The sequence below is a fragment of the Medicago sativa genome, chromosome 6 (assembly GCF_051527215.1).
Source record: "Medicago sativa cultivar Bolivia chromosome 6, Bolivia_mono, whole genome shotgun sequence".
Classification (NCBI taxonomy): Eukaryota; Viridiplantae; Streptophyta; class Magnoliopsida; order Fabales; family Fabaceae; genus Medicago; species Medicago sativa.
This window is the reverse complement of record NC_140754.1, coordinates 83,268,705-83,412,181: the sequence shown is the minus strand read 5'-3', so window position 1 is coordinate 83,412,181 and position 143,477 is coordinate 83,268,705. Positions and strand designations below refer to the sequence as shown.

Genomic DNA, 143,477 nt, shown 5'->3' with positions numbered 1-143,477 from the left:
CTTCTCAACAAGAAATTGCTCTTTCTTTTCCTTGATAAGTCAGACACGCTCTCCCTATATTGCTTCTTCTTTCTCGGTCCTCCTATAAGGCTCTCAAGCTCTCTGTTCTTTCATTCATGAGTCTACCGGCAAGAGTGGCGGCGGCCGGCCGTTAGGAACAGCGGCGCTGCCGTAACCAACACCCACAAACTCTTTTTTATTACTTTGATTTCCTACTTCTACTCTAATCCTCTTCTTCCTCTATTCTAACCTTAAATGTTCAAAAGGGAACTAAGTACGACCCTAGATTTAGAAAAAAAATAACAAGCGAAAGAAAAAAAATAATGATTTACCTGTGTTCGACTGTTTTGAAACGACTTGGGTGATCTCGGATTCGAGATTGGCCGGCTGTTTGCGCGATGGTGCGGTCCGTCGCCGTTGTTGATGCGTTTGAGGGCTGTATCGGTCTGCTACGCGTTGTGTTTGAAGCAGCTTGGATTCTGAGCGCGATTCTGGCTTCTCTTCTCTGCTGGTTTTGGCGTGCGTCTCTCTGCAATTTTCTGTCTGTTTGACTCTGTGTGTAGGTTTAGTATTTATAGTGTGAGGATTGTGGGTTTGGGTTTGTTCAAAACCTGCAGAAAGAATGGTGACTTGGGGAGGAGAAAACGAGAATGTTGTTGCTGGGTTGATGAGGATGAAAAAAAATGAATGAATTTGGACGTGGATTCGGATTCGGATGAAACAGAATGCAAGAGCGTGACAGGCTGTAGGCATGAACTTGGACTTCTTTTTTTGAAACAATTTTAGACTTATCAAATAAAAAATGAAAGATAAATATGCATTTTTTGGATTTTATCAAATAACGAAAAAGAAATAATGAAAGTGATAATAAGAAAATAAAAATGACTATGCAGATTTTTTTTTGGGTTTCTATCAAATGAACAAATAAACAAAATAAAAATAATAATGGGAATAAGAAAATTAAAAATAGAAGGATAAATACGCATATTTACAAATGGACCTTTTGGACTTATCTAAAATGAAATAAATAAAAAAAAGACTAAACTAAGAAATTAAAATTAAATGATTTAAAAAAAAGAATAAAAGATGGAAATTTTAACTAAAAAACGGAAATAAAAATTATGAGAGAAGAGGGTCCGACTCGGAATAAAAATGATTTTTTTTCGAGAAGTCGAAGACTTAATCAGGGTTAAACGACGCGTGTCAGTGATATCTTAGGTCAAAAATTGGGGTATGACAGATGCCCCTATTTAAGTTTCTTCGTCCGGAGATTTGAAGATGGAATCTTTAATTCGATCGGAGCGAAGAGACTTAAATACAAAGTGCACCAATTTTGGACCTAAGATGCTATGAATGCTCGTGAAATGCTTAAATGAATGCAGGACGACAAAGTTGACTCGACTGAGACGAGAAACAACGACGGGATACCCAAATTCATTGACGAATGGGATCCGACTCCGCCGGGGGAATGTAGTTTCACTGGGGAAAATGATTGTCTACTATCGTATTGATGGTTGTGTGAAGACAAAAAAACCTTTAGCGACATCTCTGGAACAGCTAACGCTGGGGATGACACTTTTGAAATTGATTAGTGACATCTCTTGAACTGATAAACTGGGGACGACATCATTGAGGAAATAGAATGTGATTTCAAACTGTTCATTGGTGGGAAATGACCGTTTGAAACATGATGAAAACGTAAACTCAAGCGGTCTGTTGTTTAGGACTGACAGCTTGAAACAAGGCAAAAAGTAGACTCAAGCGGTCCGTTGTTTAGGACTTGCCACTCGAAACAAGATAAAGGTAAAGTCAAGCTGTCCGTTGTTTAGGACTTGCCACTTGAAACAAGATAAAAGGTAGACTCAAGCTGTCCGTTGTTTAGGACTTGCCACTTGAAACAAGACAAAGATAGACTCAAGCTGTCCGTTGTTTAGGACTCGCCACTTGAAACAAGATAAGGATAGACTCAAGCTGTCCGTTGTTTAGGACTCGCCACTTGAAACAAGATAAAAGGTAGACTCAAGCTGTCCGTTGTTTTGGACTCGCCACTTGAAACAAGACAAAGATAGACTCAAGCTGTCCGTTGTTTAGGACTCGCCACTTGAAACAAGATAAGGATAGACTCAAGCTGTCCGTTGTTTAGGACTCGCCACTTGAAACAAGACAAAGATAGACTCAAGCTGTCCGTTGTTTAGGACTCGCCACTTGAAACAAGATAAGGATAGACTCAAGCTGTCCGTTGTTTAGGACTCGCCACTTGAAACAAGATAAAAGGTAGACTCAAGCTGTCCGTTGTTTTGGACTCGCCACTTGAAACAAGATAAAAGGTAGACTCAAGCTGTCCGTTGTTTTGGACTTGCCACTTGAAACAAGACAAAGATAGACTCAAGCTGTCCGTTGTTTAGGACTCGCCACTTGAAACAAGATAAGGATAGACTCAAGCTGTCCGTTGTTTAGGACTCGCCACTTGAAACAAGATAAAATGTAAACTCAAGCTGTCCGTTGTTTAGGACTCGCCACTTGAAACAAGACAAAGTGTAGACTCAAGCTATCCGTTGTTTAGGACTTGCCACTTGAAACTGACGAGTGACATCTCTTGACCAGACACACTGGGGATGACACTTTTGATGATGAGAAGGTAAATGTCAGACGTTTATGCGTGGGAACTTGCGGCTTGACACAATGATAGGTAGAGACCAAATTGAAAAGACATGACTGAAACAAGATTTTGGTGACCAATGCAATCATGTATGAATTGATATTGCGTATATGATATGTATGAATGTATGAATAAGTGAAAGTATTTATGTATGAATGTATGACTGTATGGATGTATGAATGTAACTTGTATGATTGTATGAACTGTATATGACAGACGACTCGATGAAACGAGACAGGACTGGTAAGGTGGGAAGTGGACCAACATTGCAGTACTGAACACTCGGCAAACTTCCTTGGAGGTGACCTCATCGGGGACAAATCGAGCCGTTGATGGGATGAATCCTGGCACAAGGTGGCAACTGATGTCTCCTGGGGATAGAGCCTATTGTTAACCAAAAATCTGGAGGAAGTCGCCATTTGTAAACCAACACAGAATGCTCTTCCTTAGTTGTCGTGCCCTTTCTTGATTTGTCCGTTTCTTTTGTTTTTATTATTTTTTATTATATTTTTTTTTTATATTTTTTTTTTTGAATCCCTAACTTTTGCCTGGATCGCCCTTTCGGGTTTTCAATCCACCGGGAATACATTCTTTTTTTTGTGCCCCTAATTTTTGCCTGGACCGCCCTTTCGGGTTTTCAGTCCACCGGGGCGCTCTCTATTGCCTAAGCCGCCTTTTCAGGTTTTCGACTTAACGAGCTCTTTTTTTTTTTTTTTGTTAGCTTCCTACAGTGTTTAGCCATGTTTGTTCAATAGGGCTTAACCACCTTTGAGGAGAATGTTGATGCGCCCTTCCTTCACTCTCGAGCTTTATAATGTACTTATTCGTTTATGCCTTTTAGAGATGTGAAAAAGTTTTAAGAATTTTGCTTCAAAATATTATCATCAAAGAAAATAGAAGAAAATTTTGGAAAACGAAATAAATGAGAATTCCAAGTAAAAGGGCACAGGCTCAAATTTTATTGATTGAATGGTGGCCAGCCAAGGGCGAGACTCCATAGATCCTTTACAAAATTTTGAAAAATGGTAATTTAAAATGGAGAGGTACTTTGAAAACCCTAAATTTCTAACAACTTTGAATTCCGCTGCTTTTAATGCTTCAGATTGGAGATTCTTTGATAGCAAGTATGTCTCAAGTGGATTGTGCCAGACTGGATGCAGTTACTTTGTCTTTTCTTTTTATCCTTAATTTTTGCATAGACCGCCCTTTCGGGTTTTCAGCCTATCAGGATGATTTTCTGTTTAATGTCTCTAACTTTTGCCTGGACCGCCCTTTCGGGTTTTCAGTCCACCGAGACGCTCATTCTTGCCTAAGCCGCCCTTTCAGGTTTTCGACTTACCGAGCTGTTCTTATAATTTTTAGACAAAGTATTTCTTGACTGCATCCGCGTTTACAGTACGTGGAAGTTCTTCACCATCCATGGTTTGAAGAGTCATGGCACCACCGGAGAAGGCTCTTTTGACAACATATGGACCTTCATAGTTAGGCGCCCACTTGCCCCTGGAGTCTGGTTGGAAAGTAAAAATCTTTTTGAGCACAAGATCACCTTCTTTGAACTCACGGGGACGAACTTTTTTGTCAAAAGCCTGCTTCATCCTCTTTTGATATAGTTGACCATGACACAGGGCAGTCATGCGCTTTTCCTCAATCAGATTCAATTGATCATACCGACTTTGGACCCATTCAGCCTCTGGTAACTCAGCTTCCATCAGAACTCTCATTGAAGGAATCTCAACTTCTACAGGAAGTACAGCCTCCATACCATATACCAAAGAGAAAGGAGTTGCCCCTGTTGACGTGCGTATAGAAGTACGATATCCGTGTAATGCAAAGGGAAGCATCTCATGCCAATCTTTATATGTCACCACCATCTTCTGGACGATCTTCTTTATGTTCTTATTTGCAGCTTCGACAGCACCATTCATCTGAGGTCTGTAAGGCGAAGAATTATGATGCTCAATCTTGAAATCATCACATAACTCTTTCATCATCTTGTTGTTTAGATTTGTCCCATTGTCTGTAATGATCCGGTTAGGGACACCGTAGCGGCAGATAATATGATTCTTGATAAACTTGACCACCACTTGCTTGGTCACATTAGCATATGATGCTGCTTCAACCCACTTGGTGAAATAGTCAATAGCCACTAGAATGAAGCGGTGCCCGTTTGACGCTTTTGGTTCAATCCTTCCAATCATGTCAATGCCCCACATAGAGAAAGGCCAGGGAGACGAAAGAACATTGAGTGCAGTCGGCGGCACATGAATCTTATCGGCATAGATCTGACACTTATGACATTTTCTGGCGTGTTTGTAACAATCAGCTTCCATCGTCATCCAATAATAACCTGCTCTCAATAGCTTCTTAGTCATTGCATGCCCGCTTGAATGAGTTCCGAAGGAGCCTTCATGTATTTCATGCATCAATAAATCAGCCTCGTGCTTGTCCACACATCTAAGCAATACCATGTCGAAGTTTCTTTTATACAAGACGTCCCCGTTCAGGAAGAAATTGCCAGACAGTCTTCTTAGAGTCTTCTTATCTTTATTGGATGCCCCGAGTGGATACTCTTGACTCCGAAGGAAACACTTGATATCATGGAACCATGGCTTGTCATCAACAACTTCTTCAGCAGCGAACACATGAGCAGGTCTTTCAAGACGTCTGATACGGATCAAAGGCACTTCATTCCAACGATTTACTTGGTACATCGAAGCCAGGGTAGCGAGAGCATCTGCCATCTGGTTCTCGTCACGAGGGATGTGGTGTAGCTCGACTTTGTTGAAGAAGGTCAGTAATCGTCTTGCATAATCTTTGTAGGGGACCAAGCCGGGGTGACGAGTCTCCCATTCTCCTGTGATCTGATTGATTACGAGGGCTGAGTCACCATAAATGTCGAGGATCTTGATTCTCAAATCAATGGCTTCTTCGAGACCCATAATACATGCTTCGTATTCTGCCATGTTGTTTGTACAGTCAAATGTCAGTCTGGCAGTGAAGGGGATATGTGCACCCTCAGGAGTAATAATGATTGCCCCTATTCCGCTTCCATAAACATTAACAGCTCCGTCGAAGATTAGACCCCATCTTGATTCAGGATCTGGACCTTCTCCGAATAACGGCTCGTCACAATCTTTCGTCTTCAGATACATAATCTCTTCATCAGGAAAGTCGAACTTGATAGGCTGATAATCCTCAACTGGTTGGTGAGCTAGATGATCTGCAATGATACTCCCTTTGATTGCTTTCTGGGTACGGTACTCGATGTCATATTCAGATAACAACATCTGCCACCGGGCGATTCTTCCTGTTACTGCAGCTTTCTCGAAGACGTACTTGATCGGATCCATTTTAGAAATCAACCAAGTAGTATGATTAATCATATAGTGACGAAGGCGTTTGGCAGCCCAAGCTAGAGCACAACATGTCTTTTCGAGCATGGAATATCGAGACTCACAATCAGTAAACTTCTTGCTTAAGTAATAAATAGCGTGCTCCTTTCTTCCAGTTTCATCTTGTTGCCCGAGTACACAACCCATAGAATCTTCTAACACAGTCAGGTACATGATCAGAGGTCTTCCTTCAACTGGAGGGATAAGGATTGGCGGTTCTAGCAAATACTCTTTGATGCTGTCAAAGGCTTTCTGGCACTCTTCTGTCCACACAATACCTTGCTCTTTGCGGAGTAGCTTGAATATCGGCCCACATGTTGCAGTCATATGAGAAATAAAACGGGAGATGTAGTTCAGTCGTCCGAGAAACCCTCTTACTTGTTTTTCTGTTTGTGGAGCGGGCATTTCTCTGATAGCTCTGACCTTGTCGGGATCTACTTCAATACCTTTCTGGCTGACAATGAAGCCCAAGAGCTTTCCGGATCTGACGCCAAAGGTGCACTTGTTAGGATTCAAACGGAGTTGATACTTTCTCAGTCGTTGGAACATCTTCAGCAAATACTCGACATGCTCATCTTCAGTACCTGACTTGACAATCATATCATCTACATAAACCTCAATCTCTTTGTGCATCATGTCATGGAAAAGAGTAGTCATACCTCTCTGATAAGTAGCACCTGCATTTATTAACCCAAACGGCATTACTCTGTAACAGAAAGTGCCCCAAGGGGTAATGAAAGATGTCTTCTCTCTATCTTCTGGTGCCATTTTGATCTGATTGTAACCGGAGAAACCATCCATGAAGGAGAAAACTTTGGACTTTGCAGTGTTGTCAACTAATACATCAATGTGAGGTAGTGGAAAATCATCTTTGGGACTAGCTTTGTTCAAATCACGGTAATCAACACACATTCTGACTTTACCATCCTTCTTCGGAACAGGCACAATGTTGGCGAGCCACTGCGGGTATTCTGATGTGACAAGGAAACCTGCATCAATCTGTTTCTGTACTTCTTCTTTAATCTTGAGGGCCATATCAGGACGGGCTCTTCTCAACTTCTGCTTGACTGGTGGACATTCAGGCTTCAACGGCAGACGGTGCACCACAATATCAGTATCCAGGCCTGGCATATCTTTGTACGACCAAGCAAATACATCAACATATTCTCTGAGAAGTTCTATCACTCGCTTCTTGACACTTGCTTCAAGTGATGCCCCAATCTTGACCTCTTTCCTGTCTTCTTCAGTACCCAAGTTGATCACCTCTATTGCTTCCCCATAAGGCTGAATGGCTTTTCTTTCTTGTTCAAGTAGCCGAGAGATTTCATCGGGAATCTCTTCATTCTCTTCCTCTTCCGCCTCAAACACAGGGGATTCAAAGTTGGGAGAGATCATAGGGCTATGTTGTTCAAAGGGTTCATTGATGTTTAATCTGCACATATGATTGATGATTTTAGAAAATAAGTAAATGCAGATTTTTCGAAGGTGATCATATTTTTTGGTTCTTTGTATTACCATTTTTCAGAAAAAAGCACAAAAGAAGAAAAAAAATAAAACAAAAGTCGGGAACAAAACGACATTTTTATTTAATTGATGATAATTTTTTGAAGCAAATGGCCCTAGATAAATTCACTTTCGCTTGGGGCGGGGCGAAAGGATTTTTTTGAAAAAGCATAAAAACAAATGCATTACTTGGACAAGTGAGCAACGAAAGGAACATCTACAGCGACCCAATTGTGGCTAGACCCTCCATGAGTCACGAAGCTTCGTGGTATCCCCTCAGGATTGTCTTCAATGATATCATTGGCTTCTGACAGGGCATTAATAAAGCCCGCACTGTGGAAAGTATCTCTTGCTGGCACGACGATATTCCAAGGCAAATCAGTTGACGGAGAGAAACCCAGACCTTCTCGACGCTTGTTCTCTGGCAATTCTATCAACTTCCCCCAGCTTGCAGATCCTCCAGCTTGTACTATGCTCTGAGCATCTTTTAGAGAGGAAATAGATGCTTCACTCTTCTTGGTATTCTCTTTTTCCACGGCAAGTCCCTGGAATGACGTCCCCTCAACACTGTCGGCCTTGATAAAAGAGAAAGACGACAAATGGCTTACTAACAGGGCTTCCTCCCCATTCACAGTTATCAGCTTCCCATTATGCACAAACTTCAGCTTCTGGTGCAATGTAGAGGTTACTGCCCCAGCTTTATGAATCCACGGGCGACCTAGCAAGCAACTGTATGATGCCCGGATGTCTATCACTTGAAATGTGATCTGGAAAATCTGCGGCCCAACCGTAATAGGCAGATCCACCTCCCCATGGACATCCTTCCTCGAACCATCAAAAGCTTTTACCATTACCTCACTTCGTCTTAAAGGTGTACCCTTGTAAGAGAGCTGGTCATACGTTGTTTTGGCCATCACATTTAGAGACGAACCGGTGTCTATCAGCACATTTGACAAAGTGTCGGTCTTACAATTCACAGATATGTGCAAAGCCAGATTATGGTTCCTTCCTTCTTTCGGAAGCTCTTCATCACTGAAACTCAAGTTGTTGCATGCAGTGATGTTCCCCACTATTCCTCCGAATTGACCTACAGTCACATCGTGGTCCACAAAAGCTTGTTCCAGGACCTTCATTAAAGCCTCCTTGTGAGCATCAGAATTCAGCAGTAGCGACATTATGGATATCTTTGATGGAGTCTGCATCAGCTGATCAACCACCTTGTACTCGCTCTTCTTGATTAGCTTGAGAATCTCATCAATCTCAGAATTTGCATTGGTCCCACTAGACTGACCGATATCTTTAACTGCACTGGGATCTTTAACTTGGGTCTCCTCGATTACCGGAGCACTAGCTTTCTTTGGGAGCACCACAGGAACAATACGCCCATCTCTTAGCATTCTACTGACTTCAGCGACATTCCCTACAGACGGCAAAGGTGGTATTGGAACTTCACGACCGTCCTCTATCATAGTGGCATTGTACTTATAAGGAATGGCCTTCTCAGAAGCATAAGGCATCGGACCAGGCAAACAGATCACTAGAGGAGCAGCAACTGACTTTCGACTGTCGTAGAATATCTCCAAAGGCTTCTCTGAAGTTATCACACATACATCATCACACTTTCTTTCAACAACAAGTTCTCCTTGGTCTAAAAGTCCTTGAATATCATCTTTTACTTTCTGACAACCTTGAGGATCTAGAAGACACATTTCACAAGCGGCATGATCATGTTCAAAGAGAGATGCTTGACACATCTTGGTATGTATAGGGACCAAGGGTGTCCGGATGTGTTGGACGTTCAGGATGAGATGAGTCTTCTGGCAATCTTCGATCATGTTGACAGTTGTGGTACCATGGTTTGGTAACGGATTGGTTCGAACATTTGGCGCTGAGTCTGTAAAGGTTATCTTCTTTTCATTGATCAGCCTCTGAACTGCATTCTTCATGGCATAACAATCTTCAATACTATGACCTGGGGACCCTTGATGGAAAGCACAAGTCTGGTCAGGTTTATACCATGCTGGCGGTTTCTCTGGCACTGGAAGAGGTGCTCTAAGTTGAACCAAATTCTTACTGAGCAACCCTGGGAGTAACTCTGCATATGTCACGGGAATTGGGTCAATTTGCAATTTGGCATTCTGTGGTCGAGGCTGTTGTTGTTGATATGGTCGTTGTGGGTATTGTTGGTATGGTTGTTGGGGATATTGTTGGTAGGGTTGTTGAGGATATTGTTGGTACGGTTGTTGGGGATATTGTGGAAGATATTGTTGTTGTTGAGGATATTGTTGATGTTGGGGATATTGTTGTGGGGGATATTGTGGGAATTGAGGTTGTTGTGGATATTGTGAGAATTGAGGTTGGCCATTTGGTGGTTGGATGGTATTAGTAGCAGGTGTGATGGCAGCAATGTGTTGATAGGCTGGATAATTTTGTTGAGGCCTCCCATGGGCCACCATACCGACTTCTTGTTCTTTCTTTTTCGGGAGATGATTCCCAGACTTCTTGGTCCCACTTGCAGATGTCCCTTCTTTTACTAAACGTCCTTCTCGGACTCCTTCTTCCAACCGTACACCCGTAGCAACCATCTCAGCAAAGTCCTTGGGAGTACTTCCGACCATATTCACATAATAAAACTGATTGAGAGTTTTTAAGAAGAGCTTGGTCATCTCCTTCTCTTCTATGCGCGGGCTGACTTGGGCAGCGGCATCCCTCCACCGCTGGGCATACTCTTTGAATGTTTCTTTGTCTCCCTGAGTCATAGCTTGTAGGTCACTTCGATCTGGGGCCATATCCACATTGTAACTGTATTGCTCCACAAAAGCATCACACAGATCTTGGAAAGTTTGGATATTTGTTTTATCTAGATTCATGTACCATTTTGAGGCAGGATAAGCCAGACTTTCATGGAAGAAATAGATAAGGACTGAATCATCCTTGGAATAGGCAGACATTCTTCTCACATACATTGTTAGATGTTCCTCAGGACAGGATTTTCCCTTATACTTCTCGAAGTCTGGTACTTTGAACTTGTGGGGTATTTGAACATTTGGCACCAAACAGAGATCATAAGCAGTCTTCCCAAATACTTTCTTCTTGTGGAGGGCTTTCACATCTCGCTGTATTTCATCATATTTTTGCTGCAAGTCATTCATTCTATCATAGGCTTCCATATCCCCTGAATGGTAGATGGGCTCTTCTTCTTGTGGAATGGTATGCATCACCGGAGCCGAATAGGTCATAGCGGCTGGAGGAGCTCCTACCAGAGGTGGAGGAATATGAGTTGCATTTCGGCGAGTAGGCATCGGGGCTTCGGTCATGATAGGGCGGAATACTTCACTGAGGCACACTGGCACACCCCAAGAACGGCCTTCCGGCATAGAACTTGAAGCTTCACACACAATGGGACGGAGTATTTCGCCGGCAGTGAAAGGCGAGAACCGAGGCGCAGAATGTTGCGGAGCAGAGTGTACCGGAGTGTCCGCACATATTGTCCATCCAGGGGTAGCAGAGGCAGCTGCAGAGGCGGAGGTTTCGGCCTGAGTTCTGACTGGAGGAGGAGGCGGTGGTGCTTGTGCCTGAGATTGTGCTTGAGCTTGTGCTTGAGCCTGAGCCAGTGCTTGAGCTTGAGCTTGTGCTTGAGCTTGTGCTTGAACGAGCGCTTGAGCCTGTGCTTCAGCTTGTGCTTGAGCTCGAGCCTGTGCTTCTGCCATTGTCTTCATCATTTCAGCCATCTCATCCATCTTAGTCTGCATGGTTGACATTTCTTCGCGGAGCACTCGATTTTCTTGTTCGAGATAATCCATCTTCTTCTTAACGTTTGCTCGAGTGTGGATAGTGCGGGTGGGCCTGTAGATGATACGTGGGGCCACCTTTTGAAACGGGCTGACCTTTTTCTGGAAAAGAAAACTTGTGTGAGACTCTGGATTTGAATTTATGGAATGCAAAATGATGCATGATGTTTATGCAAAAACAGACACATTTTATTTACCGAAGGACTTATAAAAGCAAATTTGTAAACAAACAACCTAAACATTAATAATAAATAAAGCGTTTACAAGATAATTCCCTAAATATAAAACTTTACAAGATAATTCCCTTTCTAACAACCAAGCCAAGGGATAGACTTACAAATATAAAACTTTACAAGATAATTCCCTTTCTAACAACCTAGCCAAGGGATAGACTTACAAATATAAAGAATAAGACATAAGACAGTAAACAACTCTGGAGGAAACCTTGATCATTCTAGGGAGACGGATAAGAACATGTGTTGGCAAAGAAAGCACTTCGTTTCTTCTTATGTCCCGGGATCTGGCCAATTATGGCCTCCTTCTCTTCATTCAATCTAACAATTTCCTTCTTCAACTCGCTGATATCCCAATCCTTCTGTTCCAGTAGGCCCATTACACATTCATTCTCGCGTACTACTTCTTTATACTCTTCTGTCACTCTTGCATTTTCTTCCATCAACTCAGCTATCTTTTTCTGATATTCCCTTTCAGTCTCAAGGGTCATCGGCATGGGTGGCGCTGGAGTAGTTGCGGACAAGAACCTGGTGAGCTTATAAGGCATTCCAAAGTCAGTGGATCGGTCAATAACCCATTGCGTATAGTCTGCATGGACGGCCCCCGTCCGCTTTCCTAACTGGCCTCTGTCTCTCCTCCGGACGGCGTGCCAAGCTCGTGCAATTTGACGCCTCATTCCCGCAATGTCACTCTCATTGTGGTAATATATGTTCTCCAGATGAATGCTGAGAGGCTTTCCTTCCATGGGGAGTCTAAACTGGCGTCTAGCAAGGACCGGATTATAACTAATTCCTCCATACATGCCCATGAGCGGTACATTGTTGAATAACCCGCAGCTATCAATGATGGTTCCCTTGTCGTAAGCTGGTTCATACCACACCACCTCATTTGGAGTAAGGGCCATGAGTCTCTCTGACCAACGGAGGCCATCTGGGTTGGTGGTGAAACGAGGAGTTCGGGGTAAATGAGAGGTAATCCATCTATAGAGCAATGGTGCACAACACTTGATAAGTCCACGACCCGCTAGAGTACGTTCATGGATGGAGTGATAGGTATCGGCTAACAAAGTGGGAGCAGGGTTTTTTGAAAGGAATATTGAAATGGCATGGATGTCGACAAAGTTGTTAAAGTTGGGAAAGAGCACTAGGCCGTAAATGAGTAAGGCAAGGATGGCATCAAAGGCGTCAGCACTGGACATTCTGTAGAAATAGTCGGCTTTTTCGTAAAGGAACTTGGTAGGGAGACCTAAGAGTTTGCTATTAGTGGTAATATGGTCTTTCACTTCTGTAGTTGGTAAATGGAGAGCTTCGGCGATGGTTGAGAATTTGGGAGGATTTTCAAGACCACTGAAAGGTACTTGGTTGAGCACTGGTCGATCAATCCAAAAAGCATATTCTTCTAGAGTGGGAACCAATTGAAACTCTGGGAAACCAAAGCAATGATACTCTGGGTCATAGAACTGAACAAAAGTGCCAAGGAGTCCTTCGTCAACCTTCATCCTGACAATACCGAGGAGATTCCCATGGTCCTGATGGAAACGGTCCGAGCATTTCACCTTATTCCCTAGATCCCTTAACCTTACAAGATCAAGCTTCCTGAAGCTATACTGCTTAAGCTTCCTTGTTTTAAAAGTCATATCTACAATGTTTACAATAAAACTAATATAAGTCCTTCAATATTTTGATGAATGGAAAAAGTTTTCATGAATGAATGCATGGATGTATGATTATGCAAGGAAACATGATAAGGTTCAGGATATACAATGTTGGAGCTTAGGGATAGCAACGCCATTTGGTAAGGACTAAGGTTTCCATTCGCACATGTAACAAGGGTTCTATCAAGGTTCCCAAAGTTTTCAACCACGTCCGAATATTTGTTAGGCGACGAGAGTACTCTCGTTCCAACAATATTCATCGGTTAGTCTCGTTTGGGTGTAGTATCGCGTGTCAACCAATACGAGAGTACTCTCGACTAGCCACCGCACTACGTCCTAAAAGGCCAAGATGGGTTAAAGGTGACTAAAGGTTCTCAACTTCGACGGTCACTTGAAAGTAACATGCCATACGCGAGTACTCACGACGACAAAAGTATACCTCCAAGATCCCTCCATTGAGTGGGTTATCACATGTACCAATACCGAAGAGTACTCTTGGCATGGAAACTATGATTATACCCGATCCTATCTTAAGTTCCCTCAAGTCCGGGTGTAGGACTTATCTCACCACTCACGTTAAGAAAGAAGGAAGAAGAAGAGAGAACGTATACACAAGTATTTCCATCTTTTATTATTTATTTTTTTTTGATTTTATTTTTAAGCAAGTTATAGCACAAATATTAAGTAAGACCAAGTTAGGCTCAACCCACTTAGGGGGGTCCCCAGTGAAGTCGCCATTTCTGTCGCGTCATTTTTCGGAGATCAAGGCTATTTGATTAGCTTATTGACTCACTTTTATTTCACGACTTTGAAAAAATTTATTTAAATTGGGGGTCCGGGGGTTGGTTACATAAAGGGAAGGTGTTAGCACCCTTTATGTCCGTAGTACTCTACGGGAACCTTTTAGTTTTAGTTAAATAATGTGCTATAACTTGCTTATTTTGAAAAAAGAATTTTAAGTGATTAAAAAAAGGAAGACCTAATTATCTACATTTTATTGATTTGGAAGAACAAAGTCCTCTGCCTACGTACCCGTGAGGGATCAAAATCACGTAGTTCGTGGTTGAAAAACTGACGTTTGATTGGTTGTGTGTTTTTTATTAGTTTGAAAAAGGTTTTAAAATGGAAAAGCCAAGCGGCAAAGATGAATTTGTTTGTGTTTTTTAATGTTAGAAAATGAACTCAAAATAAATTAAATTGATTGACATTTGATTAAGAAAATAAATAAAAAGGGACGTCACTTGATTTAAGATCAAGGTTTGTTTTAAAAAATATTTTTGTGTTGTTTTTGTTGTTTTTTGAATGATAAACTAACGGAGCATAAAATATAAACACGTAGGTACCTTATAGTAGCGTTGGACCACCACAAGGACCATTAACCTAATCTAGCAAGAGATATGGAGGCATACACACACGCACGCACCCATGCACCTAAACTATTACAAAAAGCCTAGTTACATTCTAGGGTCTGCGATAAAATAAATAAATTACATTTAAAGCCTATATTTACATTCTAAATTACGTGCAAGAAACGAAAATAAATAAATGAATAAGTTACATAAAAGACCTATATACATACATTCTAAAATCCATGCCATAAAATAAATGACTAAGGAAAATAGATATACGAATAAAATACAAAATAAATGAACCTTAATCCTAAAATATGCATGAGAATAAATAATAATAAAAAACAAAAAATATGATGCTGAAGAAAAGAAAAAGAATGCGTGAAAGAACTAAAAGAATGCAGCAGAGGGGGGTTTAAACAGTAATAAAGGGGTGTGCAGAGAATAAAAATAAATAAATTGGGTTTAAAGGACAAACAGAGGCGCATGTGGGCCTCAGGGTTTGGCCGGTTCACAAGAGAACCGGGTCGGTTCACAAGCGAACCGGGTCAATGGATCGGTTCATTCTATATAGGCTGTAGCTTCTCTCCAATTCCCACTTCTCAATTTTTTCTCTCACTACCTCCCTACAGAATGAAAAAAGCTCTCTATCACATGTTCTACTTCTTCTCAACAAGAAATTGCTCTTTCTTTTCCTTGATAAGTCAGACACGCTCTCCCTATATTGCTTCTTCTTTCTCGGTCCTCCTATAAGGCTCTCAAGCTCTCTGTTCTTTCATTCATGAGTCTACCGGCAAGAGTGGCGGCGGCCGGCCGTTAGGAACAGCGGCGCTGCCGTAACCAACACCCACAAACTCTTTTTTATTACTTTGATTTCCTACTTCTACTCTAATCCTCTTCTTCCTCTATTCTAACCTTAAATGTTCAAAAGGGAACTAAGTACGACCCTAGATTTAGAAAAAAAATAACAAGCGAAAGAAAAAAAATAATGATTTACCTGTGTTCGACTGTTTTGAAACGACTTGGGTGATCTCGGATTCGAGATTGGCCGGCTGTTTGCGCGATGGTGCGGTCCGTCGCCGTTGTTGATGCGTTTGAGGGCTGTATCGGTCTGCTACGCGTTGTGTTTGAAGCAGCTTGGATTCTGAGCGCGATTCTGGCTTCTCTTCTCTGCTGGTTTTGGCGTGCGTCTCTCTGCAATTTTCTGTCTGTTTGACTCTGTGTGTAGGTTTAGTATTTATAGTGTGAGGATTGTGGGTTTGGGTTTGTTCAAAACCTGCAGAAAGAATGGTGACTTGGGGAGGAGAAAACGAGAATGTTGTTGCTGGGTTGATGAGGATGAAAAAAAATGAATGAATTTGGACGTGGATTCGGATTCGGATGAAACAGAATGCAAGAGCGTGACAGGCTGTAGGCATGAACTTGGACTTCTTTTTTTGAAACAATTTTAGACTTATCAAATAAAAAATGAAAGATAAATATGCATTTTTTGGATTTTATCAAATAACGAAAAAGAAATAATGAAAGTGATAATAAGAAAATAAAAATGACTATGCAGATTTTTTTTTGGGTTTCTATCAAATGAACAAATAAACAAAATAAAAATAATAATGGGAATAAGAAAATTAAAAATAGAAGGATAAATACGCATATTTACAAATGGACCTTTTGGACTTATCTAAAATGAAATAAATAAAAAAAAGACTAAACTAAGAAATTAAAATTAAATGATTTAAAAAAAAGAATAAAAGATGGAAATTTTAACTAAAAAACGGAAATAAAAATTATGAGAGAAGAGGGTCCGACTCGGAATTAAAATGATTTTTTTTCGAGAAGTCGAAGACTTAATCAGGGTTAAACGACGCGTGTCAGTGATATCTTAGGTCAAAAATTGGGGTATGACAACTGTGTAAAAAGATGGCTTTGAGTATCTTGTAAAATATTAATGTATTTCTTATTATCATAAATGCAAAGTAGAATACATTGAATTGAGAGTGATAAAAGTAGTAATAATTGGAGTTATAATTGAAAAAAGTAATAATTATTGTAATGAAAAGTGAAATGGATCAATTTTTTTGAAATAATATATTTTTTCTTCTTCAAATGACTCACTTATTATGAGACTGAGAGAGTAGCGACTATTATTTCCATTCAACAAAACATGTCATTCCCAACGTAAAACAGTTAGGGTTTCGTAATACATCTTGTGCACAATTGCGACAAGAAGGAAATGTGAAATGGATCAAACTAGTTGAACAAAATGTAAAATCGTCATCTCTTCTTCCATTCACAGTTCACACTACAAGACCGCCGTACTCCTTTCTTCCACACCCAAAATCCAAATCTGCCGCCGTCATCATGTAGATTAAATTGATGGTGGTGCGACGACAGGGGCGGATCCAAACTTCTGGTATATGTGGGGCTAAATTTTCAAAGAAAAAATAATGCAAACTATATTAAAAATAAGAAATAAAATTGTTTGATACGATACACTACAATGAAAGTATCGTCTCCTATCCATTCGTTGAAAAATGAGATAAAATGACATCATTGCTAATTATTAAAAGAACATCTCTATATATATAAGTTACAAGACAGTCATTTAGCCACTGATCACCCATTTTGTTTCAAGACGGTCATTTAGTCACAACTTTCATAGCTGAAAAAACACATTTAACACTTGCAGTTGCTACCGGCAAGAGCAAAGTCAACTTCAAAAGTTTATAAATCATAGCAAATGTGTTGCATTTGTTTGTTTCCACAAGTTTTACACGAAGATCTGAAAGCCCTTTCAACTTAGCAAATTTTCGTTCAGATCGAACATTTGTAATATAATTATTAAATTGATGGTGTAACGCCACTTGCGACACATCTATAAAATCATTTGGATAAAGCTCAGTCATCCTAAATAATTTGTTCACATCAAAAGTTGCAAATGACTTTATAGAACTCAAACATAAAACACACCGTAAAAGAGATAGTTTACTCATTTACCGACTTATTCTTTTATGTTATATATATTGTTTAAAATATTAAAAAAAGGAAAAAAAAAACATGTGGGGCTTTAGCCACACATTGCCTATATGTGTATCCGCCCCTGTGCGACGAGGGTCTCTGTCCTCCGCACCACCGTACCATTCCAACGTGCGGTTGCTTTCTCTCCTTCAGTGATAGTAGATCCAGGCGTTTAACCCTCTCTCGTCGCCTTTCCTTTCCTTTGGATCGTCGTAGTGTACAGGGACATGGTGGTTTTCGCTGTCTGAGATTCGTTTTTGGCGGGGTAGTTTGCGGTTTCTGGACCTTTTCCATCTGCACCGGTGGTGAAGGAGCGCGTTGTTGTCGTCGTAAAGGTTGGTTTCTGTTTTGGTGTTTTTTTGTTTGTTTCGTTTGGTTGGGACGTTGGAGGTGTTCGTGGTGTGTCGTTGGATGCTTGCCGGTGGTTATTTGGTTTTCGTGGGTCTCGGATTATTTGATTCGTTTTCTCTCTTGGTTGTGGATGGAGGTTATGCTTGCTCGCAACATAGGTGGTGATGGATCGGTCACGATGGTGGTTATGGATTAATATCTGGGTTCGCTTATGAACTATTATGGTTTCGATGGATCTTTGGTTGTGTTGGTTTGTGGTGTTTCATGGTGGTGCTAAATTTGGGTCTTTTGTAGTAGGACTCGTGGTGGTTTTTGGTAGTGCGGTGCGTGGTGGCTGGTGTTATTTTTTGGTGAGGGTTAATGGTGGTTTTTGTTATGGTTAGTGGTTGTTTTGGTGGCGGCGGTGGTAGTGGTGTTGGTTTTGTTGGTGGTGCTTGTGGTGGCTATTGGTGGTTTTTGATGGTGGTTAGTGATGGTTATATTTTTTCCTTGTTGTATGATGGTACAAGGGTTTTTGGTTGGCTTTTGCGGTTCTTTGGGAGGTGTGTTTTGGGTGAAGGTGCTTGGGAGAGCTAATGGTGGTGTTTGGGGTTTTATGCCCGACTCTTTTTCAAAGGTTGTTGGTTGTTGTTTAGGTTTTTATGTTGTTATATATTCGGGGGTTGTGTGTGAGCAGCAGAATGTAGGTGGTGGAAGTTGTTTTTGTGCATTTGTGACGATGTTTGAGGATTTTGCTACAACTTTTGTTTATGTTGTTTTGTTGATTGTGGTTATAGCTTTGTTTTTGGTGTTTTAATTTATTGATTTTGGAGATAGCCATTTGTTAGGAGGCATTTCCTATATGTTTTTGGATTTTTTCTTTGATGCACATGTGTATGGGTTTTCCATTGAAGGCTCCCCATCTATTCTTTGTATGTTGTTACTTTAAGACTCTTAGCCTAGCACTCCTTGTGCTGGTTAAGATTCATTACTATTTTAATAAATTTCATATTAGTTTTTTCAAAAAAAAAAAAAAATGCAATATTGATGCTTCTTTCTCACAACTTTCTAATAGAGTAGGAATAGAAGTTTGTATAAGGGATGATACAAAAAAAGATAAAATATGCGTCGAATTTCACAACTTTCTAATATTTAAGATATCAGCTTTGGAATGGGTTCATCAATTACACTTGAAACTTATCGATTTTAAGCTTGATGCCAAAAAAGTGGTGAATAATTTTTCATCTGCACGTCATGATGTTACAAAATTTGGGATGATTATCCATAATTGTAAAACTATCTTTGAACAAATGTCAACTCTAGTGTTGAGTTTGTGAGGAGAGAAACAAACGAGGTAACCCATAAATTAACTAAGAAGGTCATATCTTCAGCTAGTTTCTAGATTTTGGTAGAAATACCATATTGTATTGAACACATTTTAAGTAATGAAATGATATAAGCTTCTTTCCTTAAAAAAAATTAAATCCCTTTCAAAAAACATTTCCCCTTGCTATAGATGTATTCAACCATGTCCTCGTGAGTTTAGCTCAGTTGGTATGGATAATGCATAAAATATGCAAGGTCGGGGGTTCAATCCCTAACCACCACAAAAACAAAAAACAAGATGTATTCAGCCATGTCGATGTCGATACGTGAAACATATGAAATCCGTTCTAAATACAATCATCGTCTAAACACTTCGTCATTCTTGTCAATCATTTTACTTATGTTTTTTTTTTTTGACAAGATCATTTTAATTATGTTAAACTCTATTCTCTTTGCTTAAAAGATACGTAATTAATCAAAAAGATACGTGAAACATTTGAATCATCTATTTCATACAAATTCTTCGTCATTTTAATTAATCAAACTCACGATGGGTGATCACAATGAGAATAGAGTTTAACACAATGAGTTGAGGGGTGTCTTTTTGATTTGTCAATCTTTATTCTTCTCAATCTCTTCGTCATTCTTGAGAAGAATGAGTTGAGGGGTGTCTTTTTGATTTGCGTCGAGAGTCTGGTGGGCCGATCACTTTTGATTCAAGATCGGGAGCCAGTTTTTTTGACTCAAGTACTTTTAGGCTTTTGGTGTCTCCTCCGACATATCGAAAGTTAAGTGGTGGTCAAATCTGATTGTTTGAAGCAATAAATCATTGTTGGCTGCTTTATTGATCTCCGTTGGTGGTAATATAAAATTGACAGTGTTGTTGATTTTTTGCTGCGTGTTTTGATGTATTTTTATTTTTCTTTTTGATGTTATACTTGAGATCTAATCCCCCATTTATATATAATATATTTTGCCATTCAAAAAAAAAATACACAAAGAAAACGATAAAATATTTTACAAATGACAATTTTTTAAGTTCCTTAAATAATTGATTTGAAAAAACAAATTTCTTCACCAAGAGTCGCAACAATACATGATTAGATTCTTGAATGAAAGACATGTTTTCTCGCTTACTACATGTTTTAAACATGTAGTAAAACATCTTAAATCAAATAAAAAAAGAGACACAACGTTTGAAACTCGACCATGTAAAGCTACTTGTGAACTTTATTTCGCGTCCCCTCGACCGAGTTTTTATTTTTTGCTTTTCTTGTATTTCAAATTTTCTTTGTATAAACAATTTTGAGCTATCCAAACATCTCATATTTTTTTTTGGTCCCATCCAAACATCTCATATGAATCCATTATTTTGAAAAGCACTCACATTTTATCTGTTCACAAGCAAAGTGAATATAAGAGTTGTAGGTACAAGCAAACATTAGAGAAAAATGTTAACAAAATGTAGCTAATCATATAGTATAGTGCACCTATAACTTCAATGTTTGATTTGATAATTTTTGACGTTTCTTGCAATACCTCCATGCAACCTGAATTCGGGTTGCTGCTAGAGATCTCCAATAAGGTGATTCATACCTAGCATAGTGAAGTCATCAGATGATTATATCCAATGGCGTTGCCAGGACCCGAGTTAGGGGTTCAAACTTTTAAATTTTAATTAATGAATAATATATATATATATATATATATATATATATATATATATATAATATTCAAAAAATGTTATTGCACTAAAAAAAATATCTACTGTTATATTTGATTAGTGGAAAACGGACACTAAAAGATTTTTCTAATTATATTTAGTTGCATTTATATTTGATGTTTGTTTTTTAATATATTATGTTTTTAGTATTTTAGACAACTTTTTTTTTGACAAAAGTATTTTAGACAACTTGTAATGCTGACAAAGAAATTATGTTGTGATTTAATAAAGGAAAAGAATTAAACTTTTTTGTCTAGTCTCTTGTTATCAAATTTATCAAATCTCAATAACAATTTTAAAATAAAAATCAATACAATTGAATTTTTCATATCCGGTCCCTTATTTTTTAGCAGATCAAACACACTCTTAATTTAGTGGCAAAATGTTCAATATTTCAATTAAAAAAATGGGTTTTATTCTCACATATTTAATTCAAATATTTTGAATCAAATTCTACTATTATATGCATGATTGTTGTTTGATGTAATGCAGATACTTTAAATAGAGAGAATCTATCAATAAAATTAATGGAAAGATTGCAGTTAAATTGAGAGAGGAGAAGGGATTTGACTTTGTGGTGCAAACATGGTGCAACATGTAAATTTGAGGGGATTCAAAATCAAACTTTACTAGATTTTACGTTGAAATTTATTTGGGTGACGGGGTTCACTTGAATCCCCTGGGACACATAATAGCCTTGGTTTAAAAGCCTAATAGACACATGTGGCTCCGCCACTGATTATATCAGATCCATGGATTTCAAAACACAAATTGGAATAAGTGAAAATATGATACTTATGCACAAATCTTAATGACCACGAACATTTTAATCTAAACAATGTAGCACTCTTTATGACGGATAATTCATTTTCATTAGGCTTAAAAGCATTTTTGAGCCCTAACTTTTAAAAACTTGTAATTTTGGCTCTCAACAAAAAAACAGAGAAATTTTGACCCCTAACTTTACAAAACGTTACAACACCATTGAGAAGACGCCATTGGTCTAAAATCAGAGGGTAAAAACTGATATTTTTTTAGAGACAAGGGGCAAAATGTATATTTTTTCAAAGATAGAAGGTCAATATTGCATTTTTTATTTTGCGTTTTGCAACGTTTTGAAAATTTAAGGGTCAAAACTGTTTATTTTTTTGTTGAGGGGCCTAAATCGCAATTTTTTTTTTAAGATATTAAATTAGCCCACCCAAATTGACATCAGTGAAAATCGAACTAGACCTAAATCGCAAATTTTAAAAGTTAGGGTGCCTAAATTGCATTTAAGGTTTTTCAAAAAGTCATCAAATTTTTAAGACTACTATATCCTAAAAAGCAAGGGGATACAACAAATCAAGAAAGTGAATTACCTTAAAGGTCCTTGAACAAGAAAACTCCTAAGGGATCTTGTGAAAATGGTTGTGACTTCTTCAAGGTCAGCAGCTCTTAGTGAAAAAGCCTCCACATTTGTTAAGCACTTTACTGTCCTGTTGCTAATTAATCTTTGCCCTGGAAGCCTTACTTTTTTACCATCTGCAAAAAAGAAAATATATTACTTTAAATTTTGTTTCTCATATGGTATTAATAGAAATTAATTCCTCATATTTTGACGAACTTATCAAGAAAACCATAAAGTTGTTAGACGAAATGACAAATATCCATTCAAGTTCGTACATACAAGTGGATGGACTGAGGTTCGAACCTCAGTCACAACGTTCATGCCTTGCAATTTCATCATTTTTGTCAGTTGAACTAGGATTTGCGGAGAGACAAAATCGATTCTATTAAGAATATGTAGAAATCAATTCTATACATCTGGAATCAATTTCGCCTCCACCAAAATATAACCAAACATATACTAAGAAGCTATTTTAAACTATAAAAGCTTATCTTGGGGCATGTTATGGTATCAAGTATTTTATACCTTTGCTTACTGAAGATTGTTCAAGATACCATGTCAGAAGTTCTTCACCACAAGCATCTCCTTCAGATAAAGAAACTCCAATTCCATTTTCTCCAATGCTCTCCAATTTTCCACGCACTACAAACACCATCTTCCCAACTACACCACCCTTACTCATAATTTTACTTCCACTTATGTATGTTTTTTGTCTTAGTCTCTCACAAATTGCATCTAAAATAGGCTCATCCATCAATGAGAAAATTCTAATCTGCAACGTATAATTAAAATCTCATAACATTGCATACAAATTGATGTAACATAGAAGTCGAAATCAAATTATTGTTTGATTATGCATAAATTGAACATGGGATGCACAACGAGTTGTAAGAAGACGGTTCAAAGTTCAAACGATAAAAACTAACATAACTCCTTACTTACTGACACTTTTCTATCCGAAAAAAATATTGAATAAAGTTGATACTTAAGAGTATTCATAAAATTTAAAATAATATTCTTGTGCATACTTTCTTAATAAAGTTGAAGAGATGACGCCTTATGTCAATTTGAAGATCTTCTGGTAAATTCTCAAGAAGCGTTTCTTCGTTCACTCCTCTTGTTGCCGCCCAATTATACCTCTCAGCCTGTTGTACTCTCCTGCACGAAATTCATATTTATCACTTGTACAATGGTTATGTTTGGATAAAAAACTTAATTATATGTTTATAGCATAAACACTTATTAATAATCACTGACTTGCATAAATTGACAGATAGTCTTATTGACAATGTATGTGTGATTCATTAGAAGAGTTAGAGCATTTAATTTCATACCTTTTGAGATCTTCTGGTAACCGACGATGTCTCATCCATTGCTCAACATCACGACTTCTAAGTAACATTTCTAGCCTCCTGAAAACAACATGGAAGAAAATATATCATTTGCATAGTTACCCTAAGAACTAAACATGTCAGAGATTCACCACAATGTTCAATATGAAGTTAAACTTGCAGAATCAAATAAATGCGATAGAGAGAAGAATAGAATATGGAATCTACTTAGAGAGAATGTATTCCTGAAATATCGAAAATAATGTTTAATATTTTTTCAGAATTTTAAAAATATTCAATATATTTTTAAAGTACATTTTCAAAAACTTTCGAGGTACCTTCTTTTATGTTTATTTTATCAGTTGAAATTTGAAAAGGAAACAGAAAACATAGAAGTAAACCGTCGTAAGTTTAAGGGAAACAACATTTGAGAGTTGTAAGTTCTACCTTCTTCCAAGACCTTGGAGAAAGTTCTGTATGTTTCCAATGAGAAGTGCAAAAAGCAAGAGTCCCAATCCTATGATGGCAATTGTAAAAAGAACTTCCCATACAAAATAGCTTGGTGTTAGACCACCAGCTAGAGTACTGATTTGCTGCAATAAGGATCACAGAGAGATGATTGATAACTGTTAAGAGATTTCAAGCCATTCATATGTTATCACTTATGATCAAAGTCCTAAAAAGGATAAAAATATGTCATGCTGCCTGCCGTCTGAGAGGAGATGACCTAGTCTACACCTTCCCTAAATCAGACTAAGCTTTTTTACTTAGGTCCTGTTTGGATAAATAGTTTCTTTAAGTGCTTGTCGTATAAGTGCTCTTGTATAAGTTATTTATATAACAAAAGATAAAATAAAGTCAAACTATTTTCATACAAGTTTCATACATTGTCCCGGTGAGCTTATATGAAAATAAGGTGAAAAACACTTATGAACCTGTCATAAGTTTCTACCATTAGTTCAAATAAGCCAATCCAACATGACCCTAAATAACTAGGCCAATAATTCTCTAGAATTCAACCATGTACTTTTTATCTTTCCTAAGACATCTCCACGCGCAAATGTAACGACTAATCTCTTCAAGGATCTAAGGCACATCTAGGGTTGTCTTTTCCAAATTGTGAATTTTCATACGCACGAACCATGGATCATTAATTGAATCTATGACCACATGCTTAAGGAACCCGAGCTACTTACTACTTGGACCACACTAGTTTAGTGGAACAAAATGAACTTAGTTACTACAAAAGGAGCTAAACAATGATGAAAAATGAAATACTAACCTGTAATCCCCAAAAATGAGAATACACATATTTGTTGATCACATTAGTTTCAAAAGTAAGTGGTACAGCAGTGACATAGATTCCATAGCGAAAACCATTCGGAGAAGGATTCAAACAAGCAATGGCATCTGAATTGTTGTTCCACATAACTGATGTTTGGTCTGATAACTGGTAAGTTTCATTACGACCATGTCCACAGTCAATGATATCAATGCAACCTTTGATGTTTGACTTATAGCAAGCATCTCTCAAACATTGATTTACCCTCTAAAAGAAGAAAGAAGGGAAAAATATGAGAAAGTTACTAATTAAGAATATTTTTTCGTAACCATATTACAGGTACGCAATCATAGAACCTATTATACACATGAGTCCATAGCTAATTTTTCAAACTAAATAGTATTGATATTTTCACACGGACCTGGAGACCGAAGAGGTACCAGGAAGATCCAACAACATGGCTAGCAAGCATAAACATGAGAAGATTTATAATGAAATTTGCCCTTGCTGACTCAAATATGAATCCAGTTGGAGACCTTCCATTTAGCAGAGACAAAATCCTAAATAGTCTTGGAATATATTGCACAAGAATCACTGCACGTAGAAGATTCTTAGCATAATTTGCTCCTGATAAACCCAAGTGCCTTGGTAACACAGTTAGTATCATTATCTGCATTCATATATTCTCAATCTTAGTAAATAAATTATCGGTTGATCATAGACTGTTGATGTTCTAGCATATTCATAATTTAATGTGCATATGCACTAAACATATATAGTTGTTTTATTCGGCCACGATTGAAAATACTCATAACGACTAAACTTAGTGCATGATTGGATTCATAGTGAATTTGGTAAAATCACAAGGGTGTTATGACTTTGTCAAAGCTCTAAAGTGTAGTTTTTATCAAAATTATGATAAATATATCGTGATTAAGCATATGTTTGGAACAATGTATGTGGCCAATTTACTCCGTCTCAAAGCTTATGCAGCGTGGAAATATAGAAGCTTGTTCAACATAAAAACAAATATGTGCGAAGCCAAACTCAGCGTAAATCCAAACATGCAATTAATCTAGCGAAAAAAACAAAGTTCATAAGAAATCGAAGAAAAGGAGAAGAAATTAACTTGAGGAAGAGGCAAGACAACAAATAAGTCAAGAAGAAAATAACTCCACAGGTAACGGACTGCAATTTTCTTGGGATCATCAACTAAATCTCCAGCACCAACCACCCTTGACTCTGGAGAAACATAGGCCAACCTAAACTGCAAAGTTTTTAAATTATAAAATACAATCAAAACAACACTTAAAATTTCAACAATCATATTCAAGATTAATTGTGTATAAACTTTTCTCTTTCTTTTCAATTTTGCCTCAACTTATAAACAAACCATAGAATTTATGTAAGAAACAATATACTACTAATAATTAGTGCAAGAAACCAGGAAAGGATTATAAATTAATCATTTCATTTTTATTTCTCTTGCAATGTAATTTATTCAAGGTACTATTCTATGAACATATGGATTATCACAATTTAAACATAAGTGGAGGTAGCTGTTGAGCTCGATAGCAGCCACACTTTTGATCAAAGGTGTGTTAAACTACTTCCGATGTTGACATGTTATAGTATTGTATCTGGTGCTCGTGTATGTGTCGGTGCTTCATATATACTGAGAAATTACCTGTAGAAGAATGTTTAAGAAATATACAAAATCATTCATGCTTCGAAGTAAAACAAGTGTTTCTGTCATTCTCCAATCGATAGCAATACAGTTAAAGTCCTGCATACAATGAACGGGAAAATGGTGAGGAAATTTACAACAACAAATAAAGTAGAAGTAGAGTACAGGCATTTTCATATTGAAATACTTTTCAATTCAATAAAAGGAAAAGAATCATACCTTCTGCACATATATCAAGAATAAAAATAACGGATCCACAAAAATTGCCAGCATGCAAAAAATGGCTAGAAATTTGTTCCATTGTTGAACAAGTTTAGTGTGAGGGTTTATAACTCCAGGAACACATGAACAGCAGAAAGAGAAAAAATTTCCCCCAAAACCCTTGGCATCTCCATAAAGTGCATTTTGGAACTGTAAACATTCAAGACATGGACAAAACTATACTTGGTTATGTGAAATAGGAAATGGAAAAGGTCACAATTAGATCAAGTATAATATGTGCAGTATACTGAACTAACTTTATATCAATTAAAAATCCTATTTTGAACAATGGTAAGAATAAAGATGTATTGAACAAAATGTTAGATGAGTATTTTAGTTTTCCATCTCATATTATAATTTTTTATTACATACTAAGCGCATGTTCGGATTAGAGGTGAGTTCGATGAAATCACAGTGACATCAAAACTTGATCGGTGCTTTATATATTGTAGTTTTTATCAAAATCGTGGTTGCACCCTCGATTATGTCAAACTCACTGTCAATTTCACAAGTTTGAAGTGAATTTCAAATTGTAGAAGGAAATGCTTTCTAAAATTAAGTAGAAATAATGGTATATAGTGTTGGTGCAAGCTTGATGCTTACACTCAATAATGAGGGAAAAGAGAGAGTTCAAAACGTTTTGTTCTGTGGTGAGAATATAGGACGAAGAGAGTTTTGTTTATGGTGAATTGCAAAACTATGAAATTGTATAGAAGATATTGATATTTTGTATATCAACTGTTTACAAACCAAGTACTTATAGGCTAAGTTGAGTTACTTGCTCTACAAGCCACTAACTAACTAACTAGTTAGTTACTATCTAACTAACTAACCAACAAACATAGTTGGATTTATCCACAACATATAGTACATATTTTAGGAAGAAACATACCTTGGGATCAAATTCATTTGAATATTTTGGATCTCTTTGTTGAGAAGCCTTGAAGTAAGTAGGACAGTTAGTACAATAAGGATCATCACACATTCCTAATGGCCCAGATTTCTCTAAATGTTCATTTTCTCCATCATGGTTATTATTCCAATGTTTTTCACCTTTGACATTGAAAGGAGAAACTTTTTCTGTCTTGAAATTCTCTACTTTGTTTTCTATCACAACTACACTACAAAGTGCACCATCATGTCCATTTCTCAGACTAGTTTGTGTCTTCTGCGACTCCATAGAGATCAAGTGAATAGAAATTTTTCACTTTCTGTCCTTGATATATGCATATGAGAAATAGAAGTTATAAGTTCATCAGGTCATAGTTTGTTTGTGTATGTCTTTGTGACAGCACTGACAATAAGTTGAAACTTGAAAGGGAAGAAGGTATATTATTAAACAATAAATATACTAAATAATCCATGTAATATAAAAATGGACAGGCCAAAGAATATGCATCTAGCTTTAGTACTGCATCCTATGAAGCACTGACACGACACTGGACATGACACTGACTCTCTTCAATTAAAAATGATCACTCTCTTCAATCTAGTATCAAAAGTATATAAAAGTAATACGTAGTTCATGAAGTATATGAAATCCGTCACTTTAACCTAGTTGTTAAGATGATAATTGATATAGACTACCAAGATAAATTTTCCTATATTTTAGGGACAAAAACCACCGAGTTAAACTACACTAGAGCGCTCTAACTCAACTCCACAAAATCAGCTTGTAAAGTAAGAGTTTACCTCCCATTTATAACAACTATTCAGGTCATATTGCTAGCCAATGTGAGATTCACATTAGTGTACAAAACCAATTATTTATAGACACCATTTATGATCATTTTTCATTATTTAAATTGAGCTATATTCAATGTGCATGAACAATTAGTTATAGTTAAGAAAGACAAAAGAGAAAATAAACTTAGAATAAAAGAGTAAGACCTGGTTGAAGAGAAAACTCCCTATTCAAGTTAAAGAATGCATTCTTTGGAATTTGTTGATCATTGTAAGAGTGGAGATGAGTGTGTATAAATAAATCATAAACATCAACAATGTGAGAAAGAGAGATTTGTTAAGTTGAAGAAATAGACATAGACAGCTGTGACTTTGTTATTATTCAGTGTACAATGAAAGAGCAACAAAGATTGTTTGATGTTATCATGTGTGATATATTAAAATATTCATAGTGCCTGCTTACTTTGTTTTTAGGCTTAAATATGTTATTCGTCCCTGCAAATAGGGGTCGCTTAAAATTTCGTCCCTGCAATCGCTAATCCTTTTTTTTTGCCCTTGCAAAGTTTAATCAGTTAGAAATTCGTCCCTTGACCCAGTTAATGACTGCCACGTCATCAAAATTACCATAACGGCATGGGAATTGACGAAAATACCCCTGGGTTAATTTTTTTTTCCTTCAAAAATTTTGAAAATTCTTTTTTAAATTAAAAAAATCTGAAAAAATAATTAAAAGTAAAAAAAAATTCGGAAAAAAACTGTTAAAATTTAAACTGAAAAATTTTCGGGAAAAAATCGTAAAAAAAATTCGGGAAAAAACTGAATTTTTTTTTAAGGAAAAAAAACAAAAAAAAAATAAGTCAGGGGTATTTTCGTCAATTCCCATGCCATTTTGTTAATTTGATGACGTGGTAGTCATTAACTTGGTCAAGGGACGCATTTTTAACTGATTAAACTTTGCAGGGGCAAAAAAAAAGGATTAGCGATTGCAGGGATGAAATTTTAAGCGACCCCTATTTATAGGGACGAATAACATATTTAAACCTTGTTTTTAACGGTACGGCAAATTCAAAGCTTATTATGTTAAAATGTAACACAATAGATATGTTATACTTTAAAGATTTAATTTTGACTAACATGTGTGCCATCTTACACATACATAGATAGCTTAGCTCCTTATTAGGTTCACAATCAACCTCAATATTTAGAATTATAGATATTGTTATAATAATCTATAAAACTCCATATATTAATTATAAATGATACTTGTAACTGTTCAAATTCTATCTTTTCAATTTTTTTATAAGAAGGCATGCCCATATTTAATTTTTTTATTATTTTCTTGACAATGTCCATGTCTAAACTTATCATGAATGCATGAGACGGGAAAAATGGATTATTGAGACGAACTGATAAAATCCAAGTCTTAAATGTCGAAGTTCTAACGATTTTGAATAGAATCCGATACAAATAAGAATTTATGTACCAATAGTACAGCAAATGAGTTTTAGAGAGGATAGTGTTTTGATAAGAGTCCTGATAGGTATACCACCATAGGTGGCAATACCACTTCTACACCCACATAAAAAAACGACATGTGGCAATGTGGGTCCCACACTCCACTCATCCCTCTCTTTTTTTTTTGGTGAACACTCATCCCTCTCTTCTATTAGGCAGTTAGTGATTTACTACTACTGTTGTGCAGAACTCTGCTTCTCATCGCACCCAGTTCTCTTCTCTTCCCTCACTCAAACACCAACCACAAAAATTAAAATCAAAATCAAAACTAACAAAAAAAAACCTTAACTTCAATTCTTAACCTTTCTTCCATCATTCTTATTCATCTCTTTCACACCATTCTCATTCTCTTCATGGCTTCTTCACTTTCCTCTCCTCTCTGCACGTGGCTTGTTACTGCTTGCATGTCAGTCACGTGTGACTCTCACTCTTCTCAATCTCATCGTTCTCGTCGTCGCAGCAGGAGCAACCACCTTAATCTCTCTTCTCCCAATCGAATGCCCCGTTCTGGTAATTTCACACTTTTTTTAATATTATTAATTACTCAATTTTCATTTCATTTTATTATTTTAAGTTTATTCGTTAATTCTGATGTTTATTATTTTTTTTTTCTTATTTGTAGTTTATAATTAATTTTTATATCATGATGAATTTAGTAACTAAAAAAAAAAATATCATGATGAATTTTATGTTAGTTATTTTGAAACAATAAGCATTTGATTTTAGTTTTTTTCCTTGTTTCTGTATCAGCTTTGTTTATTCATTTTTGCAAATGTAAATATGCTTGTTGTTTTAATTTATTAATTAATTTGCTTATATCTATATATGAAGCGCAACACTGACACGTCGACACCAATAATATGTACTGAATTATTTGAATGTAGTCACTTGTGTTGTGTCCGGACACGCCTTTGATCAGAGATATTGGTGCTATAATAATCTACTTGATGGTGTTAGTGGGATAAGCGAGATTAATGGTTTTGATTGTGCACAATATCCAACGGTAAACAATATTTCTTCCGAAGTTCATTCATATTCGTGCCTTTTGTAGTTTTTTGATATTAAGTATTCTCTGTTTCCTGAGGATTGCTGGAGAGATCAAATCTTTCTCAACTGATGGCTTTGTAGCACCAAAGTTTTCAAAGAGGATGGATAAATTTATGTTGTATCTGCTGACAGCTGGAAAAAAAGCCTTGGTCAATGCTGGAATTACTGAAGAAGTAATGGATGAGTTAGATAAAACAAAATGTGGTGTTTTGATTGGCTCCGGAATGGGCGGAATGCAGGTAACCACTCTCTTGAATTTTTAGATTATGCTTTAGCACATCGAGAGAAGAGACAGTTGTCCCATTCAGCAGTTTACTTTATATTTAGACGAAGCATAATAACATTTGTTTGTAGGAAGATGTTATTGTTAGTAATAAGCCTCCTAGGGGCAGAAGTTATATATACTAGTAAATTGTTTACTTAATATATTATAAACTAGTAACTGTTACTTAATATATTACCCTGGTTCCCTTGCCCACACTTTCTTTCCCTTACGGTCGTCGATGCTGGGTGTCCAAACTTGGAATCAAAGGGCAAAGTCATCATGGTTCTCTGCCTTACTTAATTTAGAGATATTTAAAAAATAAAACAGGATGCACTATAGTTTTTCTCGTATATTATAACTGTTTATATTCATATATTTGAACAAATCTCATTGTAGTTCAATCAATTTAGTTAGAAATCTAACTAGTATGCTATGGTGTTTGTACTCGCCTTTAGTTTGTACTACAGTTAGTGTGGAAGAGAATCCCACTATAATGAAAACTTCTCACTTACATAAATATAAACATATATAATATACAAGTATGATCCTTGTCTTATAGTTCGGATCGATAGCGAAATTGTGATGCAGGTGAAGAGGTTGAAGTGGAGTTTTGAGGAAATCATACTATACTTGTTGATGGACTGTAAGTTGAGATTTATTGGGTTGTTTATAATTGACTATTTGGTACATCTTTTGGAAATCATGTTTTCGTGTTTAGAACATGCATGTCTCGAGATAAAATTTGGGATGCTCAACCTGTTTCTTATGCAAATGTTTTGCAGTGGTGTTTCTCTCAGAGGTTTTTTAAGACTAAATTGCAGCAACAAGGTGTCGGTTTGGGGCTGTTGCATTGTCTCTGCCATCGTATGGTAGCCTTTGATGTGGCGCAACTCATGAAATTGGTGGATGTCCAATTTATGTTAGGTATAATGATATTCAGCTGCAACTCTTTTCTTTATACACATTCATGAAATGGACATAGATTTAATGGAGGTTTTTTGTTTTTATCTCTATGATGGTTTTATAGTGATAATCCACGCAACCTCAACTTTGATCTTCTTAAGAAGCTGGCAGGCCTACACATGACTCTCTTTTTGTGATCCGACGAGAGATACGACTAGGTTTATGCATACAAATCAGGTGCTATTAGCTGGTGTTGGTTGGACATGAAGATATTGTACAGAAACTATCTAATGTTTCCAGGGCATCTAAAGATCCTTGAGTTTCTAAGCAAATAATGGTATATATTCTGTCATCTCTTTCCATTCTTTATGTTAGTCTGTCAGAAATTTGTTGCTATGTACATAACTAAATGGCCTGGAAAACAATTATGCTAAAGCAATAATTTGTTTTAGTTCTATAAATGGTATGATTTGTTCATGTTTCTTCAATTTTATGGATAACAACACATATTTTGGACTGGGCAGTTTCCATGTGAAGATAGCAATTTGAAACCCTTTGTATGAGATTGTAGTTCATAGTGTAAACCTTTTTATGTCTATGGATTTGAGTAATCACATTGTCGTAGTATCTACTTTGTTATTTTGATATGTTTGTAAGACTTGCTATTTTGATAATATAACAGTTCGTGATTTTTTATAGTGGAAGTTCGGATTCTTATGGTGTATAACAGTTCGTGATGGAGGTAAAAAAGAAGGCTTAGCTCATAAGTAAGTTTGAGTCTATTCTCTGATGAAGATCTACAATATTGTCGTAGCTTGGGAATTCTACAATATAATACCAAGCAAAGGTTCGGGTATCCACATGATGAAGATCATCAAATGTATCAGATGATGAAGATCACCAAGCATCAACCGTGTTCACTCGAATAAAAGACAAGTCAAGAAATCGTGTCAAGAGCGGGGTTCTTGGAACACCGTGGGTGAAGAATGATACGAGGAAGAATAAAAATAGTGTAGTGGCGTAATCAAAATTTAATGTAAATTTTTTTTATGCTCTTTTAGATTGTGTGTTTGATTTGCCTAAAACAAGATTATTTATACCTGGTAAAGATAAACTAGCCAAATATATGGTATGTGTGACCACATTTTTTAATATGCGTGACCACTATTTTTTTCAGAAATTAGAACTTGTCCGTCTTTAGGCGTGATAAACTCGTAAATTGTAAAATAAGTTATTTATTGTTGGAATTGCTTTTAGTGTAGTGATCAAATTAGATTATGTGTTTGATTCGCATAAAACAAGATTATTTATACATGGGAAATATAAACTAGCCAAATATATGTTTTGTGTGACCACATATTTTAAGATGCGTGACCACTATTTTTTCATAAATTAGAATTTGTCCGTCTTTAGGCGTGATAAACTCGCCGATTGTAAAACAGGTTATTTATGGTTGGAAATGCTTTTAGTGCAGTGATCAAATGAGATCATGCGTTCGATTCGCCTAAAACGAGATTATTTACATCTGGGAAATATAAACTAGCCAAATATATGATATGTATGACCACATTTTTACAAATACGTGACCACTATTTTTTCATAAATTAGAATTTGTCCGTCTTTAGGCGTGACAAACTCGCGAATGTAAAACAGGTTATTTATGGTTGGAAATGCTTTTAGTGCAGTGATCAAATGAGATCATGCGTTCGATTCGCCTAAAACGATATTATTTACATCTGGGAAAGAAAAACTAGCCAAATATATGGTCTGTATGACCACATTTTTACAAATACATGACCACTATTTTTTCATAAATTAGAACTTGTCCGTCCTTAGGCGTGATAAACTCGCCGATTGTAAAACAGGTTATTTATGGTTGGAAATGCTTTTAGTGTAGTGATCAAATGAGATCATGCGTTCGATTCGCCTAAAACTATATTATTTACACCTGGGAAAAAAAAACTAGCCAAATATATGGTCTGTATGACCACATTTTTACATATGCGTGACCACTATTTTTTCGTAAATTAGAATGTCTCACTGACAATTGGCTTGAATTGCTTTTTTTTTTTTTTGCACATGTAAGTTACAGATAACCAAATAAACGAACAATATAACCATAATTTGTCAAAGGCGTAACCATTTTTTCGTAAATTAGAATGTCTCACGACTAGTTTTAAACACATGAAAGAAAAAAATACATGGTTACGCCTTTGTAAAATTGTGGTTACACACTTCAAATATTTGGTTATACATAATTTTCCTGTGAAAACAATATTATTTTAAGGCGAGTTATCACTGAAATATCAAAAGTGATAAAATGTAGTGAAAACAATATCATTTTAAGGCATTTTAAGGCGATATATGTATTCGAGTTTAAACTATTTACTCATATCATTTACATGGTGGAATAAGTGCTTCAAACAATAAAACTAAATAAGTTAGCCATATCATATACATGGCCGAATTAGTACATCACATAATAAAATAAAATTCAAAAAATTGAACATAGTTGCTTGAAGTTGATTCTTCTGAGCTTGACTCGGATTTTTTATTGTAGGATATAATCTCATTAATGTGATCCATAAGTAGTTGAAATGTGCAATTCGATGGCTCAACCACCATTACACCTGAGTTGAACAGTGTAGCATTGTTTCCCATGGCTGATATTTCAGGCATCTCAAAAAGGAAATCAATATTTCTGAGTATAAGAAGGTCGGCGTCGATGAAAATGATTTTGTCGTAATTTGTTAACTGCCAAAGACGAAATTTGTTGTAGTTCCACTCGTTATATGCCTCTGGTTCTGCCTTTGGATTCCTGATTCTTTGAATTGTATGGATCTTCCATCCAGCTGCTGCCAAGCCACTCCTGTGATAATCACTTATTGTTTCATCAACCAGAATCACGAGATCACGCGTTGAACCAGACATTCGAATACTTTGAGCTGTAGTGATGGCTCCACAAACGTATATATGTGCAGAGTGCAGGATTGTTGCATAAGCTTCTCGGTGTGCCCTTTCCGAGTGAAAATTTTCTGTAAAAGGTAAGAGAGTTAGTCTCTGATTAATATATCGAGTTAACTCCATGTATACTGGAAATTCAAAGGAAATGAAATAATACGCTTTCAAGAGCCATATTGGCTTCATGGAACGCACTAAGATTAAAATGTACTAACCTAAGACATGGTTTTTATGCTTAAATATGCCAGAAAATAAGATTCAATTAATTTTAAAGTTCATGCTTTCTCTGACATTAAGCAATAAATCTATTGATATGCTATAAGGTAATCGGTTAGTGTTGGACAAGTAGGAAACTCATACTCTTCTTCTTCATCGATCCATTCTGGATACAAGTCTTCCCACGTGATGTTACTAGAAGCATAGTTCAGGCGACGGACTACACGCTTCTGGTACTAGTTGCTTCCAGTGGTCAATCTCACTGTCATTGAAGTTTAATAAGCCAACACCCTGATATGTATCCTTATCCTTCAAATTTTCCAGAACATTAGTTATTTGGTTCCAGTCAATATTTAGAAATGATGCATAACGTGGATCAGTTCCATCGAGCTCCCCTTTCCAGTTGTTTACAAATGTAGGCCTGCAACCCAAAGAATAAAAATATCCATAATAAGATACAAAGAGAAGTAAGTAAATGAAAATCACTCTTTACTGTTTGGACAAATCAATTGTCATTCAGTGTTGTCAATCGCGAATCACGGAAAACAGCGGTTTGTTCAAATTTGTTACGCTACTAAGCTATAGCTCCACTATTTGACAACACTGTTGTCATTGTATTACAAAGTTAGGAGACAAGACATAATCTAAGGAAGGGATGCATTCATTGAAGAATTGTATTTGTAAGTAAGGAGACAGATACATTCTAACAAGGGTAAATTAATGCTCCATGCTTAAGGGATGGATGATATTTATGAAAAAGAATCCATGAGCAAACTGCGTCTTTCAAGACCAAATTTAGAAATGAAACTAATACAATGATATGAAGCAAGGAAATTTAGGCATACCGTGATATAGAGTTTGATATATGATCAACAAAGTTCCCAAGATAATAATAACCAAAATAATTTTTCAATTCGGCTTGCAATTTATACTCCTATCTTGGAATGGAATATGTGATGCTTTCTCAACATCTTTAAAATCCTTATTTTTTTGAGACCTTCTCTTGGTAGTATCTTCACTGCATCCAATAGAGAGGAAAAATATCAAATACTTTATATCTCTGAGAGTCCAAACAGCAACAAAAGAAGCAGATGTAAAGTGAGCTTTAAGACAATGTTCAATTATGTGTCTTCATCAACAAAGTTCAATTATGTGTCTTCATTAACAAATACATATAAGCTAGCTATAAGCATCTACGTAAGGACGGGCAATTTCAGCATTGTTAATAATAATTTGGATACCAGAAAAGAAAACAGAATCCCAAATGATTAAGACAACAATGCCCATGTCCCTAATAAACTCGGTCTTCTAAACCGTTATATTCTTGGGTAATTGATTCAGAATCTCTTCGAATTGAATCTAAATCAATTGAAAGTTAGTTGATTTCCACTTACTACAAAATGCCAAATGCAAATTAACTATGGCATAAGGTTCCAAATTTATATATAAATGAAAATTAAACAAAGAAAGCAAGACTGACAATGAAAAGCATTTAGCATCTAAATCTCAAATTGCTACAAAGGATTTTAAGATTCTCAACCAACTAAAACTTTCTAAAATAGCTCTTATATCTAATAAGGACTTCTATCAATGATTTCGTTTCAAAAGCATGCCTTAACTGTACCTGAAAGTAATATAGTCTACAAAAAGGAAATTCAATGTTTGTCGAATATCAAATGAATTTTCATGTACGTAACACAAAAGAAGATAAAATCTCAAAACTTGTGGGTACTTCATGGGAGGAAGCAGTGGCTCGGGTAAGTTTGCAGGGAAGAAAGCATGCTCATCTGGGCTTGTATATCTTCCCACCTAATTTCAAACGGAAGCCAAGTTGAAAGGAAGAAGAAGAGTGAGAAGTAGCTTGAAGTTGAAGAGGGCGAAGAAAGTTGTGGTGATTACGAAGAAAAATGGTGGGTTTGGAAGGAACATGAGAAATGGGTTTGGTTGGTAGTGGGAACGACCGAAGTGAGTGAGAGGCAGAGTGAGAGGGAGAAGAAAGGGAGATCTAAGAGAGAGAAGAGGGTGAGAGAGAGAGAGTTGTGTGAAATTTCAAAAATACCCATGCCACATAAGGGGTGTATGGAAGAGTGGTATGGAAAAGGGTGTTCACCAATCTTTTTCCTTTTGATAATGATGGTTAAGTTTTTCATTGGACCACTTGGTAATTATAACCATGGATTACAACCCTTGGCACAAGGGAGAATATTCTGACAAACTTGGAACAAAAAATTGCCATCTCAGCATCGACAGAACAGAAAGTTACCATATTAAAGTGGCATAGTATGTAATATCCTAATTGTTGTGAAAGTGACTCAAAATTGGAGTTTGGAGGCCAAAAATTGATGTTTGCTGAAAGTACAAATCGGGGCCCGAATGGAAAAATCGGGGCCCGATTTTGGCTGTCTTTGGGAGCAGTTTGGTACTGGAAAAATTGATAGATTTCTGGCAAGTGCACCAAATACTATCGAGGTAGTAAAATATCGATCCCACGAGGACTGTTTTTAATCTCAATAATTCAACTACGTTGTATTTTAGGATATATAAAGGTTATTTTGATTTGCCACTAGGCAGTAGATTGGTTTGATAGCATAAAAGTAATTGCTAAAAATAAATTGGTTTTCAAGAATAAGAGAGAGATGAGTTTAGGTCTTTCGAATCATCTATGTTCCCCTAATTGTTATGTTGCACCTATTCGTATGAATGATCTTCTAATCCCACGATAGTTAACAAAATAGTCCTAATCAATCCCTTGAGTTAGGACCCTCTTTTTAAACTACAGCCCCTAATCCCTTAGGTGGTCTAATAATCTTTGAAGGTTTAAAGCACGTTAACCTAATATCACTAATAAACGATTATCCATTCCTAGACTAACCATGTTTATTAGAACGATTCAATAGGTCTAAGTAGAAAGCTATGGTCAGTAGTCATTCATTCTCACAAAATCATATTTATATTTGATCAGGATATAAAAAGCATTAAGAACAATTGAATTGAATAAAGACTAGAATATCATTCACAATAAATAGAGTTTCACAACATAATATCTCAATTAGGGTTACAACGAATCATCTCAGACCTAACCTCTAATGGATTTAGCTACTCATAATAGTGTTTACAAATAACATAATCATTAGAGGTAATAAAACATACACAAAGTGGTTGGAAGATGAAGAAATCGTCCTCCTGGCCTTCCTTGCAGTTGCAAAATCGCACTTGGCTCTCTAGAATTCGTAACCCTTGTTTTTGGAATAGACTTCAGCTTAAATAGGCACAGAATATTGCCCAAATCGTGTCACGTTTTAAGTGAATCGTGACACGTTTTTACCTTCTGGAGCAAGAAACTGAATTAGGGTTTCACCAAATCGTGTCACGTTTTACCAATCGTGACACGTTTTCATAATGTCGAACCAAACCTTTCTGAAGCTTCTTAAATCGTGTCACGTTTCTGATAAATCGTGACACGTTTTCTTTCTTTGTATTTTCTTCACTTTTTCTGCTCTTTTGCTGCATAAGTCTCCTTGTGAACTCCATTTTTGTGCTAAAATACATATAAAATTACGTAATGACAAGATGTCATCACAACCCCAAACTTAAACCATTCCTTGTCCTCAAGGAATTTACTTGCAAAGCTGACAATCGACAGTGAAATAACAATTACCTGATCAAGCGATAGTACCCAAAAGTTCAACTCCTTACTAGCTAAAGATGAGCTAGTTTGACTTGTTCGCATCCACCAATTCACAACTCCACGCATCAATATGAAATAGGGTTCTACCAGTCGACATGCAGGTCTACATATTACCATACGCTTGAAAAGTTTCTAAATATCAATCAAAGTCAATATCATTACACACTTTTGAGGTCTTTAGGGTTATAACGGGGCTTAGGTGAAAGGTGGGACATATTTGGATAAGTAGGCTACACAAAATTTGAGTTAGGCATTCCTACGGAAGTTAAAGAACGAATTCAATCCTACGATCATTCACCTTGTGGAATAACAATCAATGCAAAGGTACTAGAGAATATTTATAACTTTTAGGGACAATCGAGTTTGAAGTTACTCGCATGTTTCAAAGTTTGGTCCCTTTTTCATCATTCATTTCATTTTTTTTTTCATACATCAATTTTTGAATGTATTTTTGCATTTTGCATGACAATTCTTTTTCTTTTTGTTCTCTTATTCTCTAGTACCCCCACCCCAAACTTAATTGGTTGCAAATTCCAATAGCAACCCCAAACTTAATTTTTAGGAACATTCTACAATGCCTAACTCAGAAAAACAATAAGGGACAAGTCCTAAAAGTCTCTAAGTTTGTAATGTAGTTTGTCACCGAACAAAAAGTTCTAATCCTACCGGCTCAAAGGGGCTAAGAAAAGGATAAAGTTTAACAATTATAATCAGGGTAGGCTTCAAAAGGCTCACAGGACCAAGCACTTTTGCCTCAGTGTGTAATTAACAAAGACCAATCAATAATAGAGAAACAATGCAAGTTCTAGAAATGTAGTTGCATGGAAAACTAAGCTAAATATAAGTAAATTGAAAAATAAAATATGGCAATGAACCTTATGGCTGAGATTTCTGGGAGTATGTGACTACCTAGCAACGCCGTACACTTCGCCTTTGAAAACCAAGTCACTCCTCCTTTTGAACTTTTGGAATACCACTTGAACAACTATTTGTTATCAAACTGTAAAAAGTCAACTAAACAAACAAATTCATCAATAATAAACAAGTGCAGGAATAATTACATAAACGGGGGGGGGGGGGGGGGGGGGGGTAAAACCGAGTTAAACTTAATTAAAAGCAATTAAAATTGTTCGAACATAAAATTAAAGTTACATAACCAAAGTGCTGAAACAAAAACAGAAAAATAATAAAAGGTGGGCCATCAGTAGCCCACTCAATCCTGCATCTGGTCCTCCAGAATCCAAGTGTTGGGGTCCTCCTCTGCATAGGTATCCTCCCCAAAGTGCTGCCTAGACTGAGCTCCACCAGCAGCAAAGTCAGCTCGGATCTCCTGCTCTCTATCCTGAGCTCGACCTCTGGTGACATCAAAGTAGTGGTCCATAGCCTCCTTGGACCCATCAAAGCGCTCGAAAGACCCAGTCATCTTCCTCCTGTTGAGGCAGACCGCCTCAGTGAACTCCTGACCAAATCTCGGACGGTTCCAATACTCCTGATCTGACACCTCATTCATCCAGTTGGCATGGCCGAACATGTAGTCCAGCATCATCGGATGAATGGGTGCATAGGTACCCTGCTGACTGCTCCCCTCTCCAGCAAAAGTCTGACTCTGAGGTGGTGGCTGTGGCTGTTGTGGTGGTGGCGGCTGTGGCTGTCCTGCTGCTGCCTCGGCACCCATGATAGTCTGCATGCGGTCATGATAATCCTTGACAAAGCCATCCATGTAAGTGTCGGTGATGGGCTTCATCATTGCTGCACTCAAATCATTAGCAAATTAATCGCACTCCTCCTCCTCACAAAGCCAATTGATAAGGCTCAAATGAGGGAGTGCCTTCTTGGTACCTGAAGCAAACATATAGATATTGTCGGCAATTAACTCACCAACATTGATGGGTGCACCATCAAGAATAGCAGACAGCGTCAACAAGCGGGGCAGCGGAATCTCTGAAGTACAAGAGGTGCCCTCAATAGTTTGCACCACAAAAGATGCCCACGCCTTTGCATGGGGCTTGAAGTCAGCCCTCAACAGCATATGTGACCCTCCATGCCACTTAGCACCTTCAACACAAATCTGCAATAGCAACTCCTCCCACCTTTCATCATCCCAATTCTTGCACTCCTCCATCCTCCTCTTCACATCACAAATCTCCAGTGGCACAATCTCCAGCAACTGATTAATCCTCTCCGGGCTATAGTCTATCTCCTTCCCCCTCACATAAGACACATACTTCCTCCCCATATACCTAGCATTGGAATAAAATTCTATCCCAATCGTTTTGTTGGCCAGCTCAAATATCATACTCACAAGAGACTCCCACCCTCTCTCAGTGATCACTTGATGGAATTCGGGGTTGGAGATGAGTTTGGTGAAATCAAAACCTCTCTCCGGGATCACCCTATAGCCTCGGATGTCCTTGAAACGGTCACGGGCAGCAGTATTATAAAACCGGTGGTTGATGGACGGTGGGGGTGCGGTGTTAGGGCTAGGTTTGACAGGTTGTTTGCGTTTGGGGGCTATTTTGGCCTTTTTGGCTGGTTGGGATGTGGCTTAGGACTTGCCTTTGTTGCGGGTCTCAACCATGGTTAGGGTTTGGAGAAAAATGGATATTAGGGTTAGGGTTGGAGATGGAGAGGATGGAGATGTTGGATTTGGTTTGTTTGTGGGTGAAGATGAAGGTTAATGGTGATGGTTTGACGATTGGAAGATGAAAAGATGAAGATTTTTGGTAGAAAAGGGTTAGAAAATCGTAGGTTAGGGTTCTGGGAAAATTTTGGCAGAGTTTGGCTACTTTTGGAAGTGAATGGAATGAAAATCGTATTGGATATATTTATAGGCTGGGAAAATCGTGCCACGTTTGGCCAAAAACGTGTCACGATTTTGTTTTGTAACGGTTAAATTTTTGAAACTGCTAAAATCGTGTCATGTTTGGGCTAAACGTGTCACGATTGTTCATTTTTGAAAATTTTCTTGCCCAGAAATCGTGTCACGTTTTGGCCAACGTGTCACGATTTCTCAATGTCGAAATGCACCAGTTGAGACTTAGAAAAAATTTTAGGTGCCAAAAATCGTGTCACGATTTCAGCATCGTGACACGTTTTTGGAAATGTCGAATGGCACCTTTTTTAACTTAGAAAAATTTCTGAGCGGAGCTTCAGAGGGGGGGCAAATCGTATCACGTTTTGCCTAAAACGTGTCACGATTTGCACAGTATTGGAAAACAAAAATTTTCTTCCTCTGTTTGTTTCAGCAAAAAAAATCTTTTTGTATTTTTGAATATTTGAAAGCAATAAAAAGAAATAAGAAATACTACCTGAAATCTAAATAGTGGGTTGCCTCCCACCCAGCGCTTTCTTTTACGTCATTGAGCTTGACACTTCAACCAATGTTAGGGTGGAAAATATGATAGAAAGAATATATCATCCTTCTTCTTCCTCTTGTTTGGTAGGAATTCCATGAATTTGTAGCAAAGAAGTAGATGCTCCCATGCTCTCACAGTTAAACCTTTGGAATTTAAGCTCTCCCACCGTAGAGAAGGACGTGCATCCATCTGCACACGAGTGATTTCCTCAACCTCCGTTGGTTCAGACTTCGGGAAAATATCAACACTCCTCACTTTGGGTTTTTCTTCCACCTCAACCTTGTGACACTCACTCTTCATCTGAACCAGCTTCCTCTGAGACTCATGTGCTTTCTCAACAAGATCACCACACTGAACATCAAACTTCTCAAATGAAACTTGATTTGACACCAAGAAGTCATCTAAAATATTCTGAAGTTGAGTATTGTAATCGATGTTGATCACCTCTTTCTTCCCTTCACCATCACTACCTGGTTGATTCGCCTCATAATGACCACAACTCGAGATTTTGTTGTCCAAAATTTTGATCTTAAAAGATAGCATATATTTTTCATACTGCAACTTAGCAATCTCTTCTGTGTCATAGAGGAGTACCCTGTCTATCATAGCTGCAAAACTTGGATAAACTTTTCAGTAGCACAGTACAATGAGAAGAAAACAAAGAGCATAATATTTTTTTTATTTTTTTTATAAATATATACAAAAATATAAAAGACAGAAATCCTAAATTATAACATAATTGCCTTGTTGAAATAATTCAACAGTCCCACGATAGTTAACAAAATAGTCCTAATCAATCCCTTGAGTTAGGACCCTCTTCTTAAACTACAGCCCCTAATCCCTTAGGTGGTCTAATAATCTTTGAAGGTTTAAAGCACGTTAACCTAATATCACTAATAAACGATTATCCATTCCTAGACTAACCATGTTTATTAGAACAATTCAATAGGTCTAAGTAGAAAGCTATGGTCAGTAGTCATTCATTCTCACAAAATCATATTTATATTTGATCAGGATATAAAAAGCATTAAGAACAATTGAATTGAATAAAGACTAGAATATCATTCACAATAAATAGAGTTTCACAACATAATATCTCAATTAGGGTTACAACGAATCATCTCAGACCTAACCTCTAATGGATTTAGCTACTCATAATAGTGTTTACAAATAACATAATCATTAGAGGTAATAAAACATACACAAAGTGGTTGGAAGATGAAGAAATCGTCCTCCTGGCCTTCCTTGCAGTTGCAAAATCGCACTTGACTCTCTAGAATTCGTAACCCTTGTTTTTGGAATAGACTTCAGCTTAAATAGGCACAGAATATTGCCCAAATCGTGTCACGTTTTAAGTGAATCGTGACACGTTTTTACCTTCTGGAGCAAGAAACTGAATTAGGGTTTCACCAAATCGTGTCACGTTTTACCAATCGTGACACGTTTTCATAATGTCGAACCAAACCTTTCTGAAGCTTCTTAAATCGTGTCACGTTTCTGATAAATCGTGACACGTTTTCTTTCTTTGTATTTTCTTCAGTTTTTCTGCTCTTTTGCTGCATAAGTCTCCTTGTGAACTCCATTTTTGTGCTAAAATACATATAAAATTACGTAATGACAAGATGTCATCACAACCCCAAACTTAAACCATTCCTTGTCCTCAAGGAATTTACTTGCAAAGCTGACAATCGACAGTGAAATAACAATTACCTGATCAAGCGTAATTTTATCAGTGGAATTTACTTTCTGAAGCTTCTTAAATCGTGTCACGTTTCTGATAAATCGTGACACGTTTTCTTTCTTTGTATTTTCTTCAGTTTTTCTGCTCTTTTGCTGCATAAGTCTCCTTGTGAACTCCATTTTTGTGCTAAAATACATATAAAATTACGTAATGACAATGGTGGAGGTAGAGGTAATGTTATTTTTGCGTGCTGTTATTTTTGCTAAAATCTTGTGACAGTTAAAGCATTCAGACTTTGACTTCTTACCACTCTTTCTCCGGTTACCTCTACCTCCACCATTCCCTCTTGAGGAATGGTAAAAATCGGGGCCCGATTTTGCGTGCTGTTATTTTTCAGAAACGTATTTTTTGGGCCAGATTTGGTACAATTTTATGGGAGTTTCTTTTACTATAAATATAGGCATTGTATCAGTGTAAACCTTGAGATAGAGGGGGCTGAAACAAGGGTTTAGAAAGGCAACAACAAAACTAGGGTTTGTATAGAGTTTGTCTCTTTGGAACAAACACTAGGTTTTGAGGGTTGATTCACCTTGGGAAACACTATTAGGATTGAGTCTCTTGGTTACGGGAAGAGGCTGGGTTTTGGGTAGAATTAGGCGGGAGACTTATTCTTGTAACCCATTGAAATCTCTTTGTAACGTTACTCATCATATAGTGGAACGGAGGGCTGCTCTCTCCCCCAGACTAGGTCAATTTGGACCGAACTGGGTAAACAGATTCTTTGTGTTCTCTCTTCTCTTTTTATCTCACTGTTGTTTTCTACTTTTGGCTTGTGATTATAACTGTTCCATACACTTTGATTTTGGTTGCTTAATTATCCATTGCTCCACACATCAAGTTGTTATTGGTGTGAGTTTTTCATCGAATCCGCAACAATTGGCGCCCACCGTGGGGCAAGGGTCAAAGGATAATCAAGTACCATGGGTTCAAAGTGGGATATTGAGAAGTTTACCGGAGATAACGATTTTGGGTTATGGAAGGTAAAGATGGAAGCGGTGTTAATACAACAGAAGTGTGAGAAAGCTTTGAAGGGTGAAGGTTCGTTACCGGTCACCATGTCACGAGCGGAGAAGACCGAGATGATGGACAAGGCCAGGAGTGCCATTTTCTTGTGCCTCGGGGATAAAGTTTTGAGAGAAGTAGCAAAGGAACCAACCGCGGCATCGATGTGGGCAAAGTTGGAATCTTTGTATATGACAAAGTCTTTGGCTCATCGGCAATTCCTAAAGCAACAACTCTACTCATTCAAGATGGTGGAGTCAAAGGCCATCATGGAGCAACTTACAGAGTTCAATAAAATCCTTGATGACTTGGAGAATATTGAGGTGCAACTTGAGGATGAAGATAAAGCTATACTCTTGTTGTGTGCTCTACCGAAATCTTATGAATCGTTCAAAGATACCATGCTCTATGGCAAAGAAGGCGCTGTTACCTTGGAAGAAGTTCAAGCGGCTTTGAGAACCAAGGAGTTGACCAAGTCCAAGGACTTGAGAATTCATGAAAACGGTGAAGGCCTAAGTGTCTCAAGAGGGAATGGTGGAGGTAGAGGTAACCGGAGAAAGAGTGGTAAGAAGTCAAAGTCTGAATGCTTTAACTGTCACAAGATGGGTCACTTCATGAAGGATTGTCCGGAGATTAATGGTAACTCCGCACAAATTGTCACTGAGGGTTATGAGGATGCAGGTGCTCTGATGGTGTGGTGTTGTTTGGAGGATGAAGGTGATGTTGGTCACCTTGAGAATGATGCCTAGTGGAGCGGTGATCGTCTGGAGAGACGTTAAACACTCAACATCAGCCTGGAGAGGCAGTGGTAAGAATACTCATGATCAGTCTGGAGAGGCGGAGGCAACAATACTCATGATCTACCTGTTGAGGTGGAGTTTCAAGGTTGAAGACATAGTGGGATGTACGCATTTGCTAGTTGAGGTAGAGTACGCTCAGCTTGAGGTGGAGTTGAACACACCGGTAATGGTACGACTATGGAGGACCTTGGGTGCTATATGGATAGCACAGCTTGCGGGATTACTCTAAAAGAAGGCCAAGGGTGATTGGATGCAAGGAGACCTTCAAGGAAACGGGAGATGTCCTGTGTTGAAGATGTCATGGTGAATGCTTGTGGGACTACCTAAAATACCTAGCGTAGTTAGACTACAAGGACCTTCGAGAAGGCGGAAGACATTCCGAGGGCTGAAGGGATGGGAGGTGTATACTTGTGGATTACTCTAAAAGCCAAGGGTGATTGGGAACAAGTAGATCTTCAAGGAAGCGGGAGATGTCTCGTGTTGAAGAGGTTATGGTAAAGGCTTGTGGAACTACCTAAAATTCCTGGCGTAGTTGGACTGCAAGTATCTTCGAGAAGGCAGAAGACATTCCGATGGCTGAAGAGGTTAGGGTGTAAACTTGTGGAGCTACTTGGTGTAGTGGGAACAAGGGAAAGAGCAGCAAGGTGTTGATGTTAAATGGGCATCATCACTAATTTGAAGTCAAGGTGGAGATTGTTGTGAAAGTGACTCAAAATTGGAGTTTGGAGGCCAAAAATTGATGTTTGCTGAAAGTACAAATCGGGGCCCGAATGGAAAAATCGGGGCCCGATTTTGGCTGTCTTTGAGAGCAGTTTGGTACTGGAAAAATCGGCGCCCGAATGGTAAAAATCGGGGCCCGATTTTGCGTGCTGTTATTTTTCAGAAACGTATTTTTTGGGCCAGATTTGGTACAATTTTATGGGAGTTTCTTTTACTATAAATATAGGCATTGTATCAGTGTAAACCTTGAGATAGAGGGGGCCGAAACAAGGGTTTAGAAAGGCAACAACAAAACTAGGGTTTGTATAGAGTTTGTCTCTTTGGAACAAACACTAGGTTTTGAGGGTTGATTCACCTTGGGAAACACTATTAGGATTGAGTCTCTTGGTTACGGGAAGAGGCTGGGTTTTGGGTAGAATTAGGCGGGAGACTTATTCTTGTAACCCATTGAAATCTCTTTGTAACGTTACTCATCATATAGTGGAACGGAGGGCTGCTCTCTCCCCCAGACTAGGTCAATTTGGACCGAACTGGGTAAACAGATTCTTTGTGTTCTCTCTTCTCTTTTTATTTCGCTGTTGTTTTCTACTTTTGGCTTGTGATTATAACTGTTCCATACACTTTGATTTTGGTTGCTTAATTATCCATTGCTCCACACATCAAGTTGTTATTGGTGTGAGTTTTTCATCGAATCCGCAACACTAATTACCAATTACAATATGTAACAGAGTGTACTTTAGGATTTACTTGTATTGTTGGAGTTCTGTGTTCATTACAAAATAGGCCTACATGACAAGATGATGAGTTGTATTGGATAGCAGTGTAAAACACCTTTACACCATCACTTTCCTTAGTCATTAAACTCCTGTAGTACAAATATGCCTTAATGAGATCACTTGGTGGAATATTTTCATATAGTTTACAAATCTACCAATTTTAATGAAACTTCTATGAGCAATCAAACCCCTTCTAAACAAAGTACAGAATGGTGAATGAACATTAGGGCAACCACCAGCTACACCCTTGGTAACATTCATAACATGCTTTGCAAGACTTGCTCCAATATTCTTGACTTTGTCCTTTAATTCAATGCTCTTTTTGCATCAATTACTCCAACTTTGGTCCCTATAAGAGCACATAAACTTTTCTCAATAACCACTTTAGGCCTCTAAAACAGAGGAAACTTAACATCAACTATAAGAACACATACTGAATGATTGGATTATACAAACAAAAAAAATGATTCTTTTCCTTTATAAAAAGCAAAATTTTTACTTGTTGGAATTCTGTGTTCACTGCACTTGTCTTCATACCTTGAATGATATTGTTGCTGTAGCTCATATTGTGACAAAAATACAGTTGGAAAATGGAAGGCTGAGTAAGAAGTCTCTCATTGAATAAAAATGTGAGTGGGGAACAACATAGGCGATCGACATACTCATTGTCTTAGGGTTTTGAGGTGAAGATGTTGCGCTCAAATTGCTTATGTTATTGCTCATGGCCTAATGGGAGATATCCTCCTATTTTTGCCCATATATCCGCCTATGTGGTGAATGGAAATCATCAACACCATCATCTATTTTTCTTCTGTTTTTATTAGGATTGGTGAATTGAATATCTTCCGTTTTATTATTCTGCTTGAAGACATGGATTCCAATTTCCATAAGGAGGTTCAAATAAGCTTCACTTCATTTTAAAAAAATGATTTTGTCTAATTAATATAAATAAGCTTCACTTGTTTACCTGATGCAATTACATCATTTTTTTGGCCCTTGGACTTGAGTGAAATTATATACTTTAAGGGTTTCACCAAGGATATGACCATACTACCATGCCTGAAATGAAAAAAGGTTAATTTAAGAACTGGTAGAACAACAAATCCTGTTCTGAAGAAAACAGATAAATAAAAACACACTGGAACACAAGCAATTGATCATAGTTTAGCCAATTATGTCTACATCTTCGAGAATATAGTAGCTGCTGTGATTTTATATTATTCAAACTTAAGATGACACCTTACAACTTGAGATTAAATACTACGATCCAATTTACAATTTTATCTTTGAACAACTACACTTGCTCGCGAGTGACTGCACACTTATCCGTAAATATGAGTCAGAACAAAAACTGCTTTTAGTAAATATAAATAAATAGCATCATTAAGTATAAAAAACCATGCAGTAAAGTCTTGCATAAATATCGAATTAGCCAATGGCTCAGATTAAGACTATATATGATGTAAAATCTTTTAGGAATATATCACCAATCCTTCACCAGCCATATCATTGGTAGCACTCATAATATGCTTTGCATGACTGGCTCCAATATTTGTAACTTTATCCTAGAATTCAATGCTCTTTGCAACAGTTACTCCATCTTTGGCAACTATAGGAGCATCAAAACTTTGTTTAATCACCACATTAGACCTCTAAAATAGAGGAAACTTAACATCAGCCAACTCATTTTGAATGATTGAATTATACAAACTCAAAATACACCGGCGTTACAAATCAAATTCAAGCTAATAATAATATAGATATGATTCATTACTTACTATTAAATGTATAGTTGCATTAAAGTACAATATTTGAAATTTAACAAGAAAGGTAAAGTAATCACTCATCATATAAAAATGTAATTTAACAGTTTAAAAGCACTGATTTCACTTTAAAATTCATTTTGCTATAAAATTAAGTGAATTGAAACATACACATGCAAAGGAGAGAAGTGTTAAATCATGTGCAATGCTTTGTAGGACAGTGGAGAGGGATAAGGGTCTAGGGATTACTTTAGTGTCTATTCGTTTAGAAATCTGAGCAACTATATAATTATGTATAAGCTTTTTCTATAACAAATGATACAATAAAGTTAAATTGTTTTCATGAGTTATAAGTTATTTTTATAAGCAATCTTGGACAGCTTATGGACATGTCATTAATATTTTCTATAAACTTTCTCAAACAAACTCAAAAGTGTTTATATAATTAGATAAACTCAAATAAGACAATTTAAAACGGATTATGTGAACTTCTCAATACACAACACTAATGGGGGCTAACCATAGAAATGACAAGTATAATTCTATAATACTACATTTTTCCACTCAATCTTCGAGGGATAGCAATCTATGTATGCATGTAATGAAAGCTATAATTCAGAAGTATTGCATATCATGAAACAAATCATAACTTAAAGTGCAGAGAGTAATCATTTGAAGAACATAAATAATAATGATAATATGTAACATAATAAATAAGCACACAATTAAAATTACATATTTACATTATTTGTGTTAACAACGTGGTCATTAAATTCATCATTCACAATATCATCCAATGAATGATTCCATTTATCTATGCTCTTGTGATTGGCCTGAACTATTGTGAATGGTGGTCGTCTTCATAACCAAGAACATCCTTATCATCATCATCAAGAACATCAATAACATCATAAAAGACATCATCATCAAGAACATCATCAACGTCATAAAAAAAATCACCACCATCATCATTATTTAATTTTATCTTTTCATAAGGATTGGTGAATTGAACATCATCCATGTTATTTTGCTGTTTGAAAAAATGGATTCCAATTTCTGTTAGTGGTTCCATGTTCCAATGTACCTCCTGATGTTCACATATAATCTCTGCATGATTCCAGTCATTTTCTAAATGTATGGAGTCCTTCATGAAGTGATGTTGATCAAGTTGTCTCAGATTTATGTCATACAAATATGTATGATGAGTCGACATTATAAAAAAATGCATATATAGACGATCATATTTATTGCCAATGATGATTAGAATGGGCATTGTGATAAAAAACTTCTTTCCCGTGGGCATTGCTGCAGCTGATTTAGTAGAAAAACAGAGCGCCATGGAAGGAAGCTTGTTACGAAACCAAAAAGAAATTGTATGTCCCATGTTTTGGTGATCAAACCACTCTGGAATCCTCACAAATCCTGAAAAACAAAATTTGGTTCCTCCAGCCTCATGCAGCTCCTGTCAGCCACAAATAAATCATAGAGTAAACAATCTTATAAAATATTAAGTCAAATACAAGGAAAACAAAAAAAATAAAAAAAACCTGATTCAATAGCATGTTTCTGCACATGGAAGTCAATGATTTGCAGTGTTTTGCAGACAATTCTTTTAAATTTGGTGGAATCCCTCTGATTTCTCGAAGGTACTTGCAATTATCCAATGTAAGAGACCATAAAAAGTGAAAATCTTTGATGCATTCTGGAAGAATTGTGAAATTGTTTCCTGATAGGTCTAAAGTTGTCACATTAGCAGACCACATGAAAAGTATTGGAAGAAATTCATCTGACAAGTTGCAATTTCCCAGTTTAATATATTTTGGGCTTGTAAACACCTTAGAACTCAATTTCTCATCCAGTTTGGGCAATATGCAACCATCAACAAAAATGCATGACAGATTTGGCATACTTAAAATGCTACTTGGCAACCTAAGCATTCCATTTCCTATTATAATTAAGTGACTAATCCCCGTGAGATTTTGAAATGAAACAGGCACTTTTTCAATGGAAGTGTCATTCAAATCAATACGTGTTATATTCTTCATCTCTCCTAATATTTCTGGAAAAGTCTTAAGACTCTGACAATATGAAAGCCCCAGTAGTTGAAGAGAGGTCAACTTCAAAGGTGGGAAACTCATAAGCTTGCTGCAACCAAAAGCGTTCAAGATTTCGAGTTTATTCAGTAACCCAACAGATTTGTGAATCTCAATTAAATTATTACAGCCTACAAATGAAAAGATTTCTAAATTTGGGAGATTGGAGACGTCGTGTATCCTTGTTAAAAATTGACATTTGTCTAGATTTAACTCTCTCATATTCACAAACATCTGCAAAATATAAGGCAAAAGAAAAAGAATTAGTGAATGAATGAGTATTCTTATATTTTATAAGACGAGGGACTGGGTGTGACCTTTGAATTTGGATGAGTTAGGCGAAGCATAAGATGGTACCCCTATACGAAAATTTACCAAAAATATAGAAGGACAAAAGAGATGAATCGGAAGATTATTCCACATTTTCATTTGACATTGTGCAAAAAAACACACATGAACCGTAATTCAATGTTTATATTCATAACCCACATTAAAGAGACTTCTTCTTTCTCTTCCTCCAAGAAATCGTTTGAATTTTTACTATTATATCTATAAGGAAAAGAAAAGTATGACTATTTAATAAATCAATGGATTTTGTCAAAAAAAATAAAATAATGGATTGTTTAGGAGAGTATTATTAGAAATCATGGAATCATAGGGAGAGAAGTCATAGATGTAAGCAAGATAGCAAGCATAAGAGTACTCATGAGGGAGATACTCAAAGGAACTCATTAGAGAATGAATAGATTGATAAAAGATGGATATGAGTACAATGGTGAAAGCTATTTATAGAGGTGAGTTAGTGTAACTAACTCCTAACTAACTTGCTTGCTCTCCAAGCTATCTAGATAACTTGCTCTCCAAGTTATCTTCACACTATTATTCTAATAGTCCCCCTCAAACTCAAAATGGGAAAACTCACCAATTTGAGTTTGAAATACAAAGAAAATTACAATTTATTCTTACTGAAGTAACTAAGTAAAATGGAGGGTAAAAACAAGTAAATGGAAATGGAAAAAAAAAATCAGCAAAGCTAATGAAGCCCGGTAATGGCCCAATTGAGAGCATTGAGAAATCTGGACAATCTGTGTAGCAACTTGGAAACACGTTTTAGCTTCTTCTTCTTCTTCCCAAAAATCCTCAACCAGCTTTACCCAAAAATAACGATTGTGCAGAGCACAATTGTTCAAAAAAACAGCTTATTGAATCATGCTATTGAACCATAAACAACTTATCTCAAAAGCACTTTTCTTGTTTGCTGAAAACAACTTTTCTAAACACGAAATTCAGAAACGCGATTCTTGTGATTATCAGAACACGATTCTGAACTGAATCAAAACCACTTGTAACAAACGTGTTCTTCCGAAAAGCACTTTTCCAAAATCCGATTCAAAATAACTTCTTCAAACACTGCTTATGTAAAGCTTCAGAACAGGAAACAAGAAACGCAATTCGATGCTGTAAACGCAATTTTCTGAAAGTGCTTCTTCAAACTCGACTGATGAATCTGAGATGATTGAAATGCGAATTCAAAAGGTAATTCTGGAAAAGTGATTCTGCAAATTGTATTTCCAAAGCGCACTACGCCAAAAACGCAATTCTACTGACACTTGAATTGACCGTTGTCAACTTCTCAAAATCTCTCAATCTTACCGGAAAACGGTTATCCAATGACTGATTTGATTCCGGCGAAATTAACAATCAACTACGAATTCTCCCTCTATCCCACGGTATCCACCACAAGCGGAAATGGAGTTGGCGGAGAACGATGAGAACAGAGAACAACAGCGAACACAAGAAAACTCTTCCACCGGGATCAAAATCGACAATTGATTCGTCATGTAACTTGAAAAACATAAGCTGATTGTTGAAGGTAGAAACCAGTTGCTCAGTCTGTTTTCCGACGAACAACCACGAAGCCAAAAGCTTCACGGCGGCGACGCCGTAAACAGAGCTACACGATCTCACCGGTAATGTATCGATGAGAACCTCCGGCGCTGCAGAAACGACAAAATTAGAGGAATGATTCTCCAAGTCAGGTGCAAGAACGTCCAATTTCTCATCTTCTTGCGAATCAACGAACACACAATCGTTTTCTTTGACGATGTTGCAGCAAGGATCGACAATTACGCAAGAAATATCACCAATCTTGATGGAGAATCCATTGAATTTTGGTTCGATTGAAGGAGTAGAAATCAGAATGATTGGAGAATCGAAACTACCGAAAAGGATGCGAGAAGCGGAAGTTTCCTTGATCGCACAAGCAGAAGCAGCGTCATCGGAGTCTTCAACTTCAACAATGTCGGAAGCGGAAGCGGAAGCATCATCATCATCATCTTCCTCCCTTGGGTATCACTCTGATACCATATTAGAAATCATGGAATCATAGGGAGAGAAGTCATAGATGCAAGCAAGATAGCAAGCATAAGAGTACTCATGAGGGAGATACTCAAAGGAACTCATTAGAGAATGAATAGATTGATAAAAGATGGATATGAGTACAATGGTGAGAGCTATTTATAGAGGTGAGTTAGTGTAACTAACTCCTAACTAACTTGCTTGCTCTCCAAGCTATCTAGATAACTTGCTCTCCAAGTTATCTTCACACTATTATTCTAATAAGTATTATATCTATACGACATTGACACTTATGCTTTTGGAGTTTGCCGAAAGTCAATGACTTGTGTTAACAGAATTGAGATGAAGAGATAAATGATTGACAATTACAAAGAAAAGATATACACATAAACTCGGGTGAAATAATATGAATTTTGACTGCTAAGATATGAGTTAAAAATACTCAAAAATAATTCATACTCTATATCATTATTCTAATTTTAGTTCCCAATTTTGGTTGTAATTAATTGATTTTATTCAATATTTTATTTAATCACATGCATTTATTAATTTTGACTTTAAATTGCCCCTATAATTTTGTTACCAAATATTTTAAATAATATAAAATTCTCATTTAATATATATATATATATATATATATATATATATATATATATAAAATAAATTTTTGTGTCTCTAAAAATATAGCTTCTTGGGCTGCTGTTCCCTTTGCCCGTACTCGGGGCCACCCCTGACGAGGGAAAAAAATCATTACATTTACACATACCTTCATTGTGCCATGCAACTCAAATGATATAAAGTCACTTTGCTGTAGTTTGCATATAGAAAGCTTCTTTGGGCAAAAATCAGATGGTATGACCCGTGCAGGATATTTAGGCCATTCCAATACTCTCAAACTGTTAGGAAGATGTTTAGGACCTTTGGAAAATCTACCATTCTTAACAATAAGTGTTTTGAGGTTTTGCATCTTCTTGAGCTCATCTCCCTTCCATTCTATCACCTCTTTCTCAGATAACGGAAATTCCAAATATATAATTTCAATTTGACTTGATCCCTTAAAGTGCATAAAAAAAAACACAAATAAATCAAGATAACAAATAAACCATTCAAGGATAGGTTACAAATTGATATTAATAGTATTGGTAAAAACACAAAATCATCTATGTAGAACAATTCAATAGGTCTAAGTAGAAAGCTATGGTCAGTAGTCATTCATTCTCACAAAATCATATTTATATTTGATCAGGATATAAAAAGCATTAAGAACAATTGAATTGAATAAAGACTAGAATATCATTCACAATAAATAGAGTTTCACAACATAATATCTCAATTAGGGTTACAACGAATCATCTCAGACCTAACCTCTAATGGATTTAGCTACTCATAATAGTGTTTACAAATAACATAATCATTAGAGGTAATAAAACATACACAAAGTGGTTGGAAGATGAAGAAATCGTCCTCCTGGCCTTCCTTGCAGTTGAAAAATCGCACTTGACTCTCTAGAATTCGTAACCCTTGTTTTTGGAATAGACTTCAGCTTAAATAGGCACAGAATATTGCCCAAATCGTGTCACGTTTTAAGTGAATCGTGACACGTTTTTACCTTCTGGAGCAAGAAACTGAATTAGGGTTTCACCAAATCGTGTCACGTTTTACCAATCGTGACACGTTTTCATAATGTCGAACCAAACCTTTCTGAAGCTTCTTAAATCGTGTCACGTTTCTGATAAATCGTGACACGTTTTCTTTCTTTGTATTTTCTTCAGTTTTTCTGCTCTTTTGCTGCATAAGTCTCCTTGTGAACTCCATTTTTGTGCTAAAATACATATAAAATTACGTAATGACAAGATGTCATCACAACCCCAAACTTAAACCATTCCTTGTCCTCAAGGAATTTACTTGCAAAGCTGACAATCGACAGTGAAATAACAATTATCTGATCAAGCGTAATTTTATCAGTGGAATTTACTTTCTGAAGCTTCTTAAATCGTGTCACGTTTCTGATAAATCGTGACACGTTTTCTTTCTTTGTATTGTCTTCAGTTTTTCTGCTCTTTTGCTGCATAAGTCTCCTTGTGAACTCCATTTTTGTGCTAAAATACATATAAAATTACGTAATGACAATGGTGGAGGTAGAGGTAATGTTATTTTTGCGTGCTGTTATTTTTGCTAAAATCTTGTGACAGTTAAAGCATTCAGACTTTGACTTCTTACCACTCTTTCTCCGGTTACCTCTACCTCCACCATTCCCTCTTGAGGAATGGTAAAAATCGGGGCCCGATTTTGCGTGCTGTTATTTTTCAGAAACGTATTTTTAGGGCCAGATTTGGTACAATTTTATGGGAGTTTCTTTTACTATAAATATAGGCATTGTATCAGTGTAAACCTTGAGATAGAGGGGGCTGAAACAAGGGTTTAGAAAGGCAACAACAAAACTAGGGTTTGTATAGAGTTTGTCTCTTTGGAACAAACACTAGGTTTTGAGGGTTGATTCACCTTGGGAAACACTATTAGGATTGAGTCTCTTGGTTACGGGAAGAGGCTGGGTTTTGGGTAGAATTAGGCGGGAGACTTATTCTTGTAACCCATTGAAATCTCTTTGTAACGTTACTCATCATATAGTGGAACGGAGGGCTGCTCTCTCCCCCAGACTAGGTCAATTTGGACCGAACTGGGTAAACAGATTCTTTGTGTTCTCTCTTCTCTTTTTATCTCACTGTTGTTTTCTACTTTTGGCTTGTGATTATAACTGTTCCATACACTTTGATTTTGGTTGCTTAATTATCCATTGCTCCACACATCAAGTTGTTATTGGTGTGAGTTTTTCATCGAATCCGCAACAATTGGCGCCCACCGTGGGGCAAGGGTCAAAGGATAATCAAGTACCATGGGTTCAAAGTGGGATATTGAGAAGTTTACCGGAGATAACGATTTTGGGTTATGGAAGGTAAAGATGGAAGCGGTGTTAATACAACAGAAGTGTGAGAAAGCTTTGAAGGGTGAAGGTTCGTTACCGGTCACCATGTCACGAGCGGAGAAGACCGAGATGATGGACAAGGCCAGGAGTGCCATTTTCTTGTGCCTCAGGGATAAAGTTTTGAGAGAAGTAGCAAAGGAACCAACCGCGGCATCGATGTGGGCAAAGTTGGAATCTTTGTATATGACAAAGTCTTTGGCTCATCGGCAATTCCTAAAGCAACAACTCTACTCATTCAAGATGGTGGAGTCAAAGGCCATCATGGAGCAACTTACAGAGTTCAACAAAATCCTTGATGACTTGGAGAATATTGAGGTGCAACTTGAGGATGAAGATAAAGCTATACTCTTGTTGTGTGCTCTACCGAAATCTTATGAATCGTTCAAAGATACCATGCTCTATGGCAAAGAAGGCGCTGTTACCTTGGAAGAAGTTCAAGCGGCTTTGAGAACCAAGGAGTTGACCAAGTCCAAGGACTTGAGAATTCATGAAAACGGTGAAGGCCTAAGTGTCTCAAGAGGGAATGGTGGAGGTAGAGATAACCGGAGAAAGAGTGGTAAGAAGTCAAAGTCTGAATGCTTTAACTGTCACAAGATGGGTCACTTCATGAAGGATTGTCCGGAGATTAATGGTAACTCCGCACAAATTGTCACTGAGGGTTATGAGGATGCAGGTGCTCTGATGGTGTGGTGTTGTTTGGAGGATGAAGGTGATGTTGGTCACCTTGAGAATGATGCCTAGTGGAGCGGTGATCGTCTGGAGAGACGTTAAACACTCAACATCAGCCTGGAGAGGCGGTGGTAAGAATACTCATGATCAGTCTGGAGAGGCGGAGGCAACAATACTCATGATCTACCTGTTGAGGTGGAGTTTCAAGGTTGAAGATATAGTGGGATGTACGCATTTGCTAGTTGAGGTAGAGTACGCTCAGCTTGAGGTGGAGTTGAACACACCGGTAATGGTACGACTATGGAGGACCTTGGGTGCTATATGGATAGCACAGCTTGCGGGATTACTCTAAAAGAAGGCCAAGGGTGATTGGATGCAAGGAGACCTTCAAGGAAACGGGAGATGTCCTGTGTTGAAGATGTCATGGTGAATGCTTGTGGGACTACCTAAAATACCTAGCGTAGTTAGACTACAAGGACCTTCGAGAAGGCGGAAGACATTCCGAGGGCTGAAGGGATGGGAGGTGTATACTTGTGGATTACTCTAAAAGCCAAGGGTGATTGGGAACAAGTAGATCTTCAAGGAAGCGGGAGATGTCTCGTGTTGAAGAGGTTATGGTAAAGGCTTGTGGAACTACCTAAAATTCCTGGCGTAGTTGGACTGCAAGTATCTTCGAGAAGGCAGAAGACATTCCGATGGCTGAAGAGGTTAGGGTGTAAACTTGTGGAGCTACTTGGTGTAGTGGGAACAAGGGAAAGAGCAGCAAGGTGTTGATGTTAAATGGGCATCATCACTAATTTGAAGTCAAGGTGGAGATTGTTGTGAAAGTGACTCAAAATTGGAGTTTGGAGGCCAAAAATTGATGTTTGCTGAAAGTACAAATCGGGGCCCGAATGGAAAAATCGGGGCCCGATTTTGGCTGTCTTTGAGAGCAGTTTGGTACTGGAAAAATCGGCGCCCGAATGGTAAAAATCGGGGCCCGATTTTGCGTGCTGTTATTTTTCAGAAACGTATTTTTTGGGCCAGATTTGGTACAATTTTATGGGAGTTTCTTTTACTATAAATATAGGCATTGTATCAGTGTAAACCTTGAGATAGAGGGGGCCGAAACAAGGGTTTAGAAAGGCAACAACAAAACTAGGGTTTGTATAGAGTTTGTCTCTTTGGAACAAACACTAGGTTTTGAGGGTTGATTCACCTTGGGAAACACTATTAGGATTGAGTCTCTTGGTTACGGGAAGAGGCTGGGTTTTGGGTAGAATTAGGCGGGAGACTTATTCTTGTAACCCATTGAAATCTCTTTGTAACGTTACTCATCATATAGTGGAACGGAGGGCTGCTCTCTCCCCCAGACTAGGTCAATTTGGACCGAACTGGGTAAACAGATTCTTTGTGTTCTCTCTTCTCTTTTTATTTCGCTGTTGTTTTCTACTTTTGGCTTGTGATTATAACTGTTCCATACACTTTGATTTTGGTTGCTTAATTATCCATTGCTCCACACATCAAGTTGTTATTGGTGTGAGTTTTTCATCGAATCCGCAACACTAATTACCAATTACAATATGTAACAGAGTGTACTTTAGGATTTACTTGTATTGTTGGAGTTCTGTGTTCATTACAAAATAGGCCTACATGACAAGATGATGAGTTGTATTGGATAGCAGTGTAAAACACCTTTACACCATCACTTTCCTTAGTCATTAAACTCCTGTAGTACAAATATGCCTTAATGAGATCACTTGGTGGAATATTTTCATATAGTTTACAAATCTACCAATTTTAATGAAACTTCTATGAGCAATCAAACCCCTTCTAAACAAAGTACAGAATGGTGAATGAACATTAGGGCAACCACCAGCTACACCCTTGGTAACATTCATAACATGCTTTGCAAGACTTGCTCCAATATTCTTGACTTTGTCCTTTAATTCAATGCTCTTTTTGCATCAATTACTCCAACTTTGGTCCCTATAAGAGCACATAAACTTTTCTCAATAACCACTTTAGGCCTCTAAAACAGAGGAAACTTAACATCAACTATAAGAACACATACTGAATGATTGGATTATACAAACAAAAAAAATGATTCTTTTCCTTTATAAAAAGCAAAATTTTTACTTGTTGGAATTCTGTGTTCACTGCACTTGTCTTCATACCTTGAATGATATTGTTGCTGTAGCTCATATTGTGACAAAAATACAGTTGGAAAATGGAAGGCTGAGTAAGAAGTCTCTCATTGAATAAAAATGTGAGTGGGGAACAACATAGGCGATCGACATACTCATTGTCTTAGGGTTTTGAGGTGAAGATGTTGCGCTCAAATTGCTTATGTTATTGCTCATGGCCTAATGGGAGATATCCTCCTATTTTTGCCCATATATCCGCCTATGTGGTGAATGGAAATCATCAACACCATCATCTATTTTTCTTCTGTTTTTATTAGGATTGGTGAATTGAATATCTTCCATTTTATTATTCTGCTTGAAGACATGGATTCCAATTTCCATAAGGAGGTTCAAATAAGCTTCACTTCATTTTAAAAAAATGATTTTGTCTAATTAATATAAATAAGCTTCACTTGTTTACCTGATGCAATTACATCATTTTTTTGGCCCTTGGACTTGAGTGAAATTATATACTTTAAGGGTTTCACCAAGGATATGACCATACTACCATGCCTGAAATGAAAAAAGGTTAATTTAAGAACTGGTAGAACAACAAATCCTGTTCTGAAGAAAACAGATAAATAAAAACACACTGGAACACAAGCAATTGATCATAGTTTAGCCAATTATGTCTACATCTTCGAGAATATAGTAGCTGCTGTGATTTTATATTATTCAAACTTAAGATGACACCTTACAACTTGAGATTAAATACTACGATCCAATTTACAATTTTATCTTTGAACAACTACACTTGCTCGCGAGTGACTGCACACTTATCCGTAAATATGAGTCAGAACAAAAACTGCTTTTAGTAAATATAAATAAATAGCATCATTAAGTATAAAAAACCATGCAGTAAAGTCTTGCATAAATATCGAATTAGCCAATGGCTCAGATTAAGACTATATATGATGTAAAATCTTTTAGGAATATATCACCAATCCTTCACCAGCCATATCATTGGTAGCACTCATAATATGCTTTGCATGACTGGCTCCAATATTTGTAACTTTATCCTAGAATTCAATGCTCTTTGCAACAGTTACTCCATCTTTGGCAACTATAGGAGCATCAAAACTTTGTTTAATCACCACATTAGACCTCTAAAATAGAGGAAACTTAACATCAGCCAACTCATTTTGAATGATTGAATTATACAAACTCAAAATACACCGGCGTTACAAATCAAATTCAAGCTAATAATAATATAGATATGATTTATTACTTACTATTAAATGTATAGTTGCATTAAAGTACAATATTTGAAATTTAACAAGAAAGGTAAAGTAATCACTCATCATATAAAAATGTAATTTAACAGTTTAAAAGCACTGATTTCACTTTAAAATTCATTTTGCTATAAAATTAAGTGAATTGAAACATACACATGCAAAGGAGAGAAGTGTTAAATCATGTGCAATGCTTTGTAGGACAGTGGAGAGGGATAAGGGTCTAGGGATTACTTTAGTGTCTATTCGTTTAGAAATCTGAGCAACTATATAATTATGTATAAGCTTTTTCTATAACAAATGATACAATAAAGTTAAATTGTTTTCATGAGTTATAAGTTATTTTTATAAGCAATCTTGGACAGCTTATGGACATGTCATTAATATTTTCTATAAACTTTCTCAAACAAACTCAAAAGTGTTTATATAATTAGATAAACTCAAATAAGACAATTTAAAACGGATTATGTGAACTTCTCAATACACAACACTAATGGGGGCTAACCATAGAAATGACAAGTATAATTCTATAATACTACATTTTTCCACTCAATCTTCGAGGGATAGCAATCTATGTATGCATGTAATGAAAGCTATAATTCAGAAGTATTGCATATCATGAAACAAATCATAACTTAAAGTGCAGAGAGTAATCATTTGAAGAACATAAATAATAATGATAATATGTAACATAATAAATAAGCACACAATTAAAATTACATATTTACATTATTTGTGTTAACAACGTGGTCATTAAATTCATCATTCACAATATCATCCAATGAATGATTCCATTTATCTATGCTCTTGTGATTGGCCTGAACTATTGTGAATGGTGGTCGTCTTCATAACCAAGAACATCCTTATCATCATCATCAAGAACATCAATAACATCATAAAAGACATCATCATCAAGAACATCATCAACGTCATAAAAAAAATCACCACCATCATCATTATTTAATTTTATCTTTTCATAAGGATTGGTGAATTGAACATCATCCATGTTATTTTGCTGTTTGAAAAAATGGATTCCAATTTCTGTTAGTGGTTCCATGTTCCAATGTACCTCCTGATGTTCACATATAATCTCTGCATGATTCCAGTCATTTTCTAAATGTATGGAGTCCTTCATGAAGTGATGTTGATCAAGTTGTCTCAGATTTATGTCATACAAATATGTATGATGAGTCGACATTATAAAAAAATGCATATATAGACGATCATATTTATTGCCAATGATGATTAGAATGGGCATTGTGATAAAAAACTTCTTTCCCGTGGGCATTGCTGCAGCTGATTTAGTAGAAAAACAGAGCGCCATGGAAGGAAGCTTGTTACGAAACCAAAAAGAAATTGTATGTCCCATGTTTTGGTGATCAAACCACTCTGGAATCCTCACAAATCCTGAAAAACAAAATTTGGTTCCTCCAGCCTCATGCAGCTCCTGTCAGCCACAAATAAATCATAGAGTAAACAATCTTATAAAATATTAAGTCAAATACAAGGAAAACAAAAAAAATAAAAAAAACCTGATTCAATAGCATGTTTCTGCACATGGAAGTCAATGATTTGCAGTGTTTTGCAGACAATTCTTTTAAATTTGGTGGAATCCCTCTGATTTCTCGAAGGTACTTGCAATTATCCAATGTAAGAGACCATAAAAAGTGAAAATCTTTGATGCATTCTGGAAGAATTGTGAAATTGTTTCCTGATAGGTCTAAAGTTGTCACATTAGCAGACCACATGAAAAGTATTGGAAGAAATTCATCTGACAAGTTGCAATTTCCCAGTTTAATATATTTTGGGCTTGTAAACACCTTAGAACTCAATTTCTCATCCAGTTTGGGCAATATGCAACCATCAACAAAAATGCATGACAGATTTGGCATACTTAAAATGCTACTTGGCAACCTAAGCATTCCATTTCCTATTATAATTAAGTGACTAATCCCCGTGAGATTTTGAAATGAAACAGGCACTTTTTCAATGGAAGTGTCATTCAAATCAATACGTGTTATATTCTTCATCTCTCCTAATATTTCTGGAAAAGTCTTAAGACTCTGACAATATGAAAGCCCCAGTAGTTGAAGAGAGGTCAACTTCAAAGGTGGGAAACTCATAAGCTTGCTGCAACCAAAAGCGTTCAAGATTTCGAGTTTATTCAGTAACCCAACAGATTTGTGAATCTCAATTAAATTATTACAGCCTACAAATGAAAAGATTTCTAAATTTGGGAGATTGGAGACGTCGTGTATCCTTGTTAAAAATTGACATTTGTCTAGATTTAACTCTCTCATATTCACAAACATCTGCAAAATATAAGGCAAAAGAAAAAGAATTAGTGAATGAATGAGTATTCTTATATTTTATAAGACGAGGGACTGGGTGTGACCTTTGAATTTGGATGAGTTAGGCGAAGCATAAGATGGTACCCCTATACGAAAATTTACCAAAAATATAGAAGGACAAAAGAGATGAATCGGAAGATTATTCCACATTTTCATTTGACATTGTGCAAAAAAACACACATGAACCGTAATTCAATGTTTATATTCATAACCCACATTAAAGAGACTTCTTCTTTCTCTTCCTCCAAGAAATCGTTTGAATTTTTACTATTATATCTATAAGGAAAAGAAAAGTATGACTATTTAATAAATCAATGGATTTTGTCAAAAAAAATAAAATAATGGATTGTTTAGGAGAGTATTATTAGAAATCATGGAATCATAGGGAGAGAAGTCATAGATGTAAGCAAGATAGCAAGCATAAGAGTACTCATGAGGGAGATACTCAAAGGAACTCATTAGAGAATGAATAGATTGATAAAAGATGGATATGAGTACAATGGTGAAAGCTATTTATAGAGGTGAGTTAGTGTAACTAACTCCTAACTAACTTGCTTGCTCTCCAAGCTATCTAGATAACTTGCTCTCCAAGTTATCTTCACACTATTATTCTAATAGTCCCCCTCAAACTCAAAATGGGAAAACTCACCAATTTGAGTTTGAAATACAAAGAAAATTACAATTTATTCTTACTGAAGTAACTAAGTAAAATGGAGGGTAAAAACAAGTAAATGGAAATGGAAAAAAAAAATCAGCAAAGCTAATGAAGCCCGGTAATGGCCCAATTGAGAGCATTGAGAAATCTGGACAATCTGTGTAGCAACTTGGAAACACGTTTTAGCTTCTTCTTCTTCTTCCCAAAAATCCTCAACCAGCTTTTCCCAAAAATAACGATTGTGCAGAGCACAATTGTTCAAAAAAACAGCTTATTGAATCATGCTATTGAACCATAAACAACTTATCTCAAAAGCCCTTTTCTTGTTTGCTGAAAACAACTTTTCTAAACACGAAATTCAGAAACGCGATTCTTGTGATTATCAGAACACGATTCTGAACTGAATCAAAACCACTTGTAACAAACGTGTTCTTCCGAAAAGCACTTTTCCAAAATCCGATTCAAAATAACTTCTTCAAACACTGCTTATGTAAAGCTTCAGAACAGGAAACAAGAAACGCAATTCGATGCTGTAAACGCAATTTTCTGAAAGTGCTTCTTCAAACTCGACTGATGAATCTGAGATGATTGAAATGCGAATTCAAAAGGTAATTCTGGAAAAGTGATTCTGCAAATTGTATTTCCAAAGCGCACTACGCCAAAAACGCAATTCTACTGACACCTGAATTGGCCGTTGTCAACTTCTCAAAATCTCTCAATCTTGCCGGAAAACGGTTATCCAATGACTGATTTGATTCCGGCGAAATTAACAATCAACTACGAATTCTCCCTCTATCCCACGGTATCCACCACAAGCGGAAATGGAGTTGGCGGAGAACGATGAGAACAGAGAACAACAGCGAACACAAGAAAACTCTTCCACCGGGATCAAAATCGACAATTGATTCGTCGTGTAACTTGAAAAACATAAGCTGATTGTTGAAGGTAGAAACCAGTTGCTCAGTCTGTTTTCCGACGAACAACCACGAAGCCAAAAGCTTCACGGCGGCGACGCCGTAAACAGAGCTACACGATCTCACCGGTAATGTATCGATGAGAACCTCCGGCGCTGCAGAAACGACAAAATTAGAGGAATGATTCTCCAAGTCAGGTGCAAGAACGTCCAATTTCTCATCTTCTTGCGAATCAACGAACACACAATCGTTTTCTTTGACGATGTTGCAGCAAGGATCGACAATTACGCAAGAAATATCACCAATCTTGATGGAGAATCCATCGAATTTTGGTTCGATTGAAGGAGTAGAAATCAGAATGATTGGAGAATCGAAACTACCGAAAAGGATGCGAGAAGCGGAAGTTTCCTTGATCGCACAAGCAGAAGCAGCGTCATCGGAGTCTTCAACTTCAACAATGTCGGAAGCGGAAGCGGAAGCATCATCATCATCATCTTCCTCCCTTGGGTATCGCTCTGATACCATATTAGAAATCATGGAATCATAGGGAGAGAAGTCATAGATGCAAGCAAGATAGCAAGCATAAGAGTACTCATGAGGGAGATACTCAAAGGAACTCATTAGAGAATGAATAGATTGATAAAAGATGGATATGAGTACAATGGTGAGAGCTATTTATAGAGGTGAGTTAGTGTAACTAACTCCTAACTAACTTGCTTGCTCTCCAAGCTATCTAGATAACTTGCTCTCCAAGTTATCTTCACACTATTATTCTAATAAGTATTATATCTATACGACATTGACACTTATGCTTTTGGAGTTTGCCGAAAGTCAATGACTTGTGTTAACAGAATTGAGATGAAGAGATAAATGATTGACAATTACAAAGAAAAGATATACACATAAACTCGGGTGAAATAATATGAATTTTGACTGCTAAGATATGAGTTAAAAATACTCAAAAATAATTCATACTCTATATCATTATTCTAATTTTAGTTCCCAATTTTGGTTGTAATTAATTGATTTTATTCAATATTTTATTTAATCACATGCATTTATTAATTTTGACTTTAAATTGCCCCTATAATTTTGTTACCAAATATTTTAAATAATATAAAATTCTCATTTAATATATATATATATATATATATATATATATATAAAATAAATTTTTGTGTCTCTAAAAATATAGCTTCTTGGGCTGCTGTTCCCTTTGCCCGTACTCGGGGCCACCCCTGACGAGGGAAAAAAATCATTACATTTACACATACCTTCATTGTGCCATGCAACTCAAATGATATAAAGTCACTTTGCTGTAGTTTGCATATAGAAAGCTTCTTTGGGCAAAAATCAGATGGTATGACCCGTGCAGGATATTTAGGCCATTCCAATACTCTCAAACTGTTAGGAAGATGTTTAGGACCTTTGGAAAATCTACCATTCTTAACAATAAGTGTTTTGAGGTTTTGCATCTTCTTGAGCTCATCTCCCTTCCATTCTATCACCTCTTTCTCAGATAACGGAAATTCCAAATATATAATTTCAATTTGACTTGATCCCTTAAAGTGCATAAAAAAAAACACAAATAAATCAAGATAACAAATAAACCATTCAAGGATAGGTTACAAATTGATATTAATAGTATTGGTAAAAACACAAAATCATCTATGTAGAACAATTCAATAGGTCTAAGTAGAAAGCTATGGTCAGTAGTCATTCATTCTCACAAAATCATATTTATATTTGATCAGGATATAAAAAGCATTAAGAACAATTGAATTGAATAAAGACTAGAATATCATTCACAATAAATAGAGTTTCACAACATAATATCTCAATTAGGGTTACAACGAATCATCTCAGACCTAACCTCTAATGGATTTAGCTACTCATAATAGTGTTTACAAATAACATAATCATTAGAGGTAATAAAACATACACAAAGTGGTTGGAAGATGAAGAAATCGTCCTCCTGGCCTTCCTTGCAGTTGCAAAATCGCACTTGACTCTCTAGAATTCGTAACCCTTGTTTTTGGAATAGACTTCAGCTTAAATAGGCACAGAATATTGCCCAAATCGTGTCACGTTTTAAGTGAATCGTGACACGTTTTTACCTTCTGGAGCAAGAAACTGAATTAGGGTTTCACCAAATCGTGTCACGTTTTACCAATCGTGACACGTTTTCATAATGTCGAACCAAACCTTTCTGAAGCTTCTTAAATCGTGTCACGTTTCTGATAAATCGTGACACGTTTTCTTTCTTTGTATTTTCTTCAGTTTTTCTGCTCTTTTGCTGCATAAGTCTCCTTGTGAACTCCATTTTTGTGCTAAAATACATATAAAATTACGTAATGACAAGATGTCATCACAACCCCAAACTTAAACCATTCCTTGTCCTCAAGGAATTTACTTGCAAAGCTGACAATCGACAGTGAAATAACAATTATCTGATCAAGCGTAATTTTATCAGTGGAATTTACTTTCTGAAGCTTCTTAAATCGTGTCACGTTTCTGATAAATCGTGACACGTTTTCTTTCTTTGTATTGTCTTCAGTTTTTCTGCTCTTTTGCTGCATAAGTCTCCTTGTGAACTCCATTTTTGTGCTAAAATACATATAAAATTACGTAATGACAATGGTGGAGGTAGAGGTAATGTTATTTTTGCGTGCTGTTATTTTTGCTAAAATCTTGTGACAGTTAAAGCATTCAGACTTTGACTTCTTACCACTCTTTCTCCGGTTACCTCTACCTCCACCATTCCCTCTTGAGGAATGGTAAAAATCGGGGCCCGATTTTGCGTGCTGTTATTTTTCAGAAACGTATTTTTAGGGCCAGATTTGGTACAATTTTATGGGAGTTTCTTTTACTATAAATATAGGCATTGTATCAGTGTAAACCTTGAGATAGAGGGGGCTGAAACAAGGGTTTAGAAAGGCAACAACAAAACTAGGGTTTGTATAGAGTTTGTCTCTTTGGAACAAACACTAGGTTTTGAGGGTTGATTCACCTTGGGAAACACTATTAGGATTGAGTCTCTTGGTTACGGGAAGAGGCTGGGTTTTGGGTAGAATTAGGCGGGAGACTTATTCTTGTAACCCATTGAAATCTCTTTGTAACGTTACTCATCATATAGTGGAACGGAGGGCTGCTCTCTCCCCCAGACTAGGTCAATTTGGACCGAACTGGGTAAACAGATTCTTTGTGTTCTCTCTTCTCTTTTTATCTCACTGTTGTTTTCTACTTTTGGCTTGTGATTATAACTATTCCATACACTTTGATTTTGGTTGCTTAATTATCCATTGCTCCACACATCAAGTTGTTATTGGTGTGAGTTTTTCATCGAATCCGCAACAATTGGCGCCCACCGTGGGGCAAGGGTCAAAGGATAATCAAGTACCATGGGTTCAAAGTGGGATATTGAGAAGTTTACCGGAGATAACGATTTTGGGTTATGGAAGGTAAAGATGGAAGCGGTGTTAATACAACAGAAGTGTGAGAAAGCTTTGAAGGGTGAAGGTTCGTTACCGGTCACCATGTCACGAGCGGAGAAGACCGAGATGATGGACAAGGCCAGGAGTGCCATTTTCTTGTGCCTCGGGGATAAAGTTTTGAGAGAAGTAGCAAAGGAACCAACCGCGGCATCGATGTGGGCAAAGTTGGAATCTTTGTATATGACAAAGTCTTTGGCTCATCGGCAATTCCTAAAGCAACAACTCTACTCATTCAAGATGGTGGAGTCAAAGGCCATCATGGAGCAACTTACAGAGTTCAACAAAATCCTTGATGACTTGGAGAATATTGAGGTGCAACTTGAGGATGAAGATAAAGCTATACTCTTGTTGTGTGCTCTACCGAAATCTTATGAATCGTTCAAAGATACCATGCTCTATGGCAAAGAAGGCGCTGTTACCTTGGAAGAAGTTCAAGCGGCTTTGAGAACCAAGGAGTTGACCAAGTCCAAGGACTTGAGAATTCATGAAAACGGTGAAGGCCTAAGTGTCTCAAGAGGGAATGGTGGAGGTAGAGATAACCGGAGAAAGAGTGGTAAGAAGTCAAAGTCTGAATGCTTTAACTGTCACAAGATGGGTCACTTCATGAAGGATTGTCCGGAGATTAATGGTAACTCCGCACAAATTGTCACTGAGGGTTATGAGGATGCAGGTGCTCTGATGGTGTGGTGTTGTTTGGAGGATGAAGGTGATGTTGGTCACCTTGAGAATGATGCCTAGTGGAGCGGTGATCGTCTGGAGAGACGTTAAACACTCAACATCAGCCTGGAGAGGCGGTGGTAAGAATACTCATGATCAGTCTGGAGAGGCGGAGGCAACAATACTCATGATCTACCTGTTGAGGTGGAGTTTCAAGGTTGAAGATATAGTGGGATGTACGCATTTGCTAGTTGAGGTAGAGTACGCTCAGCTTGAGGTGGAGTTGAACACACCGGTAATGGTACGACTATGGAGGACCTTGGGTGCTATATGGATAGCACAGCTTGCGGGATTACTCTAAAAGAAGGCCAAGGGTGATTGGATGCAAGGAGACCTTCAAGGAAACGGGAGATGTCCTGTGTTGAAGATGTCATGGTGAATGCTTGTGGGACTACCTAAAATACCTAGCGTAGTTAGACTACAAGGACCTTCGAGAAGGCGGAAGACATTCCGAGGGCTGAAGGGATGGGAGGTGTATACTTGTGGATTACTCTAAAAGCCAAGGGTGATTGGGAACAAGTAGATCTTCAAGGAAGCGGGAGATGTCTCGTGTTGAAGAGGTTATGGTAAAGGCTTGTGGAACTACCTAAAATTCCTGGCGTAGTTGGACTGCAAGTATCTTCGAGAAGGCAGAAGACATTCCGATGGCTGAAGAGGTTAGGGTGTAAACTTGTGGAGCTACTTGGTGTAGTGGGAACAAGGGAAAGAGCAGCAAGGTGTTGATGTTAAATGGGCATCATCACTAATTTGAAGTCAAGGTGGAGATTGTTGTGAAAGTGACTCAAAATTGGAGTTTGGAGGCCAAAAATTGATGTTTGCTGAAAGTACAAATCGGGGCCCGAATGGAAAAATCGGGGCCCGATTTTGGCTGTCTTTGAGAGCAGTTTGGTACTGGAAAAATCGGCGCCCGAATGGTAAAAATCGGGGCCCGATTTTGCGTGCTGTTATTTTTCAGAAACGTATTTTTTGGGCCAGATTTGGTACAATTTTATGGGAGTTTCTTTTACTATAAATATAGGCATTGTATCAGTGTAAACCTTGAGATAGAGGGGGCCGAAACAAGGGTTTAGAAAGGCAACAACAAAACTAGGGTTTGTATAGAGTTTGTCTCTTTGGAACAAACACTAGGTTTTGAGGGTTGATTCACCTTGGGAAACACTATTAGGATTGAGTCTCTTGGTTACGGGAAGAGGCTGGGTTTTGGGTAGAATTAGGCGGGAGACTTATTCTTGTAACCCATTGAAATCTCTTTGTAACGTTACTCATCATATAGTGGAACGGAGGGCTGCTCTCTCCCCCAGACTAGGTCAATTTGGACCGAACTGGGTAAACAGATTCTTTGTGTTCTCTCTTCTCTTTTTATTTCGCTGTTGTTTTCTACTTTTGGCTTGTGATTATAACTGTTCCATACACTTTGATTTTGGTTGCTTAATTATCCATTGCTCCACACATCAAGTTGTTATTGGTGTGAGTTTTTCATCGAATCCGCAACACTAATTACCAATTACAATATGTAACAGAGTGTACTTTAGGATTTACTTGTATTGTTGGAGTTCTGTGTTCATTACAAAATAGGCCTACATGACAAGATGATGAGTTGTATTGGATAGCAGTGTAAAACACCTTTACACCATCACTTTCCTTAGTCATTAAACTCCTGTAGTACAAATATGCCTTAATGAGATCACTTGGTGGAATATTTTCATATAGTTTACAAATCTACCAATTTTAATGAAACTTCTATGAGCAATCAAACCCCTTCTAAACAAAGTACAGAATGGTGAATGAACATTAGGGCAACCACCAGCTACACCCTTGGTAACATTCATAACATGCTTTGCAAGACTTGCTCCAATATTCTTGACTTTGTCCTTTAATTCAATGCTCTTTTTGCATCAATTACTCCAACTTTGGTCCCTATAAGAGCACATAAACTTTTCTCAATAACCACTTTAGGCCTCTAAAACAGAGGAAACTTAACATCAACTATAAGAACACATACTGAATGATTGGATTATACAAACAAAAAAAATGATTCTTTTCCTTTATAAAAAGCAAAATTTTTACTTGTTGGAATTCTGTGTTCACTGCACTTGTCTTCATACCTTGAATGATATTGTTGCTGTAGCTCATATTGTGACAAAAATACAGTTGGAAAATGGAAGGCTGAGTAAGAAGTCTCTCATTGAATAAAAATGTGAGTGGGGAACAACATAGGCGATCGACATACTCATTGTCTTAGGGTTTTGAGGTGAAGATGTTGCGCTCAAATTGCTTATGTTATTGCTCATGGCCTAATGGGAGATATCCTCCTATTTTTGCCCATATATCCGCCTATGTGGTGAATGGAAATCATCAACACCATCATCTATTTTTCTTCTGTTTTTATTAGGATTGGTGAATTGAATATCTTCCGTTTTATTATTCTGCTTGAAGACATGGATTCCAATTTCCATAAGGAGGTTCAAATAAGCTTCACTTCATTTTAAAAAAATGATTTTGTCTAATTAATATAAATAAGCTTCACTTGTTTACCTGATGCAATTACATCATTTTTTTGGCCCTTGGACTTGAGTGAAATTATATACTTTAAGGGTTTCACCAAGGATATGACCATACTACCATGCCTGAAATGAAAAAAGGTTAATTTAAGAACTGGTAGAACAACAAATCCTGTTCTGAAGAAAACAGATAAATAAAAACACACTGGAACACAAGCAATTGATCATAGTTTAGCCAATTATGTCTACATCTTCGAGAATATAGTAGCTGCTGTGATTTTATATTATTCAAACTTAAGATGACACCTTACAACTTGAGATTAAATACTACGATCCAATTTACAATTTTATCTTTGAACAACTACACTTGCTCGCGAGTGACTGCACACTTATCCGTAAATATGAGTCAGAACAAAAACTGCTTTTAGTAAATATAAATAAATAGCATCATTAAGTATAAAAAACCATGCAGTAAAGTCTTGCATAAATATCGAATTAGCCAATGGCTCAGATTAAGACTATATATGATGTAAAATCTTTTAGGAATATATCACCAATCCTTCACCAGCCATATCATTGGTAGCACTCATAATATGCTTTGCATGACTGGCTCCAATATTTGTAACTTTATCCTAGAATTCAATGCTCTTTGCAACAGTTACTCCATCTTTGGCAACTATAGGAGCATCAAAACTTTGTTTAATCACCACATTAGACCTCTAAAATAGAGGAAACTTAACATCAGCCAACTCATTTTGAATGATTGAATTATACAAACTCAAAATACACCGGCGTTACAAATCAAATTCAAGCTAATAATAATATAGATATGATTTATTACTTACTATTAAATGTATAGTTGCATTAAAGTACAATATTTGAAATTTAACAAGAAAGGTAAAGTAATCACTCATCATATAAAAATGTAATTTAACAGTTTAAAAGCACTGATTTCACTTTAAAATTCATTTTGCTATAAAATTAAGTGAATTGAAACATACACATGCAAAGGAGAGAAGTGTTAAATCATGTGCAATGCTTTGTAGGACAGTGGAGAGGGATAAGGGTCTAGGGATTACTTTAGTGTCTATTCGTTTAGAAATCTGAGCAACTATATAATTATGTATAAGCTTTTTCTATAACAAATGATACAATAAAGTTAAATTGTTTTCATGAGTTATAAGTTATTTTTATAAGCAATCTTGGACAGCTTATGGACATGTCATTAATATTTTCTATAAACTTTCTCAAACAAACTCAAAAGTGTTTATATAATTAGATAAACTCAAATAAGACAATTTAAAACGGATTATGTGAACTTCTCAATACACAACACTAATGGGGGCTAACCATAGAAATGACAAGTATAATTCTATAATACTACATTTTTCCACTCAATCTTCGAGGGATAGCAATCTATGTATGCATGTAATGAAAGCTATAATTCAGAAGTATTGCATATCATGAAACAAATCATAACTTAAAGTGCAGAGAGTAATCATTTGAAGAACATAAATAATAATGATAATATGTAACATAATAAATAAGCACACAATTAAAATTACATATTTACATTATTTGTGTTAACAACGTGGTCATTAAATTCATCATTCACAATATCATCCAATGAATGATTCCATTTATCTATGCTCTTGTGATTGGCCTGAACTATTGTGAATGGTGGTCGTCTTCATAACCAAGAACATCCTTATCATCATCATCAAGAACATCAATAACATCATAAAAGACATCATCATCAAGAACATCATCAACGTCATAAAAAAAATCACCACCATCATCATTATTTAATTTTATCTTTTCATAAGGATTGGTGAATTGAACATCATCCATGTTATTTTGCTGTTTGAAAAAATGGATTCCAATTTCTGTTAGTGGTTCCATGTTCCAATGTACCTCCTGATGTTCACATATAATCTCTGCATGATTCCAGTCATTTTCTAAATGTATGGAGTCCTTCATGAAGTGATGTTGATCAAGTTGTCTCAGATTTATGTCATACAAATATGTATGATGAGTCGACATTATAAAAAAATGCATATATAGACGATCATATTTATTGCCAATGATGATTAGAATGGGCATTGTGATAAAAAACTTCTTTCCCGTGGGCATTGCTGCAGCTGATTTAGTAGAAAAACAGAGCGCCATGGAAGGAAGCTTGTTACGAAACCAAAAAGAAATTGTATGTCCCATGTTTTGGTGATCAAACCACTCTGGAATCCTCACAAATCCTGAAAAACAAAATTTGGTTCCTCCAGCCTCATGCAGCTCCTGTCAGCCACAAATAAATCATAGAGTAAACAATCTTATAAAATATTAAGTCAAATACAAGGAAAACAAAAAAAATAAAAAAAACCTGATTCAATAGCATGTTTCTGCACATGGAAGTCAATGATTTGCAGTGTTTTGCAGACAATTCTTTTAAATTTGGTGGAATCCCTCTGATTTCTCGAAGGTACTTGCAATTATCCAATGTAAGAGACCATAAAAAGTGAAAATCTTTGATGCATTCTGGAAGAATTGTGAAATTGTTTCCTGATAGGTCTAAAGTTGTCACATTAGCAGACCACATGAAAAGTATTGGAAGAAATTCATCTGACAAGTTGCAATTTCCCAGTTTAATATATTTTGGGCTTGTAAACACCTTAGAACTCAATTTCTCATCCAGTTTGGGCAATATGCAACCATCAACAAAAATGCATGACAGATTTGGCATACTTAAAATGCTACTTGGCAACCTAAGCATTCCATTTCCTATTATAATTAAGTGACTAATCCCCGTGAGATTTTGAAATGAAACAGGCACTTTTTCAATGGAAGTGTCATTCAAATCAATACGTGTTATATTCTTCATCTCTCCTAATATTTCTGGAAAAGTCTTAAGACTCTGACAATATGAAAGCCCCAGTAGTTGAAGAGAGGTCAACTTCAAAGGTGGGAAACTCATAAGCTTGCTGCAACCAAAAGCGTTCAAGATTTCGAGTTTATTCAGTAACCCAACAGATTTGTGAATCTCAATTAAATTATTACAGCCTACAAATGAAAAGATTTCTAAATTTGGGAGATTGGAGACGTCGTGTATCCTTGTTAAAAATTGACATTTGTCTAGATTTAACTCTCTCATATTCACAAACATCTGCAAAATATAAGGCAAAAGAAAAAGAATTAGTGAATGAATGAGTATTCTTATATTTTATAAGACGAGGGACTGGGTGTGACCTTTGAATTTGGATGAGTTAGGCGAAGCATAAGATGGTACCCCTATACGAAAATTTACCAAAAATATAGAAGGACAAAAGAGATGAATCGGAAGATTATTCCACATTTTCATTTGACATTGTGCAAAAAAACACACATGAACCGTAATTCAATGTTTATATTCATAACCCACATTAAAGAGACTTCTTCTTTCTCTTCCTCCAAGAAATCGTTTGAATTTTTACTATTATATCTATAAGGAAAAGAAAAGTATGACTATTTAATAAATCAATGGATTTTGTCAAAAAAAATAAAATAATGGATTGTTTAGGAGAGTATTATTAGAAATCATGGAATCATAGGGAGAGAAGTCATAGATGTAAGCAAGATAGCAAGCATAAGAGTACTCATGAGGGAGATACTCAAAGGAACTCATTAGAGAATGAATAGATTGATAAAAGATGGATATGAGTACAATGGTGAAAGCTATTTATAGAGGTGAGTTAGTGTAACTAACTCCTAACTAACTTGCTTGCTCTCCAAGCTATCTAGATAACTTGCTCTCCAAGTTATCTTCACACTATTATTCTAATAGTCCCCCTCAAACTCAAAATGGGAAAACTCACCAATTTGAGTTTGAAATACAAAGAAAATTACAATTTATTCTTACTGAAGTAACTAAGTAAAATGGAGGGTAAAAACAAGTAAATGGAAATGGAAAAAAAAAATCAGCAAAGCTAATGAAGCCCGGTAATGGCCCAATTGAGAGCATTGAGAAATCTGGACAATCTGTGTAGCAACTTGGAAACACGTTTTAGCTTCTTCTTCTTCTTCCCAAAAATCCTCAACCAGCTTTTCCCAAAAATAACGATTGTGCAGAGCACAATTGTTCAAAAAAACAGCTTATTGAATCATGCTATTGAACCATAAACAACTTATCTCAAAAGCCCTTTTCTTGTTTGCTGAAAACAACTTTTCTAAACACGAAATTCAGAAACGCGATTCTTGTGATTATCAGAACACGATTCTGAACTGAATCAAAACCACTTGTAACAAACGTGTTCTTCCGAAAAGCACTTTTCCAAAATCCGATTCAAAATAACTTCTTCAAACACTGCTTATGTAAAGCTTCAGAACAGGAAACAAGAAACGCAATTCGATGCTGTAAACGCAATTTTCTGAAAGTGCTTCTTCAAACTCGACTGATGAATCTGAGATGATTGAAATGCGAATTCAAAAGGTAATTCTGGAAAAGTGATTCTGCAAATTGTATTTCCAAAGCGCACTACGCCAAAAACGCAATTCTACTGACACCTGAATTGGCCGTTGTCAACTTCTCAAAATCTCTCAATCTTGCCGGAAAACGGTTATCCAATGACTGATTTGATTCCGGCGAAATTAACAATCAACTACGAATTCTCCCTCTATCCCACGGTATCCACCACAAGCGGAAATGGAGTTGGCGGAGAACGATGAGAACAGAGAACAACAGCGAACACAAGAAAACTCTTCCACCGGGATCAAAATCGACAATTGATTCGTCGTGTAACTTGAAAAACATAAGCTGATTGTTGAAGGTAGAAACCAGTTGCTCAGTCTGTTTTCCGACGAACAACCACGAAGCCAAAAGCTTCACGGCGGCGACGCCGTAAACAGAGCTACACGATCTCACCGGTAATGTATCGATGAGAACCTCCGGCGCTGCAGAAACGACAAAATTAGAGGAATGATTCTCCAAGTCAGGTGCAAGAACGTCCAATTTCTCATCTTCTTGCGAATCAACGAACACACAATCGTTTTCTTTGACGATGTTGCAGCAAGGATCGACAATTACGCAAGAAATATCACCAATCTTGATGGAGAATCCATCGAATTTTGGTTCGATTGAAGGAGTAGAAATCAGAATGATTGGAGAATCGAAACTACCGAAAAGGATGCGAGAAGCGGAAGTTTCCTTGATCGCACAAGCAGAAGCAGCGTCATCGGAGTCTTCAACTTCAACAATGTCGGAAGCGGAAGCGGAAGCATCATCATCATCATCTTCCTCCCTTGGGTATCGCTCTGATACCATATTAGAAATCATGGAATCATAGGGAGAGAAGTCATAGATGCAAGCAAGATAGCAAGCATAAGAGTACTCATGAGGGAGATACTCAAAGGAACTCATTAGAGAATGAATAGATTGATAAAAGATGGATATGAGTACAATGGTGAGAGCTATTTATAGAGGTGAGTTAGTGTAACTAACTCCTAACTAACTTGCTTGCTCTCCAAGCTATCTAGATAACTTGCTCTCCAAGTTATCTTCACACTATTATTCTAATAAGTATTATATCTATACGACATTGACACTTATGCTTTTGGAGTTTGCCGAAAGTCAATGACTTGTGTTAACAGAATTGAGATGAAGAGATAAATGATTGACAATTACAAAGAAAAGATATACACATAAACTCGGGTGAAATAATATGAATTTTGACTGCTAAGATATGAGTTAAAAATACTCAAAAATAATTCATACTCTATATCATTATTCTAATTTTAGTTCCCAATTTTGGTTGTAATTAATTGATTTTATTCAATATTTTATTTAATCACATGCATTTATTAATTTTGACTTTAAATTGCCCCTATAATTTTGTTACCAAATATTTTAAATAATATAAAATTCTCATTTAATATATATATATATATATATATATATATATAAAATAAATTTTTGTGTCTCTAAAAATATAGCTTCTTGGGCTGCTGTTCCCTTTGCCCGTACTCGGGGCCACCCCTGACGAGGGAAAAAAATCATTACATTTACACATACCTTCATTGTGCCATGCAACTCAAATGATATAAAGTCACTTTGCTGTAGTTTGCATATAGAAAGCTTCTTTGGGCAAAAATCAGATGGTATGACCCGTGCAGGATATTTAGGCCATTCCAATACTCTCAAACTGTTAGGAAGATGTTTAGGACCTTTGGAAAATCTACCATTCTTAACAATAAGTGTTTTGAGGTTTTGCATCTTCTTGAGCTCATCTCCCTTCCATTCTATCACCTCTTTCTCAGATAACGGAAATTCCAAATATATAATTTCAATTTGACTTGATCCCTTAAAGTGCATAAAAAAAAACACAAATAAATCAAGATAACAAATAAACCATTCAAGGATAGGTTACAAATTGATATTAATAGTATTGGTAAAAACACAAAATCATCTATGTAGAACAATTCAATAGGTCTAAGTAGAAAGCTATGGTCAGTAGTCATTCATTCTCACAAAATCATATTTATATTTGATCAGGATATAAAAAGCATTAAGAACAATTGAATTGAATAAAGACTAGAATATCATTCACAATAAATAGAGTTTCACAACATAATATCTCAATTAGGGTTACAACGAATCATCTCAGACCTAACCTCTAATGGATTTAGCTACTCATAATAGTGTTTACAAATAACATAATCATTAGAGGTAATAAAACATACACAAAGTGGTTGGAAGATGAAGAAATCGTCCTCCTGGCCTTCCTTGCAGTTGCAAAATCGCACTTGACTCTCTAGAATTCGTAACCCTTGTTTTTGGAATAGACTTCAGCTTAAATAGGCACAGAATATTGCCCAAATCGTGTCACGTTTTAAGTGAATCGTGACACGTTTTTACCTTCTGGAGCAAGAAACTGAATTAGGGTTTCACCAAATCGTGTCACGTTTTACCAATCGTGACACGTTTTCATAATGTCGAACCAAACCTTTCTGAAGCTTCTTAAATCGTGTCACGTTTCTGATAAATCGTGACACGTTTTCTTTCTTTGTATTTTCTTCAGTTTTTCTGCTCTTTTGCTGCATAAGTCTCCTTGTGAACTCCATTTTTGTGCTAAAATACATATAAAATTACGTAATGACAAGATGTCATCACAACCCCAAACTTAAACCATTCCTTGTCCTCAAGGAATTTACTTGCAAAGCTGACAATCGACAGTGAAATAACAATTATCTGATCAAGCGTAATTTTATCAGTGGAATTTACTTTCTGAAGCTTCTTAAATCGTGTCACGTTTCTGATAAATCGTGACACGTTTTCTTTCTTTGTATTGTCTTCAGTTTTTCTGCTCTTTTGCTGCATAAGTCTCCTTGTGAACTCCATTTTTGTGCTAAAATACATATAAAATTACGTAATGACAATGGTGGAGGTAGAGGTAATGTTATTTTTGCGTGCTGTTATTTTTGCTAAAATCTTGTGACAGTTAAAGCATTCAGACTTTGACTTCTTACCACTCTTTCTCCGGTTACCTCTACCTCCACCATTCCCTCTTGAGGAATGGTAAAAATCGGGGCCCGATTTTGCGTGCTGTTATTTTTCAGAAACGTATTTTTAGGGCCAGATTTGGTACAATTTTATGGGAGTTTCTTTTACTATAAATATAGGCATTGTATCAGTGTAAACCTTGAGATAGAGGGGGCTGAAACAAGGGTTTAGAAAGGCAACAACAAAACTAGGGTTTGTATAGAGTTTGTCTCTTTGGAACAAACACTAGGTTTTGAGGGTTGATTCACCTTGGGAAACACTATTAGGATTGAGTCTCTTGGTTACGGGAAGAGGCTGGGTTTTGGGTAGAATTAGGCGGGAGACTTATTCTTGTAACCCATTGAAATCTCTTTGTAACGTTACTCATCATATAGTGGAACGGAGGGCTGCTCTCTCCCCCAGACTAGGTCAATTTGGACCGAACTGGGTAAACAGATTCTTTGTGTTCTCTCTTCTCTTTTTATCTCACTGTTGTTTTCTACTTTTGGCTTGTGATTATAACTATTCCATACACTTTGATTTTGGTTGCTTAATTATCCATTGCTCCACACATCAAGTTGTTATTGGTGTGAGTTTTTCATCGAATCCGCAACAATTGGCGCCCACCGTGGGGCAAGGGTCAAAGGATAATCAAGTACCATGGGTTCAAAGTGGGATATTGAGAAGTTTACCGGAGATAACGATTTTGGGTTATGGAAGGTAAAGATGGAAGCGGTGTTAATACAACAGAAGTGTGAGAAAGCTTTGAAGGGTGAAGGTTCGTTACCGGTCACCATGTCACGAGCGGAGAAGACCGAGATGATGGACAAGGCCAGGAGTGCCATTTTCTTGTGCCTCGGGGATAAAGTTTTGAGAGAAGTAGCAAAGGAACCAACCGCGGCATCGATGTGGGCAAAGTTGGAATCTTTGTATATGACAAAGTCTTTGGCTCATCGGCAATTCCTAAAGCAACAACTCTACTCATTCAAGATGGTGGAGTCAAAGGCCATCATGGAGCAACTTACAGAGTTCAACAAAATCCTTGATGACTTGGAGAATATTGAGGTGCAACTTGAGGATGAAGATAAAGCTATACTCTTGTTGTGTGCTCTACCGAAATCTTATGAATCGTTCAAAGATACCATGCTCTATGGCAAAGAAGGCGCTGTTACCTTGGAAGAAGTTCAAGCGGCTTTGAGAACCAAGGAGTTGACCAAGTCCAAGGACTTGAGAATTCATGAAAACGGTGAAGGCCTAAGTGTCTCAAGAGGGAATGGTGGAGGTAGAGATAACCGGAGAAAGAGTGGTAAGAAGTCAAAGTCTGAATGCTTTAACTGTCACAAGATGGGTCACTTCATGAAGGATTGTCCGGAGATTAATGGTAACTCCGCACAAATTGTCACTGAGGGTTATGAGGATGCAGGTGCTCTGATGGTGTGGTGTTGTTTGGAGGATGAAGGTGATGTTGGTCACCTTGAGAATGATGCCTAGTGGAGCGGTGATCGTCTGGAGAGACGTTAAACACTCAACATCAGCCTGGAGAGGCGGTGGTAAGAATACTCATGATCAGTCTGGAGAGGCGGAGGCAACAATACTCATGATCTACCTGTTGAGGTGGAGTTTCAAGGTTGAAGATATAGTGGGATGTACGCATTTGCTAGTTGAGGTAGAGTACGCTCAGCTTGAGGTGGAGTTGAACACACCGGTAATGGTACGACTATGGAGGACCTTGGGTGCTATATGGATAGCACAGCTTGCGGGATTACTCTAAAAGAAGGCCAAGGGTGATTGGATGCAAGGAGACCTTCAAGGAAACGGGAGATGTCCTGTGTTGAAGATGTCATGGTGAATGCTTGTGGGACTACCTAAAATACCTAGCGTAGTTAGACTACAAGGACCTTCGAGAAGGCGGAAGACATTCCGAGGGCTGAAGGGATGGGAGGTGTATACTTGTGGATTACTCTAAAAGCCAAGGGTGATTGGGAACAAGTAGATCTTCAAGGAAGCGGGAGATGTCTCGTGTTGAAGAGGTTATGGTAAAGGCTTGTGGAACTACCTAAAATTCCTGGCGTAGTTGGACTGCAAGTATCTTCGAGAAGGCAGAAGACATTCCGATGGCTGAAGAGGTTAGGGTGTAAACTTGTGGAGCTACTTGGTGTAGTGGGAACAAGGGAAAGAGCAGCAAGGTGTTGATGTTAAATGGGCATCATCACTAATTTGAAGTCAAGGTGGAGATTGTTGTGAAAGTGACTCAAAATTGGAGTTTGGAGGCCAAAAATTGATGTTTGCTGAAAGTACAAATCGGGGCCCGAATGGAAAAATCGGGGCCCGATTTTGGCTGTCTTTGAGAGCAGTTTGGTACTGGAAAAATCGGCGCCCGAATGGTAAAAATCGGGGCCCGATTTTGCGTGCTGTTATTTTTCAGAAACGTATTTTTTGGGCCAGATTTGGTACAATTTTATGGGAGTTTCTTTTACTATAAATATAGGCATTGTATCAGTGTAAACCTTGAGATAGAGGGGGCCGAAACAAGGGTTTAGAAAGGCAACAACAAAACTAGGGTTTGTATAGAGTTTGTCTCTTTGGAACAAACACTAGGTTTTGAGGGTTGATTCACCTTGGGAAACACTATTAGGATTGAGTCTCTTGGTTACGGGAAGAGGCTGGGTTTTGGGTAGAATTAGGCGGGAGACTTATTCTTGTAACCCATTGAAATCTCTTTGTAACGTTACTCATCATATAGTGGAACGGAGGGCTGCTCTCTCCCCCAGACTAGGTCAATTTGGACCGAACTGGGTAAACAGATTCTTTGTGTTCTCTCTTCTCTTTTTATTTCGCTGTTGTTTTCTACTTTTGGCTTGTGATTATAACTGTTCCATACACTTTGATTTTGGTTGCTTAATTATCCATTGCTCCACACATCAAGTTGTTATTGGTGTGAGTTTTTCATCGAATCCGCAACACTAATTACCAATTACAATATGTAACAGAGTGTACTTTAGGATTTACTTGTATTGTTGGAGTTCTGTGTTCATTACAAAATAGGCCTACATGACAAGATGATGAGTTGTATTGGATAGCAGTGTAAAACACCTTTACACCATCACTTTCCTTAGTCATTAAACTCCTGTAGTACAAATATGCCTTAATGAGATCACTTGGTGGAATATTTTCATATAGTTTACAAATCTACCAATTTTAATGAAACTTCTATGAGCAATCAAACCCCTTCTAAACAAAGTACAGAATGGTGAATGAACATTAGGGCAACCACCAGCTACACCCTTGGTAACATTCATAACATGCTTTGCAAGACTTGCTCCAATATTCTTGACTTTGTCCTTTAATTCAATGCTCTTTTTGCATCAATTACTCCAACTTTGGTCCCTATAAGAGCACATAAACTTTTCTCAATAACCACTTTAGGCCTCTAAAACAGAGGAAACTTAACATCAACTATAAGAACACATACTGAATGATTGGATTATACAAACAAAAAAAATGATTCTTTTCCTTTATAAAAAGCAAAATTTTTACTTGTTGGAATTCTGTGTTCACTGCACTTGTCTTCATACCTTGAATGATATTGTTGCTGTAGCTCATATTGTGACAAAAATACAGTTGGAAAATGGAAGGCTGAGTAAGAAGTCTCTCATTGAATAAAAATGTGAGTGGGGAACAACATAGGCGATCGACATACTCATTGTCTTAGGGTTTTGAGGTGGAGATGTTGCGCTCAAATTGCTTATGTTATTGCTCATGGCCTAATGGGAGATATCCTCCTATTTTTGCCCATATATCCGCCTATGTGGTGAATGGAAATCATCAACACCATCATCTATTTTTCTTCTGTTTTTATTAGGATTGGTGAATTGAATATCTTCCGTTTTATTATTCTGCTTGAAGACATGGATTCCAATTTCCATAAGGAGGTTCAAATAAGCTTCACTTCATTTTAAAAAAATGATTTTGTCTAATTAATATAAATAAGCTTCACTTGTTTACCTGATGCAATTACATCATTTTTTTGGCCCTTGGACTTGAGTGAAATTATATACTTTAAGGGTTTCACCAAGGATATGACCATACTACCATGCCTGAAATGAAAAAAGGTTAATTTAAGAACTGGTAGAACAACAAATCCTGTTCTGAAGAAAACAGATAAATAAAAACACACTGGAACACAAGCAATTGATCATAGTTTAGCCAATTATGTCTACATCTTCGAGAATATAGTAGCTGCTGTGATTTTATATTATTCAAACTTAAGATGACACCTTACAACTTGAGATTAAATACTACGATCCAATTTACAATTTTATCTTTGAACAACTACACTTGCTCGCGAGTGACTGCACACTTATCCGTAAATATGAGTCAGAACAAAAACTGCTTTTAGTAAATATAAATAAATAGCATCATTAAGTATAAAAAACCATGCAGTAAAGTCTTGCATAAATATCGAATTAGCCAATGGCTCAGATTAAGACTATATATGATGTAAAATCTTTTAGGAATATATCACCAATCCTTCACCAGCCATATCATTGGTAGCACTCATAATATGCTTTGCATGACTGGCTCCAATATTTGTAACTTTATCCTAGAATTCAATGCTCTTTGCAACAGTTACTCCATCTTTGGCAACTATAGGAGCATCAAAACTTTGTTTAATCACCACATTAGACCTCTAAAATAGAGGAAACTTAACATCAGCCAACTCATTTTGAATGATTGAATTATACAAACTCAAAATACACCGGCGTTACAAATCAAATTCAAGCTAATAATAATATAGATATGATTTATTACTTACTATTAAATGTATAGTTGCATTAAAGTACAATATTTGAAATTTAACAAGAAAGGTAAAGTAATCACTCATCATATAAAAATGTAATTTAACAGTTTAAAAGCACTGATTTCACTTTAAAATTCATTTTGCTATAAAATTAAGTGAATTGAAACATACACATGCAAAGGAGAGAAGTGTTAAATCATGTGCAATGCTTTGTAGGACAGTGGAGAGGGATAAGGGTCTAGGGATTACTTTAGTGTCTATTCGTTTAGAAATCTGAGCAACTATATAATTATGTATAAGCTTTTTCTATAACAAATGATACAATAAAGTTAAATTGTTTTCATGAGTTATAAGTTATTTTTATAAGCAATCTTGGACAGCTTATGGACATGTCATTAATATTTTCTATAAACTTTCTCAAACAAACTCAAAAGTGTTTATATAATTAGATAAACTCAAATAAGACAATTTAAAACGGATTATGTGAACTTCTCAATACACAACACTAATGGGGGCTAACCATAGAAATGACAAGTATAATTCTATAATACTACATTTTTCCACTCAATCTTCGAGGGATAGCAATCTATGTATGCATGTAATGAAAGCTATAATTCAGAAGTATTGCATATCATGAAACAAATCATAACTTAAAGTGCAGAGAGTAATCATTTGAAGAACATAAATAATAATGATAATATGTAACATAATAAATAAGCACACAATTAAAATTACATATTTACATTATTTGTGTTAACAACGTGGTCATTAAATTCATCATTCACAATATCATCCAATGAATGATTCCATTTATCTATGCTCTTGTGATTGGCCTGAACTATTGTGAATGGTGGTCGTCTTCATAACCAAGAACATCCTTATCATCATCATCAAGAACATCAATAACATCATAAAAGACATCATCATCAAGAACATCATCAACGTCATAAAAAAAATCACCACCATCATCATTATTTAATTTTATCTTTTCATAAGGATTGGTGAATTGAACATCATCCATGTTATTTTGCTGTTTGAAAAAATGGATTCCAATTTCTGTTAGTGGTTCCATGTTCCAATGTACCTCCTGATGTTCACATATAATCTCTGCATGATTCCAGTCATTTTCTAAATGTATGGAGTCCTTCATGAAGTGATGTTGATCAAGTTGTCTCAGATTTATGTCATACAAATATGTATGATGAGTCGACATTATAAAAAAATGCATATATAGACGATCATATTTATTGCCAATGATGATTAGAATGGGCATTGTGATAAAAAACTTCTTTCCCGTGGGCATTGCTGCAGCTGATTTAGTAGAAAAACAGAGCGCCATGGAAGGAAGCTTGTTACGAAACCAAAAAGAAATTGTATGTCCCATGTTTTGGTGATCAAACCACTCTGGAATCCTCACAAATCCTGAAAAACAAAATTTGGTTCCTCCAGCCTCATGCAGCTCCTGTCAGCCACAAATAAATCATAGAGTAAACAATCTTATAAAATATTAAGTCAAATACAAGGAAAACAAAAAAAATAAAAAAAACCTGATTCAATAGCATGTTTCTGCACATGGAAGTCAATGATTTGCAGTGTTTTGCAGACAATTCTTTTAAATTTGGTGGAATCCCTCTGATTTCTCGAAGGTACTTGCAATTATCCAATGTAAGAGACCATAAAAAGTGAAAATCTTTGATGCATTCTGGAAGAATTGTGAAATTGTTTCCTGATAGGTCTAAAGTTGTCACATTAGCAGACCACATGAAAAGTATTGGAAGAAATTCATCTGACAAGTTGCAATTTCCCAGTTTAATATATTTTGGGCTTGTAAACACCTTAGAACTCAATTTCTCATCCAGTTTGGGCAATATGCAACCATCAACAAAAATGCATGACAGATTTGGCATACTTAAAATGCTACTTGGCAACCTAAGCATTCCATTTCCTATTATAATTAAGTGACTAATCCCCGTGAGATTTTGAAATGAAACAGGCACTTTTTCAATGGAAGTGTCATTCAAATCAATACGTGTTATATTCTTCATCTCTCCTAATATTTCTGGAAAAGTCTTAAGACTCTGACAATATGAAAGCCCCAGTAGTTGAAGAGAGGTCAACTTCAAAGGTGGGAAACTCATAAGCTTGCTGCAACCAAAAGCGTTCAAGATTTCGAGTTTATTCAGTAACCCAACAGATTTGTGAATCTCAATTAAATTATTACAGCCTACAAATGAAAAGATTTCTAAATTTGGGAGATTGGAGACGTCGTGTATCCTTGTTAAAAATTGACATTTGTCTAGATTTAACTCTCTCATATTCACAAACATCTGCAAAATATAAGGCAAAAGAAAAAGAATTAGTGAATGAATGAGTATTCTTATATTTTATAAGACGAGGGACTGGGTGTGACCTTTGAATTTGGATGAGTTAGGCGAAGCATAAGATGGTACCCCTATACGAAAATTTACCAAAAATATAGAAGGACAAAAGAGATGAATCGGAAGATTATTCCACATTTTCATTTGACATTGTGCAAAAAAACACACATGAACCGTAATTCAATGTTTATATTCATAACCCACATTAAAGAGACTTCTTCTTTCTCTTCCTCCAAGAAATCGTTTGAATTTTTACTATTATATCTATAAGGAAAAGAAAAGTATGACTATTTAATAAATCAATGGATTTTGTCAAAAAAAATAAAATAATGGATTGTTTAGGAGAGTATTATTAGAAATCATGGAATCATAGGGAGAGAAGTCATAGATGTAAGCAAGATAGCAAGCATAAGAGTACTCATGAGGGAGATACTCAAAGGAACTCATTAGAGAATGAATAGATTGATAAAAGATGGATATGAGTACAATGGTGAAAGCTATTTATAGAGGTGAGTTAGTGTAACTAACTCCTAACTAACTTGCTTGCTCTCCAAGCTATCTAGATAACTTGCTCTCCAAGTTATCTTCACACTATTATTCTAATAGTCCCCCTCAAACTCAAAATGGGAAAACTCACCAATTTGAGTTTGAAATACAAAGAAAATTACAATTTATTCTTACTGAAGTAACTAAGTAAAATGGAGGGTAAAAACAAGTAAATGGAAATGGAAAAAAAAAATCAGCAAAGCTAATGAAGCCCGGTAATGGCCCAATTGAGAGCATTGAGAAATCTGGACAATCTGTGTAGCAACTTGGAAACACGTTTTAGCTTCTTCTTCTTCTTCCCAAAAATCCTCAACCAGCTTTTCCCAAAAATAACGATTGTGCAGAGCACAATTGTTCAAAAAAACAGCTTATTGAATCATGCTATTGAACCATAAACAACTTATCTCAAAAGCCCTTTTCTTGTTTGCTGAAAACAACTTTTCTAAACACGAAATTCAGAAACGCGATTCTTGTGATTATCAGAACACGATTCTGAACTGAATCAAAACCACTTGTAACAAACGTGTTCTTCCGAAAAGCACTTTTCCAAAATCCGATTCAAAATAACTTCTTCAAACACTGCTTATGTAAAGCTTCAGAACAGGAAACAAGAAACACAATTCGATGCTGTAAACGCAATTTTCTGAAAGTGCTTCTTCAAACTCGACTGATGAATCTGAGATGATTGAAATGCGAATTCAAAAGGTAATTCTGGAAAAGTGATTCTGCAAATTGTATTTCCAAAGCGCACTACGCCAAAAACGCAATTCTACTGACACCTGAATTGGCCGTTGTCAACTTCTCAAAATCTCTCAATCTTGCCGGAAAACGGTTATCCAATGACTGATTTGATTCCGGCGAAATTAACAATCAACTACGAATTCTCCCTCTATCCCACGGTATCCACCACAAGCGGAAATGGAGTTGGCGGAGAACGATGAGAACAGAGAACAACAGCGAACACAAGAAAACTCTTCCACCGGGATCAAAATCGACAATTGATTCGTCGTGTAACTTGAAAAACATAAGCTGATTGTTGAAGGTAGAAACCAGTTGCTCAGTCTGTTTTCCGACGAACAACCACGAAGCCAAAAGCTTCACGGCGGCGACGCCGTAAACAGAGCTACACGATCTCACCGGTAATGTATCGATGAGAACCTCCGGCGCTGCAGAAACGACAAAATTAGAGGAATGATTCTCCAAGTCAGGTGCAAGAACGTCCAATTTCTCATCTTCTTGCGAATCAACGAACACACAATCGTTTTCTTTGACGATGTTGCAGCAAGGATCGACAATTACGCAAGAAATATCACCAATCTTGATGGAGAATCCATCGAATTTTGGTTCGATTGAAGGAGTAGAAATCAGAATGATTGGAGAATCGAAACTACCGAAAAGGATGCGAGAAGCGGAAGTTTCCTTGATCGCACAAGCAGAAGCAGCGTCATCGGAGTCTTCAACTTCAACAATGTCGGAAGCGGAAGCGGAAGCATCATCATCATCATCTTCCTCCCTTGGGTATCGCTCTGATACCATATTAGAAATCATGGAATCATAGGGAGAGAAGTCATAGATGCAAGCAAGATAGCAAGCATAAGAGTACTCATGAGGGAGATACTCAAAGGAACTCATTAGAGAATGAATAGATTGATAAAAGATGGATATGAGTACAATGGTGAGAGCTATTTATAGAGGTGAGTTAGTGTAACTAACTCCTAACTAACTTGCTTGCTCTCCAAGCTATCTAGATAACTTGCTCTCCAAGTTATCTTCACACTATTATTCTAATAAGTATTATATCTATACGACATTGACACTTATGCTTTTGGAGTTTGCCGAAAGTCAATGACTTGTGTTAACAGAATTGAGATGAAGAGATAAATGATTGACAATTACAAAGAAAAGATATACACATAAACTCGGGTGAAATAATATGAATTTTGACTGCTAAGATATGAGTTAAAAATACTCAAAAATAATTCATACTCTATATCATTATTCTAATTTTAGTTCCCAATTTTGGTTGTAATTAATTGATTTTATTCAATATTTTATTTAATCACATGCATTTATTAATTTTGACTTTAAATTGCCCCTATAATTTTGTTACCAAATATTTTAAATAATATAAAATTCTCATTTAATATATATATATATATATATATATATATATATATATATATATATAAAATAAATTTTTGTGTCTCTAAAAATATAGCTTCTTGGGCTGCTGTTCCCTTTGCCCGTACTCGGGGCCACCCCTGACGAGGGAAAAAAATCATTACATTTACACATACCTTCATTGTGCCATGCAACTCAAATGATATAAAGTCACTTTGCTGTAGTTTGCATATAGAAAGCTTCTTTGGGCAAAAATCAGATGGTATGACCCGTGCAGGATATTTAGGCCATTCCAATACTCTCAAACTGTTAGGAAGATGTTTAGGACCTTTGGAAAATCTACCATTCTTAACAATAAGTGTTTTGAGGTTTTGCATCTTCTTGAGCTCATCTCCCTTCCATTCTATCACCTCTTTCTCAGATAACGGAAATTCCAAATATATAATTTCAATTTGACTTGATCCCTTAAAGTGCATAAAAAAAAACACAAATAAATCAAGATAACAAATAAACCATTCAAGGATAGGTTACAAATTGATATTAATAGTATTGGTAAAAACACAAAATCATCTATGTAGAACAATTCAATAGGTCTAAGTAGAAAGCTATGGTCAGTAGTCATTCATTCTCACAAAATCATATTTATATTTGATCAGGATATAAAAAGCATTAAGAACAATTGAATTGAATAAAGACTAGAATATCATTCACAATAAATAGAGTTTCACAACATAATATCTCAATTAGGGTTACAACGAATCATCTCAGACCTAACCTCTAATGGATTTAGCTACTCATAATAGTGTTTACAAATAACATAATCATTAGAGGTAATAAAACATACACAAAGTGGTTGGAAGATGAAGAAATCGTCCTCCTGGCCTTCCTTGCAGTTGCAAAATCGCACTTGACTCTCTAGAATTCGTAACCCTTGTTTTTGGAATAGACTTCAGCTTAAATAGGCACAGAATATTGCCCAAATCGTGTCACGTTTTAAGTGAATCGTGACACGTTTTTACCTTCTGGAGCAAGAAACTGAATTAGGGTTTCACCAAATCGTGTCACGTTTTACCAATCGTGACACGTTTTCATAATGTCGAACCAAACCTTTCTGAAGCTTCTTAAATCGTGTCACGTTTCTGATAAATCGTGACACGTTTTCTTTCTTTGTATTTTCTTCAGTTTTTCTGCTCTTTTGCTGCATAAGTCTCCTTGTGAACTCCATTTTTGTGCTAAAATACATATAAAATTACGTAATGACAAGATGTCATCACAACCCCAAACTTAAACCATTCCTTGTCCTCAAGGAATTTACTTGCAAAGCTGACAATCGACAGTGAAATAACAATTATCTGATCAAGCGTAATTTTATCAGTGGAATTTACTTTCTGAAGCTTCTTAAATCGTGTCACGTTTCTGATAAATCGTGACACGTTTTCTTTCTTTGTATTGTCTTCAGTTTTTCTGCTCTTTTGCTGCATAAGTCTCCTTGTGAACTCCATTTTTGTGCTAAAATACATATAAAATTACGTAATGACAATGGTGGAGGTAGAGGTAATGTTATTTTTGCGTGCTGTTATTTTTGCTAAAATCTTGTGACAGTTAAAGCATTCAGACTTTGACTTCTTACCACTCTTTCTCCGGTTACCTCTACCTCCACCATTCCCTCTTGAGGAATGGTAAAAATCGGGGCCCGATTTTGCGTGCTGTTATTTTTCAGAAACGTATTTTTAGGGCCAGATTTGGTACAATTTTATGGGAGTTTCTTTTACTATAAATATAGGCATTGTATCAGTGTAAACCTTGAGATAGAGGGGGCTGAAACAAGGGTTTAGAAAGGCAACAACAAAACTAGGGTTTGTATAGAGTTTGTCTCTTTGGAACAAACACTAGGTTTTGAGGGTTGATTCACCTTGGGAAACACTATTAGGATTGAGTCTCTTGGTTACGGGAAGAGGCTGGGTTTTGGGTAGAATTAGGCGGGAGACTTATTCTTGTAACCCATTGAAATCTCTTTGTAACGTTACTCATCATATAGTGGAACGGAGGGCTGCTCTCTCCCCCAGACTAGGTCAATTTGGACCGAACTGGGTAAACAGATTCTTTGTGTTCTCTCTTCTCTTTTTATCTCACTGTTGTTTTCTACTTTTGGCTTGTGATTATAACTGTTCCATACACTTTGATTTTGGTTGCTTAATTATCCATTGCTCCACACATCAAGTTGTTATTGGTGTGAGTTTTTCATCGAATCCGCAACAATTGGCGCCCACCGTGGGGCAAGGGTCAAAGGATAATCAAGTACCATGGGTTCAAAGTGGGATATTGAGAAGTTTACCGGAGATAACGATTTTGGGTTATGGAAGGTAAAGATGGAAGCGGTGTTAATACAACAGAAGTGTGAGAAAGCTTTGAAGGGTGAAGGTTCGTTACCGGTCACCATGTCACGAGCGGAGAAGACCGAGATGATGGACAAGGCCAGGAGTGCCATTTTCTTGTGCCTCGGGGATAAAGTTTTGAGAGAAGTAGCAAAGGAACCAACCGCGGCATCGATGTGGGCAAAGTTGGAATCTTTGTATATGACAAAGTCTTTGGCTCATCGGCAATTCCTAAAGCAACAACTCTACTCATTCAAGATGGTGGAGTCAAAGGCCATCATGGAGCAACTTACAGAGTTCAACAAAATCCTTGATGACTTGGAGAATATTGAGGTGCAACTTGAGGATGAAGATAAAGCTATACTCTTGTTGTGTGCTCTACCGAAATCTTATGAATCGTTCAAAGATACCATGCTCTATGGCAAAGAAGGCGCTGTTACCTTGGAAGAAGTTCAAGCGGCTTTGAGAACCAAGGAGTTGACCAAGTCCAAGGACTTGAGAATTCATGAAAACGGTGAAGGCCTAAGTGTCTCAAGAGGGAATGGTGGAGGTAGAGATAACCGGAGAAAGAGTGGTAAGAAGTCAAAGTCTGAATGCTTTAACTGTCACAAGATGGGTCACTTCATGAAGGATTGTCCGGAGATTAATGGTAACTCCGCACAAATTGTCACTGAGGGTTATGAGGATGCAGGTGCTCTGATGGTGTGGTGTTGTTTGGAGGATGAAGGTGATGTTGGTCACCTTGAGAATGATGCCTAGTGGAGCGGTGATCGTCTGGAGAGACGTTAAACACTCAACATCAGCCTGGAGAGGCGGTGGTAAGAATACTCATGATCAGTCTGGAGAGGCGGAGGCAACAATACTCATGATCTACCTGTTGAGGTGGAGTTTCAAGGTTGAAGATATAGTGGGATGTACGCATTTGCTAGTTGAGGTAGAGTACGCTCAGCTTGAGGTGGAGTTGAACACACCGGTAATGGTACGACTATGGAGGACCTTGGGTGCTATATGGATAGCACAGCTTGCGGGATTACTCTAAAAGAAGGCCAAGGGTGATTGGATGCAAGGAGACCTTCAAGGAAACGGGAGATGTCCTGTGTTGAAGATGTCATGGTGAATGCTTGTGGGACTACCTAAAATACCTAGCGTAGTTAGACTACAAGGACCTTCGAGAAGGCGGAAGACATTCCGAGGGCTGAAGGGATGGGAGGTGTATACTTGTGGATTACTCTAAAAGCCAAGGGTGATTGGGAACAAGTAGATCTTCAAGGAAGCGGGAGATGTCTCGTGTTGAAGAGGTTATGGTAAAGGCTTGTGGAACTACCTAAAATTCCTGGCGTAGTTGGACTGCAAGTATCTTCGAGAAGGCAGAAGACATTCCGATGGCTGAAGAGGTTAGGGTGTAAACTTGTGGAGCTACTTGGTGTAGTGGGAACAAGGGAAAGAGCAGCAAGGTGTTGATGTTAAATGGGCATCATCACTAATTTGAAGTCAAGGTGGAGATTGTTGTGAAAGTGACTCAAAATTGGAGTTTGGAGGCCAAAAATTGATGTTTGCTGAAAGTACAAATCGGGGCCCGAATGGAAAAATCGGGGCCCGATTTTGGCTGTCTTTGAGAGCAGTTTGGTACTGGAAAAATCGGCGCCCGAATGGTAAAAATCGGGGCCCGATTTTGCGTGCTGTTATTTTTCAGAAACGTATTTTTTGGGCCAGATTTGGTACAATTTTATGGGAGTTTCTTTTACTATAAATATAGGCATTGTATCAGTGTAAACCTTGAGATAGAGGGGGCCGAAACAAGGGTTTAGAAAGGCAACAACAAAACTAGGGTTTGTATAGAGTTTGTCTCTTTGGAACAAACACTAGGTTTTGAGGGTTGATTCACCTTGGGAAACACTATTAGGATTGAGTCTCTTGGTTACGGGAAGAGGCTGGGTTTTGGGTAGAATTAGGCGGGAGACTTATTCTTGTAACCCATTGAAATCTCTTTGTAACGTTACTCATCATATAGTGGAACGGAGGGCTGCTCTCTCCCCCAGACTAGGTCAATTTGGACCGAACTGGGTAAACAGATTCTTTGTGTTCTCTCTTCTCTTTTTATTTCGCTGTTGTTTTCTACTTTTGGCTTGTGATTATAACTGTTCCATACACTTTGATTTTGGTTGCTTAATTATCCATTGCTCCACACATCAAGTTGTTATTGGTGTGAGTTTTTCATCGAATCCGCAACACTAATTACCAATTACAATATGTAACAGAGTGTACTTTAGGATTTACTTGTATTGTTGGAGTTCTGTGTTCATTACAAAATAGGCCTACATGACAAGATGATGAGTTGTATTGGATAGCAGTGTAAAACACCTTTACACCATCACTTTCCTTAGTCATTAAACTCCTGTAGTACAAATATGCCTTAATGAGATCACTTGGTGGAATATTTTCATATAGTTTACAAATCTACCAATTTTAATGAAACTTCTATGAGCAATCAAACCCCTTCTAAACAAAGTACAGAATGGTGAATGAACATTAGGGCAACCACCAGCTACACCCTTGGTAACATTCATAACATGCTTTGCAAGACTTGCTCCAATATTCTTGACTTTGTCCTTTAATTCAATGCTCTTTTTGCATCAATTACTCCAACTTTGGTCCCTATAAGAGCACATAAACTTTTCTCAATAACCACTTTAGGCCTCTAAAACAGAGGAAACTTAACATCAACTATAAGAACACATACTGAATGATTGGATTATACAAACAAAAAAAATGATTCTTTTCCTTTATAAAAAGCAAAATTTTTACTTGTTGGAATTCTGTGTTCACTGCACTTGTCTTCATACCTTGAATGATATTGTTGCTGTAGCTCATATTGTGACAAAAATACAGTTGGAAAATGGAAGGCTGAGTAAGAAGTCTCTCATTGAATAAAAATGTGAGTGGGGAACAACATAGGCGATCGACATACTCATTGTCTTAGGGTTTTGAGGTGAAGATGTTGCGCTCAAATTGCTTATGTTATTGCTCATGGCCTAATGGGAGATATCCTCCTATTTTTGCCCATATATCCGCCTATGTGGTGAATGGAAATCATCAACACCATCATCTATTTTTCTTCTGTTTTTATTAGGATTGGTGAATTGAATATCTTCCGTTTTATTATTCTGCTTGAAGACATGGATTCCAATTTCCATAAGGAGGTTCAAATAAGCTTCACTTCATTTTAAAAAAATGATTTTGTCTAATTAATATAAATAAGCTTCACTTGTTTACCTGATGCAATTACATCATTTTTTTGGCCCTTGGACTTGAGTGAAATTATATACTTTAAGGGTTTCACCAAGGATATGACCATACTACCATGCCTGAAATGAAAAAAGGTTAATTTAAGAACTGGTAGAACAACAAATCCTGTTCTGAAGAAAACAGATAAATAAAAACACACTGGAACACAAGCAATTGATCATAGTTTAGCCAATTATGTCTACATCTTCGAGAATATAGTAGCTGCTGTGATTTTATATTATTCAAACTTAAGATGACACCTTACAACTTGAGATTAAATACTACGATCCAATTTACAATTTTATCTTTGAACAACTACACTTGCTCGCGAGTGACTGCACACTTATCCGTAAATATGAGTCAGAACAAAAACTGCTTTTAGTAAATATAAATAAATAGCATCATTAAGTATAAAAAACCATGCAGTAAAGTCTTGCATAAATATCGAATTAGCCAATGGCTCAGATTAAGACTATATATGATGTAAAATCTTTTAGGAATATATCACCAATCCTTCACCAGCCATATCATTGGTAGCACTCATAATATGCTTTGCATGACTGGCTCCAATATTTGTAACTTTATCCTAGAATTCAATGCTCTTTGCAACAGTTACTCCATCTTTGGCAACTATAGGAGCATCAAAACTTTGTTTAATCACCACATTAGACCTCTAAAATAGAGGAAACTTAACATCAGCCAACTCATTTTGAATGATTGAATTATACAAACTCAAAATACACCGGCGTTACAAATCAAATTCAAGCTAATAATAATATAGATATGATTCATTACTTACTATTAAATGTATAGTTGCATTAAAGTACAATATTTGAAATTTAACAAGAAAGGTAAAGTAATCACTCATCATATAAAAATGTAATTTAACAGTTTAAAAGCACTGATTTCACTTTAAAATTCATTTTGCTATAAAATTAAGTGAATTGAAACATACACATGCAAAGGAGAGAAGTGTTAAATCATGTGCAATGCTTTGTAGGACAGTGGAGAGGGATAAGGGTCTAGGGATTACTTTAGTGTCTATTCGTTTAGAAATCTGAGCAACTATATAATTATGTATAAGCTTTTTCTATAACAAATGATACAATAAAGTTAAATTGTTTTCATGAGTTATAAGTTATTTTTATAAGCAATCTTGGACAGCTTATGGACATGTCATTAATATTTTCTATAAACTTTCTCAAACAAACTCAAAAGTGTTTATATAATTAGATAAACTCAAATAAGACAATTTAAAACGGATTATGTGAACTTCTCAATACACAACACTAATGGGGGCTAACCATAGAAATGACAAGTATAATTCTATAATACTACATTTTTCCACTCAATCTTCGAGGGATAGCAATCTATGTATGCATGTAATGAAAGCTATAATTCAGAAGTATTGCATATCATGAAACAAATCATAACTTAAAGTGCAGAGAGTAATCATTTGAAGAACATAAATAATAATGATAATATGTAACATAATAAATAAGCACACAATTAAAATTACATATTTACATTATTTGTGTTAACAACGTGGTCATTAAATTCATCATTCACAATATCATCCAATGAATGATTCCATTTATCTATGCTCTTGTGATTGGCCTGAACTATTGTGAATGGTGGTCGTCTTCATAACCAAGAACATCCTTATCATCATCATCAAGAACATCAATAACATCATAAAAGACATCATCATCAAGAACATCATCAACGTCATAAAAAAAATCACCACCATCATCATTATTTAATTTTATCTTTTCATAAGGATTGGTGAATTGAACATCATCCATGTTATTTTGCTGTTTGAAAAAATGGATTCCAATTTCTGTTAGTGGTTCCATGTTCCAATGTACCTCCTGATGTTCACATATAATCTCTGCATGATTCCAGTCATTTTCTAAATGTATGGAGTCCTTCATGAAGTGATGTTGATCAAGTTGTCTCAGATTTATGTCATACAAATATGTATGATGAGTCGACATTATAAAAAAATGCATATATAGACGATCATATTTATTGCCAATGATGATTAGAATGGGCATTGTGATAAAAAACTTCTTTCCCGTGGGCATTGCTGCAGCTGATTTAGTAGAAAAACAGAGCGCCATGGAAGGAAGCTTGTTACGAAACCAAAAAGAAATTGTATGTCCCATGTTTTGGTGATCAAACCACTCTGGAATCCTCACAAATCCTGAAAAACAAAATTTGGTTCCTCCAGCCTCATGCAGCTCCTGTCAGCCACAAATAAATCATAGAGTAAACAATCTTATAAAATATTAAGTCAAATACAAGGAAAACAAAAAAAATAAAAAAAACCTGATTCAATAGCATGTTTCTGCACATGGAAGTCAATGATTTGCAGTGTTTTGCAGACAATTCTTTTAAATTTGGTGGAATCCCTCTGATTTCTCGAAGGTACTTGCAATTATCCAATGTAAGAGACCATAAAAAGTGAAAATCTTTGATGCATTCTGGAAGAATTGTGAAATTGTTTCCTGATAGGTCTAAAGTTGTCACATTAGCAGACCACATGAAAAGTATTGGAAGAAATTCATCTGACAAGTTGCAATTTCCCAGTTTAATATATTTTGGGCTTGTAAACACCTTAGAACTCAATTTCTCATCCAGTTTGGGCAATATGCAACCATCAACAAAAATGCATGACAGATTTGGCATACTTAAAATGCTACTTGGCAACCTAAGCATTCCATTTCCTATTATAATTAAGTGACTAATCCCCGTGAGATTTTGAAATGAAACAGGCACTTTTTCAATGGAAGTGTCATTCAAATCAATACGTGTTATATTCTTCATCTCTCCTAATATTTCTGGAAAAGTCTTAAGACTCTGACAATATGAAAGCCCCAGTAGTTGAAGAGAGGTCAACTTCAAAGGTGGGAAACTCATAAGCTTGCTGCAACCAAAAGCGTTCAAGATTTCGAGTTTATTCAGTAACCCAACAGATTTGTGAATCTCAATTAAATTATTACAGCCTACAAATGAAAAGATTTCTAAATTTGGGAGATTGGAGACGTCGTGTATCCTTGTTAAAAATTGACATTTGTCTAGATTTAACTCTCTCATATTCACAAACATCTGCAAAATATAAGGCAAAAGAAAAAGAATTAGTGAATGAATGAGTATTCTTATATTTTATAAGACGAGGGACTGGGTGTGACCTTTGAATTTGGATGAGTTAGGCGAAGCATAAGATGGTACCCCTATACGAAAATTTACCAAAAATATAGAAGGACAAAAGAGATGAATCGGAAGATTATTCCACATTTTCATTTGACATTGTGCAAAAAAACACACATGAACCGTAATTCAATGTTTATATTCATAACCCACATTAAAGAGACTTCTTCTTTCTCTTCCTCCAAGAAATCGTTTGAATTTTTACTATTATATCTATAAGGAAAAGAAAAGTATGACTATTTAATAAATCAATGGATTTTGTCAAAAAAAATAAAATAATGGATTGTTTAGGAGAGTATTATTAGAAATCATGGAATCATAGGGAGAGAAGTCATAGATGTAAGCAAGATAGCAAGCATAAGAGTACTCATGAGGGAGATACTCAAAGGAACTCATTAGAGAATGAATAGATTGATAAAAGATGGATATGAGTACAATGGTGAAAGCTATTTATAGAGGTGAGTTAGTGTAACTAACTCCTAACTAACTTGCTTGCTCTCCAAGCTATCTAGATAACTTGCTCTCCAAGTTATCTTCACACTATTATTCTAATAGTCCCCCTCAAACTCAAAATGGGAAAACTCACCAATTTGAGTTTGAAATACAAAGAAAATTACAATTTATTCTTACTGAAGTAACTAAGTAAAATGGAGGGTAAAAACAAGTAAATGGAAATGGAAAAAAAAAATCAGCAAAGCTAATGAAGCCCGGTAATGGCCCAATTGAGAGCATTGAGAAATCTGGACAATCTGTGTAGCAACTTGGAAACACGTTTTAGCTTCTTCTTCTTCTTCCCAAAAATCCTCAACCAGCTTTTCCCAAAAATAACGATTGTGCAGAGCACAATTGTTCAAAAAAACAGCTTATTGAATCATGCTATTGAACCATAAACAACTTATCTCAAAAGCACTTTTCTTGTTTGCTGAAAACAACTTTTCTAAACACGAAATTCAGAAACGCGATTCTTGTGATTATCAGAACACGATTCTGAACTGAATCAAAACCACTTGTAACAAACGTGTTCTTCCGAAAAGCACTTTTCCAAAATCCGATTCAAAATAACTTCTTCAAACACTGCTTATGTAAAGCTTCAGAACAGGAAACAAGAAACGCAATTCGATGCTGTAAACGCAATTTTCTGAAAGTGCTTCTTCAAACTCGACTGATGAATCTGAGATGATTGAAATGCGAATTCAAAAGGTAATTCTGGAAAAGTGATTCTGCAAATTGTATTTCCAAAGCACACTACGCCAAAAACGCAATTCTACTGACACCTGAATTGGCCGTTGTCAACTTCTCAAAATCTCTCAATCTTGCCGGAAAACGGTTATCCAATGACTGATTTGATTCTGGCGAAATTAACAATCAACTACGAATTCTCCCTCTATCCCACGGTATCCACCACAAGCGGAAATGGAGTTGGCGGAGAACGATGAGAACAGAGAACAACAGCGAACACAAGAAAACTCTTCCACCGGGATCAAAATCGACAATTGATTCGTCGTGTAACTTGAAAAACATAAGCTGATTGTTGAAGGTAGAAACCAGTTGCTCAGTCTGTTTTCCGACGAACAACCACGAAGCCAAAAGCTTCACGGCGGCGACGCCATAAACAGAGCTACACGATCTCACCGGTAATGTATCGATGAGAACCTCCGGCGCTGCAGAAACGACAAAATTAGAGGAATGATTCTCCAAGTCAGGTGCAAGAACGTCCAATTTCTCATCTTCTTGCGAATCAACGAACACACAATCGTTTTCTTTGACGATGTTGCAGCAAGGATCGACAATTACGCAAGAAATATCACCAATCTTGATGGAGAATCCATCGAATTTTGGTTCGATTGAAGGAGTAGAAATCAGAATGATTGGAGAATCGAAACTACCGAAAAGGATGCGAGAAGCGGAAGTTTCCTTGATCGCACAAGCAGAAGCAGCGTCATCGGAGTCTTCAACTTCAACAATGTCGGAAGCGGAAGCGGAAGCATCATCATCATCATCTTCCTCCCTTGGGTATCGCTCTGATACCATATTAGAAATCATGGAATCATAGGGAGAGAAGTCATAGATGCAAGCAAGATAGCAAGCATAAGAGTACTCATGAGGGAGATACTCAAAGGAACTCATTAGAGAATGAATAGATTGATAAAAGATGGATATGAGTACAATGGTGAGAGCTATTTATAGAGGTGAGTTAGTGTAACTAACTCCTAACTAACTTGCTTGCTCTCCAAGCTATCTAGATAACTTGCTCTCCAAGTTATCTTCACACTATTATTCTAATAAGTATTATATCTATACGACATTGACACTTATGCTTTTGGAGTTTGCCGAAAGTCAATGACTTGTGTTAACAGAATTGAGATGAAGAGATAAATGATTGACAATTACAAAGAAAAGATATACACATAAACTCGGGTGAAATAATATGAATTTTGACTGCTAAGATATGAGTTAAAAATACTCAAAAATAATTCATACTCTATATCATTATTCTAATTTTAGTTCCCAATTTTGGTTGTAATTAATTGATTTTATTCAATATTTTATTTAATCACATGCATTTATTAATTTTGACTTTAAATTGCCCCTATAATTTTGTTACCAAATATTTTAAATAATATAAAATTCTCATTTAATATATATATATATATATATATATATATATATATATATATATATAAAATAAATTTTTGTGTCTCTAAAAATATAGCTTCTTGGGCTGCTGTTCCCTTTGCCCGTACTCGGGGCCACCCCTGACGAGGGAAAAAAATCATTACATTTACACATACCTTCATTGTGCCATGCAACTCAAATGATATAAAGTCACTTTGCTGTAGTTTGCATATAGAAAGCTTCTTTGGGCAAAAATCAGATGGTATGACCCGTGCAGGATATTTAGGCCATTCCAATACTCTCAAACTGTTAGGAAGATGTTTAGGACCTTTGGAAAATCTACCATTCTTAACAATAAGTGTTTTGAGGTTTTGCATCTTCTTGAGCTCATCTCCCTTCCATTCTATCACCTCTTTCTCAGATAACGGAAATTCCAAATATATAATTTCAATTTGACTTGATCCCTTAAAGTGCATAAAAAAAAACACAAATAAACCAAGATAACAAATAAACCATTCAAGGATAGGTTACAAATTGATATTAATAGTATTGGTAAAAACACAAATAAACCAAGATAACAAAAAAACCATTCATGGACATCAGTATTCACCTTATTTTCTTCTAAGACATGAATTATGTCTTTATGGAACCATAACCTACTACGTCTTCCAGGTTCTTTTGGGGATTCTTGTCGGACAATTTCTTTACCCATTTTCTCTATCAAAGCATGTAGTGTAAGATAGCTCTTCCCCAAGATCTTTATGAGAGATTTTTCAAGCAACACTCTAATTTGATGTTTCATGCAGCAACCATAATGAGCATGAAGTATAGCTTCAATATCTTTCAAACCATATCCTTTAAAGCAGCAAGCGATGTCGAGAAAAACATTCTGCTCATCTTCCTCCAAAGCATCAAAGCTTACTTTAAGTATCTCTTGGATCTTTTTAATGGGAATCCTTTCATACTGATTTAATGCAGATCTCCACTCTCCGATATTCTTTCCAAACAAGTTGGAACCCACTACTTCTATAGCCAATGGAAGGCCAGAAGTATAAGTTACTGCACAGCGTAACACATCGTCGAAATTTGAATCGACCTTGTTATCTTTGAAAGACTTCCACCTTAACAATTCAAGAGCTTCTTTATCATTTAACTTATCTATTTCATATGATGTTTCAATCCCACAACTTTCTAGCAATTGTTTGTCTCGAGTGGTAACGATCACTCTACTACCAGGACCAAACCAATCAAGTCCTCCTGCCAAAACTTGCAATTGCTTCAGTTCGTGAACATCATCTAGAATCAACAGAACCTTCTTTTGGTGAAGCCTTTGCTTTATGATTGTAATTCCCTCGTTGACATCTCCTAACTTAACATCCAACTCAACTAATTTGGAAAGGAGCTTTCCCTGCAGATGCTCTAAACCATATTTAGCTGAATTTTCTCTTACGTCGTGAAGAAAACACAAATCATCAAATTGATCAGCTATGGAATTATAAACTGCTCTGGCAAGTGTTGTTTTTCCCATTCCACCAGTCCCATAGATCCCTAGCATCTGAACTTTACCATTAGATCCAACATCCATAAGTGAATTTACTATTAGGACCCTAAACTCGATACCAACAGGGTAATCAGCAACATATAAAGGAACATGATTGATCTTGTTAGATACATATTTGACTATCTTCTCAATAAACTCATGTTCATAGCCATTCCTATACAATCAAATAAGTTTGAGTAAATACATCACAAATTCACAAACACATCCATTTATTAATAATACTTGTATAAATACAATTCAAATATTGGTTGACATATGTAAGAATAAAACAGACATACAAGTAACTTACACTTGTTAAGAATAAAAATAATTTTTCCTATTTCAACTGTAAGATGAAACGCGTAGGATATAGAAAATTGAAGAAATATGACTTGTGTAAGAATGTAAAACATGAGTGAAGTGGGGTACCTAGGATTGAAATGGTGGCCAGAGAAGTTAGCAGTTTGAGTAAGAGCCATCTTCCAATTCTGCAACCTCTCCATGCTATCTTTGTTATTTTGTAACTTCTCTAAATGATCATCCAGTGATTTACCATAACTTCCCTTGTGATGTCGCACGTCAGAAGGTTCCACATCATAAAAAATCGGCAAAACTAGACGCCTACTTTCCTTGTAGCAGTGAATGATGTGGACAAGTTCGTCCAAGCAAAATGAAGAAGAAGCATAATTTATAGACAAGACGGGAATGAAAATCCTAGACTCTTCAATGGCCTTGAAAAGTGATGGTGTTATTTCGTCACCTCCGTGAAGCTCTCTGTTATCAATGAAGGTGCGAATTCCCTTCTTACAAAGATCTTTGTGGAGATTTCCAGTAAAACCGTAGCGAGTGTCGCTACCCCTAAAACTAAGAAACACATCATAGGTGAATCCATAGGAGAAGGAAGAGGAGGAAGAGATGGATGATTGAAGCATATCCATAAGTAGTAAGAGGAGTGTGAGAAGATAGGAAGAATATGGATGAGTGAATGATATAAATAAAACAAGATTGCAACTGTTAAATAGCAATCTGGTTTCACTCTTGCAATTGTCAAACCTGTTTCCTTTTTTTCTCTCAAAAAAGTGAAAGACTTATTACCCTTTTCCTGTTTTTTCTGTTGGCCAATACACATTAATAAAACCATGCAATAGTGTAAAGGAATTGTATTAGTGTAAAACCATACAACAGTGTTACCATTATTTTTGCTTATGAGACATTTATATTGTATTCCAATGTATTAATTTAATCTGCTTCATTACAAGTTTCAATTAAAAGTTTAGATTCTTTAAAAAAAAAAAAAATATCAAGTTCAGATTACATAATTTTTCATGTTATAGAAATTGAAATTTACCAATTACTATGTGCGAAAGTTCCTATCTACCGTGTGGGGTAGCCAATTCACATCGACATCACTTCCCCATGTCATAGCCAGTTTTTCTTAAAGCAGACAAAATAGAGTGATAGTGGTACTGATTTCTCATAGCCAGTTTTTCTTCATTGAAGTAATCCAAATGATCAAGATTACTCAACGTATAATTGATATACTTCACAAAATGATCAAGATGCTCAACAAGATTCAAAATGAACAAGTCTTTTTTATCTAATTGCAAATCTTAAAGATATATAAATGTAAAACCCCTACATATTATAAGGGAATTGGTGATTTGTTTAGAGAAATTTACATATTATAAGGGAATAAGAAACTGTAACATAAATATTAGTAGGACTAGTATTTAACAAAAAACACAATTTGTAAAAAATAATAAAGGTAAATAAGGAAAAATGAAGGTTCCTTCCTCTAAAATAAATCATATTGTCCTTTGAATCATTGATTTTTGGCATCAAAGCACCAAGGGCGAAGTTTCCTATCCACCGTGTGGGGCAGCCAATTCACAGTAATTGTAGTAGTACTGATTTTCGTAGGTTTTATCACAGAAAGTAATCTTATATTTATAATGATTACTTTAGAGAAATGCTGAATATCCTGACAAAAGAACTCACGAAGAATTCACGGCAGCTAAACTGCACTTAATGTATTTTTACTTAATTCCATGAATGCCCTCCCTTGTATTGTGGGGCCCTCCCTTGTATTGTGGCAGGAGCAAAATTATATGATTGCAAAGCTATCATGATTCCGTCTAGAAAATATGCCTCGATGTATAGCAAAGCTGATTACTTTAATAGTAAGTGATATAATTCACGGATTAATTTGATAGTATCCATGTAAATAAAAGGATCAAGTTGCTCAACAAAATTCAAAATGGAAGTTTTATTTTCCCAAATCAGATATTACTATCAATGGATTTTTTTTCTTCATCGTATTCAATCGATGTATGAGTGAGAGAGATTTGAAAAATTAAGATTGATATATAGAAATATAGAGTTTATAAAACTAAAATAGAACTAGGAACTGTTTCAAAATCATGATAAAATAGTATTCATTATACCTTATTACGAATTTATTGTCATATGTTATTCTTTTTGACAAATACTATTGTGGACTAAAAGGGAAGTGTGTGTATATATATAGCGGGCTGTTAACTTACCCACCTAAAAACACTAAGGTGCAAGTTAACAAGCTGCTCCTACTAGTTATTTACCAAAACACCCATGTTTTTCTATTATAAATAAATATTATTTATGTTATTTACAAAAATGTCCTTTTAATTAAAATAAAGTTTAATAGAGACAAAAGGGTGTTTTAGTAAAGTACAAGTAGGTGCAGCTTGTTAACTTGCACCTTAGTGTTTTTAGGTGGGTGCAAGTTAACAACTTTTAATTAAAATAAAGTTTTAGATGATTGTGTTGGCCGTTTGACTCAAGAAATTTATAAACCAATACAAATAAACCACGCCAGAGGTTCTCAGAGTAACTGCCATGTTAATGGAATATTTTACTTAGAACCTCAGTGAAGAGTTTCTGATGGACTATAACTTCTGAAAAACTTCATAACCTAAATTCCTATTCAGAGGCAATCATTTAATCAGACACAAAGTGCATGTTTAAATTTTTTTTTATAAAATCAAATCTTTCATTAGTTAAAGGCTGAGTGAATATATCAGAACATTGATGTTCAGTATCAATGAACTGTATATCCAAAATTCCTTTTAGAACATAGTCACTGATAAAGTGGTGTTTGATTTCAATGTACTTGGCTCTAGAATGTAAAATTGAATTCTTTGACAAACAGATAGCAGCAGTATTATCACAATAAATGGGAATACTGTTTTCATTAATCTGATAATCCTCTAACTGATGTTTCATCCAAAGTACAACAACTTGCAGCTGAGATGTATTCTGCTTCTATTGTTGACAAAACAATAATTGCTTGTCTTTTGCTAGTCCAGGATATCAGATTCTCGCCAATAAACTGATAGTTTCCACTGATTGATTTTCTTTCAATCCTGTCACCAGCATAATCTACATCACAAAATCCAATCAACTTATAATCTAAGGATTTCCTATAGAGGAGTCCAAGATTTGTTATTCCTTTCAGATATCTAAAGATTCTCTTAACAACTATTAAATGAGATTCTCTACGATCTGATTGGAATTTTGAACACAAGCATACACTGAATAAAATATCAGGTCTAGATGCAGTGAGATATAACAAAGAACCTATCATACCTCTATATAGCTTCTGGTCAACCTTTGTTCCAGTATCTTCTTTGCTTAAGGTGCAAGTAGGGTACATTGGTGTGTTCATCTCTTTACAGTCTTCAAATTCTGCCCAACTTTTTGAATTTGATCAATCATGGGTTATTTCCTAAAATTAAGAAATATAATCACAATAAATTTAGTACAAAGAACAAATAAACATATAAAAAAAGTGTAGAAAATGTATGACTTATCTTGTTGACATTGCCGCTCAACATGAATATGCAAGATATGATTTCAAGTCAGTGTGAGTGTAAGTGTCAAGTGAAGGAAAGAAATGAAAATACTGTTAAGTAGTGGTTATAAAGGTAAGAGAGAAACTGAAAAATTCAGCACTATATATTTTTTTGGGTAGGTTTCATTTGTAAGAATATTAGGGGATGCATACATTGATCACAATGTAAGTGATTGAATTTTCTTTGAATCCTTTTTATTATTATTTTTTTAGGTTAAATTTGCATGAATATTGAAGGGCACATCCAATATTTATCTTGTCTTCTTTTCTTGTAAGTAATTAAAAACTGTTTCAATAAACTCTACTTCCAAGATATAAATTTATTAGAGATGTTAATTTGACAGGTTATTACGGAAACTATATTTTTTTAATTATTATTAGAGAATAAATTGGTTTTTCAATATTTTGAAACCATTATTTACACTTGAACAGAAGGCAAGCAGGCAACAAGCTGCGCCGCGACCTTTTTGGATGGCAAAACCAATCCTCGTGAAAACAAAAACATATCAGCTCTATCAGTAAAAAAAATATATTGCCCGGAACTTTTCATATGTATCTATGTCAAAAAAAAAAATTATGTGAATAAACGAATTTTCATTAAAATCTATAATTACTATTGGCATCTTTCTATGACACTAACACGATGAGGCAGAGTGAAGAGTTTTTGTGAAAGCTAGAAGGGCAAACAACTTTTGTTTATATATATCATCACATTCATTTTTTTAGTAGACGATAACTACATTTATTTTGAGAAGTTGTACCATTAGACATTTAATTGATAATATAGTGAAAGATAACTATAACTATTTCAATAAATAGTGAGAAATTGTTAAGAGATGACAACTTAGTGTCTAGAGTTGCCATATAGGAAAAATCCTAGCTTAATAAGAGGTTTTAACATAGTTTTAAAAACCAGACCGGTCATCAACTTGGCAAGGGAGTCGGGTCACTGAGTCAATGGTCGAACCACTGGGTCACTGGTTGAACCTCTTGACTAACTCGGTTTGAACCGAATAACTCGGTTGTATGACTCGGTCATATAATGTTCTTGTATAAGTGTGAAACCGAATTGAATCAGATGCTTCGGTCTCAAAATAAATTACATACTTAAAAACAATATCATACTCAATTTAATTTTCATTTTATAAGCCATACAATATCAACCTCCTAATAAAAAAAAAGTCATAAAATATCAAGATTAAACAAATTATCATAAAAAAAATTAATGATATTCTTAATAAAAAAGTTTTTGTTGGTATTTGTAAAAAAAGAAACATAATTGTTAATAGTTGTAAAAGAAAAACAAAAACATTGCTTTCTTATTTTTGTTGATACTGGAGTATGTTGAGCAATTATATCCATGAAACATTAAAATTGAGCCTATGTTTGATAAGCCCATCAGACCACAAACCTAAGAATTTTGCTCTCCACCCAGCACTTTTCGCTTGCGCCCTGCAGCCATTCCCAAAATACCCCTGCGCTAGTTAATTAACGCAAGTGTAAAATAAAGTAAACTTAGTTTTTACACATGCGTGACTTAAGTCACGCTGCGTGAGTTAACTCACGCAGAAATTAACACATGCGTGAGTTAACTCACGCTGGATTTCAAAACTTCTCATCATATCACTTTGCACCAATTTGACTGGATCTTTATCACATAACCACGCAGCGTTTTAGTACATGCAATGAATTTCTTGGTAGAAAATACAAAGTGGGCCAATGCATGAAAAGCAAAGACCAATTTGACTGGATGCAGACAGAAACCACATGAATTCACTGTTACTCCACTTTACATGATGATCCTCTCTCTCATTGACCCATACATACATACATACATAAACTGTTACTTTACATGATGATCCTCTCTCTTATTGACCATACATAATACGGTTAATGTCAAAACCAAGACAGCTGACATGTTTTGAAATTAGCGTGAGTTAACTCACGCATGTGTTAATTTCTGTGTGAGTTAACTCACGCAACGTGACTTAAGTCACACATGTGTAAAAATTAAGTTTAGTTTATTTTACACTTGCACTGGTTAACTAGCGCAGAGGTATTTTGGGAATTGCTGCAGGGCGCGAGTGAAAAGTGCTGGATGGAGAGCAAAAATCCAAACCTAAACCCTAAATATCCACTAACAGGTTCAATGTAACGCCCGTCGTATTTATTTAATTATTTTAATGAGTTTTAGAATATATTTATATGATTGGTGTGGTTTATGTGATTTATGTGAATTATATGATTTATTTGAGATGTTGTGACTTATTTTATTATTTAATAAAATAAGATTTGGAAATAAAATAAATAATTATCTTGGTGTCTTATTAATATTGTGATTATTTTTTTATGGTGTAATAATTTTATACATATTTATTAGTTTGCTAAGAATATAATTAGAATTAGAAGTAGTTTCGTTAAAAACATGTACATATATAATGATTGGAGGACACGGAAGTATTATTGAAAATCAAAGTGTATATATTTGTGCACCATGATAACCTAATAGGTATATATACATATCTTGGAATATTATATATGGATCACCTGCGCCGCACACAAAAAGAAAACCTAATGGCCCTAGGAAACAAGTCTGGCATAGTAGGCAAAGTATAAAGAATCCGTTTCTTGGTTCATGGAGAGATTACAATCGCAATCTCCTAGTGCCGTCACCGTGAGGGAGGAAGCCAACGTGGATTAAATTGTGAGGTCTTGAGGAATAACAAAACCGAACAAAATTGTATCATAAGGAATTAGCATGGATTACAAAGTCGCTACAGACAAAAGGATGATGTCGATCTGTTAAGCTGCTTGGGTTCATCATCTTTGTTGAGTTCGATAACGTGTTTGAAAGCTTAAATCCAGGTAAGGGTGAGACTAATTTTCAATATTATTACGGGTATAATTCTGTAGAATGAATTTAGCATGATTAGGTTAAGTTTCGGTGAGAATTGGGAATTAGGTTTACGATCGATTTTGATGATAGAACCATGAAAAGATGTTAGATTGATGCAAAATTAGTGTACAGACCTTAGATATTGCTTAAGATGATAATTAGATGCTATTTGGATGAAGGAATCATGAATATAGGTGGAAAGTTGTGATTTTTAGGTTTCTGGCCGTACTGACATTCATCGCTCGCATCTGCGAGCAAGAACACTCGCAACTGCGAGCTAGAACCCAGAGCTCGCAACTGCAAGTAACCCGTAACGCTTGCATTTGCGAGCAAAGTAGCTCGCCATTGCGAGCAAGGTCTTAGGAGTTCCAGAAAACATGTTTTGCTCGCCATTGCGAGCAAAGTCACTCGCCACTGCGAGTTAGGTTGTTAGTTGCCCAAAATTGTCCCGATGCGATCCTTTCGCACGTATAGTCTTGAGCTGACCTTAGAAGTAAGAATGAGTGTGGTTTAGGATGTTTCCAGATGTTACAGAAGTCTGTTTATATGACTGAAATGATTAGTAATGTTGCATGAATAATGTTATGATGTTTTATGATATTTATGTTGATGTAATCCATTCCTTAAATGATGTTGAGATATTCCAACACGGTTATATGTTGTAAATCTGTTGATGTTCATTGCTGCTGACCTTTAAAGTCTTGAAATTGCATGAGTCGGTCTATGTTGCAAGAATTTAAGAAGTTGTCCATGATTATGAGTCGTATGAGTCGTTCGTGATGTCGTCTAAGTTGTTGGAAGTTTGAGTTCATTGCATACTCATTAAAGTTGGGGGCTTTAGGCCCGGCAGCCTTTGTGCTCATTAAAGTTGGGGGCTTTAGGCCCGGCAGCCTTTGTGCTCATTAAAGTTGGGGGCTTTAGGCCCGACAGCATTTGTGCTCACACGTTGAAGAGCCTATTATGCTCATTTTGTTGTTGATTGGTACCACATGCATTTGCATAACAAGAAGTTTCATGATGTTTAAGTTGTCAAGTTGTTGTTGAGTTGATAGAGTTGCATGGTCAAAGATGAGTTGTGTCGTCAAGTTGAGTGTAAGTTGATTATGATTTGTGATGAAAATTAGTAATGGTATTGATGATTGTATTTGTTATGAAATGAAAAATATGCTAATTGTTAATTGTTGATATGATATTAATGTGTAAGCTGTTAAATGCATTTTATTGGATTATATGCTTAATGTATTGATTATGAAATCTCACCCCTTCTGCGTATATGTTGCCTCGACCGTGGGTAATGTGCAGGTAATAAAGATTAGAGGCGTTCATGAGTGGACTCTCAGTTGGTGTCTAGGTGCTCTGATACGTAACGGGATGGGGGCTTGCTTTTACTTCTATTCCTTACGTGTCTCTTTTATGAACTAATTTATGAGATTTTCCAATAAGGCCTGCGTGCCAAGACTTTTAAATGTTGAACTATTTTCCGCTGCAACAGTTTAAGATTTTTCATGATGTTGAATTTGAAGGATAATTATTATTATCTGTTTTGAGATGTTAAAGTAGTGTGTGGCATTCCGTTATAAATTAAATACTCTGATTTTAAATGAAATTTTTATGTTGGGAAAACGGGGTGTTACATTCAACATCAGCAGAAGAAAACATGCTTCTTCCCCAACACACCAGCCACCTCACATAACAAAAGTGTCGTTAATTTTTTTTCTTTGAGTTCAGTGCTTCTTCTTTGCAGCTTATTCGAACAATATTCTCATTCCATTTACCAGTTTACAATCGAGCATCCAACCTTTCTTCTCTTCTATTTCTTGTTTTCTGTTTTTTTTTTTAAATCTGAGCGTTGAACCGGGCCGTTTCTATAAACCGGCCGATTCACCGGTTTTTACCGGTTTCCGCCGAGCCATGCCGGTTTAGACCGGTTCGATTGCATGACCGATCTAATAAATAAATCAAACCGGACACCCCACCGGTTCACGGTCCGACCGGTTCAACCGGCTGGTCCGAGCCGGTTTTCAAAACTATGGGTTTTAAGCCAAGGGTGAGATTGTTACATGAAGGTGCCACATAGACAAGTTTGTTTTATATTTTTTTTGACAAAAAGTTTGCTTTATATATAGATATACATATAGCTAGATATATATGGATTTTCTAATTATATATTTTTATAAGCACTCCTAGACAGTTTATGAAAATAAACTAAATACAACTTATGGACATGTCATTAGTCGTTTCTATAAACTTTCTCAAACAAACTCAAAAGTGTTTATATAATTAGATAAACTTAAATAAAACAATTTAAACATATTATGTGCACTTCTCAACACAACACTAATGGGGGTTAACCATAGAAATGACAAGTATATTCTATAGTACTACATTTTTCCACTCAATCGTCGAGGGATAGAAATGCATGTAATGAAAACTATAATTCAGAAGTATGCAACAGATCATAATTCAAAGGGGAGAGAGCAATAATTTGAAGAACAAAAATAATAATGATCACCGTGGTCATTATTTATATTATCAGCCTCATGCAGTTCCTGTTAGCCATAAATAATTCATAGAGTAAACATCTTATAAAATATTAAGTCAAATACAAGGAAAACAAAAAAAAATAATAAAAAAACCTGATTCAATAGCATGTTTCTGGCCGAGGAAGTCAAGGATTTGCAGCCTTTTGCAGACAAGTATGTTAAATTTGGCGGCATCCCTCTAATTTCTCTAAGGCACTTGCAATCATTCAATGTAAGATACGATAAAAAGTGACAATCTTTGATGCATTCTGGAAGAGTTGTGAAATTATTTCCTGAAAGGTTTAACATTGACACCTTAGCAGACCACATGACAACTATTGGAAGGAATTCATCTGATAAGTTGCATTTTTTCAGTTGGACATGTTCTGGGCTTGTAGACACCATGGAACTCAATTTATCATTTTTCTTTGGAAATCGACAACCCTCAGAAATAATGTTTGACAGATTTCGCATCCTAAAAATGCCACTTGGTAACCTAAGCATTCCATTTCCTACTATATTTAAGTTAACCAGCCCCGTGAGATTTTGAAATGAAACTGGCACTTTTTCAATGGAAGTGTCAAACAAATGAATATGTGTTATATTCTTCATCTCTCCTAATATTTCTGGAAAAGTCTTAAGACTCTCGCAATATGAAAGCCTCAGTTCTTGAAGAGAGGCTGACTTTAGAGGAGGGAAACTCATAAGCTTGCTGCAACCTTCAGCGTTCAAGATTTCAAGTTTATTTAGGAACCCAACAGATTTGTGAATTTCAATTAAATTCTTACAACCTTGAAATGAAAATATTTTTAAATTTGGGAGATTGGAGACGTCATGAATCCATGTTAAATATTGACATTTGTCTAGATTTAACTCTCTCATATTCACAAACCTCTGCAAAATATAAGGCAAAAGAAAAATAGTTAATGAATATATACTCTAATAGTGATGGGTGCATTGGTGTATAAGCCAAGAGAAAAATGAAATCATTACATTTACACATACCTTCATTGTGCCACGCAACTCAAATGATAGAAAGTCATTTTGCTGTAGTTTGCATATAGAAAGTTTCTTTGGGCAAAAATCGGATGGTATGACCCGTGAAGGATATTTAGGCCATTCCAATACTCTCAAACTATTAGGAAGATATTTAGGACCTTCGGAAAATCTACCATTCTTTACAATAAGTGTTTTGAGGTTTTGCATCTTCTTGAGTTCATCTCCCTTCCAATCTACCACCATTTCCTCGCGTAACGGGAATTCCAAATATATAATTTCAATTTCATTTGATCCCTTAAAGCGTAGAAAGACACATATCAATACATGTGTACATGTGACAAAATGAAGGTTAGAACTAGTTAAAAAAAGGAGCGGAATGAATTTTAAAAGATAACAAATAAACCGTTCATGGATATTAGTATTATTCACCTTATTTTCTTCTAAGACATAAATTATATCTTTATGGAACCACAACCTACTACATCTTCCAGGCACTTTTGGAGACTCTTTGCGGACAATTTCTTTGCCCATTTTCTCTATCAAGGCATGTAACGTCACAACGTAATTATAACTCCATTGGCCCTGCTCGATCTTTATGAGAGATTTATCAAGCAAAACTCTGATATGATGTTTCATGCAGTTACCATAATGAGCATGTAGTATATCTTCAAGTTTTTTCAATTCATATCCTTTGAAGCAGCAAGCGATGTTGAGAAAAACATTCTGCTGATCTTCCTCCAAAGCATCAAAGCTTACTTTAAGTATATCTTGGATCTTTTGAATGGGAATCCTTTCATACTGATTTAATGCAGATTTCCATTCTTCTATATTATTTCCAAACAAGTTGGAACCAACTACTTCTAAAGCCAATGGAAGGCCAGAAGCATAAGTTACTGCATGGTGTAAAACACTGTCGAAATTTGGATCAACTTTGCTATTTTTGAAAGCATTCCACCTCAACAATTCAAGAGCTTCTTTCTCATTTAACTTATCTATTTCATATGCTCTTTCAATCCCTTGAGCTGCTAGCAATTGTTCGTCTCGAGTGGTAATGATCACTCTACTACCAGGACCAAACCAATCAAGTCCTCCAGCCAAAACTTGCAAATGCTTCAGTTCGTGAACATCATCTAAAATCAACAGAACCTTCTTTTGGTGAAGCCTTTGCCTTATGATTGGAATTCCCTCGCTGACATCTCCTAACTCGATGCCCGATTCAACTAATTTGGAAAGGAGCTTTTCCTGTAGATTCTCTAAGCCATATTTAGCTGAATTTTCTCTTACGTCGTGAAGAAAACACAAACCATCAAATTGATCAGCTATGGAATTATAAACTGCTCTGGCAAGTGTTGTTTTTCCCATTCCTCCGGTCCCGTAGATCCCTAGCATCTGAACTTCATCGTCAGATCCAACATCCATTAGTGAATTTACTTTTAGGACCCTAGACTCGATACCAACAGGGTAATCAGCAACATATAAAGGAACACGATTGATCTTCCTGGATACGTATTTGACTATCTTCTCAATAAACTCGCATTCATAGCCATTCCTACCAAATCAAATAAGTTTGATCATAAATTCACAACCACATCAATTTATTAATAATAGTTGTATAATACAATTCAAATATTGATTTGACATACAAGTAACTTACACTTGTTACGAATAAAATTAATATTACCTATTTCAACTGTAAGATGAAACAGTTAGAAAATAGAACAATCAAGAAATATGATACATGTTTGAATGTAAATCATGAGTGAAGTGTGTAACACCCCGTTTTCCCAACGTGAAAATTTCGTAAATAAATCAGAGTATTCATCGTAAACGGAATGTCACATTTCATAAAAATCATAAATTGAATAAATAAATATTTATCCTTCAAAATTATTCAACTTAATCTTTAAAACTTCGCAGCGGAATTAGTTCAACAACATAAAAGTCTTTGGCACGCAGGCCTCATCATAAAAGTCTCATAAATCTTAGTTCAAAAATAATTCTTAAACTTCAACCTCATCATAAAAGTCTCATAAATCTTAGTTCAAAAATAATTCTTAAACTTCAAAAGCAATACGTAAAGGAACAGAAAATAGTATTAAAATCCCCATCCCGTTACGTATCAGAGCATCCTAGACACGATGTGAGGAGTCTACTCACGAACACAGCTAGTCTTTATTACCTGCACATTACCCACGGTCGAGGCAACATATACGCAGAAGGGGTGAGATTTCTCAAACAATAATATTAAGCTTATAAATCATAAATTACATTTAACAACATAAACATCTTATAATTTAACAACTATAATTAAATACATAAACATCATCATTTATCTTAGCAAAATATCATCAAATAGCAGTCGCAGTCATCGTCACATATCATCATACTAAAAGACATCACAAAGTAATTCGTTAAAACATCACGACTTAACAACTTGACTTGACAATGCATCTAAACTCGACTATGCAACTCTTAACGTCTTAAACCATCTTGAATCATCATGAAATGCAAATGCATGTGGTACCATTTTAGGGCATAAGCCCTCATCGTCGTGGTTGAGCAAAAGCTCCATCGTCATGGTTGAGCAAAAGCTCCATCGTCGTGTTTGAGCAAAAGCTCCATCGTCGTGGTTGAGCAAAAGCTCCATCGTCGTGTTTGAGCAAAAGCTCCAGGGCATGAGCCCTCATCTTTAAATGAGTATGCATGGACTCAACATCTTACGTCTTAGAAACTTCATGAACATCCTATAACTTCTTGACTTAGACCGACACTTTCATCTTAAATAAGACTCAACAATATATAAATAATTCATACCACAATCAGCTTTACAATCATTGCATAATTCATATATTGCACATCATTAAATAACACATCAGTTTCTCATTATCAAATCAATCACAAATTACACTTAATCAAATAATTCATCAATTACTCTTCGATAAATAACTCATCAATTACACAATGTCAAATATCACATCTTAAAAGCACACATCTTAATATAACACATCTTTAAATCAAATATCTTCAAATAGTACATCTTTTACATCGTTAAATAGCACATCAATTCAATTAATAATCTATATTCCCACAAAATAGAATAAGATGGAATAGCATGCGAAGAACTAGATGCTACTCTCTAGAAATAGCATGCATACTAGTACTAGAAATTGAGTAAAGAAAGACAATCTAGTTTCGGAAACATGAAATAGATGAACTCACAATCGTCATATAATAACAATGAAGCAAGAAAGCAAGTCAAGAATCTATTCTTATCGATTAACACCTCGAACATTCTACATACCTATGTAGAAAAATATTTATTTAGAGAACATATATAATTTATAATAGCCAGTTAGCTAGTAACTTATATATTATCAATTGACTGCCGATCATAGGAAAAACATCAGAATATTTAATTAATATTTATTGAATCTAAATTATGAGTAATCTTTGAACACTTGTTGCTAGATCATATTCAACTTTGGTTACTAAAAAAAACAACGAAGCAAACAGAAGCAATATCATAGAACACAAAAACAGGAAGAAGAAAACATAAACCCTTCTCTACCCACATGAGTACACAACCCTTATGATGAATAAAACTCTCCCCTTACATCAATTCACGGTTTTTCATCACCTAATCATCAATTATCACTCAAACCCTAATTCTCATAATCTTACAAAACTCATCCTAAACATGTTAGATGCAATCTGATGATTCACAGACCTAATATTAGTGAAGATAGTCTCACCCTTACCTTAGATTGTTTTTCTGAAATCAAAAGCAGCGTTCTTCGTTCCTAGGGTTCTCTCTCTGAGTTCTCCTCTTTCTTCTCTTCTCTCTTGTTCTCCTCTTTTCCAAAAAGCGGTTTAACGTAAAAATTCTTTCTAACCTAAGCTTCCTTATTTATAATACTAATCACTCTTCCTAAATCTATTTAGGCCCAATAACTTATTCTTATTTCTATTCTAACCTTCAATTTTACTTACACTAATAATTCTCATATTCTAATAAATAATAGAATAATGTCACATAATAAAATACTAACACCTCATATATATAAATAAATCACATAAATAGATTCTAACTTAATAAAAATAATTAAATAAAAGGAGGGCGTTACAAAGTAGGGTACCTAGAATTGAAATGGTAGCCAGAGAAGTTTGCAGTTTGAGTAAGAGCACACTTCCATTTCTGCAGCCTCTCCATGTTATCCTTGTTATGTTGGAACCTCTCTTCATGCTTAGCAAGTGCTTCACCATAACTATCTTTCTGATGTCGCACGTGAGAAGGTTCCACATCATAGAAAATGGGCAAAACTAGGCGCCCATTTTCCTTGAAGCAGTGAATGATGTGGACAAGTTCGTCCAAGCAAAATGAAGAAGAAGCATAATTGATAGACAGTACAGGAATGAAAATCCTTGACTCTTCAATGGCCTTGAAAAGTGCTGGTGTTATTTCATCACCTCCTTGAAGCTCTATGTCATCAATGAAGGTGCGAATTCCCTTCTTACAAAGATCTTTGTGGAGATTTCCAGTAAAACAGTAGCGAGTGTCGCTACCTCTAAAACTAAGGAACACGTCATAGGTGAATCCATAGGAGAAGGAAGAGGAGGAGGAGGAGGAGATGGATGATTGAGTATGAGAAGGAAGAGCCATGAGAATAGAGAATAATAGGGAGTTAGAAGAGTGTGAGAAGGAAGAATACGGATGAGTATATATGTGTGTGTTATAGTAGCATAAAAAAAACAAGATTGGAACGTGTGGTTTCAAACTTCTTGTCCTTTTTCTGTCTTTTGTGTTGGCCAATACACAATAATATAATGTATTAAGGAAAAGCACAAGAATAAAACCGTACATTAGTGTAACCATTATTTTTGCTTAGGAGACATTTATATTGTATTCAAATATATTAATATATTAATTTAATCTGCTCCAGTTACAAGTTTCAATTAAAAGCTCATATTAGAAATTTACTATCTACTGTGTTCATTTTGGCTCAAAGCACCAAGAACAATGATAGTAATCATCACTTCCCTATCCCTATTCTTTGTAACTTCTTTCTATAAAGTAAAGTTTGAGCGGTAGATGGTACTGGTTTCTCACAGGCTTTCTTTAGGGGTTGGGCATTTACCCCCTTGAAATTTACGAATATGCAAAAAGACTAATTGGTTCTTCATTAACTTGTAAGGAAGAGCTTGATAGTAAGTAATATAGTTAAGGGACTAATTTACTAGTAATTCATGTAATTGTTGGTAAAGTGATATAATTCATATACTAGTTGACACGAAAATAGACCAAGTTGCTCAACATATTTCAAAATCAAGGTATCCTTTCCCTATTTACAAATTTCAATAGATAAATGTCCAACCCCTACAATTTCAGAACGCGATCGAGTTGGTGATTTACTCAGATAAATTTACATATTACAAGCGAATAAAAAATATAGTAGGGCTAGAGTCTGATTCTTCGATAAAATAATTGTTCGACAGTCTTTACTTGTCTTCTAACATTTGTATTACCAAACCTTTTTCCCTTGAAATCTACTAACAATATATAAAAATTGAAGTACATCAAAATTTCATAATTGCCCTATTTAAAACTCATGATCTCCTTAATTTTATGTGAATAATGGTCATTTTGTAAAATTTAACTTTATTGTTTTTAAAAGAATAAAAATTAATTATGGATAATGGTCATCACAACGGTAACAATTGTTTTTAAAAGAATATAAATTAATTATGGATAATGGTCATCACAACGGTAACAAATTTGCATAGATAACTATGAAATTAATTAATTTTTAAAAAAATTATGGATAATGATAATCATAAGCCTAACAAATTTTCACGGATAACTATGAAATTAATTTATTTGTTTTTTCCAAAAATTTTCATATCAACTATCACAATTTATTTGTTTTATCCAAATTTTTTCATATCAACTATCACATATCGTTAAATAAAAAACTTCTTCTGCATATATAAGCATATAAAATCCTCAACAATTGGGTTGCAAATATTTAACAGTGTTTTAAAAATAGAAACATTACATTGATGTTGATATTTTAAAAATAGTTACAAGTTTCCAAAATTTTATCATATCGATTTTCTCATATATGTACATAAAAATTTATTTATGCATATAGAAGCACTTAAAATCGTCCTCGTGAGCTTAGCTCAGTTGATTTGGACAATGCATAATAATATATGCGAGGTCCGGGGTTCGAACCCCGGCCACCACCAAAAAAAAGAAGTCTTAAGGATTTCTAGGTCCGAGGTTCAATAGAAACATTATATTAATGTTTATATTTTGACAATATTAATGAGTTTCCAAAATTTTATATTTTGACAATATTAATGAGTTTCCAAAATTTTATCATATCAACTTTCTCATATATTTACATTAAGATTTGTTCCTGCAGATAAAACACATAAATCTGCATCGGATGCGATGCAAATATTGAACGGTGTTTTGCATATAAAATAAAAAAAAGTTATCTAATAGAAACACTACATTAATGTTGATTATTTGAAAATAGTCACGAGTTATATAATGTATTAAGGAAAAGCACAAGAATAAAACCATACATTAGTGTAACCATTATTTTTGCTTAGGAGACATTTATATTGTATTCAAATATATTAATATATTAATTTAATCTGCTCCAGTTACAAATTTCAATTAAAATTTAAAAGCTCATATTAGAAATTTACTATCTACTGTGTTCATTTTGGCTCAAAGCACCAAGAACGAAATTTCCTATCTACCGCGTGTGTCAGCCAATACATAGTACACAATGATAGTAATCATCACTTCCCTATCCCTATTCTTTGTAATTTCTTTCTTTAAAGCACAAAAGTAAAGTTTGAGTGGTAGATGGTACTTGAAATTTACGAATATGCAAAAAGACTAATTGGTTCTTCATTAACTTGTGAGGTAGAGCTTGATAGTAAGTAATATAGTTAAGGGACTAATTTACTAGTAAGTCATGTAATTGTTGGTAAAGTGATATAATTCATAGACTAGTTGACACGAAATTAGACCAAGTTGCTCAACATATTTCAAAATCAAGGTATCTTTTCCCTATTTACAAATTTCAATAGATAAATGTCCAACCCCTACAATTTCAGAACGCGATCGAGTTGGTGATTTACTCAGATAAATTTACATATTACAAGCGAATAAAAAAATTGTAACATAAACAATAGTAGGGCTAAAGTCTGATTCTTCGATAAGATAATTGTTCGATAGACTTTACTTGTCAACTAACATTTGTATTACCAAACCTTTTTTCCCTTTGAAATTGAAATGTTAACAAAAAAAATATTACATGATAGTCTAGCGTGGAGTGAAAATGCGTAAACAATAGTCAAGTGTCTTACAGTTTTGTTAATGTCCAATCTATGGAGCCCGAATACAGACACGAACACCAGACACGACACGAACACTGACACGTCGACTGAGCTAATAATTTAAGAAAATCACATAATTCAATGTAATTACAAGTGTCGATGTCGTGTCGGTGTCAGACACGACACGTGTCCGACACTGGAACACGCCTAATCCGAGGAGTGTATGTGCTTCATAGTTTCCCATCATTGTTATTGAAGCTTGACTTTCTTACCTTATATAATCACTATTTTTGCTTTTTAAGATATTTATATTGTATTCAAATATATTAATTTAGTCTGCTTTATTACAAGTTTCAATTAAAAGTTCAGATTCCTTAAAAAAAAAAAGGATTAACGTTAAGATTACATAATTTTTCATGTTATAGAAATTGAAATTTACCAATTGATCAAGCCACCAAGCACGAAATTTCCTATCTACCGTGTGGGGTAGCCAATACACAATGATAGTAGTCATCAGTCATCACTTCCCCATTGTCATTCCATGTAATTTCTTAAAGCAGACAAAGTGAAGTTTGAGTCACAAACAAACAAACACAAGAGTGCTAGTGGTACTGATTTCTCATAGCTAGGTTTTGTCCATTGAAGTAATCAAAATGTTCAAGATTACTTTAAGGATGTAATAGCAATTGACATACTTGACAAACTAATTTGTTAGTAAGTGATATAATTCACTGATTAATTTGATAATAAATTAGATCCATGTGATCAAAATGATCAAGATGTTCAACGAGATTCAAAATCAATAGTAATGAATCATTGTGACTAGTCAATCATTGTCCTTCCTCTGGAAGAAAAAAAAAACATTGTCCTTTGATGGTTTAGCCTGGAGTGAAAACGCGTAAACAATAGTTTGTGACTAGTCAATCATTGTCCTTGAAGCTTTACTTTCTTATCTTCTGCAAAAGAAAAACCACTTACACTTGGATGAAAACGTGTTGTTCTTGAAGCTTTACTCTCTTATCTTTTGCAAAAGAAGCTTTACTTTATAAGGACTAGTATGACTGGATGACAGAAGTATAAGGGTGCAATCTAAGGTGCGCGAGTGAGGCATGTCTCGTACCAAAGATTATTTTTATAACAAACATTTACAAGTGACATCACTGTATGCATCCAATTTTCTCCTTCTTTTATTTTGCATAAATATTTCAACAAACGAATTATTTTTTCTTCTTTAAGGAAAAACTAATTTTTTTTTTATTATTTAAAATAAGTTCTCATTTACATATATGTATAACCCCTACAATTTTAGGCTTTATTTGGATTGATGAAATAGAACGGAGCGGAATAGAACAAAATGGAGCAGAGCAGAATGGATTAGAGGTTTCATTCCATTGTTTGAATATTTTATTAAATGTTTTCATTCCATTGATTGGAAAATGAATGGAACATAACAGCTTTATATTATTTTTAGTCTACTTATACCCTTTATTAATTATTAAGTTGTAATCTCACTATTTAAACCAGCTCATGCTGGTGAGGAATAAATCAGAACAACATTTATCTGTTTCTTTCTACATCATTCATAAGTATAAAAAACCCAGCATTAAAGTCTAGCATAAATATCGAAGTAGCGAATGGTTCACATTAGACTATATATGAAGTAAAATCTTTGGCAACTATAGAAGCATAGAAACTGTGCTTAATCACAACATTAGGCCTCTAAAATGGAGGAAACTCAACATCAACCAACACATACTGAATGAGTGAAATTATACAAACTCAAAATAGACCGGCATTACCATCTTTCGTTCATGTGTCGAAATAGTGATTTCATTGAAAACTAGTCATGTACAAGAGCAGGCATGAATTTCAGATTGACGGAAGTTAAATTTTTAGCTGACTATCAACTTCTCCCCATATTTGGTTATTATCCAACTAATGCATCTTGATTCCTCAATTCCAAAAGCTTGATTATCAAAACTTTTTCTAAATGCGCTGACTAACATCAAAAACTCTATTTGCACGCGAAGTTAAAAATTAAGGCTTATAAATATTTAAAGATTCTACCTGGAATAGTTGCTGCTTAATCAAAATAAAGGCGAGTACAATCACATTCCGCTATCATATTACGTTCATGAAAATCAGATTGATTCAAATGAATCGATTAATATCTGTTCTAATTTTTCCTTTTGTTGTGTGCAGATGCAGGGTATTGTTCACCTCTTCTTGCTCAGGGACGGGTGAGAATTTAAAGAAACGTATGAAATTTTATTTTCGAAGATAACTTACATGTTTTGCAAATCATGCATCAAATTTTATTTTCAGTTTTACCTAACCTATAGCATCATGATCATGAACTTTTGTGAAAAAGTGATCATTGATGTCATCATTTTTAAAGCATCCAGGAAAATATAATAACTATGATAGTTGAATATCGTTATCTATAAACAATAGTTAGAAGGAAAATTTCTTGAGAACATACTATAACATACATGAATTTCATTACGATAGTTGAATTTTATTATCATATTACTTTCAGGAAAATCAGAAGCATTAAAATGAATCAATTAATAATTGTGATCTACTTTGACATTGACATTCATAGCCAATGATGAACAAATTGAGTCTCAAATGAAATAAATTCAACGAGGGAGTGTTTGATATACATCGATTTTGTAAGAAAGAAGACAACTACATAAGGGAGCTTGTTATGAAACAAGAAAGCAATTAATCGTCCTGTGCTTTGGTACTCAAACCACTCTGGAATCGTTGCACTTCCGGCCATATGAAAGTTTGCGTTTCCAGCCTCATGCAGTTCCTGATAGTTATAAATAGTTTACAAGTTTACAAACATAAATTACATCATTCTATGAAATATTAAGTCTGATAAGATTTTGGAAAGAAAATGGCAACTCTTCTATGGTGCCCGCCGGAACAAGTGATGATATATTTTCCATCTCTCCTAATATTTCTGAAAATAAGGACGCAAATATCAAATTTAACACAAATAGAAGTTTATTCAGCAACTATGATCCAACAAGGAAGTAAATATCTAAATTAAGATACACAACGAATCAAATTCAAGCTAATAATAGTAGAGATATGATTCATCACTTACTATTAATTGAAACGTACACATGCTGAGGAGAGAAGTGTTTAATTAGTATAAGCTTTGTACCTCAATCCGACGTTGAATCAATTCCTTGATCGTAGGACAGTGGAGAGGACTATATATTCATCATTCACAGTATCATCCAATGAATGCATTGATAACATTAGAAGAAATGAAAATCACACATGGCTGCTTTCACTTGCATGTCAATGATTCCATTCATTGTTTCTGTTCCATAAATTTTGTCATCTCACTTTCATGTCCTGTTATCTATGCTTTTGCACCAATGGTGGTCGTCTTCATCGTCATAAAGAACATCATCAACATCATAAAAAACATCATCACCATCATCATCATTATCAAGAACATCATCAACATCATAGAAAACATCATCATCATCATCATTATCATTTAATTTTATCTTTTTATAAGGTTTGGTGAATCGAATTTCTTCCATGTTAATTTCCTGTTTGTAAAAATAGATTCCAATTTCTGTTACTGGTTCCACCTTCGGATGTTCACATGTAACCTCTGCATGGATCCATTCATTTTCTATAATTATTTTGTCCATGTGGTAAAGTATATTAGATTCACGGTTCATATCATACAAATATGTATGATGAGTCGACAGCATACCAAACATAACCATGTGAATTGGATGATCATATTTTTTGTCATTGATGATTAGAGTGGGTATTTCAATATCATAATAAGACCAGGTTTTAGCAACTGATTTTGTAGAAAAACAGATAGCCATGGAAGGGAGCTTGTTACGAAACCAAAAAGAAATTGTCTGTCCCATGTTTTGGTGATCAAACCACTCTGGAATCCTCACAAATCCTGAAAAACAAAAGTATGTTCCTCCAGCCTCATGCAGTTCCTGTTGGCCATAAATAATTCATAGAGTAAACAATCTTATATAAGATTAAGTCAAATACAAGGAAAACAAAAAAAATAAAAAATAAACCTTATTCAATAGCATGTTTCTGGCAGAGGAAGTCAAGGATTTGCAGACAACCGTTTTACTGTTGGTGGAATCCCTCTAATTTCTCGAAGGCACTTGCAATCATCCAATCTAAGAGACCATAAAAAGCGAAAATCTTTCATGCATTCTGGAAGAATTGTGAAATTATTTCCTGATAGGTTTAATATTTTCACATTAGCCGACCACCTGACAAGTATTGGAAGAAATTCATCTGACAAGTTGCATTTTGTCAGCTGTATATATTCTGCCCTTGTAGACACCATGGAACTCAATTTATCATGTTTCTTTGGAAATAGACAATCCTCAGAGATAATGAATGACAAATTTGGCATCCTAAAAATGCTACGAGGTAACCTAAGCATTCCTTTTCCCTCTATATTTAAGGAACCAAGCCCAGTGAGATTTTGAAATGAAACAGGCAGTTTTTCAATGGAAGTGTTTTCCAAAGTAATATTAGTAACATTCTTCATCTCTCCTAATATTTCTGGAAAAGTCTTAAGACTCTCACAATATGAAAGCTTCAGTTGTTGAAGAGAGGTTGACTTCAGTGGTGGGAAACTCAAAAGCTTGCTGCAACCTTCAGCGTTCAAGATTTCAAGTTTATTCAGCAACCCAACAGATTTGTGAATTTCAATTAAATTCTCACAATATTGAAATGAAAATATTTCTAAATTTGGGAGATTGGAGACGTCGTGCATCCTTGTTAAATACTGACATTTATCTAGATTTAACTCTGTCATATTAACAAACCTCTGCAAAATATAATGAATGAATATTCTTATAGTGTATATGATGAGGAAATAAAATCATTACATTTACACCTACCTTCACTGTGCCACGCAACTGAAATGATGTAAAGTCACTTTCCTTTAGCTTGCATATAGAAAGTTTCTTTGGGCAAAAATCAGACGGTATGAACCGTGAAGGATATTTATGCCATTCCAATACCCTCAAACTCTTAGGAAGATATTTAGGACCTTTGGAAAAGCTCCCATTCTTAACAATAAGTGTTTTGAGGTTTTGCATCTGTTGCGAATTCGATGAGAAAACACACCAATAACAAACTTGATGTGTGGAGCAAGGGATAATTAAGCAACCAAAATCAAAGTGTATGGAACAATTAACACAAGCCAAAAGTAGAAAACAACAGCGAGAAAAAAAAAGGAAGAGAGAACACAAAGAATCTGTTTACCCAGTTCGGTCCAAATTAACCTAGTCTGGGGGAGAGAGCAGCCCTCCGTTCCACTATATGATGAGTAACGTTACAAAAGAGATTTCAATGGGTTACAAGAATAAGTCTCTCGCCTAATTCTACCCAAATCCCAGCCTCTTCCCGTAACCAAGAGACTCAATCCTAATAGTGTTTCCCAAGGTGAATCAACCTTCAAACCCTAGTTTGTTGCCAAGAGACAAACTCTATACAAACCCTAGTTTGATTTCTAAACCCTTGTTTCAGCCCCCTCTATCTCTCTCTAAATAGTCTGATACAAGGCCTATATTTATAGTAAAAGAAACTCCCATAAAATTGTAACAAATCTGGCCCAAAAATACGTTTCTGAAAAATAACAGCACGCGAAATCGGCCACCGATTTTCCAAATCGGCCACCGATTTTTCCCGAACAGAAAGCCTCCCAAAAGGCAGCCAAAATCGGCCACCGATTTTCCAAATCGGCCACCAATTTGTACTTTCAGCAAACATCAATTTTGGCCTCCAAACTCCAATTTTGAGTCACTTTCACAACAATCTCCACCTTGACTCCAAATTAGTGATGATGCCCATTTAACATCAACACCTTGCTGCTCTTTCCCTTGCTTCCCACTACACCAAGTAGCTCCACAAGTTTACACCTTAATCTCTTCAATCATCGGAATGCCTTCCGCCCCTTTGAAGATCCTTGTGTCCAAACTACTCAAGGAATTTTAGGTAGTTCCACAAGTACACACCTTAACCTCTTCAGCCATCGGAATGTCTTCCGCCTTCTCGAAGATCCTTGTATCCAAACTACACTAGGAATTTCAGGTAGTTCTACAAGACTACACCATACCTCTTCAATACGAGACATCTCCCGCTTCCTTGAAGATCACCTTGCATCCAATCACCCTTGGACTTTTAGGGTAATTCCACAAGCCGTGCTATACATTCTTCAACCTCCGGAATGCCTTCCGTCTTCATGAAGAAAACCCTTGCTCACCACTAGAGCATAGCACCCAAGGTCCTCCATAGTCGTACCACTCCCGGTGTGTTCAACTCCACCTAAAGCTGAGCTTCCAACCTCTCAACTAGCAAATGAGTACATCCCACTATGTCTTCCTTGAACCTCCACCTCAACCGGTAGATCATGAGTATTCTTACCACCGCCTCTCCAGGCTGATGTTGAGTGTTTAACGTCTCTCCAGACGATCACCGCTCTACCAGGCATCACCCCCAAGGTGAGAAACATCACCTTCATCCTCTAAACAGCACACCATCAAAGCACCTGCATCCTCATAACCCTCAGAGACAATTTGTACGGAATTACCAATCTCCGGACAATCCTTCTTGAAGTGACCCATCTTGTTACACTTAAAGCATTTAAACTTTGTCTTGTTACTACTCTTTCCCCGGTTACCTCTACCTCCACCATTCCCTCTTGAAACACTTAGGCCTTCCCCGTTTTCATCAACTCTCAAGTCCTTCGACTTAGTCAACTCCTTGGTTCTCAAAGCTGCTTGAACTTCTTCCAAGGTAACAGTGCCTTCTTTTCCATAGAGCATGGTATCTTTAAACGATTCAAAAGATCTAGGTAGAGCACACAACAAGAGTATAGCTTTATCTTCATCCTCAAGATTCACCTCAATATTCTCCAAGTCATCAAGGATTTTGTTGAACTCTGTAAGTTGCTCCATGATGGCCTTTGACTCCACCATCTTGAATGAGTAGAGTTGTTGCTTTAGGAATTGCCGATGACCCAAAGACTTTGTCATATACAAAGATTCCAACTTTGCCCACATCGATGCCGCGGTTGGTTCCTTTGCTACTTCTCTCAAAACTTTATCTCCGAGGCACAAGACAATGGCACTCCTGGCCTTGTCCACCATCTCGGTCTTCTCCGCTCGTGTCATGGTGACCGGTAACGAACCTTCACCCTTCAAAGCTTTCTCACACTTTTGTTGTATCAACACCACTTCCATCTTTACCTTCCATAACCCAAAATCGTTATCGCCGGTAAACTTCTCAATATCCCACTTTGAACCCATGATACTTGATTATCCTTTGACCTTTGCCCCACGGTGGGCGCCAATTGTTGCGAATTCGATGAGAAAACACACCAATAACAAACTTGATGTGTGGAGCAAGGGATAATTAAGCAACCAAAATCAAAGTGTATGGAACAATTAACACAAGCCAAAAGTAGAAAACAACAGCGAGAAAAAAAAAAGGAAGAGAGAACACAAAGAATCTGTTTACCCAGTTCGGTCCAAATTAACCTAGTCTGGGGGAGAGAGCAGCCCTCCGTTCCACTATATGATGAGTAACGTTACAAAAGAGATTTCAATGGGTTACAAGAATAAGTCTCCCGCCTAATTCTACCCAAATCCCAGCCTCTTCCCGTAACCAAGAGACTCAATCCTAATAGTGTTTCCCAAGGTGAATCAACCTTCAAACCCTAGTTTGTTGCCAAGAGACAAACTCTATACAAACCCTAGTTTGATTTCTAAACCCTTGTTTCAGCCCCCTCTATCTCTCTCTAAATAGTCTGATACAAGGCCTATATTTATAGTAAAAGAAACTCCCATAAAATTGTAACAAATCTGGCCCAAAAATACGTTTCTGAAAAATAACAGCACGCGAAATCGGCCACCGATTTTCCAAATCGGCCACCGATTTTTCCCGAACAGAAAGCCTCCCAAAAGGCAGCCAAAATCGGCCACCGATTTTCCAAATCGGCCACCGATTTGTACTTTCAGCAAACATCAATTTTGGCCTCCAAACTCCAATTTTGAGTCACTTTCACAACAGCATCTTCTTGAGTTCATCTCCCTTCCAATCTACCACCTCTTCCTCAGATGACGGGAATTCCAAATATATAATTTCAATTTCACTTGATCCCTTAAAGCGCAAAAAAAAAAAAAAAAACACAAATCAACCAAGATAACAAAGAAACCATTCAAGAATAGGTTACAATTTGATATTAATAGGATTAGTAAAAACGAACAAAATGAAGGCTTAAGATAACAAAATAACCATTCATGGATATCAGTATATTCACCTTATCTTCTTCTAAGACATGAATTATGTCTTTATGGAACCACAGCCTACTATGTCTTCCAGGCTCTTTTGGAGATTTTTCACGGACAATTTCTTTACCCATTTTCTCTATCAAGGCATGTAATGTCACATAACTCCACGAGCACAGGCTGATCTTTATGAGAGATTTTTTATGCAACACACTGATTTGATGTTTCACACAGTTACCATAATGAGCATGAAGTATATCTTCCAGTTCATTCAATTCATATCCATTGAAGCAGCAAGCGATGTCGAGAAAAACATTCTGCTCATCTTCCTCCAAAGCATCATAGCTAACTTTAAGTATCTCTTGGATCTTTTTAATGGGAATCCTTTCATACTGATTTAATGCAGATTTCCATTCTCCTATATTCTTTCCAAACAAGTTGGAACCCACTACTTCTAAAGCCAATGGAAGGCCTGAAGCATAAGTTACTGCATGGCGTAAAACGTTGTCGAAATATGTATCGACTTTGTTTTTTTTGAAAGCATTCCACCTCAACAATTCAAGAGCTTCATTCTCATTTAGCTTATCTATTTCATATGCTCTTTCAATCCTATGACCTGCTAGCAATTGTTTGTCTCGAGTGGTAATGATCACTCTACTACCAGGACCAAACCAATCATGTCCTCCAGCCAAAACTTGCAATTGCTTCAGTTCATGAACATCATCTAGAATCAACAAAACCTTCTTTCGGTGAAGCCTTTGCTTTATGATTGGAATTCCCTCATTGACATCTCCTAACTTAACGTCCAATTCAACTAATTTGGAAAGGAGCTTTTCCTGTAGATGCTCTAAACCATACTTAGCTGAGTTTTCCCTTACGTCGTGAAGAAAACACAAACCATCAAACTGGTCGGCTATGGAATTGTAAACTGCTCTTGCAAGTGTTGTCTTTCCCATTCCACCAGTCCCGTGGATACCTAGCATCTGAACTTCACCATTAGAACCAACATCCAGAAATGAATTTACTTTTAGGACCCTAGACTCGAGACCAACAGGGTAATCGGCAACATTTAAAGGAACACGATTGATCTTGTTGGATACATATTTGACTATCTTCTCAATAAACTGGTATTCATATCCATTCCTACCCAATCAAATAAGTTTGAGTAAATTCATCACAAATTCACAATCACAAATTCATAATCACATATTGATAATAGTTGTATAAATAGAATTTAAATATTGTTTTGACATACAAGTGATTTACACTAGTTAATAATAAATTAAATATTTCATATTTTAACTGCAAGATGAAATGGTCAGAAAATAGAAAATTAAACAAATATGATATAAGTAAGAATGCAAAACATGAGTTAAGTGGGGTACCTAGGATTGAAATGGTGGCCAGAGAAGTTAGCAGTTTGAGTTAGAGCACTCTTCCATTTCTGCAACCTCTCCATGCCATCCTTGTTATTTTGGAACCTCTCTATATGATCATCTAGTGCTTTACCATAACTGCCCTTGTGATGTCGCACGTGAGAAGGTTCCACATCATAGAAAATCGGCAAAACTAGACGCCCACTTTCCTTGAAGCAGTGAATGATGTGCACAAGTTCATCCAAGCAAAATGAAGAAGAAGCATAATTGATAGACAAGACAGGAATGAAAATCCTAGACTCTTCAATGGCCTTGAAAAGTGACGGTGTTACTTTGTCACCTCCTTGAAGCTCTCTGTCGTCAATGAAGGTGCGAATTCCCTTCTTACAAAGATCTTTGTGGAGATTTCCAGTAAAACCATAGCGAGTGTCGCTACCTCTAAAACTAAGGAACACGTCATAGGTGAATCCATAGGAGAAGGAAGAGGAGGAGGAGGAGGAGGAGATAGATGATTGAGTATGAGAAGGAAGAGCCATGAGAATAGAGAATAATAGGAAGAGGAGTATGAGAAGGAAGAATACGGACGAGTGTGTGTGTATTATTGGAAAACATGAATGGGAACGTTCAAACTTCTTTTCCTTTTCCTGTCTTTTGTGTTGGCCAATACACAATAATATAATGTAACAAGGAAAAGCACAAGTGTAAAATCATACAATAGTGTAATCGTTATTTTTGCTTTTGACACATTTAAATTGTATTCAAACATATTAGTATATGTAACCAAAAAAATAATATATTAGTATATTAATTTAATCTGCTTTAGGACAATTAAGTTTCAATTTTAATTTCAGATTAGATAATTTTTCATGTTAGAGAAAATGAAATTTACTACCAACTAAGTATAATTAACGCAGCAAGGTCGAAATTTCATGTATGCCGTGTGGGTCAGCCAACACATAACGATAATAGAAAAAGTAAAGTAAGTCTCACAAAAAAAAAAAAAAATATATATATATATATATATATATATATATATATATATATATATATATATATATATATATATATATAACGGTAGTGGTGCATATATTATATGCTGGAAAGTCAAGTAATGGAAACGGCAGGTAAATTCTCAAGAATTCATGGCGAAGTTTCTAGTAGTGACTATATGCACCACTACCGTTATATATATATATATATATATATATATATATATATATATATATATATATATATATATATATATATATATATATATATATATATATATATATAACGGTAGTGGTGCATATAGTCACTACTAGAAACTTCGCCATGAATTCTTGAGAATTTACCTGCCGTTTCCATTACTTGACTTTCCAGCATATAATATTACCGTAGGAAAATATGCAGGAAACCAGTATTTCTACCGTTTTTCCTGCGGACCGTCATATTGTCTTTCCTGCATGTTTGTATTATTTTTTTAAAACTTAATAAATATTTGTAAAATTTTCAGTTTCTTCATTATTTTAATAAATAAATTAGATATCGAATATGAACCCTGTAATTTTAAATTTATATCCATATCAAAAGATGTGTAATATTAGAACAAAATTTAATTAATTTTTTTTTATGCATGCTAAATGTTAAAAAATTATAAATAATATTAGAACAAAAATGTGTGTACAAAAATACTTGAACACAACATGTGGAGTAGGGCACATCCAATTGTTTGTGTGTGTGTGTGTGTGTATGTTAAAATAGACAAGGAAGTCCTTGACAATAACATAAGTGTTGTCAAAGTGACTCAAAATTGGAGAAATTGATGTCTGGAAGCTGTCAAAATCGTAGCACGATGTGGAGGATCGTAGTACGATTTTTGAACCAGGTATGGACTTCGCATTCTGGAAAAATCGTAGTACGATGTGGAAAATCGTACTACGATGGTGCGCTGATGCAGAAAAATAAAAACGTATTTTCAGCGTGAGATTTGGTTCCAATTTATGAGGGATTGCTTTTACTATAAATATAGACATTGTATCAGTGTAAACCTGGAGATAGAGGGGGCTGAAACAAGGGTTTAGAAAGGCAACAACAAAACTAGGGTTTGTAGAGTTTGTCTCTTTGGAACAAACACTAGGGTTTGAGGGTTGATTCACCTTGAAAACACTATTAGGATTGAGTCTCTTGGTTACGGGAAGAGGCTGGGTTTTGGGTAGAATTAGGCGGGAGACTTATTCTTGTAACCCATTGAAATCTCTTTGTAACGTTACTCATCATATAGTGGAACGGAGGGCTGCTCTCCCCCAGACTAGGTCAATTTGGACCGAACTGGGTCAACAAATTATTTGTGTTCTCTTTTCTTCTCGCTGCTGTTTTCTACTTTTGCTTGTGATTATCACTGTTATTCACTTTGATTTTGGTTGCTTAATTATCCCTTGCCCCACACATCAAGTTTGTTATTGGTGTGAGTTTTTCATCGAATTCGCAACAATAAGAGGGGTTGAACTGTGTTGGTTTTTCTAAAACTTTTTCTAAGTGTTTGTAAAAAGAGTTCGGAGTCTCATTCATAATAGATTTCTTTTTATAGTCTAAAATAGAGTATGCAGCGAAGCAAAGTTAAACACAAATAGAGAGAAAAATATTTCAAATAAATTAAAAGAAAAGAATCATATACCTTCTGCACATATATTAAGAATAAAAATAATGGATCCACAAAAATTGCCACCATGCAAAAAATGGCGCTAGAAATTTGTTCCATTGTTGAACAAGTTTTGTGTGAGAGGATTTATAACTCCAGAAACACATGAAGAGCAGAAAAAGAAAAAATTTCTCCCAAAACCCTTGGTATCTCCATAAAATGCATTTTGGAACTGTAAACATTCAAGACATGGACAAAACTATACTTGGTTATGTGAAAATCATATATTGAACAGTGGTAAGAATAAAGATGCATTGAACAAAATGTTAGATGAGTATTTTAGTTTATCATCTTATATTATAATTTTTTATTACATACTAAGCGCATGTTTGGATTACAGGTGAGTTTGATGAAATCACGGTGACATCAAAACTTGGTCGGTGCTCTATATTGTAGTTTTTATCAAAATCATGGTTGCAGTTGCACACTGGATTATGTCAAACTCGTCGTCAATCCTTACAAGTATGAAGTGAATTTCAAATTGTAGAAGGAAACGCTTTCCAAAATTAAGTAGAAATAATGGTATATAACACATTTTAGGAAGAAACATACCTTAGGATCAAATTCATTTGAATATTTTGGATTTGTTTGTTGAGAAGCCTTGAAGTAAGTAGGACAAGTAGTACAATAAGGATCATCACACATTCCTAATGGCCCAGATTTCTCTAAATGTTCATTTTCTCCATCATGGTTATTATTCCTCCAATGTTTTTCATCTTTGACATGGAAAGGAGAAACTTTTTCTGTCTTGAAATTCTCTACTTTGTTTTCTATCACAACTACACTACAGAGTGCACCATCATGTCCATTTTTTGGACTAGTATGTTTTTCATTTGACTCCATAGAGATCAAGTGAATAGAAAATTTTCACTTTCTTTCCTTGATATATGCATATGAGAAATATAATTTGTAAGTTCATCAGAACATAGTTTGTGTATGTCTTTGTGACAGCACTAAATAAGATGAATTATGAAAGGGAAGAAGGTATATTATAAAACAGTAAATACCAATAACACGACAACGGACATGACACTGACTCATTGACACGAGTAATAGTTTGAGAAAGAGTAAAAAAAGTAAATTATAGAATTAAGCATCAATTTAATCCTAAAGTATCAGTCTCTCTTCAATTTAGTAATTTTTTTTTTTAAACCGGGTATCTCCACGTGTGCTACTGTTGATACTAATCCCTCGAGCCTGGTGGGACTCAAATGGGTGGCAAACTCTCCTTAAGAGTTTTAATGCTGCTGCATGTCCAAGGTTGTATTCCAATCCAGGATCTTGGTTAAGTGATAAGTGTTTAAAAGTGATATATTTCATATAGGAGTTTAGGCATTTTAGTGACTTGTTTTGCAAGATTCTCTATGGAAAACTCCAATTATTGTGTAAATATGTCATTTATGCTTTTGAGCCTTATTCTACCCTTTTTGTGCAGGAAAATACAAGCAAGGAGCAAGAAACGTCAAAGTTCAAGATCCCACGCTATTAACGTGTCCTACGCTATTAGCGTGATGAAGAAATGGCCAAGGTCAGAGAGATACGCCATTAGCGTACCTGGGGCGTAGGTTTTGGAGAACTCTTGAAGAGTACGCTAATAGCGTATTCTGAGCTATTAGCGTACAAGCTCCAGAGAGCTACGCTATTGGCGCACCTGGAGCGTAGCTAGTCAAGAAGAACTACGCTATTGGCGTAAGCTACGCTATTAGCGTAAATACTCCAGAGAGATACGCTATTGGCGTGGCTGGAGCGTAGCAGCAGGGCAAGGCCAACGTGGCACTCTCCTATTGGCCAGATTATAGGCCGCCTTACCACGCTATTAGCGTGAGTTGCGCTATTAGCGCAGGTGCAAAAACACAGGCCATTTAAATAGCATTTTTACCTCTCTTTTAGGTATTCACTATTCCATTGAAACATTTTATACATTTCTAGAGAGAGGTTAGAGCTATTTCATAGAGAGAAACACAAAGCAAGTGATTAAGGAGTAGATTCAACCCTAGATTCATTGAGACATCAAGGATCTTGGCATGGAATCTTCATCTTTCCTTCATTCCTTGCATTAGTTTACATGTCTATATGTAACTAACCTTCTTTGTAGTATTGAGGTAACAATCAAGCTATTATGTAATCTTTTGATCTTTTAATATATATGGTTCTAGCTATATGATTCAATATTGTTGTTATTCTTGCTTTTAATGCTTTCAAAGAGATTCAAGATGATTTGGACACAAACTCTTGAATCTAGAACTAGAATAACAATCTATCTTATGTTAAATCACTCTTGACAAGTTTGTAAACCTTTGATAATTACTTTTAATCAAGATTTTAATGCTTTCGGATACTTAATCAGGCTGGACACGGTCGATTAAGTTATCCGATCGACTTTGTTATCGTTTAAGGAATTTGGACACGAATGTTTAAACGCTAACTTAGAAATAACGATGTCGCTTTGGACACGAAGGATATTGTAGAAATGATTGTGATAATATTGGTTATAAAGCTAGAGTCTGTTAATCGATCGAGAGATTGCTGCTGTTATGCTTGCTCGTTATCTTATACCGCAAGCGAAATAGTTCGATCCCCTCTCGTTTTTACTTTAGTGTCAAACATGGATATAGTGTTACAAACAAACAAATTATATCCAAACCCTTAATGTGAACGATTGTGTAAATGCTTATGATTAAACGTAACTCCCTGTGGAAACGATCCTATATATACTCACGTGTACATAGTTATATGACGTGTAGGAAAAATCCTACATCAAAATGGCGCCGTTGCCGGGGAGTAACGGAAATTTTTATCATAAGTATTGAAACAATTTTGTCATGTTAAGTCAATTTTGCACAAAATTCTTTCATGCATATACTTATACACATATATCATTCATTATTTTTTATGCTAACCACCTGGTATAGTCTTGGTGAACTTTGTTTATGTGAGGTACCGTTGATAAAGAAGACCTACAATTTGATCCTGAAATTGAGAAAACTGCTAGGTTACTTAGAAAGCAAGCAAAGGAAGCTAGGAGATTAGCCAGGCTGGCTCAGCCGGAATCTTTACTTTTTATTCCTTCTCCGTCAGGTTCGGTGCATACTATATCACTAGGTGATTCTTCATCACATTCTTCTGCACATTCATCTCCGAGGAGTGAACCAGAAGTAGTCATGGCTAATGAAGATGAGAATGCTCTACCTATGTGGGTTAGTCCGAGGAGGCTAGCTAATCTTGGCAACCGTAATGCCAAATCTATTGAGCTGAAGTCTGGGTTGATAAACTTGATAACTCATAACCAGTTTACCGGTATGGATCATGAGGATCCATATAGACATCTTACCAACTTCTATGTTACCGCCGGTACACTAGGTATGAAGGAAGATGAGGAAGAGGGTGTGTTTGTGCAATTGTTTCCTCATTCTTTGATCGGGAAGGCTAAGGAGTGGTATCTTGATCAACCAACTTCTTTGATGGAAAATTGGGGTGAGCTAGAGAAAGCATTTCAAGAAAGGTTCTTTCCGGAAGATAGGCATCTTGAGGCTAGAACTTCAATTACAACTTTTGCTCAAGGCCAAAGTGAGACTCTTTGTGAAGCTTGGGAGCGTTATAAATCATTGCTAAGGAATTGTCCAAAGCATGGATTTGATAGCCAAATGCAACTATATCTTTTTCGTCAAGGACTTCAAGACATGTCCAAGACGATGCTAGATGCAAGTGCTGGAGGTTCTATTGCTATGAAAAATCCAGCTGATGCTGTCAAAATCATTAATCAAATGGCTCTTAACACAAGAAAATCCTCTCACAACTGGAATCCTAATCAAAGGAAAGTCGGTATTTTGGAACTAGAAGCAAATGATGCGGTCTTAGCTCAAAATAAGCTCCTCACTCAACAAATAGAAGCTATGCAAAAGGAGATGAGAGCTATGCCTAAACAAATTCTTGAATCTCTCAAGCAAGAAGGAGGAACCGCTCAAGTCTATACTTGTGGACTTTGTACGGGGGATAATCCCACCGGCTATTGTCCCGAACCCGGTTCTTTTGAAGGGGAAGAGGTCAACTATGTGGGAAACCAACAAAGGCCTAACCAACCACAACAAGCCGGAACCTCACAACAAAATCCGGGTACTTCCAACTTCCAAGGAAGGTATCCGGCCAACCAAAACCAACAAAGACCTTGGAGAACACCGTACAACAATAACTATCAATATCCACCATCAAACTTCTACCAACAACCTTACCAACAACCATTCAATAATCAATACCAAAATCCACCACCAAATAACCCCCAACAACCGAATAATTCCCAAAGCACCGAGGAGGTCTTGAAACAATTCATGCAAGTGTCCATGGCTAACCAGAAAAACACCGACGCGTCCATCAAAGGCCTTGAAACGCAAGTTGGTCAGTTAGCTCAACAAATGGCTCAAGGTCCTCCTCAAGGTGGAGCTTTCACCGCTAACACTCAACCAAATCCTAAGGAGCACCACAAGGCATAGCAGTCAAAAGCTATAGCTACAAGGAGTGGGAGAGTAGTAGGTATAGGGGTAGGTGATGATATTGTTGTTGAAAAGAAGGATGATGAAGTTGTCAACGAGGAGGACAAAGAGGAGTTTGAGGAGGATAGTGTAGAGATAGAGGAGGAAGTGTATATAGAGAATAAAGAAGCATTAGTTGAAAAAGAAAAAAATCAAAAAAGAGATCTAGTGGTACAAGAAGAGATGGAGAGGAAGAATAAAGATGTGGGGAGAGATAAAGGGAAGAAACAAGTAGTTGAGAAGCAAGTGGTGGCTCAACGCTTACCATACCCACATGCTCCATCGAAGAAAGACAAAGAGCGGCAATACGCAAGGTTTCTTGAACTCTTCAAGAAGTTGCAAATTGATATACCATTCTCAGAAGCCTTGGAGCAAATGCCGGTCTATGCGAAGTTCATGAAAGATATCCTTTCCAAGAAAAGAAGAATCAACGATGAAGAGACGATCCAAATCGATGCCAATTGTAGTGCTATCATTCAAAGAATGTTGCCTAAGAAAGAGCAAGATCCGGGAAGAGTCACTCTACCGGTAGCTATTGGCGCAACACATGTAGGTAAAGCACTACTTGATCTTGGATCAAGCATCAATCTTATGCCTTTGTCCGTTGCCAAAAGAGTTGGTGACCTTTGTATAAAGCGGACTAGGATGATGTTGCAATTGGCCGACAAATCCTTTGCAAAACCACTAGGTATGGCCGAAGATGTTCTTGTAAAAGTGGACAAATTTATTTTTCCGGCTGATTTTGTGGTTATGGATGTCGAAGAAGATGAGGATGTGCCTATCTTAATGGGAAGGAATTTCATGCAAACGGCTCGGATGATGATTGATCTTGATGATAATATCATGAAGGTCAAGGTAAATGATGAAGAGGTTACCTTCAACATCCGAGAAGCTTTGAAGTACTCTAAAGACAAGGGTGCATGTTTCAAAATGGATGCAACCGAAGAAGTCATCTTGACTACTCGGAAGCAAATGCACAATAGAACACCCCTTGAGAGTGCTTTGGTGGACGCACTCAATGCTATTGATGAAGACGAAGCAAGTGCCATTGAAGAGTGTTTAAAGGAGCTAGATTCCTTGAAGGAGGTTCTTCCGAATCAAGCCATACTTGAAGATTTGAAAGAAGAATCCAAGGAAGAAGCCAAAGTTGATGACACCAAGGTAGAATTAAAAGTTTTACCATCTAATTTGAAATATGTTTTTCTTGAGAAAGATGGTACAAAACCGGTGATCATTAGTAGCTCCTTGTCCATCAATGATGAAACCAAGTTGGTAGAGGTTCTCAAGGCCAACAAGGAAGCGATAGGGTGGAAGTTATCCGACTTGAAAGGTATAAGTCCATCTTATTGTATGCACAAGATCATGATGGAAGAAAACTTTAAACCGGTAGCACAACCGCAACGCCGCTTGAATCCAAACATGAAAGAGGTGGTGCGAAAGGAAGTAGTGAAGTTACTTGAAGCCGGCATGATCTATCCTATCTCGGATAGTGCTTGGGTAAGCCCGGTTCAAGTAGTGCCCAAGAAAGGAGGAATGACGGTGATCACTAATGATAAAAATGAGTTGATCCCAACTAGAACCGTCACCGGATGGAGGATGTGTATAGATTATAGAAGACTCAATCAAGCAACAAGGAAGGATCACTTCCCCTTGCCCTTCATGGATCAAATGCTTGAAAGACTCTCCGGTCAATCCTTTTATTGCTTCCTAGATGGTTACTCCGGTTACAATCAAATCGCCATGAATCCAGATGATCACGAGAAGACGGCTTTCACTTGCCCCTTTGGTATTTTTGCTTATCGAAGAATGCCATTTGGCTTATGTAATGCACCCGCAACTTTTCAACGGTGTGTTCAAGCAATCTTCTCCAAACTTATTGGAAAATGCATGGAGGTGTTCATGGATGATTTCTCGGTTTTCGGTTCGTCATTTGATATGTGTTTGAAGAGCTTGGATACCGTGCTGAAGCGGTGTATTGAAACTAGCTTGGTGCTCAATTGGGAGAAATGTCACTTCATGGTTACCGAGGGTATTGTCCTTGGTCATAAGATTTCTGCTAAGGGTATTGAGGTAGACCAAGCAAAGGTCGATGTCATAGGAAAGCTTCCTCCACCGGTAAATGTCAAAGGTGTGCGGAGTTTTCTTGGTCATGCCGGTTTCTACCGGAGATTCATCAAAGACTTCTCAAAGATTGCAAAGCCTATGAGCAACTTGCTCAACAAAGATAAGTCTTTTGTTTTTGATAATGAATGTCTTGATGCATTTGAATCTTTAAAAGAAAAGTTGACCACCGCACCAATAATCATTGCTCCTAATTGGGATTTAAATTTTGAATTAATGTGTGATGCAAGTGATTATGCTGTTGGTGCGGTCTTGGGTCAACGTAAGGACAAAATTTTTCATGCTATTCACTATGCAAGTAAGGTTTTAAATGAGGCACAAATTAATTATGCCACAACTGAAAAAGAGTTACTTGCAATAGTATATGCAATGGATAAATTTCGTTCTTACTTTGTAGGTTCCAAAATTGTTGTTTATACTGACCATGCAGCTATCAAGTATCTCCTTACTAAGTCCGACTCAAAGCCTAGACTCATCCGGTGGATGTTGTTGCTTCAAGAGTTTGACTTAGAGATCAAGGATAAGAAAGGCACGGAGAATCTTGTAGCTGATCACCTTTCAAGGTTGACAAACAATGAGGTAACCAAGAATGAACCGGAGGTTCGTGAAGAATTTCCAGATGAACGGTTGCTAGCAATCAATGTGAGACCGTGGTTTGCCGACATGGTGAACTACAAAGCAACCGGGTTCATTCCGGAAGATTTTGAATGGCAACAACGCAAGAAGTTCCTTCATGATGCTAACCACTTTGTGTGGGATGAGCCTTATTTGTTCAAAATTGGAGCGGACAATCTCTTGCGTAGGTGTGTGGATGATGAAGAGGCAAAGAAGATCCTGTGGCAATGTCATAATTCGCCCTATGGAGGTCACTTCAACGGGGAGAGAACAGCCGCATAGGTACTTCAATCCGGGTTCTATTGGCCAACTCTTTTCAAAGATGCCAATTTACATTGCAAGTATTGTGATGAATGCCAAAGAACCGGATCAATGTCAAAAAGAAATGAGATGCCTCTACAACTCATCCTTGAAGTGGAAGTGTTTGATTGTTGGGGTATAGATTTTGTTGGCCCTTTTCCTTCATCATATTCAAATGAGTATATCTTGGTAGCTGTTGATTATGTTTCAAAGTGGGTGGAAGCCGTAGCATCGCCTAAAGCCGATAGCAAGACGGTAGTGAAGTTCCTAAAAAAGAATATTTTCACCCGGTTTGGTACACCAAGAGTTCTCATTAGTGATGGAGGGTCACACTTTTGCAACACACAACTTGCCAAGGCCCTAGATCATTATGGAGTCAAGCACAAAGTAGCATCACCGTATCATCCGCAAACGAATGGACAAGCCGAAGTTTCTAACCGGGAGGTCAAACGCATACTTGAGAAGACGGTCTCTACATCTCGGAAGGATTGGTCGGCTAAACTTGATGAAGCTTTGTGGGCATATAGGACTGCATACAAGTCTCCTATAGGCCTCACTCCTTTCCAAATGGTCTATGGCAAATCTTGTCACTTACCGGTCGAGCTCGAACATAAAGCATTTTGGGCATTGAAGTTCCTAAACTTTGATCAAGAGAAGGCCGGTGAAAGAAGAAAAGTTCAAATGCATGAGCTTGAAGAATTGCGAAATCAAGCTTATGAATCTTCAAAGCTCTACAAAGAAAGGACCAAGAAGTATCATGACAAGAAGATCATTCTGAGACAATTCATGCCGGGACAAATGGTATTACTTTTCAACTCAAGACTGAGGTTGTTTCCGGGCAAATTGAAGTCTAAGTGGTCCGGACCTTTCATGGTTAAAGAGGTCAAACCGTACGGAGCTGTTGAACTTGAGGACCCAGTCACCAAAGCCAACTGGACTGTGAATGGGCAGAGACTTAAGCCCTACTTCGGTGGTGAAATTGATCGGTGTTTGACGACGATTTCACTAATCGAGCCATGATTTCTTCAAAATGCGTCAAGCTAAGGACGTAAAACAAGCTCTTGCTGGGAGGCACACCCAGTTTTGTAAGTATTTTTATGTTTTTTTTTGCATATAGGAGTAGTACATATACATTTACAAGCAGAAATGAAAGACTTTGAAAAACTGATCCTGAAGCCTCACGCCAATAGCGAAATTTGCGCTATTAGCGTGAGAGCTCCAGAGAGCCACGCTATTAGCGTGAGTTTGGCGTGGGAGAAAAAAAATTTGTGGGCCCAGGGGATTAACTCCCCATAACTTCCCACAACCCCTCTTTTTCCCCTTTTACGGTTTCATTCTTCCCTTTTTCACTCTCACACACAAAAACTTCTCTCACTCACACACTAACCCTAAAAATCAAAACCCTTTTCTTTTGGGTTAATTGGTTCCAAGCATTCATCTTTGCATCATTCATTCTATTGCTTGCATTCAATCACTGCACTAACAGGTTTGATTCTCTTTCCTTTCCTTGTCTTGAATTGAAAAAATACATGTTTTGACATGATTAGCAATGGTTAGGGTTAGGGTTAGAATTTTGATTTGTGAATAGAGATTGTTCTTCATTGATAATAGTTGGAAAAGGAACAATAATCATAACCCACATGCAACAAACATTCATCTTTTGATTTTGACCCATTTTGTAAATTTGAAAAATAAGGGTTTTGAATGATTTGTGTACCAATGTTGTGATTCTGATTCCTTTTCATGATTCTATTGTGTTTTAGAGACATAGGATGAAACCTAGGGTTGAAATTTGCTGGTTGGTGTTGTGAAATTGCAGGAACAAAGATTTTGAAAATTTGAAAATTGCAGGTACGAAGAACTACGCTAATAGCGAAATATACGCTAATAGCGCAACTTTTCCAGAAAAATTTCGCTAATAGCGTACCCTACGCTAATAGCGAAAGTTTCCCAGAAAAATTTCGCTATTAGCGTGGCTGGCGCTAATAGCGTAGATCTTCATACTTGCCCAGATTTTCAAAATTTTTGATGTTTTTAACTGACCAATTCTACTTTGTGCTAATATTTTCTATGCAATATGTTGGTCTTTCCTGGTTTTGTTGCAGATGGCACCGAAAAATGTTGAAAAAACTACCGGGACTAAACGTCCTAGAGGCAAGGGTGCCTCTTCCTCTGCTGCACCTGTAATCCCAAACCGTTTCCCTTCCCCTGCCCACTCTGCCAGGTTTAAGAAGATGGCACAGTACAAAACCTGGCACGAGAAAACCTTTGACATTCACCCTAGTGGTGAGCATGCTGATATGCTCCACATTTTCACTGGTCGCAAATGGACCAAACTCCTTGTGCCCGCAACTGAGATTAACACCGACCTAATCAGGGAGTTCTATTGTAATGCTGTCCCTGATGCCTCACCCGCTACCTTTGCTGAGACTTTCTCTTGGACTTCTTATGTCCGAGGAAAGCAAATCCCTTTTGATAGGGATGCAATCAATGATTTCCTTGAAAATGCTTTAAACCTTGAGCCATCTGAGGACCCCACAATGCCCACCTTGTGTACCTATGCTAAGAGAAACGCTCAAGGCAATTGGAAATTTCAGCAAATTGAGCGTGATATTATGAACAAGGGTAGGCACTTTGTCAAGAATGACAAGGGAGAGATTAGGCATGCACTTACCAAGGAGATGACCGCTACTGCCCGCTTAGTTTTTCAATTCCTTGTCCACAATGCCCTTCCTAGAGCCCATACATCCGATGCCCCAAAAGCCGTTCTACCACTCATCTGGTGCATTATGAAAGAAGTACCTGTTGATATTGCTCGCATCATTGCCAATGAGATGAAGGCTGTGGCTTTGAAAGTTGCCACAGGTGCTAAGAAGGTGGCATTGTTCTACCCGGGTTTGATTATGGGATTGCTTAAGGCTAATGGAGTGCCTATTTCTGGACCCTATGATGAAGATATTGAAGGGGCCATTACTGACACTCATATTCGCACCTGGGAGAAAACAGAGCAGAGGGCAGCCCAATACCATTTCTCTGATGATGAAGGTGGCCCATCTGAGGGTGCTGGTTCTTTTGACTTTTCAAGTTTGCAGACTTTTATGCTGGAGCAGCAGATGCATAACCAGTACGTGAGGGACCAGAACAGCTTCTTAATGGACCAGAATGAGGCAATTTGGAGGAGCAACATGGGCATACACCAGGACCTCTACAATGCTCACATGCATCCGGGAAATGCTGAGTACCCGGTTATGACTCCTGAGCAGTACCAGGCTTATGTTCATTGGCCTGAGGGCAGGCCAAATCCTTATGTGGGGGTGGCTGATGCTGTTGATGATGAGGCGACACCTGATGATGCTGGAGTTGTGGGTGATGATGATATGTACCAGGATCTTGATATGGATGATGCTGGAGAGGATGATCAGTGATCTGGGTTTTTAGTGATGTTTTTCTTTCTGCCTTCTAACTCTTTGTTTTTATTTCATGTTGGAACAGTTGTTTAATTGTTTAATTGGTTGTATTTTGTACTCTTCAAGCACTGTGGTTTTAGTGCTTGATTTGTTACTTTGTTACTTTGTTACTCTATATTTAGTTTAATAACTTAGCTTTTTGGTTTAATAACTTATGCTTTGGATGAAATTTTTTGTTTACATCTTGCTTGTGTCTCTCAAAAGAAAATTGCTCATGAACAATAAATTTTAAAGTGCTCCATGGAGCCATGTTTGAGCAAAAGCAGGTGAGTGATAATGATATTACTTGTGAGAAAGCGTAAGGCCAAGGTATTGGTTTCCTGTTATTCTAGGTTTTTAATAAGAATTTGAAACTTGTACTTTGCACAAAATATATATCATGTAAGTCTTTTCATAAACATAAATATCTTTTGAACCACTTAGTACTTAACCTAAATGTGAGGTAGCTTCAATCTGTTGTATATATGCTGGAGACCGATAATCATCGTTTAACTTGTTTTAGTTATGTCAAATCTGATAATTATTTTGAATTGTTTGAAAG

General features: G+C 36.3%; 10 protein-coding genes, 5 long non-coding RNA genes and 1 pseudogene across 21 annotated transcripts; 1 reads left to right on the top strand and 15 right to left on the bottom strand.

Annotated features, from left to right (window-relative positions):
- Nucleotides 1–3,881: 3,881 nt before the first annotated feature.
- LOC146917462 (uncharacterized) lies at nt 3,882–11,478 on the bottom strand. Its single transcript, XM_085719293.1, has 2 exons — nt 7,744–11,478; nt 3,882–7,483 (listed from the first exon to the last, which is right to left on the bottom strand). The coding sequence occupies exons 1-2, from the start codon at nt 11,355–11,357 to the stop codon at nt 4,018–4,020; spliced, it is 7,080 nt and encodes a 2,359-aa protein (XP_085575419.1). The 5' UTR covers nt 11,358–11,478; the 3' UTR covers nt 3,882–4,017.
- Nucleotides 11,479–11,563: 85 nt separating this feature from the next.
- LOC146917461 (uncharacterized) lies at nt 11,564–16,486 on the bottom strand. Its single transcript, XM_085719292.1, has 2 exons — nt 15,580–16,486; nt 11,564–13,217 (listed from the first exon to the last, which is right to left on the bottom strand). The coding sequence occupies exons 1-2, from the start codon at nt 15,998–16,000 to the stop codon at nt 11,800–11,802; spliced, it is 1,839 nt and encodes a 612-aa protein (XP_085575418.1). The 5' UTR covers nt 16,001–16,486; the 3' UTR covers nt 11,564–11,799.
- A 4,178-nt stretch (nt 16,487–20,664) lies between these two features.
- Nucleotides 20,665–28,107, bottom strand: LOC146917460 (putative cyclic nucleotide-gated ion channel 20, chloroplastic). Its single transcript, XM_085721881.1, has 12 exons — nt 27,820–28,107; nt 26,886–27,077; nt 26,667–26,765; nt 26,109–26,246; nt 25,401–25,649; nt 24,980–25,246; nt 24,145–24,290; nt 23,701–23,778; nt 23,395–23,524; nt 22,892–23,138; nt 22,338–22,500; nt 20,665–20,849 (listed from the first exon to the last, which is right to left on the bottom strand). Exons 1-12 carry the CDS (start codon nt 28,105–28,107, stop codon nt 20,744–20,746), a joined length of 2,103 nt encoding a protein of 700 aa, XP_085578007.1. The 3' UTR covers nt 20,665–20,743.
- A 2,176-nt stretch (nt 28,108–30,283) lies between these two features.
- On the top strand, nt 30,284–33,492 carry LOC146917459 (uncharacterized). Of its 3 annotated transcripts, none has more exons than XR_015015626.1 (6): nt 30,284–30,635; nt 31,010–31,411; nt 32,010–32,080; nt 32,220–32,361; nt 32,465–32,677; nt 33,040–33,492. It is a non-coding gene; the product is annotated as an uncharacterized LOC146917459 (long non-coding RNA). The 3 variants fall into 3 exon arrangements; XR_015015625.1 differs by having other exon boundaries at nt 31,997–32,080; nt 33,155–33,492; XR_015015624.1 differs by having other exon boundaries at nt 31,997–32,080.
- A 1,215-nt stretch (nt 33,493–34,707) lies between these two features.
- LOC146917458 (putative UDP-glucuronate:xylan alpha-glucuronosyltransferase 3) lies at nt 34,708–37,548 on the bottom strand. 3 transcript variants are annotated; one of them, XM_085719280.1, is made up of 4 exons: nt 37,142–37,548; nt 36,363–36,535; nt 35,662–35,938; nt 34,708–35,375 (listed from the first exon to the last, which is right to left on the bottom strand). In XM_085719280.1, exons 3-4 carry the CDS (start codon nt 35,720–35,722, stop codon nt 34,816–34,818), a joined length of 621 nt encoding a protein of 206 aa, XP_085575406.1. In that variant the 5' UTR covers nt 35,723–35,938; nt 36,363–36,535; nt 37,142–37,548; the 3' UTR covers nt 34,708–34,815. The 3 variants fall into 3 exon arrangements, with proteins under 3 accessions (XP_085575406.1, XP_085575408.1, XP_085575407.1); XM_085719282.1 differs by having other exon boundaries at nt 37,210–37,548; XM_085719281.1 differs by having other exon boundaries at nt 37,240–37,548.
- Nucleotides 37,549–47,555: 10,007 nt separating this feature from the next.
- On the bottom strand, nt 47,556–49,439 carry LOC146917457 (uncharacterized). Its single transcript, XR_015014161.1, has 3 exons — nt 48,568–49,439; nt 48,138–48,458; nt 47,556–47,949 (listed from the first exon to the last, which is right to left on the bottom strand). It is a non-coding gene; the product is annotated as an uncharacterized LOC146917457 (long non-coding RNA).
- Nucleotides 49,440–50,034: 595 nt separating this feature from the next.
- Nucleotides 50,035–54,872, bottom strand: LOC146917456 (TMV resistance protein N-like). Its single transcript, XM_085719290.1, has 3 exons — nt 54,581–54,872; nt 50,911–51,690; nt 50,035–50,825 (listed from the first exon to the last, which is right to left on the bottom strand). The coding sequence occupies exons 1-3, from the start codon at nt 54,779–54,781 to the stop codon at nt 50,202–50,204; spliced, it is 1,605 nt and encodes a 534-aa protein (XP_085575416.1). The 5' UTR covers nt 54,782–54,872; the 3' UTR covers nt 50,035–50,201.
- Nucleotides 54,873–61,519: 6,647 nt separating this feature from the next.
- LOC146917455 (TMV resistance protein N-like) lies at nt 61,520–66,349 on the bottom strand. The gene is made up of 3 exons (XM_085719288.1): nt 66,058–66,349; nt 62,396–63,175; nt 61,520–62,310 (listed from the first exon to the last, which is right to left on the bottom strand). The coding sequence occupies exons 1-3, from the start codon at nt 66,256–66,258 to the stop codon at nt 61,687–61,689; spliced, it is 1,605 nt and encodes a 534-aa protein (XP_085575414.1). The 5' UTR covers nt 66,259–66,349; the 3' UTR covers nt 61,520–61,686.
- A 4,168-nt stretch (nt 66,350–70,517) lies between these two features.
- Nucleotides 70,518–72,187, bottom strand: LOC146917454 (uncharacterized). Its single transcript, XR_015015637.1, has 3 exons — nt 71,530–72,187; nt 71,100–71,420; nt 70,518–70,911 (listed from the first exon to the last, which is right to left on the bottom strand). It is a non-coding gene; the product is annotated as an uncharacterized LOC146917454 (long non-coding RNA).
- Nucleotides 72,188–72,996: 809 nt separating this feature from the next.
- On the bottom strand, nt 72,997–77,824 carry LOC146917453 (TMV resistance protein N-like). The gene is made up of 3 exons (XM_085719289.1): nt 77,533–77,824; nt 73,873–74,652; nt 72,997–73,787 (listed from the first exon to the last, which is right to left on the bottom strand). The coding sequence occupies exons 1-3, from the start codon at nt 77,731–77,733 to the stop codon at nt 73,164–73,166; spliced, it is 1,605 nt and encodes a 534-aa protein (XP_085575415.1). The 5' UTR covers nt 77,734–77,824; the 3' UTR covers nt 72,997–73,163.
- A 6,647-nt stretch (nt 77,825–84,471) lies between these two features.
- On the bottom strand, nt 84,472–89,313 carry LOC146917452 (TMV resistance protein N-like). The gene is made up of 3 exons (XM_085719291.1): nt 89,022–89,313; nt 85,348–86,127; nt 84,472–85,262 (listed from the first exon to the last, which is right to left on the bottom strand). Exons 1-3 carry the CDS (start codon nt 89,220–89,222, stop codon nt 84,639–84,641), a joined length of 1,605 nt encoding a protein of 534 aa, XP_085575417.1. The 5' UTR covers nt 89,223–89,313; the 3' UTR covers nt 84,472–84,638.
- Nucleotides 89,314–93,481: 4,168 nt separating this feature from the next.
- LOC146917451 (uncharacterized) lies at nt 93,482–95,365 on the bottom strand. Its single transcript, XR_015015636.1, has 3 exons — nt 94,494–95,365; nt 94,064–94,384; nt 93,482–93,875 (listed from the first exon to the last, which is right to left on the bottom strand). It is a non-coding gene; the product is annotated as an uncharacterized LOC146917451 (long non-coding RNA).
- Nucleotides 95,366–95,949: 584 nt separating this feature from the next.
- Nucleotides 95,950–102,934, bottom strand: LOC146917450 (TMV resistance protein N-like). The gene is made up of 5 exons (XM_085719285.1): nt 102,304–102,934; nt 100,945–102,049; nt 100,511–100,798; nt 96,837–97,616; nt 95,950–96,751 (listed from the first exon to the last, which is right to left on the bottom strand). Exons 1-5 carry the CDS (start codon nt 102,810–102,812, stop codon nt 96,128–96,130), a joined length of 3,306 nt encoding a protein of 1,101 aa, XP_085575411.1. The 5' UTR covers nt 102,813–102,934; the 3' UTR covers nt 95,950–96,127.
- Nucleotides 102,935–104,901: 1,967 nt separating this feature from the next.
- Nucleotides 104,902–117,088, bottom strand: LOC146917448 (TMV resistance protein N-like). Of its 2 annotated transcripts, XM_085719287.1 has the most exons (6): nt 116,317–117,087; nt 112,610–113,729; nt 112,187–112,474; nt 111,296–112,075; nt 105,499–105,637; nt 104,902–105,291 (listed from the first exon to the last, which is right to left on the bottom strand). In XM_085719287.1, exons 1-5 carry the CDS (start codon nt 117,051–117,053, stop codon nt 105,620–105,622), a joined length of 2,943 nt encoding a protein of 980 aa, XP_085575413.1. In that variant the 5' UTR covers nt 117,054–117,087; the 3' UTR covers nt 104,902–105,291; nt 105,499–105,619. The 2 variants fall into 2 exon arrangements, with proteins under 2 accessions (XP_085575413.1, XP_085575412.1); XM_085719286.1 differs by lacking the exons at nt 104,902–105,291; nt 105,499–105,637 and adding an exon at nt 110,908–111,208 and having other exon boundaries at nt 116,317–117,088.
- On the bottom strand, nt 114,021–114,984 carry LOC146917449 (uncharacterized). Its single transcript, XR_015015635.1, has 2 exons — nt 114,193–114,984; nt 114,021–114,138 (listed from the first exon to the last, which is right to left on the bottom strand). It is a non-coding gene; the product is annotated as an uncharacterized LOC146917449 (long non-coding RNA).
- Nucleotides 117,089–122,084: 4,996 nt separating the features above from the next.
- LOC146917447 (TMV resistance protein N-like) lies at nt 122,085–129,875 on the bottom strand (annotated as a pseudogene). Its single transcript, XR_015015631.1, has 7 exons — nt 129,237–129,875; nt 127,884–128,994; nt 127,639–127,723; nt 124,459–124,661; nt 123,616–124,385; nt 122,655–123,528; nt 122,085–122,507 (listed from the first exon to the last, which is right to left on the bottom strand). The product of XR_015015631.1 is annotated as a TMV resistance protein N-like (transcript).
- Between the last annotated feature and the right edge of the window lie 13,602 nt (nt 129,876–143,477).

Excerpts from the sequence above, each read along its gene's own strand:
- LOC146917462 (XM_085719293.1), bottom strand. The coding sequence starts at position 11,357 with ATGGATTATCTCGAACAAGAAAATCGAGTGCTCCGCGAAGAAATGTCA. Across the intron at positions 7,484-7,743 it reads TTCGTTGCTCACTTGTCCAA|ATTAAACATCAATGAACCCT; the intron begins GTAATGCATTTG and ends TCATATGTGCAG.
- LOC146917461 (XM_085719292.1), bottom strand. The coding sequence starts at position 16,000 with ATGCCTACAGCCTGTCACGCTCTTGCATTCTGTTTCATCCGAATCCGA. Across the intron at positions 13,218-15,579 it reads TTCAAAACAGTCGAACACAG|ATATGACTTTTAAAACAAGG; the intron begins GTAAATCATTAT and ends TAAACATTGTAG.
- LOC146917460 (XM_085721881.1), bottom strand. The coding sequence starts at position 28,107 with ATGGAGTCGCAGAAGACACAAACTAGTCTGAGAAATGGACATGATGGT. Across the intron at positions 23,779-24,144 it reads CTCCAAGGTCTTGGAAGAAG|GAGGCTAGAAATGTTACTTA; the intron begins GTAGAACTTACA and ends TGTTGTTTTCAG. Across the intron at positions 22,501-22,891 it reads ACAATCTTCAGTAAGCAAAG|ATGGTAAAAAAGTAAGGCTT; the intron begins GTATAAAATACT and ends TCTTTTTTGCAG.
- LOC146917458 (XM_085719280.1), bottom strand. The coding sequence starts at position 35,722 with ATGCTTCTAGTAACATCACGTGGGAAGACTTGTATCCAGAATGGATCG. Across the intron at positions 35,376-35,661 it reads TGGATCGATGAAGAAGAAGA|AAAATTTTCACTCGGAAAGG; the intron begins GTATGAGTTTCC and ends TACCTTTTACAG.
- LOC146917456 (XM_085719290.1), bottom strand. The coding sequence starts at position 54,781 with ATGCAAAACCTCAAAACACTTATTGTTAAGAATGGTAGATTTTCCAAA. Across the intron at positions 51,691-54,580 it reads AGTTGCATGGCACAATGAAG|ATGTTTGTGAATATGAGAGA; the intron begins GTATGTGTAAAT and ends TATATTTTGCAG. Across the intron at positions 50,826-50,910 it reads GAAACATGCTATTGAATCAG|GAGCTGCATGAGGCTGGAGG; the intron begins GTTTTTTTTATT and ends TGTGGCTGACAG.
- LOC146917455 (XM_085719288.1), bottom strand. The coding sequence starts at position 66,258 with ATGCAAAACCTCAAAACACTTATTGTTAAGAATGGTAGATTTTCCAAA. Across the intron at positions 63,176-66,057 it reads AGTTGCATGGCACAATGAAG|ATGTTTGTGAATATGAGAGA; the intron begins GTATGTGTAAAT and ends TATATTTTGCAG. Across the intron at positions 62,311-62,395 it reads GAAACATGCTATTGAATCAG|GAGCTGCATGAGGCTGGAGG; the intron begins GTTTTTTTTATT and ends TGTGGCTGACAG.
- LOC146917453 (XM_085719289.1), bottom strand. The coding sequence starts at position 77,733 with ATGCAAAACCTCAAAACACTTATTGTTAAGAATGGTAGATTTTCCAAA. Across the intron at positions 74,653-77,532 it reads AGTTGCATGGCACAATGAAG|ATGTTTGTGAATATGAGAGA; the intron begins GTATGTGTAAAT and ends TATATTTTGCAG. Across the intron at positions 73,788-73,872 it reads GAAACATGCTATTGAATCAG|GAGCTGCATGAGGCTGGAGG; the intron begins GTTTTTTTTATT and ends TGTGGCTGACAG.
- LOC146917452 (XM_085719291.1), bottom strand. The coding sequence starts at position 89,222 with ATGCAAAACCTCAAAACACTTATTGTTAAGAATGGTAGATTTTCCAAA. Across the intron at positions 86,128-89,021 it reads AGTTGCATGGCACAATGAAG|ATGTTTGTGAATATGAGAGA; the intron begins GTATGTGTAAAT and ends TATATTTTGCAG. Across the intron at positions 85,263-85,347 it reads GAAACATGCTATTGAATCAG|GAGCTGCATGAGGCTGGAGG; the intron begins GTTTTTTTTATT and ends TGTGGCTGACAG.
- LOC146917450 (XM_085719285.1), bottom strand. The coding sequence starts at position 102,812 with ATGGATATGCTTCAATCATCCATCTCTTCCTCCTCTTCCTTCTCCTAT. Across the intron at positions 102,050-102,303 it reads GGCCACCATTTCAATCCTAG|GAATGGCTATGAACATGAGT; the intron begins GTACCCCACTTC and ends TTGATTGTATAG. Across the intron at positions 96,752-96,836 it reads GAAACATGCTATTGAATCAG|GAGCTGCATGAGGCTGGAGG; the intron begins GTTTTTTTTATT and ends TGTGGCTGACAG.
- LOC146917448 (XM_085719286.1), bottom strand. The coding sequence starts at position 117,053 with ATGGTTACACTAATGTACGGTTTTATTCTTGTGCTTTTCCTTAATACA. Across the intron at positions 113,730-116,316 it reads GGCTACCATTTCAATTCTAG|GAATGGCTATGAATGCGAGT; the intron begins GTACCCTACTTT and ends TTGATTTGGTAG. Across the intron at positions 111,209-111,295 it reads GAAACATGCTATTGAATCAG|GAACTGCATGAGGCTGATAA; the intron begins GTTTTTTTATTA and ends TATGGCTAACAG.